Source organism: Lutjanus erythropterus, chromosome 18 (assembly GCF_056507025.1).
Source record: "Lutjanus erythropterus isolate fLutEry1 chromosome 18, fLutEry1.hap2, whole genome shotgun sequence".
In the NCBI taxonomy this organism is placed as follows: domain Eukaryota; kingdom Metazoa; phylum Chordata; class Actinopteri; order Lutjaniformes; family Lutjanidae; genus Lutjanus; species Lutjanus erythropterus.
In genome coordinates, this window is record NC_139334.1 from 30,458,021 (window position 1) to 30,602,199 (window position 144,179).

At 39.3% G+C, this 144,179-nt stretch overlaps 2 protein-coding genes across 2 annotated transcripts; both read left to right on the forward strand.

Annotated features, from left to right (window-relative positions):
* The first annotated feature begins 511 nt into the window (after nucleotides 1-511).
* Nucleotides 512-60,392, forward strand: sptbn5 (spectrin, beta, non-erythrocytic 5). The gene is made up of 80 exons (XM_084742186.1): nucleotides 512-636; nucleotides 2,462-2,584; nucleotides 7,031-7,198; nucleotides 8,942-9,058; nucleotides 9,359-9,516; nucleotides 9,597-9,825; nucleotides 12,675-12,761; nucleotides 12,843-12,950; nucleotides 13,420-13,504; nucleotides 14,883-15,016; nucleotides 15,323-15,543; nucleotides 15,763-15,901; nucleotides 16,364-16,498; nucleotides 17,405-17,493; nucleotides 17,596-17,749; nucleotides 18,867-19,070; nucleotides 20,262-20,468; nucleotides 20,742-20,913; nucleotides 21,584-21,729; nucleotides 21,876-22,088; nucleotides 22,237-22,389; nucleotides 23,585-23,715; nucleotides 23,855-24,106; nucleotides 24,531-24,606; nucleotides 25,129-25,340; nucleotides 25,556-25,805; nucleotides 25,924-26,063; nucleotides 27,046-27,145; nucleotides 27,953-28,123; nucleotides 28,224-28,388; nucleotides 29,412-29,501; nucleotides 29,648-29,784; nucleotides 31,237-31,423; nucleotides 31,571-31,680; nucleotides 31,804-31,894; nucleotides 32,588-32,704; nucleotides 33,021-33,178; nucleotides 33,269-33,401; nucleotides 34,007-34,152; nucleotides 34,243-34,357; nucleotides 34,448-34,558; nucleotides 35,296-35,475; nucleotides 35,571-35,774; nucleotides 35,931-36,080; nucleotides 36,156-36,260; nucleotides 37,666-37,854; nucleotides 38,053-38,208; nucleotides 38,289-38,480; nucleotides 38,567-38,662; nucleotides 39,219-39,340; nucleotides 39,429-39,543; nucleotides 39,626-39,739; nucleotides 40,535-40,656; nucleotides 40,992-41,154; nucleotides 41,286-41,474; nucleotides 42,101-42,178; nucleotides 42,292-42,464; nucleotides 42,637-42,727; nucleotides 44,030-44,176; nucleotides 44,464-44,601; nucleotides 45,329-45,496; nucleotides 45,626-45,714; nucleotides 46,470-46,656; nucleotides 47,238-47,306; nucleotides 47,489-47,632; nucleotides 47,712-47,908; nucleotides 48,903-49,107; nucleotides 49,523-49,702; nucleotides 49,777-49,932; nucleotides 50,028-50,245; nucleotides 50,340-50,529; nucleotides 50,603-50,779; nucleotides 50,909-51,016; nucleotides 51,092-52,003; nucleotides 52,555-52,623; nucleotides 53,652-53,735; nucleotides 54,172-54,263; nucleotides 54,603-54,719; nucleotides 59,107-59,297; nucleotides 59,461-60,392. Exons 2-80 carry the CDS (start codon nucleotides 2,471-2,473, stop codon nucleotides 59,610-59,612), a joined length of 12,354 nt encoding a protein of 4,117 aa, XP_084598312.1. The 5' UTR covers nucleotides 512-636; nucleotides 2,462-2,470; the 3' UTR covers nucleotides 59,613-60,392.
* Nucleotides 60,393-77,772: 17,380 nt separating this feature from the next.
* On the forward strand, nucleotides 77,773-80,133 carry foxg1a (forkhead box G1a). The gene has a single exon (XM_084743092.1). The coding sequence runs from the start codon at nucleotides 77,920-77,922 to the stop codon at nucleotides 79,261-79,263; it is 1,344 nt and encodes a 447-aa protein (XP_084599218.1). The 5' UTR covers nucleotides 77,773-77,919; the 3' UTR covers nucleotides 79,264-80,133.
* Nucleotides 80,134-144,179: the final 64,046 nt, after the last annotated feature.

Below are 144,179 nucleotides of genomic sequence, written 5' to 3' on the forward strand. Positions count from 1 at the left end.
CTCCTCCCACATGACTAATCACAGTAAATGCATGTGTGGTATGACTGTTACATTACATTCGCTTGTGACTTGCAAAACTTCACAAGTCTGCAGTGCCTAGTTGCAGTTGCTTATCTGTGATTGGACCCTTGCAATTTGCGAGGAGGGGCTTAGCAAAGGGTCAGTTGTCCTGATAAAAATTCAAATTAATTAAAATTGTAGATTAACATTTTTGGACACAGTTTGAACTCTAGTTTTTAGAGAGCTGATTTTCCTTGCAGCACATGAAGTAAACATTTCCACTAATTGGACAGTGACGTTAGACATGCTGATTCTGGTTGTTTCAGGGACCTGTGAGGTCTGTCTGTCTGTGTGTGTGTGTGTGTGTGTGTGTGTGTGTGTGTGTGAACTTTGAAGCCATTGGATTTACAGCATGAGCAGCTCCACTCACCTGACAGCAGGTGGAGGGGTCAAAGTTCACACACACACACACACACACACACACACACACACACACACACACAGATCATATGGTATAGTTTGGTGCAGACCATCGGATCTCTCAGTCTGTATGTTGGATCAGTGGATCACGATTTTGGATCTTTGGACATCTCACTCTGTCTGAGATTCTACAGCTGCAGAAATAAAGAGGAAAAGGTGAGAAGAACAACAGTCTGAGTGTGTTTATGTGCAGCACATTGAATCTTTAGGCGCCACCAGCTGCTTCTCTTCTCTTCCGTTGTTTTTGTCCTCTTATGCATCTTTTGTTCTTTCTAAGTGTGTGTAGAGCTGTTTATAGATCTGTGAGTGTTTTTCTGTTCTTACATGTTTGTAGTTCTGCAGGATTTATTATCTTCAGGTTATTTTAGTCGTGTGTGACTGTACTTCTCTGTTTCCTGTGCATGTGATAGCCAAATGTAATCGGGCAGGGAGATGTATAGATATATATATTTAGTCTTCTGAAACTGTGCTGTTCAGTATTAATATTAAAAACAGCAAGTACAAAGTAGGTTTAAAGGAATAGTTTTTTCTTTTTGTGATATTCAGATTGATACCACACTGAAGAGTGTGTTTATGCCGTTTAACTTCAGTTCAAATATGTTTACAAATCAAGAGTATATACTTACATATGATGCTGATGCAGTCAAACTCAAATCTCACCTGTAGAGCTGTTTATCCATCTAGGTGTGAGCTGCAGAGTTTTGGAGATATCAGCTGTAGAGCTGTCTACTTTCTCTGACGATGGAACTAAAAATTGATTTGACTTCTATTAAAACAAGTTGAATGTCTCACTGTGATGGCAGATTTTCCACTAAGAAATACACAATAATACACAAATTACTCGGTAAGACAAAGTGTAGTGCAATAAAACAAAGTACAACATATCCCTCTAACATTTGGATTATGACGGCTGAGGAATTTTTACAGCAGAGGGTACTGAAGGTGTGACTGCTCCTGTCAGCAGAAAGAAGAATAAAATCACATTTTAACTGCTGACTCACTGAACTGTGAACTGAACTGAAAAAAACCTGCAGCCTGCACATTTAAAGGACCAGTGTGTCAGATTTAGGAGGGTATGTGGGAAGAATATGGCAGAAATTGAGAAGCAATTGGGTCAGGCCGGGATTTGGTTGTATTATTCTTATTCTTATTCTTATTCTTATTCTTATTCTTATTCTTATTATCATTATTATCTTTTTCCCTCCAAATTCCCTCCATGTACGGTCCCTGTCACTACCATCTCCTACTGTTTGGTACATAGAGGGAAGCTTGTTAAGAAAAATGTCGGGCTGTAATCAGGTTCGCGGCTGAAATATGCTAATGAGACTCAGGTTAAGGTTGGGCTCAGCTTTTCAGGCCAGATTAAAGTTCTAATCAGGATTCCTGACACATTATTTTAGACCTGATTTAGACACAAAGTACAGAAGGCAAACAGAAGCCTGGTCGCTTGGTTGTGACGTTACTTGTTGGATTTTTTTTTGGCAAAATTATAGTAACAAGGACATTAAAGTCTCCAACATTTTTTCCTTAAAGCTGCATCTACTTGTATCTATAAGAATTATTATTATTCTGAAGTTTTACTTTCCAAAATACATGTTGTAAAATCGTTTCCCTTCTTAGAAGCTTTAGTTTTAGCAAATACCACTTTTCTGGTCTAAAATTAAAGGGACAGTTCACCCCAAAATCAAAAATACATACACATAAACAGCACCTCTGGCCTGCGCTGCTGTTTATCCAGATAGTTTAGTTGTGACTTGCAGAGTTTTGGAGGCTGTAGAGATGTCTGTCTTGTTTGTAGGAGAGGATGGATGCTGTCTAAAAACCAGCCACCTCAAACCAAGTCCTTACAGATTGAACAACTGCCACCCAACTCAAAACAGAATCTGGATTTAAGTTTCACTAATGACTGATGGCCTGAAATCACGCTGTTGAGATCTGATCATCTGTGACCATCTTTGAAACGTTCTCTGTGTGCTTCCAGCCAATCAGGATGGAGGGCGAGGAGGATGGGGCAGGGCGGGTCAGAGAGCTGCAGGAGCAGAGGATGGCGGTCCAGAAGAAAACCTTCACCAAGTGGATGAACAGCGTCTTCTCCAAGAACGGGGTGAGACAGGAGGACATGAAGGAGACATGATGTGACTGGAAGAAAAAAGTACTGGTCTCATAAAATCAAAGCTATATGCTGTTGAATAGTTTAATCCAGTGCCTCCAAACCTTTTTTTTTTTTTTTTTTAGATACGTATCCTCACAGCTTAGTTAGATGGTCTCATTTAGCCCTTCATCAGCATCATCATCATCATAAAAACAGATACCTGAGAAATCTACTTAAGTACAGTAACAAAATTTCAGTTCCTTCCCACCTCTGCTGCTCTCTTGCTAATTACAGCCGAGTCATGTTGGAGCAGAGAAACAGAAATGTGCTGAGTCGATGTTCCATGAACCGATGGTGGTGATGACAGTAATAATAAGACTAATGGAGACACCTGCATGTGTCTGCAGACTGATTCAGCAACAAACACATGAACAGACAGACATGTGGACTGAATGTCCTGTACAGGGACCGTAACTTTAACTGAACTAGCTGCTGATGGGAACAGACTATCACACAGGTGTCCTAACGTCACAGAATCTGCTAATTTCAGGATGTTAAACTGTCCTAATTTTCACTTCTCCTTCAGGTAGTGTTTGCTAACTTGATGATAAAATGAGAAAGATGAGAAAATTAGTGTTGGTTGGTAGGTAACAGACATAAAAGTATAAGCAATGTTGGACTGAGTGTTGAGGATTTCCAAACCTGAGATAAATTTGGGATTCCTGAAGTTAGTGAGAGTTTGTATCTGTAACATCAAATAGGGAAAACATCTGACTCCTTTTATAAGATAGGAGGTTTCTATAAAAACCCTTTATCTTTAGAATTTTTTTTCTTCAAAAAGTTATCAGTTTCATCAGATCAGTGTGATTAAACGAGAGAATGAGGGTGAGAGAATAACTACAGGGAGCCAATCAGAGATCAAGGATGTTGGATGCCCATGTTTTTCTTTTTTGTGGCTTCAAAGGTCTTTACAGATCAAATGAGAGAGTTTGTGTGTTAAAAATCAGACAGATTCTCTTTCATATGTCAGAGTCAGAGGTTGTGTTTGTGGCTGCAGCGATGATGATGTCATTGTTATTGCGCCTGTTATCAGTCACATGACATCTGTCTGATAACCAGATATTAACTGCAGTCTGTAACACCTACAAACACACAGTCATCAGTCATGATAAGCTGATCTCAGCCTCCTCATGCTCTCAGTATGAATAATGTTTCAGAATATAGATACAAGTGTTGCTGCTCTGTCTCCTGTGAGCAGCTGGAACAGATTCCAGTCGGTTCTCGTCGTTCTGGGTTTGATTTCACGTGTTTTCTCTGATAACACTGGTGCCAGCTGTTGGCTGAAAGCTGAAGCCTGCCACGGCTCCTCATTCCCAGAATTCCTCTGGGATTCCTGCAGGATGGCAGCAGGGAGGCGAAGGCGCAGAGCTTTCACGCTGTAACTGTTTCCATCCACACGTTCACTTTACCTGCTGCTTGTCCTGCAGAGGGTCTGCAGCTTTTCAGCCTGAGGTCATGACCTCTGACATTTGTTCAAAAATTACAACGTTTTTTTAAAATGTGAACATCTTGTGGACTACACTTTTTTATGCAAAATCTGAATGTGCAAAGTATCCTAGTTGGGAACTTAAGTTAATCTATCAAATAAATGTTATTATTATAGAAATAATACATTAATAATAAAATGTTAGTAATACATTTAAAAATGATTAATATTGTGGCACCGCTATCTTTATCAGTATTGTTGTAATACATATTCCGGCCACCAGTGGCAGCGGTGAGCGCGCTGCTGTGGATCAAACTCAGATGAGGAAGAATTCTGGCGCCATCATGAAATTCACCTTGTTCGTTTGTGTGGATTTTAATTGAAGTAAACCGCTCTCAGTCGGAGTAAATAATGTTTTCTGTCTCTATAAACTCACCTGACATCACCTCTTTCCCACCGATAATAACACGATCATTTCTCCGGTGAGTCTGAGTTCGTCTCTCTGCCTGTAAAACGTCTTCTGACTGAAATGTTTGAGTTCGATATAAAGCAACACAACATGTTCGGGTATTACAACATTTAAGCTAACCATGTAGTGTTCCCAGCGTCGAGTCATTTTCATGATTCTTCTGATGTCTTTACGTCTATACAGAGTGAAACACGAGGGAAATTAAAGATTAAATTAATTTTTTAACGGACTGTAAAATAAGAAATGCGGCTGTTATCCGGATTAAGCTAACAGAGGACTAACTAATGGTAGCTAGCTTCAGCAGCTCTCTGAGGCTAACTGACGGGAGTTCATAGGTGGTTTACCCTTAACCTGACATTAGCCAGTAATGGAGGAAGTATTCAGATCCTTTACTTAAGCAAAAGTACTAATACCACACTGAAAATACTCAACCACAAGTAAAAGTCCTTCATTCAAAATTTTAGTTCAGTAAAAGTATGGAAGTAGTATATATCCGATGTTTTGCATTCATGCGTTTGTTCAATTTTACTGCTGTAGATGTTTAAGTTTGAGCTCATTTTAACTACTTTATATAGTTTTGGTTAATTTAATCTACTCAACAGGTTTCATTGAAACTGAAGTACTTTCTATTGAAGAAATAGTCCTCTTGAAAACAGCTCACTAGTACTGCAACTAGAGCTTCAATGATCACCAACTATTTCGATAATCGATTATTCGTTCTGATTTTTTTTTTTCAAGAAAAAAGTCAAGCTCCTGTAATGTGAATATTTTCTGTTTATTTTACTCTTTTGTGACAGTACAATTAATATCTTTTAATTGCGGGCAATATAAGATATTTGAGGACGTCATCTTGGGTTTTGAGAAACACTGATCAACATTTTTCACCATTTTCTGACATCTTATAGATCAAACATCGTGTGTCAAAGCAGAGATGAATATAGTCAGTCTTTTTCAGCAATGGTTTTATTCTTGGAATAATAAATAATAGTTTAAATTCCCTGTTATCAGCTGATAACTTATAGCCCCAATAGCTTATTTATTGTGCATCCCTAAATCTTTCAGTTAGTCAGAGAGGTTCAGACAGAGGGTCTAGATGTAAAACAAACACTTGTGAGTCTAAAGTTAGGACTGACACACCTCCTATGTCTAGGAATCTCTCCACTTAACACTGAGCTGCACTCAGTGGTAAGATGTTACCTGACCTGTAGATAACCAGGATGTCCTGAAGCAGACTGGACAGAGACGTTATGTAACACACTTCAGGACTCTCAGGATGATTTCACAGTGAACTTCCTGTCAGTCACTGAGCTGTAAACACATTTATTACATCTTAAAAACACTTGAGTTTGAGTCATTGCTATAACTGAGTAGTATCACTGTATACATAATCATATGTGCAGAAAAAATTGATTAGCTTGAATCTGTTATTTTTTTAATTGATGCTTTGATTCCTGATATTTACATATGGCATATAACAGGTAGTTAGCTCGATGCTAATGCATAATGTATTGTAATTGCGATAATATTGTCTTCTGTGATGTGCATTGTTTTTGGAAATGTGAGTTATGATATTAGAACTCCAACAGTTTATCAATTAATTGATTATTAAAGGGATAGTTCACCCAAAAATGAAAATTTAGTCATTATCCATTCACCCTCATGCCGATTGAGGGTTAAAAAACAAAACAAAACAACAACAACTGGAAAGAAACCATAAAGCGCCTCCATACTGCTCATCTGGTGTAATCCAAGTCTCCTAAAGCCCCTACATGCCGTTTGCACACCGTCTCAGCACACACACCCAGTTCAGACAGTGTGCATGTGAGCGTGGCTCCAAGCTAAAGATCTATAGTGAAGATTCAGGATAAAAACATGGTGGAAATAACACTTTGTATTGGCTTGGCATGCTGGGGCTTTAGGAGACCTGGATTACACCAGACGAGCAGTATTGGAGGCATTTTATGTTTTTATTCTGTTGTTTTGTTCCATTTGAAAACTGGTCACCATTCATTTCCACTGTTTGGGGGATTCTGCAACACTGTTTTCCTCCAACAGTGTTTTGTAGACTAAAAAACTAAAACTGACCTTCAGTCAGCATGAAGGTGAGTAGATAATTTTCATTTTTGGGTGAACTATCCCTTTAAGAGACTATTCAATTAATCACCAACTCTTTTGGTAACTGATTAATCATTTTTAAGAAAAAAAGTCCACTTTTGTAAATTTCAGCTTCTTGAAAGTGAATATTTTCTGGTTTCTTTACTCCTCTCCGACAGTAAACTGAATAGCTTTGGGTTGTTGACAAAATAAGACATTTTAAGGATTATTTTATTATAATTATAATTATAATATTTTTTATTAATTGAGACAATAATGACATAATGTCAGATTAAGTAATAATTAGCTTCAGTTGTTTTAGCAGTGAACTTGTTGGTTTTGGATCTTAAGTGAACATCACAGAGTAAAAGATCAACTGTCATTCTTTAACTGTCCTCACCTCCTGCAGGAGAAGGTGGAGCTGACTGATGTTTACACCGAGCTGAAGACCGGAGTGGTTCTGATTCGTCTGCTGGAGCTCATCTCCAGAGAGACGCTGCCTCCACCCAGCCGCCGCAAACTGAGAGTCCACTGTCTGGAGAACAACAGCATCGCCATCAGCTTCCTCAAAACCAAGGTAACTCACCTGTCCATGTCAGTCAGAGTCCTAAAATCCAGTTAAGTATTTTCCCTGTCCGCCTATTGGCCTGTGGTCCATGTAAATGATGGTACTAGTTTTGACTCGCCTGGTTGTGGTTTCTGCTCCAATTTAATTTAACATACTGCCTTTGCCTACTTGAACTGACAGCTTTGCTCAGCATGAGAACAAAATACCACAACAAACAAATCAAAATAACAAAACATCTAAAACTAAAGATAAAATAATGGATAAAAATATGCATAAACGAACAGATAAAATAATTGCTGTAAGAAAAAGCTAGATGGTAAAAGTGACTCTTGAGAGACGATTTAGTGAATTCTTTACTCAAAGTTCAACAGGTTAAGTAAGGCCAGATAAAATTGTTACAGTAATTTTCGAGCAGCAAGCGAAGGGAAGCTAAAATGAGGAAGGTATGATTACGCTGTTGTGATTTGGTTGTAAGTCTTGTGTCTGCACTTTGGACACCATGAAGATGTGTAATCAGATTTTGGCAAAGGCAAGTGAACACAGCATCACAATAATCCAGAGTAATAAAAGTTATAAAAGAATGAGAATGAATGATGACTCTTTGAACCCAATTAAAGTAATACAATATCTATTTCTAGAGATATTTCTCAAATAGAAAAATTGTGACTAAGTTAGGTTTTTAAGATGTGACTCGAGTGATGATAAATACAGATTAATACATATTTCACATAGAATATTGAGGCTGAATTCAAGTGAAAACCATTTACAAGCTGTGGAAAAAATAAATTAATTTTACTGCTGCCTCTTCACCACCTGCTGCACTTCATTACTTTTATTTTGAAGTTTATTTGTATAGCGACCAGTATTTAGCATGAACCACTGCCACAACCCGCTGCATTTATATCCTAAACTAGGGCTGGACGATATGGTAAAGAAGACCAACCATTAAAATCGTGATGATGTGACATTTGTTTGAGTCTAAACCAAACAAACATGTTTCCTTTCATCTGGAGAATAAATATTTTAAGCCAGGACGTCTCTGCATCTCTACAGTACTTAATTATAATACTGTTTTCTCACACATTTATCCTTTCTCAAAAAAAAAAAGTTTCTGGATATAATTTCGATAATATTGTGATTAAGTGTGCATCTGTTTCCATAGCTGCAGCTTGAAACAGTGCAGCCATTCCCAAACACTGGGTCGGTCACAGGAGAATTTATATGGCTCACCAAATAGATAAAATTAATAGTATTGTCGTTATATTCTTATGATTCAGTAGTCTATAGTCCTATATTGTTTCCTGATGAGATGAAATAAAACCAATGAGATGAACTCATCCCATCATATGACATTTTTTTGGTCTCCATACTGATATATTTTGAGTATATTTGTCTTTTTTATTGTGTGAGCACACCTCAGACTGCTGAGAATTAGCAGCTGAAGTCTTTTGGTCATTCATGTTTATTCAGTACTTTGTATTGAGCTCCATCTTGTGTTGATGTTCATGCATTACAGCTGTTATTTTGACTAAAAACTAATGTAAAGTAATTGAGCAGATATTTCTTTCTGAACAAACTATTCAGATTTTTCTCTTGTGACACAAACTTGTACCAAAGAACAGTCTTAGTTTTAATGCTCTGATGAATCCAGATGCAAGTTATGATCTGTAAGTCTGATCCTCTAAGTTCATCTCGTCCCCCATCCACACAGTCTGATACTCAAAACAAACCAATCGCTGTGTTTCCTGTCAGATTCGGGTGGATCTGATCGGTCCAGAGAATGTGGTGGATGGGGACCGAACGCTGATCCTGGGTCTTCTGTGGATCATCATCCTCAGGTTCCAGATCGGGCCAATCAACCTGGATGAGGTAATGAACACACAGATTGTTTGGATTTATTTTCTTCATTTTAATTTTAAAATCCTCTCCTAGGAATAAACAAGACGGAAATACATAACAGGTTTAATTTTTTTTTTCTTTTCTTTTCTCCTCCCTTTCCTCCTCCTGTCTCCTCTTTTCCTTTCTTCTCCATTCCCCTCTTTTCCTCTATTCCTTCCTTCTCATTTTTTTCATGTTTTTTTCTTCTTCCCTCTTCATTTTTTTCCTTTCATTTTCTCTTTCCTCTTCTTCTGTTGTTTTTATTTTAATTGTCTCTCCTCCCCTTGTCAGGCGGGTGGTGGAGCCAGTGTGGCTCATCGTTCGGCAAAGGAAGCTCTCCTGATCTGGTGTCAGAGGAAGACGGCGGGTTACAATGGTGTTGACGTGCAGGACTTCTCTTCCAGCTGGAGGGACGGACTCGCCTTCAACGCCCTCATCCATGCACACCGGTAACACACACGCCCACGCACACACATGAACTCACACACTTATCTCCTCCTCACACTTTCATCTGCTCTCTCCATCCCAGGTCTGACCTTTTTGACTACCGTCGTCTCCATGGCGATGATCCCCGCCGTAACCTGGAGCACGCTTTCTCCCTGGCGGAGCGTGAGTTCGGGATCATGCAGCTGCTGGATGTGGAGGATATGGTGGTCCCTCATCCGGACGAGAAGTCCATCATGACCTACGTGTCTCTGTACTACCACTACTTCTCCAAGATGAAGCATGGACAGACCATCCAGAAGAGACTCGCCAAGGTCAGAACCAACACTTGGGGGTGTTGCCATGCTTCCCAACCTCAGGCTTGGGCCCCTCCAGAGGGTCAGGAGATGAGTCTGAGGGTTTGTCAGATGATTAATGGGTTCTGATACACAAAATTTTGTGAAATATTAGATGATTTTCCTCTTTGGACCAAGAGACTGTGCCCAGAGTGTAGAGTAGAAATGGCTCTGTCAGAGTAAGATATCAGACCTACGGAGACAAGTGGTCCAAACTGTTGGCTCTTCCTCCCTCTGCAGGCCGCTGTAGGAACTGCAGCAGCTGTCTCTGACTAAAACACACACCGTTTCTTTGCATGCAGGTAACATGCAGGTTTAAACATCCACAGCCTGTTGTGAGTGTCCATCTGTTGGCTCACCACTCTCACATGGTGACTTTCTCTAATCCCTCAGCTCCCACCTCCTGCCTGCCTGTCAGTCAGTCAATCAGTCAGTCAGTGTGGATTACTGTTGGATTACATCCAGGACTCACAGAGCTACGACACACAGAACTCACACCACTGTTCACAACTACACTGTTAATTATAACAGCAGAAGACTAGAAAAATCTGCTCTAAAAGAAGGGTTTAATCAGAACTCTGCAATAAATTGTAACTAAAGAATATAATCAGTAATTTCCCATGCTTAAAAAAATATGTGTATATATAAAATTTATATTATACAAATTAATTGCCGAATTAGATAGTAATTATTAAGATTTCTGGGATTTCTGGTAGTTATTTTCATTTCAGTTGGAGGGTTTGAAAAATGGTTAGGAAGTTTAGGAATATTCCTAAATTCATATGTGTATACATATACTCCTTAAAAATAGTTGTTTTCTACATAATCTGGTGTTTCACTAATGCAGTTATTCATGTAAACAAAAAATCGTTTAATATTTGAAATGAAATGAAATGATGCAGTAATCTTATTTGTTTCCTAGCATCAAAATGAGTGAGAATTAAATAATCCTGATCAAAACATGGAATCAAAATTAATATGAAAAGCTGATAAAATAAACAAAGTGACAATTGCATTCATAGAAACTATTTAATTGTGACGATAAAGGCTTCAAGAATCTGGAAATGTTTGGTTTTGGTACGTTGAATGTGCTGAATTTTATTCTTTAAAAAGCTGAATGAACCCTACAGTCGGTCAGGTGACCATGGAGCCTTTTTGTTCTGTGTATCTGACTGTGGGCGGAGCCACAGACTCTAAGCTAATCAGATGAGATCACACACACGCTGAGACGCTGCTGGAGGCAGCAGCAGAAGCACTCAGAGCCAACAGACACACTGAGGCTGCTGCACACCTTTACCTGCTGTGTGCACCTGCTCAGAGACACAGAGGAGACGAGACAGGATGAATGATCTGAGAGCTCAGTCTGATTCAGAAACTGACCTCCTGAGGACTTCACGGTGGATTTAAGGAGCATTTGGTGTTGATGTTTTTTTTTTTATGTTGTTGTGAAGCTGCGTCAGTTTTTGTCACTTAGCTCTGTCGGGTTGGTAAGCTCACATGTTAGCGTTGTTTTGAGAGCTGCATTGTAGCTACAAAAATGTTTGTGAAAATATTTCTTCAGTGATCTGAAGAACAAGTGTTGGTTTCAAGTTTCTAGCTTTGTACAGATTTGAATCATCCATTCTTGGACTTCTCTGACCGCGCTCTGATCTGACACATGATGTTTACTGTGGTGTAAAAAGTTTTTTATTACGATGTATACTGTGAGACAGTATTTAATTTAATTTGCTGTTCTGCTTATGTCGAGGTTGTTTTTGCATCAGTATTTCTATTTGTGTTAAGACATGTAGAAATTAGAATCAGGACATAATTTTAGCACCATTTTCCAGGTGTTAGTGAATGTTTATGGCTTCATGTTGTGATGACAAAAACAATTTTAACTCAAGTGAGAAGTAGCCTCATTTTCTCATATGCTTACATACAATGAGACTTCTGTTTTAAACCAGTGAAGTCACCCCCTGCTGGCCATTAAGACGAATGCAGGTGTAAAGCAGTTCGTCATTGGCTTCACTTCTCAGAGGTTACGTCTAGTTCTCTTATATAGTTTATGGTTGGAGCTCACGCAATGTTTGCTGTTTATGCTTATGTACCAGGTAAACCAGGTATGTTCAGATCCAGTGATCTACCTGGGGTCACATGATGATGCAGATTCAGATTCAGGTGTGTCACACCTATGTGAGTGGGTGATTCCAGGCGTGTACACGCACGTGGGGGAGGATGTAGAGGTTTGAAAAGGCTTAAAATGCTGAAATTGGAGTAAACACAGGTGTGGTTGCAGCTGTACTGTATGTACCAGGTGTGTTCAGGTGTGTTAGAGGTTTCAACAAAAACATTTTAGGCTTCGGTTAAATATGACAGGTGTAGTCAAGGTATGTACAAGCATTTTCAGCAGTTTTACTGTATTCAACAGGTGTGTAGATGAGTTCCATGTACGTTAGAGGTTCTCAGAGAGACCTTTTTGAGTTTTACTGTATGCAACAAGTGAGACATGGTTAAATTAGAACTATTCAGGTGTACATCAGGTGTGGTTGAGTTATCTTGAAGCATCTGTCAGTTAGCAGTATGTCAGTGGGAGGAAGTCTCAGTGGTCAGTGGATGAAGAGGCGATACAGGAGAGAATCTACCATCAGATCCCACCAAAAGGTGTGTTATGTGTGTCATATCATGACATGGACATAGTATCGATATATTGCCCGGCTGTAGGATCGTGTCTAGAAGGGAACTCTAGATTCACATAAGACGCATGAGACTGATACAGAATGAATCACAATATTGAGAGAGCAGAATAATTATAATTCTCCTCTCTGAATCCCAAATGTTGTCCTCAGATCGTCGGGATGCTGATGGAACTGGATGACATGAAAGTCCAGTACGAGCGACTGGTCTCAGATCTGCTTCACTGGATCAAAACCAAGGTAACAAAAAACAACAAAAGTGTTGACAACAAACAGAGTTTGTCTGAACCTGTTGATTGATTATTTTCTGATTAACTGAAGGTGGTGCAGCTGAACGACAGACGATTCCCAAACTCTGTGAGGGAGATGCAGAAGCTGATGACAGCGTTCAAGACCTACAGGACTGTGGAGAAACCTCCCAAGTACCAGGTGAGACAGCATCAGAACGGTCAAACAATCGGATTGATTTCTCATCCTGCAGGTCAAATCAGTCACTCTATGACACGTTTGGGCCTCTTGTTTAGAGTTACCAGTCCGGTCCAAAATATTTCCACAGTCTTGCTTCCTGTCTTTTTCTTGGCTGCTTGACATTCTCCCCCTGAATGTTTGGGAATGATGTGAAACGATGACACGGAAGTGCCATGAGAATTTCAAAATAAATGTGTAATGAAGATGATGTGGCCTCTGTGCTCTGCATCAGTGTCATTGGCTCATTGAATCGATACATCGATGGTGGATGGTGGCTAAAAAATTAAAAATTAAAAAAGACTTTTCAGCTTCTCTTAAAAATCAGATTCAGATGAATTTTTTTTGGCGATCATGTAAATTGTTTTCCCGGAGAACATATTCAGTTTTATTTTTGTCTGACTGTGTGTTTTATTTAATTTTCTGTCCTCAGGAGCGTGGGGCAATTGAAGCTCATCTGTTCAGTCTGAAGACTCAGCTGGCAGCCAACAACCAATGGGCTTACAATCCTCCAGAGGGTATGTAACACACACACACACACGCACACACACACACACACACACGCACACACACACACACACACACGCACACACACACACACACACACACACACACACACACACACACACACACACACACACACTAACAGATACACACTCACAGATGAACAATACATCAACACAAACAGACACAGTTTGATTTTATTGTTATTTTATCAGTTTAACATGCAACTATTCTACTATAATCAATTATACACAACGTTTTTTTGTGCTTTTGGACTGATCAAATTTCGATTACAGGACACAAGCTTGCTGTATGATGATGTCAAGAAATTGTTATTTTGTGGTCTGAAGAAAAAAACATGAATCTCTCCCGAATCATTTGAAACGTCATTAATAAAGTTGACCTTCAAATTCTAAATCAATATTTAATACATGCTGTGCAGCTTTGTTTTAGTGCATCTCTATTCATTCTGTTTAAACCTGCTATTGTTGCACGGTTGCAGATAAAAATTAGTCTGCGCTAATATTGTTATTATTATACTATTGGTACTGTATTTATACTATTTGTAGAATTATATTCCATTATTACATGGCCTTATTAAATACTCAATTCTGATTGGTCAGTTACAGCAGTCTAAGGTCTGTTATTTCTTTATAGCAAACTGTTGCTTTGGACATAGTTCTGATCATAGACACGGGATGAACAATAAAATCATTGTTAAATCAATGAAATAATTTTAAAATTTAATGTTTTGTGTCACATTATTGATATTTTTTGGTACATAAACATATAAGAAGGTCACCATTACAAAATAAAGCCATAAAATCAGTTTAAAATTGATGTTTTGTGTCACACAAATGTGTGCCAAATATTTTTTTTATTTTGGTAAGTAACCATGTAATAAGTGGGATGCTGTATAATGATTCAAGACCTGCATCATCCTGTCGGGATTTATTTCACAAGAACGACCTGCTCACAATACATTATCCCTTACATAGCAGACCGTTGCTATGAAGAGCAGGCCGTTGCTATAGATGTAGTACTAATCATGGACTCTGGAGGAACAATAGGATGATTTTTAAATCCATAAAATCATTTTAGAATTAATGTTTTGTGTCTTCAGGATGATTCAAGACTCCTGCACTTTGCATCAGGATCCTGCATCATCCTGTTGGGGTTTATTTCGCAATAATGACCTGGTCACTGTACATTATCCCTTTCAGTGATGATAACTGACATTCAGAGCTTTATTAAAAAATAGAAGCTTTAAATGTTAATATAACCAAAAAAAGGCCTTTAGTACAGCTGTAAAAAAATACACCAATGTTATTGTAACCTTTGATAATAGCACACTTTCTAGATTTTCTGTCATTGTGTTTTGTTTGTTTGAAGGTAAAACTCTGAGCGACATCGAGAAGAGCTGGGTCCTGCTGGAGAGAGCTGAACATGAGCGAGAGCGAGCCCTGCAGGAGGCGCTGCTGCGCCTGGAGAACCTGGAGCAGCTCGCCCAGAAGTTTGAGAGGAAGGTAACAACATCTGTCCATAAAGACAGTCCTGTTTGAAATCAAAGAAATCCTTATATCACTCCAGACTTCCCAAAAACTAACTCTTTCTTATTTCTCTTTTTATATTTGTGACTTTGGATGAACTTGAACATGAGTATCATAGAAATGAAGCATTTTCTCTGTAAAGTGAAAGTGAATGTAAAGTAGAAAATAGTGGAATCACCTCGTGTTGCTCTTCACACCTCTGAAGACCAAACAGATAAACAACGATCTGGATCTGTGTGTATCCCAGATTCGACCAGCAGTCAGTTTGTTTCTGTTCCTCAGGCAGCGCTGAGGGAGGGGTACCTGGAGGACACGCTGCGTCTGATCCGGAGACAGGACCTCCGGGGTCTCTCTACTCTGGAGGAGGCTCAAGCAGCTGGTCGACGTCTGGAGGCTCTGGCCACCGACGCTCTGGCCAGAGGGCCACGATTCACCGCCCTGAGAGACATGGCCAAGACCATCGAGAGAGGAAACTATCACAGCAAGGAGCAGATCATTAAGAGGTGACATCTGATCTCTCTAAAGCAAGAACATTTCATCATCTCAATTTATGTGTTTGAGCAGAGTTTGTGAAAATACAACTGTTCTGCATTTACATGACAGTAGGAATGATGTGTGTGTGTGTGTGTGTGTGTGTGCGTGTGTGTGTGTGTGTGTGTGTGTGTATATATAAACTTCATATATGTATAATATATACATCTGTGTGTGTTTGTGTTTGAAAGAGAGGAGAACATCAGCCATCGATGGAAGGACCTGCTGCAGCAGCTCCAAGACCAGAGGGGGCTGCTGGGAAATGTAGTTGAAAATCTCAGCGTGCTCCGAGACATCGAGCTCATCTCCCAGGAGCTGAAAGAACTGCAGGTGAGTTCACACTGAAACTCATTTAACAACACGTTTATACCGAGAGGAAACTGAACAGAAAGTAGAACAGCTACTCGGAAGCTTTTTCATTCTGACGGCTTTCAAGCATCACAAAAATAACAGCACGTAAAAAGAAACAATTTGTCACATATTTCCAAAGTTCTGTGATGATAGGAATAAAATTTCAGGTAATGAAAAGTTTGAACTTTATTCTAAAAAAGGAGCATAAAAAAGAAAGAAAGTAAAATAAGAGATTTACTATAATTTATAGAAAACTATGACAAAAGAAGTTAGTGATGACAGAGTTTTGATAATAAAAGAGCTGGTCTGTAAAAAGCTAGTTTTGGATTAGTGAACCCTTTTTTTTTCAGACTTTATGATTTCCCATGGAACCATCCCAGCAGCTTGTTTGATTTTTTTTGTCCCTCCCTCTGTCCTCCATCCCTCCCTCTCTGTCTCCAGTCTCAGGCCAGTTCCTCTGAACTGGGCAAACAGCTGGCTGAGGTGGAGTCTCTCCTTCAGAAACAGGATCTCCTGGAGGCTCAGATCTCCACTCATGGTGAAACCATCACTGCCATCAGCAGCACCGCACTGAAGGTACAATACTGATTATCATCCATGACTGTAATCATACTGTCTGACAGTACATTTACTCAAGTACTGCTCTAATATACGACTTCACTTGTGCTTTACTACAGTATGGTCATTTTAGGCTGCTTTATACTTCTAGTCTGCTATATTTCAGAGGGAAATTATATTATTTATTGTCCTGAAATGGGCTATTCTGCATGTTGAGTACTTTTACTTTTGTACTTTTACTTAAAGACCAGTGTATAGGATTTAGTGGCATTTAGTAGTGAGCTTGCAAACACATTGCTTTACCCTCTTCTTCCAAGTGTGTTGAAGAACGTACAGTGATCGCAAAACTTTTGCAAAATGTGAAAAGTCGTATCTAGCAGCAGTGTTTGGGTTTGGGCTGCTATAGAAACACACACTTCCTCTGTAGATAAAAACGACTGGTTCTAAGATAACAAGAACACAGTGATTGTTATTTTTTGGGTGACTATACACCAATGGAATCGTACTTGAATTTTTGATGTTGAATATTATATTCCATTTCTGCCATAAATCCCTGTCAATATTAAACACCGGACCTTTAAAGGTGAAATATATATAATTTTTTATAAAAGTTGACAAAAATGATCAACAGAATATGAAGAAATAACAGTGCTGACGTTATGTTAAAGATGTCCATGTATTCTATTTCACAACCAGCTGAGCTAACCAGCTAACAGCAGTTACTCTGGTGATGTGCTGCCCCCTATGTGTTTGGAGTATGAATTCAACAGGAATTCAACATAATACACCTTTAAGTAAAATTTTTAATTCAGGCCTTTTCCATGTGTTTCTACTCTGGGATTTTGACACTTTTAGTGAAGTAAAAGTTCTGAAAACTTCTTCCTGGTTGAGTTGTCCACTCATCTGTCTCTGTCTTCTTCTCAGGTGAAAGTTCGAGACGGTCAGCAGATTCAGAGCAGAGTGAGAGCTCTTGACACTCAGTACAAATCTCTGGTGACCCTCAGCAGCAACAGGTTCTCTTCTTTTTTTTAACGTTAATAAATGCTGATTGATAAATTGATAATTTACTGAACAACGCATGTGAATATTCTTATTATTTTGTTTCCTCTTGTCAGGAGGAAGCAGCTGGAGGCTCAGTTGAGGCTGTTTGAGTTCTTCTATGACTGTGAGGAGTTGGAGGCTTGGCTTTATGAACGCTGGTTGAGGCTGCAGACGGCTGGACTTGGACGAGACCTGAACCACATCCAGCTGAGCCAACACAAACACAAGGTGGGAAACACAAGGAGATAAATACACACCTTCATCATCGGCATCAGGGGAAACATTTATGATACATGAAGTCTTTTAAAATACATTTTTATTTTAATTCATCCCTTCAGTAAAGAGTGAAAGTTTTATTGCAAACAGTCAACTTTTCTGTGGTACAGATTAATTATTAAGTGGTGCATTTGAGAACTTTAACAAAAACCTAAAGAAAATTCAGGCAACAATTCTCATGTAGTTTGAATTTTCTCTGAGGTGTGAACAAATGAAGAAAAAGATATCAACTAAAACAAAAATAAACCTGAATAAAAAAATAAGTTATGCAAGTTTATTTTCCCAGCACTTTTCATGTAGTAAGTCAATTTAAAATGTTTTACATATTACATTAAAAAAATAACAAAAGAAAGAATAACAGCATAAAACCAATAAAGTTACAAGGAAACATTTTTAAAGGATACTGAAATAAACAATACTATGATGGTTTGTTGAGAGAAGTTTATTTTAATTTTTTTAGAAGATTTTTACATAAATATATGCACTACAGAAATTAATGATTTTAAATTTAAATATATTTATTAATTTAATACATTTAGCAGATTGTAGACATACATTACTGAACCTTACTCACACTGAACATGTGGCAGTATATAAAATAAATACAAATATAACTTGAAAATAAATACATTTCTAAATATCAAGTTGAAAAGGACTAAGATTTTATTTCCTGAATTCCTAATTACAAGAAGAGATTTCTCTAAACTTTAAACTCTTCTGACACCTAAAAAATCTGCTGTCTTTCTATTCGTCTTTTCACTTTTCATAGTTATTGTATGATGATAATTCTAATAACAGTAGTTATATATCATGTTATTACAGTTTACACCCTGTTTCTTCTTTGTTTATCCTTGTGTATTTATCTCTGTTTTTATTATTATTGTCCCTAAAGTTACTGTTCAGTGTTTTATTTTTGCATCAATAATAATAAATAGATCAATTTATCAATAAATAAATAGGAGAGAATAATTGAACATGATTATTTCACAGATACAGATCAAATAAAACATCTGTATAACTGTACTGGGGTCAGTTGATTTAATAAATGAATGTGATCACGTTCTGTCAGGTTCTGGAGGCGGAGCTTCAGGCCCAGGAGTCTCTGTATCAGGGGGTTCTGGGTCGAGGTCAGGATCTGCTGTCCAAACAGAGTCAGGTCAACCAGCGAGCCATCCAGAAGTGGATCCGTACCCTGAAAAAGCAGTGGAGTCACCTGACCGAGGAGGCAACGGGGCGCCGCAACAGACTGCAGGCCGCCGCCGCCATCAAACAGGTAAACGAGGAAAAAACATGAGACAGGTGAAGAAAGATGAACAAGCTGAGACAGAGAAACCAAACAGAAGAGGAAAATAGCTAGGTTTTGGTAAGCTGATACATCGGACTGGGGTCTTCAACGTTTTTCAGGTGATGGAGCCCTGCGCTGTTAGACAGGTGGACCAGGGAGCCCCAGCTACGTATATTGCACTGAATTTTTTCAGGTCTTCGCCCTTTTATGCTTCCCTGTCAGTCAGTAGCCTGGCTAATGTCAGGTATGTTAGTCTCACCTCTGCACTCTCACCAGTGTTTCCTCAGACTGAAGGTATTTCAGCTGATTGGCCAATTTGTCTCAATAATACACGATTAACTAGTTCACCGTGATGGACAGGTGCTGCACAGTTATGTCGTAGGTTAGCTACCTCACATGATTGCACAAGGATTCATGAGTAGCCTTTTATCAGGGTTGTGTAAATTCTGAGGACCCCTAGAGGTCACATGGAAGAGTGTTTCATCTGTTTCTCTGGGCTGGTGATGGTTTATTTAATGTTGATTTAGGGACAAGACAAGAATATAACTTGAACACACAGCAGAATACAAAATATTACCTTTGATTTTATTGACTTTTCTGATACACAATAACAATGAAATTCTCCAGTGTGATACCTTATTGTACTTAACCTATTTATTTATTTATTTGTTAACTATTTATTTATGAATTTTAGTCTGTTTTACTAGTTGGTATATCATTTTACAGTTTTTAGCATATTTCTTTATTTTCATCTTCTGTATTGTTATTGTTTTATCGTGTCCTGCACTTTGTGTTACATTTTGTTTGCATGAAAAGTGCATTGTAGCTAAGCTATCAATTAGAATGTCCTCCTGGGCAAGAAAACAGAAACATCCCTGTGTTTTTCAGGCCTCACAGATGCATCAATTTCAAATTAAAAAAAAGCTAGAACACTGAGGTTGTTTTAGAAGAACAGTTTCTTCTGTGGCTCTAGCGATTTCTGCTTTGTCTTTTCTGTTTTCACAAAAGTTAATTTGCTACCAGCTTTTCACACACTGATGATGTCACAAGTAGGTGTTTTTTTCACGATCCAAACAGACATCTTGTTTATAAACCACAGTCACAGTTACTGTGTGTGGTTGTGGTTTATTGGGACTGGACAGTTTAAACAGCAGAGCTAACTGCCTTCCTTCTGTTCAGTACTTTGCAGATGTGGCAGAGGCCAACTCCTGGCTGGGTGACAGGAAACCACTGCTGACCAGCGAGGATCATGGGAAGGATGAGTCGAGCACAGCGGCGTTGCTGCAGCGCCACCTGCGGTTGGAGAAGGAGATGGCAGCTTATGCCTCGGAGATAAAGAGACTGTCGGAGCAGGCGAGGAACGCGGCGCAGCTCACAGCTCTGACTGTGAGTACAGACTCAAATCAGACTCTCTGCGTCTGTGAGCTCCAAGATAAACATCTGTTCAGTTTTTAACAGGTTATAAAACAGTTTGTTAGCCGGTCAGAAAGAAGCAGGAGGAGATTTTATTTTGATCTGTTATTTAAGACGTGATATTTGTTGTTTAGTTTGACTGTTTTTGTCCACAGGGGGCTCCTTCCTTTTTGTAGTTTCAACTAAACATGTTTTAAATTGTCACTTGATGGTTTACATTTCTAATAATTCACTTTCATTATGTAGGCGGAGCCTCAGCAGAGTAAGATGATCCAATACAGCGACTCCTCTGGAGAAGAGGAGGGACCAGGAGCAGTGACATCACCACCACAGAGCGCAAAGGGTGGGAGGGGCTCTGGCAGCTCCGCCTCTCAGAGCGAAGACAACAGGGCCAAAGTCCGCTTCAGATACAGCAGAGGTACCTACAGAGATGGTTCACAAAGGAGACGGTGCTCATTAGAGTCCTGAATCTGCTGAGTCTGTTCACAGCAGTGAGAGAAGTGAACATAAGCACAGATTATGACCGTTTCTTTCTCCCCAAAGTGACTGAAGTCAAAATTGAACTCATTTTTCACAGTCCACGTGTCTTCTGAATGCTCTGTCACAAAATGGTATTTTTCTGACAGACAAATGGGGACAGTGGGACTTGTTTGAGACCTGTCTGTCTCAGCAACTCACTGTCACTGCTCTTTAACAACATCAAGCATGTTAAGCTAGCAGATAAAAACAAGTGGTAATGCTTCAGTTTTCACTTCCCATAATTCCATGGTAAATAGGTGGTAATTATGAAGTAATGTTTTTGAAATTTCTTTGAAATTACCTGCAGATTACTCCCAGATTTCATGGTTAATATGCAAGTTTCATTTACATGTAGTTGGTGGTAATTACAAAGCAACATATTTGAAATTTCTCTGAATTTACCTGCAGATTACCTCCAAATTTCATGGCAAGTATGCATGAAAACGACACTTCACCTGTTAAAAGACCTGCAGGGAAATTAAATTCAGGTGGAGGGAATGTTAAAATAAATAAATTAAAAGTAAAATCTTTGAAATGTTAAATTTGATTTGAGTTAAACTGATTTTCAGGTCAGTTTCCGTGGGATCATAATGAGATTGTGACCATCGTCAGCACTGAGCCAGATGGAGAACGAATTCTGGCAAGAGACAGCCGAGGAAACCAGCAGCTCATCCCCAAAACCTACCTGACCCTGATGCCAGCCACCGCACAATCAGTAATCAATAACATTTCAATTATATCAATAATCAGTAACTTTTAAATTAATCTCACCTGTCATTTTAGATCAATAATAAGTCAAATCATTGTCAGTCAGAACCTAATTTAAAAACTGATGTGCTGCTGCTTCTTCGCTCTGTTCAGGCTCCTCCTCCCACTCCGCCCTCTTCCACCAATGGCGTGCCAGAAAGCCCTAGCAGGAAGTTGAGTCGTCCAAGGCGCAGTCGTTCAATGCGTCGCGGCACGGCTGAGATCCAGACAACATGGCTGCCAGACCCACAGTACCAGAGAGACACCGTGGAGAACGCACAGGCCGGCCTGGACCAGGACTACAACTCACTGAACAACCTGGTCAAGGTGACAGGGGCAGGGCAGCATGGGAAATGTAGTTTGAAAACACTGGAATTTGTGTGAAGATTAAATTAAAGCCTGAGGGAAGTCAGATGATTAAGATTCGGTCTTGGGAGAGAAGTTTATTTGGTGGAGGTTTTTTGTTTATTTGCAGTCGAAGACGAGGAGTCTGGAGGAGACGCTGCGTCTGCATCGATTCTACAACAGCTGTCAGGAGTTTGAGTCATGGATGGAGGACAAGGAGAACATCCTGAACACCTTCAGCACCGATGCAGACAACCTGGGAGTCGTCCAGGCCAAATATGAGGTGAGGACTTCACTCAGCTCGATACTGTAACTTACAGCATTTAAATCATATGTGTTTGTCTTGTTGTTTCCTTCATTTTTGTCTTGTCCTCACGTCTTTCATTAAAAACTTTGAATGTCTGCATGCTGTATACTGTGAACACATTTGTCAATCCAGCAACACACTATTGAATTATTATTTATATTAGCTTCTGCCTTTGCTGATATTCTGTTGGTCACTTTTTAATGTAATAATCAGGTTATGATGAGAGTGTCTTCAAATTTGTTGAAATTATTCAGTATAAGTATTCAGTATTCATATGGTAAAGGGACATTTTACCCCAGAATCAAAAGTACACATTTTTCCTCTTACCTGTTGTGTTTTTTATCATCTAGATCAGTGATTCCCAAAGTGTGGGGAGACCCTGCAGGTGGGCCTTGAGAGGTCATGAAAAATAAATAAATAAAAAAAAATTCAACTTAGTTTTTATGTTTTAAATTACCATAGAATATTAATTATTAATTTAAAAAAATGTAACACCAAATATGGTGACCTGTCACATCAACACCAAAACAGATCTTATATCTCGTCACTGGTACGATTGTGTACATGTGTTGATCAGAGTTTTGACTGAAATTTTGGGTGGGCAGCAAAAGATTTCCAGATTTCAATTTGGGCTGTGGCGTTCTTGAGTTTGGGAATGGCTGATCTAGATCTCCAGCTCAGCCAAGGAGGACGCCATTAATGTTTACATCCTCAATTATCACAAGCACCAGCCTCTCACCCATGAGTAGATACACACTTCCAGCTGCGTGGTGATACAGTTGGTGGGTGTAGTGTGGTAGAAAGAAAGTAGTTTTTGCATGAAACTGCTCACAAGAAGATCTGTGGATTATCTGGAGTAACCAGGTCACAATTTCTGGAAAGAGACACTGCTGTTGAGTTTTTAAAAATGTATTTTTTTGTACTTTGAGCACCACAAACTGTTTGCCATCTAGTTTCATTATATTTTAGAGAATACAGACATCTCTATTTGAAAACTCTGCAGCTCACACCTGAACTATCTAGATGGATAAACAGCATAAAAGATTAGAGGGAAAAAGTGTATTTTTTATTTTTGGGGAGAACTCTCACATCAGCTCAGATCGATTGTTTCCAAAGTAAAGTATGATCATTTTGAGATTCGACCTGTGTTGACGTTGACTTCCTATTTTAGAACTTCCTGACAGAGCTGGCGAGTGGGCGTGGCCAGTTGGATGACATTATCAAAATGGCAGAGGAGTTGGTGAAGAGCCGACACAGTAAACAGAGGGAGATCCAGGCCAGACAGAGGAGCGTTTCCAACAGGTACAAAATGAACATGAAACAGAACGTCTTGGTCCAGATTAACATTAAAATCAATCAGGCCCGGTGTAAAGGTGTCTTAGTTTCCGAACACAACCAGAGTCTACCGCTCTGTTCTGACCTGGACTTCCTGTTCGTGCAGGTGGGATCGGATCCAGCAGCTGAAGGATGAGAAAGGACACGAGCTGCTGAGCACGGCGGACGTTCAGTCCTTCCTGCAGAGCTGCGAGGAGGCCAAAGCTCAGCTGCACGGTCAGCTGTCCCGCCTGGACACTGTGGACGTGGGCTGCAGCTCCTTCACCCTGCTGGCTGAGGAGAAGAACCAGGCTCAGGCCGTCAGAGACATCCAGGCCCTGGAGAGCAAGATCGCCTACCTGAAGAGTGTCGCCAAGATGTACGCATCACATTTACAATATAGAAAACTCATTATGATTCAGGAGAAAATGGCCTGAAAAGGGTTGAGATTATGTAAAAGTTGAATGGAAGTTTGATCTGACCTTTTCATTTCAATAATTTAGAAAACTTAAGAATTCTCTTCAGAACCCAATGAAATAACTTCCAAATTATTACATCTTATTTGTTTTATTAACTTCTGGATTTTCTTGTGGAGGTTTCACCCAAGAGATTCTTGCTGCCACATTTTTTAAAGACTTTATGAAGTATTGAGGATGTAAAAGTGGCCCATCACAAAGCAAACTGTAAACATGATAACAGAACATTTTCACAGCTCTGTTTGGCACCAAAAATGTGTCAGGAAGTCTTCAAACAATGTGTCTTCTGGTCCATGATGTTTTTTTTGTTTTTGTTTTTTTGTTCAGGAAGCAGGACTGCAGTCCAGCAGAGAGTGCAGCCATATCGGAGGAGGTTCGGGGTCTGGAGGCTCTGCTGAGTCAGGTTTGAGTTCAGTTCATCATCACAGACTCAAGTGACCCTCACACATTCAACACTCTCTTGGTAGTGAAAGTGTATCGTAGAGAAACGTCTAATACCAACAGCAGAGCTGATAATGTTGTAGCTTAATGATACTACAGCCTTTAATAATTTAGACCTGGGACCTGTTTAATACAGTGTTTCTGTATCATCTCTACTCATCACCTTTTACTTTCAAGATGAATAGACAAGCTTTCCCATAAAACCTGAATAATATTAACATATCCCATAGAGGAAAATGCTACTTTTAGGAATTTTTTGGAATATCAAAATGGAACAGTCTGTTTACATGACCTGTATCAAAGTCAAAATACTGTCATATTTGGAGTAATAGCTGAAAATTGGTGTGTGTGAAAACATTTTCTGTGATTCAGTGCATCAATAAAGAAACGTCTGCTTTAATGATGAGCTGAAGAACCTAAACTCTGACAACCTGTCAGACGGACGTTCTCCTTCTTACTGTTCTCCTGTTCTGTTGGTGACCAGTTGAAGCATCAGGCGGCCAACAGACAGCGGCTCCTGGAGGAGGCCCGCAGGCTGCAGAGCTTCCAGCAGCAGGCCAAAGAGCTGCAGCTCTGGGCCGGCTCGGTGCAGGACCGCCTCCTGCAGGAGGAGACTCCGACAGATGTGGCCTCAGCTGTCGCCCTGCTGGAGCAACACCAGGAGCTCCTGCTGGAGATGGAGGCACAAAAGAGCAGGTAAAAGACTGAGTTAAAAGTATAGGTATATAAGTTAGTTTGGTCCTAACTGTTGGCTTATTTGTTCTCTGCAGTATCAGAAAAATGCATTTGTGTTCATTTAACTTGTAAGAAGGAAAACAAAAATTAAATCCAATTAGATTTTAGTCAAACAGGGAAGCTCAGTTTTACATATTTATTTATTGAATAAAAGTTCACCGTGTTTTTGTTTCCAGGTTGAAGGAGATGGAGAAGTTGGGTAAATCTCTTCAGAAGGGCTCATCCAGTGGGCAAATAGGGGGCGTCGACATCCAGGAAACCCTGGACAATCTCAGTGCTGATTGGTCTAAGCTTGTCAAGATGTGGACCAGTAGGAAGGAGCGTCTGGAGGAGGAGGTGGAGCTCCAGAGGCTGAACCAGGAAGGAGATCGGATCGAGGCGGCGCTGTCTGGACACGAAGCCCGACTGAGGGTCAAAGATGTCGGGGTGAGGAGGATGCGTCACTTTGATTGGTTTTCATGGTCACATTTGACCATGATGTTTGAGGTTATGTTTCAAACAGTATAATCAAGCTATATGTTGATGTGTCTGTTTGTTGGTGCAGGACTCGGTGGACAGTGTCCACAGTCTGCTGGGACGACAGGAGGAGCTGGAAGGTCTCCTGAAAGCTTTGGACCAACAAGTTCATCTTTTTACTGAACGCTGCCAGGAGCTCATCAACCAACGGCACTATGCTGCAAAACAGTAAGAGAACATAACAGACGTGGAGAATCAGTCCCTGAGTTCAACAACTGATCAGTAACATTAAGTGTCAGTAAAAGTATGTTTTAACCTCAAGTAACTTTTTTTGGGGCAACTCAGTGACAGTGGAAACAAATAATGACCCCAGCAACCTTTGAAGTTGATACTAACTTGTTAGCGAACAGTTGGCACATCCAGCAGTTACAGAGCAACATGATCATTCGTGTGGAGTCGTGTTTGCGTTGAATTTCAGTCCAATATTCACTTTCTTTTGGGTCTGTTTTTGTCTCTTCCGACTCCTGAGGAAAATATCTGGCTCTTTAACTCCTGAGTGTCAGGGATGTGTGCACTTAGTCATCCAGTCGATTAAGCATCACAGTTTGCACCAGAAATACTAGTTGGTGGAAAGAGGACAAAGATGACAGTTAAACCAGCATGGGTTGTCAGTATTTTGATCTAGAGCTTAAAAGCAAGGTTGTATTTAGGCTGTGCATATAAGGACTTGACAGGCCTATGACATCATTTACTGCTCCTGTGTATTTTTTTTGTACTTTTAGACTTGTCATCAGTCCAAATTTAGATGTTTGATCATCCTTAGAGCAGGTAGTATACAGTAACTTTTTACAGCTTTTTCTCTGAAGATGATGAGAGAGAACTGTCAAGTTGGGACTCCACAGACAAAACGATGAGCTGAAACTCACTATAAAACTCCGTGAAGCTGAGGGGAGCTGCACATTCTCTACATGTCTGGGTCATTAAAAAAACAAATTAATTAATGGGATCCATATAAAATATGTATATTTGTTATATAGGTATGTACAGTTATTGCACAGTTCTGCATCAGTGGGGTTACAGCCTGTCAGCTTTATGAATGCTGTACCTGCTTTACAAAACAAACATGAAACAAACTTTAAGACATTAAAGTCCAACACAAAGCTAACTACCTTACTAACAGTGATATGTGTGTAATCTGTTTATCTTTTAGCATCAAAGAGAGGAGCAGGAGCATCCAGAAGGCCAACAAGAAACTGAAGGAGAGCAGCAGGGAGAGGAGGAGTCTGCTGCTGGCCTCAAAGAAATATCAGGTAGTTATTGTCATCATATTATCATGAGCATTTGATATAAAAACTATAGCTGTTTTTTCACTTTTGTCCTGATGCCTCAGTCTTTCTAATGACCTCAGGACAAACTTCATTACGCTGAAAAATAACAGACAGAGTCCTAATGTTTTTAGTGATCGCTTTGGGTTTTTTTAAAAGATTTTTTGCCTTTATTTTGACAGTGACAGCTGAAGATATGACAGGAAAGAGGGTAGAGAGAGGGGATGAAACGCAGCAAACGGGCTGCAGGCGGGAATCGAGGCAGCGACTGCTGCAGAAGACCAATAGCTTCAGCAGGCGGGGCACATGCTCTACCAACTGAGCTGCAGGGGCGCCCCAAATAACTGTTTATAAACTCTCTTATAGCGTCACTGTCGACCAGTGAATATTTCAGTCAAACCACCAGATTCTGATGAAATTTGCTGATTATATTCCCGCTCTCCACAGAAAGTCCATCCTTTAGATTTTAATGAGCCCACTGCGTTTACTTCAGCACCACCAGAAAATGAGAATAATAATGTAAAAAAGATCATTTCCTTTAATGTTGCAAATTTTATCACAAGTAAAAAGTTAAACATAATCACAATTAGATGTTTTTTAAATCGTTAAGCCGTAGTTTGGTGTGTGGTTCACATTTAGTTACTAGGAGCTTCAAAGTAAACAACATGAGATACAATTCCTGCTGAAAAAAAAAACTTAAGCAAGTGGCATATCTTCATATTTTAATGTAAATTCAATCATCATTGATTGACGGATAGATGGGATCAGTTTTGCTGATGTTTTGTGCTGCAGGAGTTCCAGAGAGATTCAGACGAGCTGCTGCTGTGGATGGAGGAGAAGTTTAAGGTGGCGGAGGACGAGTCGTATCGTGACCCCACCAACATCCTCCGAAAGCTGAAGAGACATGAGGCGGCTGAGAAGGAGATGCAGGCGAACCAGGTCTGGCTGGATAGACTGGTTCAGGTAAGCTGCTGCTCACTGGTTCCCAGTTCACTGACACTTCACTGACCCATCGTCACATCATGTAAACCCACACTACAGCATGTGTGTGTTAAATGTGCAGCTGGGGCAGGAGATGCTCGATGAAGAGCACTACAACAGTCAGAGCATCATGAGGAAGTCTACTCAGCTCAGCAGCCGCTGGAGGAGACTACAGGACAAGATGGCTGACAGAGGAGACAAACTGAGACAGGCGGGACAGCAGGAGCAGCTGATGGAGCTGCTGCAGGTAAAACACTGACAAAAGAAACTGACCAGAGGTTTAAAATGAATCTGGACTAACTCAGCTATTGAACCCATAAGTGACTGACTCAGCCCTTAAAACCTGACTAACTATGACTTCATTTGTTACTAACTCAGCTAACTAACAGCTAACCGATCAGTGCTAATGAAGGACATGGCACACCAATCCAACAACAGGGGAACAAAACAACAGATTTAACAGGTCAAACTGTTGACCCAAAAAATCACCTCAAAATGAAGAGTGAACAGGATATCTATTCTAGTTTAGAGACATTCCTGGTACTATTGTGTTTAAAAGTGGCAAAGCATCTTAAAACATAGAAGCAATATCAGAAATAATGAAAAAAAATCTGGAAGCAGGAAAATGAAGACTGTTCTTTTTTCATAATCTTCTCTGGGATCGCACCAGAGCAGAACTGATTAAGTGACTGAATTTATCAGCTAACTAATTCACCAGCTGACAGATAACTGGCTAACCATTTAGCTAACTGACCAGCTGTAAACAAGTGAGGAGACATGGAGGAGATATGGTTCAGTGTGCAGGATGAGTACTTTGATTAAAACTTACAAACTAACTTAATTTAGCTTGGCGACAGACTGGCTAACATCAGGATGACAAACTATCTTTTGCACTGACAACTAACAGCTGGTGAACAGCCAGTGGACTCATCATGAGTTGTGACTGACTGACCAACTAAATAAATAACATAACCTTATTTCTGACTCGCTAACAAGTATAGCTAGCTAGTAACTCAGCCAACAAGCTAATTAACTGACTGTCTAGCCAACCACCTAGCAAATTAGCTAACTGTCTAGCTGATTAGCCAAACAACATATTAAGATTTAGCTAAATATCATCACTGCTGGAGAAAAACGTTCAGCCTGTTAAGAACAGAGAAACACATTCTGTCAGAGTTTACCCAGACAACTTTGACATTAAAATATGCAAATTACTCATACTGAGTTTTCTGTGTTAGCCTGGTTAAAATCATTCCTCCGTCCTCCTCAGGATGCCAAGCTGAAGATTGAGGCCATCCAGTGGATGCTGAACAACGCTGCCAAAGGTCACGACCTCCGCTCTAGCCGGCAGCTTCTGAAGGTGAGGCCACACGAGGCTAACACTAATAGATCTGCAGTCATCTTATATGGGATTGTGATGGTCCAGTATAGTTTAATCACATACAGTATTTGTTATGTAACCGGAGCCTGTTAGTGGTCAGTTAACTCTTGTGTTTCTGCGTGAAGGAGCATCAGCAGCTGGAGCAGGACGCCAAAGAGCTGGCAGAGAAGATCAACTCCATCGTCAGCAGGGCCAAACACCTTGCCTCCAATCACTTTGACTCTCAGAGGATCCTCCAGGAGACCGACACGTACCTCACTCTGTGAGTTCACTCTCCAGGGGGAGGTTGGAACAGCAGATTTGATAATACTGATTTTAACCATGCTAGCTAGCAGTGTGGCACCAGCAGGTAACCCACAAAAAGTTGTTTAATGGGTAAAAAAAAATAAATATAAATTCACAGGCAAGGATAAAAATGAACCAACAGCAGGCAGTGCAACTTGCACTCTGAAAATGGCAAATTAGCACCTGGGATGCTAATGGCACAAACATAAACAGGCTAACAGCTGTTAGCTTTTCTTTTGCAGTGATGTAGTCAATGTAATGCCAGAGCTCACCTGCCAGCATGCAAATTTTCCCCATCGACACCATTTTGCAGCAGCACCGTTGCTGCATCCTGGGCTTAGCGCTGCCCAAGATACTTGTGATTGGTTTGAAGAAATGCAAACAAGGCAGGGTGTTTTTTCTCTGTAGCAAAATGTGTGGAAGCAGACTTTTCTCCAGCACTGAGCGCTGTGGAGAGACGTCTGGCTGTGTGAGACTGTATCAGAACTAATTAGCTGCGAGGATTTTATTGTGAAGCCTTTTTGATGTCAGTGTTTGATCTGACAGCAGTGGAGACTATCTGATAGCTTAAAAATGGATGACATAAAGGCAAAAATAGCCAGTGGACAACATATTCTCAAAGGCAAAGCTGCATATTTCGGAGAAATGTGTTATGATCAGAGACTGTGAGAATAATGTTAGCAGTAAAAAGTGCTAAAAAGTATTAGCTTTTGATAACCACAAGCAAGACACATCGTTGTCACCGTGGAAACACTTAAGCAGCAGGAGCACAGATGCAGAGACAGTTAAGAACACACATGAGTGACTGTGCATGTGTGTTTAATCACAAGTGGGGTTGCAGGACTTTCATAAATGGTTCTGGGAAGGCCAGGATGTGACATAGAGCTGCAAAGATTAATCGATTTTGAAACAATTACTAAATTAATCACCAACTATTTTCATAAATGAGGAGCTGGTTTGAGTATTATTTCAGAAAAAAGTCAAAATTTCAGCTTCTTAAATGTGAATATTTTCTGGTGTCTTTACTCTTATGACAGTAAACTGAATATGAGGACATCATCTTGGACTTTAGGAAACAGTCATCAACATTTTTTCACCATTTTTTGACAATTTATAGACTTTACAACTAATCAATTAATCAACCAGAGAAAATAATCAACATATTAATCGATTATGAAAATTATCATTAGTTGCAACCTTAGAAATGATTGTGGGCAACATGCCAGTTCTGGTTCTCAGCTCAGTTTGGATGCTGCAGGACTCTGATTCTGTCCTTTGTCAATAAATTAATGTATGAACATGCTCATGTAATTCATGAAAATGGAGTGAGCAGTAAAAATACCAAGAGGAAAAACGCATAAGATAATTTATGATCATGTAGTGGGACATGAAGCAGGTGATGTTGGTTTGACGAGCTTTTGTGCTGCAGGTTCAAGTCTCTCCAGAAGCCTCTGGACCGGCGTCGAGCTCAGCTGGAGGCCTCGGTGCTGCTGTTTGGGTTTTATCACGACGTGGACCTGGAGCTCAGCTGGATCTCTGAACACGTTCCTGCCTCTGGATCAACAGGATACGACAAGTCTCTGGCTGGAGCCATCAGCCTCATGCAGAAACACAAGGTACCAGCTGGATTTAGACTTCAAAACGTAGAAAAAGTAAAAAATGATGTAATGATGGTGAACATAAAGAGAGATGTGGCATATGAAGATCCATTCTTTATGTGTATTTTAACCCTAACAAACCTGTTTCAACCTGTGTGTGTTCAGGAGTTGCAGGCGGAAGTAAACGCCCATCGAAAACACCTGAACCATGTTCTGGAGAAGGGGCGGAGCTTGGCCAAATCCAGCAAATCAGAAGCAGAGGAAGTGCTCCAGAGGTGCTGTTGCTTCTGTCTTCAGAGCTGAATGTGCTTTTTTTCCTTTGTGTTTCACATCAGAAGTTTCTCTTCTCTGTGATAAATGACTGTGTGGACTGTCTGTCTGCTGCTACTTTTTTCCAGGTGCAAGCACCTGAGTGCAGAGTGGGAGGAGCTTGAGGAGTCCTGCAACAAGAGAGCAGCTCACCTGAGCAAGGCCATCACCAGAGAACAGGTGTGAAGGACAGACAGATGTGATTATTAGGTTTTAAAGAACAAGACAGCCTCAGACTGCATTGTATCAGCCTTATAACAGCCCAACTTGACAAACGAAGAGTTTCAGGAATTATTATTTTTTGCCTTTTCTCTCAGAGTTTGACAGATTCATGATGTATTTCGGTCATTGGGTTGGATTTATTTTCTTAGTCTGCAAAACGCTGCTGGAGTTTCACAGGAAAACAGTGTTGCAGAATCTCCCAAACAATGGAAGTGAATGGGATCAGTTTTCAAATGGAGAAAACAACCACAAAAAAAAACCCATAAAATTCCTCCATACTGCTCGTCTGACATAATCCAGGTCTCCAAAGCCTCCACATGCTGTTTGCACACGGTCACACCACACACACAGACAGTGTGCATGTGCACATGAACGTGGCCCCAACCTAAGGATCTACAGTGAAGATTCAGGCTGAGAACATGGTGTAAAGACATGTTCCAAGTCTGTCGGCATGTAATTGTGTGGACTGCATGATGATAAGTTTAATTTTAAAAAAGTGAAAAATGGCAAAGTAAAGCCATAAATTTGCTCCATTGCTCAGAGACCTATAGCTGACAGAGAGAGAACAGTCCAGCAGGTTCGCTACACTTGTACATTTGATTTGGGAGCATTTTGAATTGAATTTTGACTCTGAATTTGAACTCTGTGCAGCTGCTGTTGGACTGCTCAGAGTTAGAGTCCAGGCTGACCGAGACACTCAGTCTGGTGAACACCGACGACTACGGCAAAGACCAGCTGGCCACGCAGAGTCTCCTCACCAAACACCAGGTACGACACACACTCTGAGAGGTCTGTACTTAACCAAAATGAATGGGAATCCCAGATCGTTCCCTGTGGAAACTTCTCAAAGTGAAACTGAATTTTACAGAAACTCACAGATAGTTCACTTTGTATTTATCCACTTTTCTGCTGCATATTTTGCGTAGAACACTTAAATTTTATTCTCCAAAGTTTATTTTTAGTTTATTTACTTTTTTGTTTCAAATTATTTTTTTTAAACTCACAGACTGTCTGATGGGGAAAAGGTGAAACATAGCTGCATGTTGTATCTGTGAACAGCATCCTGATGTTTCTCTGGCTGTAGGTGGTGGAGGGCCAGCTGGAGGTGCTGGAGGTGGAGGTGGAGCAGCTGGGAGACCAGGTGGAGCAGGCGGTTCAGAACTGGAGCCTGGAGGAGCTCAACAGGCCCTACAGTCGCCTCAGCAGCCTGAAGCAGCAGCTGCAGCACCAGGCTGCTCTCAGGTAAACATACGACTGTTACACAAACTGCTCAGAGTGTTTCCCACCTGTCTGTGTACCCGTGTGTCTCACTCTCCATGTGTGTCCTGTCAGGGGTCAGAGGTTAAAGGAGGTCCTCCATCTTCACGAGTTCATTCGAGAGTCATCAGAGCTGGAGGACTGGATGAACCAGCAGAGACAGACTGCAGAGTCTCAGGACCTCGGCAACGACTACCAGCATGTTCAGGTTACACCTCGTTAACAGGATCCTGTGCTAAAGACCCACACATAAACCAGACAGCCTGAAATTATTGCCTGATCCTGGCTTATTACAGATTCATCACGATCTGTATACTGTATGTCAGCCAATAAGTGACAGTAGAGATTGTTGAGGATATTTCTTAAACTCATTTTAAAAGTGTTTCTGTTGCAGAGTTTGTTCATCAGACAGCTCGGTCAAGTTTATTTTTACTCTTAACTCCATACGCTGGTCACCATTTTTAAATAACTACATTTATACAATAAAATAAGGTAAGGTAAACCTACGATGGAGGCCAATCTAGTATTGGTTGGCCTCCACTGTATTATCTACTCATCTATTAATAGTACTTATAGTGTATTTAAAGGACCATACTGCAGTTTTTGCGTGGTCTGAAAAATCATGAACTATGCAAAAAAAAAAGACACCTCTGTATCTATTTGACAATTATTAAATTAAACTACCAGCGGAGATTTTGTTATTAATTTTCATATTAAAGAGGAGAGGATTGAAGTCATGATGATGATATGGCTTGTAAAGGTGTTTAAAGTCGCTGTGAAGTCATCAGTTTGTGTGTGTGTGTGATGTTTCAGTTGCTTCGTGGGAAGTTTGAAGGTTTCCTGAAGCAGCTGGAGGTTGGAGAGGAGAGACTGCAGAGCTGCAGTGACCTGGCTGCTCGACTCATCCGCAATAAACATCCACAGAGTTCAGCAATCAGAGAGGCACTGCAGCAGCTCAGGTACACACACACACACACACACACACACGATTCTTCCTCCTTCCTGTCTTCTTTTTTCTTTGTATGAATTCTGATGTTGTTTCTTTGCAGTGCATGCTGGGAGGACTTGAAGGGCGTGGCCAGAGAGCGCCAGTTTCAGCTGCAGAGAGCTGAGGAGTTTCACCGCTTTTATCAAGACCTGAGTGACGCACTTACTCTCATCCGGGTACAGAGTCTGTCTGTCAGTACATCACATCCATCCAGACAGACATGGTGAAGTCAAATCCTGAAAATCATTCCTTCTTTCTCGCTGTAGGAGCGACAGAAGAGCATCCCTGATGACATGGCGAAGGATTTGCGAGGAGTGATGTCACAGCTGAGGAAACATGAAGCTCTGCTCCACGAGCTGGCTCTCACAGAGCAGCAGGTACAGACACACACAGAGAGAGAGGGGAGAAGTAATCATTCATGTTTAATCAGAACATCTGTCACAACATCTACCACCAGTTAATCATCTATCAGTATTATTTTTAGGGTTTTAATTGCAGTGTGGCAGAATCTGAACCTTTAACAACCTCAATCTGACCCTTTGATTATTTACAAAAATATATCATTGTGTTTTTATTTAAATGACCTGCTAACTTTCTAAATTTATGGTTATTTACATAGTTTATTAGAAGATCATCATTTAATTAGTTGGCCAGTTTGGCCTTTCATTGTTTTTGTCTTTTAGGAGTCAAACTGAATGAAAATAGATTAAATGCAACATTTTGTGGATTAAAACAACAAACTACTTCTAATCTAGGATTACACAAGTGTCTTATTTTTTTCCTGAACCTTTGTACATAATGTTTCTTTTCCATTTGTGAAAAGTAATAAATTGTAGAAACAATTGTTCTACACATTTAAAATCCTGACTGTACAGGTCAGATAGAGGAAATGTAAATGTCTGGTCCCTTGGCTTTACTTTTTTTAAAATTTGGTCCTTCTAAAAAAGTCACTGAATAGGCCTGTGGTAGCGGGTGAGGAATGACAAATAAAGTTTTGAGCACAAAAAAGTAACGGCCTGATTCACAACATGTCATAATGAAACAGTTCACTGGACTTTTATTGTAACGTTGATATTGATCCATCCATGAGATGTGTATTTTTTGTGTGTCATAGTTACAGGAACAGCTGGATGCCGTTGACTCCATCTTGAACCTCTGCACGCCACAGCTGAAGGTCCGCCTGGAGGAGGTGCAGCAGGAGGTGGTGGAGCGATGGGAGGAGCTCCGACACCACGCAGAGCAGAGGGAGGAGGAGCTAAAACTGGCATGCCGGAGATACACGTTCCTCAACACGGTGAGGACAGACAGAGGGACAGATGAATGATTAAACACCATCAATAATCCCGCGATTCCTCTCAGATCTTACCCATGAGTCTCTGTGCTCTGCAGGTGCAGGATTACTTCCTGTGGTCGAGCCAGCTGATTGGTGCGATGACTGCGGAGGAAAGCATCAGCGACGTGGGGACCGCCGATCTCCAGCTGGCACAGCACCAGCAGCTGTGGGCTGAGATGGAGGCCAGACAGGAGACGTACCAGCAGGCTGTGGACATGGGGGAGGAGCTGCAGACACAGGACAGGACACACAGGAAGGAGGTGAGACACTTTAAATCCAGGGTTAAAACTGGTGCTGGAAATCCTTGAAAACACGACAATTTTAATGTTCTCAAGGTTTGAAAAGCTTTACATGATATGATTAGTAATTCGATTTTCTTTCGAATGACTCACTGGGTGCTTTGATGGTTCTTGCAGGTGTTGGAGAAGCTGGAGGCCCTGCAGGCGGAGCGAGACAAGCTGGAGAAGCAATGGAACAAGAGACAGAACTGGTTAGAGACCGTCCACCTGGAGCAGGTCTTCTACAGAGATGTGAACAGCGTGGACAAAACGTCCAGCTCGCAGGAGGTTCGGCCATTCTCTGTGTTTGTTCTTGAGGAAATGAGAACATTCAGTGTCTGATCAGCTGTCAAATCTCCACAGATCCTGCTGCAGAACAGCACTCTGGGAAACACGGTTGATGAGACAGAGGGTTTGATCAAACGCCATGAAGCTTTTGAGAAGCTTCTCAGCTCACAAGAGGACAAGGTCTGCTCTGCCTCTGTTTTATCTCTTATCATTATTTTTATTTACTTAATTTTTCAGTACTTTTTTATTCAATCATTTCATCTCAGATGATGTTGTTTTTCAGATTTGTTGGGCTTTAAATCAACTAATAATTTAGACACTTATGGATAACTGAAGGAGTAATGTGTCCTCTCACAATATGTTGGTGCTTGACTTTTAATGTACATGTTGGTGTTTTACTACTTAATGACTTTGCAGCCTGTTGTTTTTGTTTAAAACTGCTTGAAATTTGGATTGAAATCCACAAAGACTTAACTTAAAAATAAACATTCATAACTATTACAAAACCTAGTTTAACAAAACAGCACTTTTTGCAATTTAGACCATTTCTCCAGACTGTATGGGCATGACAGATCTCTCTGAGAGGTACCAACATGGAAGCAATGTCCTGCTGTGGACAGGGTTGGCACCAAAACATATTTTAGACACCTAAAAAATTCAATATGAGTTTAACTGTGTGCTATATTTAGAATAATTTCACAGCTTTCCTTTGCTGTCAGTCAGATCTTTCTGATAGAAGGTTGTTGGTCTACCGGTGCCTCAATTGGTTACTTAGTAGGGCTGCACGATATTGGAAAAAACTGACATTGCGATTCTTTATAACCCTGAGAAATATATTACGATATGAAAAAATATAGGAATTTTCACCAGATGACTTGAATAGCACTTTATGTTACTGCTGCCATCTTGTGGACAATTAACCTGCACTGATCTTGCGACTCACTCCATATGCAGGGGCGTGGTCTGCTTTGGCAAACCGATTAAGAACGATTGTGATTGGTGGATCACAGCACGCAGTGTGTGTCAGGTACCTTTAAATTAGATGAGTTCGTTTGCCTCCTACATTGCAGGACCTGCGATGTGACTATTGCGCACACGTACATTGCGATGACGATGCTCAAACGATAGATTGTGCAGCTTACTTTGCTTGTGTTATTGTGCGAATTTTGTGTTGTTAATTTGAATCCAAACTAATGTTATTTGTTGCACATTGAGGCAGCGGAAGACCAACAGCTGAGACCTAAGGCCTCCCCCCAGAGCTCAGAGCCCCCCCCCATCCAACAGACACTAAACATTGAGCCAGTATAGCCTGTTAGTGCTGACATACATTCTGACTACACCAAACACATAAAAAAAAGGTCTGTCTGAAGGCATTAATTAGTTTCTAAAGTATCTCTGAACTATCTTTAACCAAATCACACACATTTAGGCTGTTCTATGTGATCTCCTTTGATAACTAATGTAATTGTTTGTCACTTCCATCCACTGAGCCTCCTCTGTTGCTCGGCTGCTTTAGGCCAACATCATGACCTTTACCTGGAGATGATCAGATCATCTAAATCTTCCCTCCTTCTGTTCCTTGTAGCTGTCGTCTCTGAAGGAGCTGGCCGAGCGGCTGAAGAAGCAGCTGAGCAGAGAGAAGAGCGGACAGGTCAAAACCAAACTCAAGGCCCTCCTCCAGCGACGTGACAGGATCAAGGAGCTGTCTGTCAAACGCAGGGAGGAGCTGGAGCTCTCCAGGATGCTGTGCATCTTCAACCGGGATGTTGAGGAGGTAACAAACCAACCAGTCAGAGACTTTAATCTTTAAATAAACAAACCATGTACCACCTTACCATTTTACCATTAACCATTTTACTGACACAAAAGAAAAGAACAATATCTCAGTTGTGTTTTGGTTGTTTCAGTTAAATTGTTTGCAGTTCATACAGGGGTTTTCTTGTGTAGCTCAGCAAATGTTTTTGTGTGTCAGGCTGAGGAGTGGGTGTCTGAGCGGATGCAGAAGATGGCGGAGGACGGTAAAGCCGACCTCAGCAACCTGCAGGCCAAGATGAAGCTTCTACAGAAACATCAGGTGTTTGAGGCGGAGATCCTGGCTCACAGTGAGATCATCAGATCAGTGCTGCTGGTAAGATCAGAGGAGACAAGAAGACGTCAAGTTAGACATGATGAGATGAGATGTGAGTTTAAAATGTTCTGTGCCTCCAGGCTGGGGAGGAGCTGGTCTCCCTTCGCCACTTGAAGTCTAAGGAGGTGAAGAGGAGTGCAGCCACCCTGGAGCTCCACTGGGAGGAGCTGAAGAAGGCCATGGCCACCAGAGGGAAAGCTCTGGAAGATAACAGAGACTTTCTGGAGTTCCTGCAGAAAGTTGAAGAGGTGGAGACCTGGATCAGACACAAGGTAGGAGACGGATGGCAGCACAAAGGAATGTGTGGTGTGTGTTTACAGTGTGTAATGTCTGTCTCTGGCCTGTGTGTTTGTTGCAGGAGGTGATGGTTAATGTTGGAGATGTTGGGAAGGATTATGAACACGGAGTTCAGCTGCTGAAGAAACTCAGCGAGTTCAGAGGAACTGGAGACGGGGTGAGGGAGCAGTGTGGTTGTCTCATGTTTGTCCTCTAACTAACAATCATATTTGATTCCCACAATGATAATTTTCTCCTGAGGTGATGTACAATCAGATTTCTTTTTACAACCAGTGGAGTCGCCTCCTGCAGGCCATTAGATAGAATGTAGATTTTAAGACACCTCTGCTTTGGCTTCACTTGTCAGACACAGAAACTCTGTCCCCTGTTTATAATACAGATTATGGGTGGTCCAGCCTTTTCCAGCTCCTGGGGAGGAGCGTATTATAACTTGTGAAGGACTCGGAGCTCACAAGTTAAGGAATTTCCCTTGTGTTGTTCATAGCAAAAACTTGGTCCCATCTCTGTCGTGTGGATGTTGGTATAACGGCGTTGCACTCTTGTTGTTCACGTGAAAAGTGAAAAGTTGTGTGAAGAAAGAAAAGAGAGCTGAGAGAGACGGTCAAACCCTGACTCCTTTCTTCACCTCCACACAGCTGACCGATAACTGTACGAGTCTGGAAGGTTGTAGCCACAGTCATCATTTCATCTTCTGTTTTGTTCTCAATCTTTAGGATGTGACGGTGGACGACGCTCACATCACAGCCATCAACAGACTGGCAGCCAAACTGGAGAAGAGGCAAATCGCTGATGAACTTGTCACTGTCAAACAGAGGAGACAACAACTCAACGACAGGTAACACTGGTGTTTAATCTCACCTCTGTGGTTGTTTGTTTGTGTTGTTGTTTTCTCAGTTTTGCTCTAAATGTCTCGTCTCTTCCAGGTGGAGTAAGTTTCACGGAGATCTAAATAATTACAAGAAGAAGCTGGAGGGGGCACTGGTGGTCCACGCCCTCATCAGAGAGCTGGAGGAGGTCAGAGACAGAGCCAATGAGAAGGTCAGTCATCTGATTCTACCTTCAAACTACACGTCAGATCTCCGCCTGAGACTCACATACAGGATGTCCTCTGTCTCTGCAGATGCTGCTGCTGCAGGGTCAGGACTGTGGTGTTGACGTGGACAGCGTGGAGAACCTGATCAGACGCCATGAGGAAACAGAGAGAGAGGCCGGGGTCATCCAGGAGAGGTCAAAGGTCAGTTGGAGAGCTTTTTTAAAGACTTAAGTGTCTCCCAACCAAGGGTGGATGGGTATATTTTTAAAAATGGTAGTGTGCAGACTTAGTTCTTGATCTAATTTATGATTTTGTACAATGTCATATGATTATTAAAAAAACCCTGGAAGTTCCTCACATGAGTGACTTGAAAAAGCTGTCGAGCTGTTTAACCTGCAGTCCAGTATTGATTTCCTGATTTATTTTGAATTGACATGAAGGAGAGCCTGAATCTTCCCTGTCACCATGGTTGAAAGTTCACATTGTATCCCCCACAAATAAAAGTCAAACCAGTGAGAAAACATAATCTTACTGTAGACCTGCGGAGATGTCCTGACCTAAAAATCTTTTTCTTTTTCTCAGATGAAAGAAAACATGTATGTTTGTTTTGTTCAGACCTCAATAAATATCACATCATCATGATTTTCAGTGAACATGAAAATTGTGATGCAAAACTGACCAATTCCACTAATTGTATTGCAGTTTCAGTCAAAATAATTGCAATATGACTTTTTTGTCATGTGTAGTTGTTGACTGATTGATGTGTGTGAAGTCCTGAAGTCATCTTAAACTGTCAGTGATGTGAGTTTAAAGTGTAGTATGTTCTCTACCACCATGTTTTGAAAATGCAACAAGGGAGTAACCACTTTAGGAGGCCTCATGGCCATGTAATGTGTGACACAGAGGGTGAAGGGACACAGAGGAAACTGACTGAGCATGGACAAAGACATTTAGAGGTGTTAATGATGGACTGTCCTCCCTGTCTGATCTGCTCAGGCCCTGGAGAAGGAGGTCTCAGATCACCTGAAGGCTCGATCAGTGATGAGCGACAAGCTGAAGAACAAACAGAAGGAGGTCCAGAAAGCTCTGAAGACTCTGGACAAGGAGGTGAAACTCAGGTGAGGGAGATTTTATTGTAATACCATGAATTTAAACTAAAATTAAATGATTTAAGTGCTGTCATCTTTGTCAATAAACTTGAGATGGTAAGTTTTCTAGAGCAGTACCCGTAAGTCTGTTGGGTGCTATTATGAATCCCACTGCTTTACTTTTTTAAGACCTGCCCCTCTGGCTCTGATTGGTTAGGTTAAGAATATCAGAGGCAGTGTAGGGCAGGTTATGCCAAGAAAAGCAGTGAGATCCATAATAACGCCTCTTTTGGTGTTTCTGAACAGACAAAAGCTTCCAAAAATCTTAAAATAAAGACCTAAAATAAAGAGATTTTGTTTTTTAGGAAGGAGAAGCTGCAGGAGGCCCACCAGCTGCAGCTGTTCAAAGCCAACCAGCGCCTCCTGCTGGAGTGGAGTGTCAAACAGAGCAGTGAGATGGCAGAGAAAGGCCTTCCAAAGACCAGATCTGAGGCCGACCGGCTCATCATTGAGCATCAGGACTGGAAGGTGAGAGTCGTCTCCTACCTGCTCTCTCTGTGTGTGTGTGTGTGTGTGTGTGTGTGTGTGTGTGTGTGTTACAGTTCTCTTTCACCTGGTTAATGATACAGTATGTCAGATGAACTGTGCTGTTTGTGCAGACGGAGATCGACGCCCGTGCCGAGCGCATCGACTCTGTTCGGGACTTCGGTCAGGGTCTGATCCGGTCGGGTCACAGTTCGAAGGCAGAGATCCAGAAGGCCCTGAACCAGCTGGAGGAAGCCAAATCTGAACTGGACCGAGCCTGGCTGAAGCGCAGCATGACCCTGGAGCAGGCCCGAACCCTGCAGGTGATGGTCTCAGGCTAACTTTACAGAGATAATGGGTGAAAAATACTTTGAATATAAAATTAAATTCTTGTGTTTGAGTTACAGTGCAGAGTCTTTTCCCGTCTGTTTGCTGGAAAGGTAGCCTGCTATATTTTGTCAGAAGAAGCAGAAGTACAAAGGCTTGTTTTTTTCCTGCTCCTGTTTGCTCTGTTAAAGTTACTGCATGATGGTTAATGGAAACTCAACTCTTTCCTGTTTGTGTTCCAAATTTAAAGCTTTCTGGTGTTTCATTGGGCAAAAACCCTTCATTCATTAGCAAGGCTTTTATTGTGACACGTTTGCAGGAACATGTTGTAAAAACTCACTGATTCCACAAATTCATAGGCTCTTATTAAGTTCCACTTGCCAGCAGCTGAATCACCTGCTACACCGATTAATGTTTGGTATTAGTGGTCCAGTTTGGCTCAATATCAAGGTGACCACCAAATACTGATCTAACAAAAAAACAGACTGGTATCAGCCAATATGGCTTATAGACGATTAGCAAACTGGATCAGCGGCAAAAAAACCCATGATGGGTGCATCCCCAGTAGCACTGATTTTTGGGTTAATGTAACTGTTGTACTGTCTGGTTCTCCCTCCCTCAGGTCTTCTTGGCTTCTGTAGAGCAGTGTGAGAGCTGGCTCAGCAACAAGGAGGCCTTCCTGTCCAATCAGGACCTGGGGGTAAGATCCACCTGTTGGTTCCTCTAATTTGGAAACAAAAACCAGAATATTTCAATAAATCTGCATGAATGTGATCCAGCTGAGCAGCAGCCTGTCGTGTTGTGTTGGTGCAGAGCTCGTTGACGGAGGTGGAGACTCTGCAGAGGAAACAGGCTCAGTTTGAGGAGGCTGTGGAGGCTCAGGTGGAGCAGCTGGATGAGGTGGAGAAACTGGCCCAGAAGATGATCCAACAGAAGCACTACGATTCTGACAACATCAAAGCAAAGAGCAGAACGCTCGTCACAAGGTGATGACGTCCTCTGACATCATCAGACCACTTTTCTGATCTAGTTTGAGTCATTCTGTGTGGAAACAGTTACAGGACTATTAGTTGTTGCTTTTCAGAGATAAAAATAAAATTATCAGAAGAAAAACTAAAAAGTGATCCTGATTACCTGTCTGTCTGTCTGTGTATGTAGGCGGAGCCAGCTGCAACAGCAGAGCAGATCTCGTCACAAAGCTCTGGATCAATCACTGCAGCTGCAGCAGTTCTTGTCCAGCAGCTACCAGGTACTCAGCCGTTGTAAGCTAAGATAACTCAAGTCTACAGTTACAGTTCAAGGAAACTTTATTGTCCTCAAAGGGAAATTTGTCTTGCTACAGTCTGTTGCGTTGCATAAAATAAGATAAAAACATCACAGAAACATAAATGTTTGTGTAATGTATAAAACATTAAGGAGACATCTGACTGTTCATTTCACATTGACAGCACAGTCACATAAAATCAATTATGAATTGCAGTGCAGTGCCGATAGAGAAAACATGCAAACAAAACCAGTTCTGCATGAAAAAATAGATTCAAAGGGTTAAAGATGAGCTCTGCTGATTTCCCTAATATGAAATGGCCAATCAGGATCTTGGAGGTAGGAGGCTGCAAATTCAGTGGTGCATGCTGGGAAGTTTCAGACCTTCCTCAGCAGAAAAACAGCCGTATATGTTGTCTGTGTAAGGTCAGGCCAGGCCTGTGTAAGGTTTATTTAGGTCAGTGATTTTTTTTTTACTTTGTTTTTATTTCAGTTTCAGCAACTTATACAATCATTTTTACAACTTTTCCTGCTGTTTTTTGTCTTCTTCTTCTTCTTCTTTTTTTTTTTTTTTACATCTGTATCTATATGGTTTATGGACAAACAAAGTTAAATTAAAATAAAACAAACACACCCCAGCTTAAAGTGTTTAGAATAAAACAAAGGCATAAATTAGGAAAAGATGATAAACAAAAATGAATAAATAAATAAAAGAGAAAAGGTAAGGGTCTGTGTGTGTGTATGCATCAAGAGGTGTGTCAGGTTGGAAAGATAAAGATACATGTATAATTCAGGATGTATTTGAGGATTTAGATCACCTCACTATGTTAATATGGCGATGGCAGGGCTCCATCTTTTCATAAATACTTCTTTTTGAAGGGGCAAGTAGTATGTGATTTGTTCCATCAGGTAAATTTTCTGTTCCTTCTCAATCCACATATTGACATGATTTTCTTTCTGAATAAACAGTCATTAAATCTGCAGAGTTTTTTTTTTTTTTTGTTTTCTATCTTGGATGCAATAGTTAATGATTCTTAATTGTCCACTGCTGTAGACTTTAGTGGCACAGGCTACTATACTGAACCCTCCTTCACTCTGCTGTACTCTGACATGCTGGGCTCCTCAGAGGTCTACTGGACTCTACTGGACTCTAACCTTCTCTATTGTATCAGACTCTTCCATCCTGCTTTGTGTCTCCAACTTCTCTAAATCTGTTCTCTTTCTTTTTTCTGCTGAACTCCAGGTGTGTGCAGTAATGTGTGTGTGTGTGTGTGTGTGTGTGTTCCAGGTGTCTGTGTGGCTGAATGAGCGTAATGCCGTGGCGTTGGACGAGAGCTGGAGGGAACCAACCAACCTTCAGGCCAAAGTGCTGAAACATCAGAGCTTCGAGGCCGAGATCCTCGCCAACCGCTACAGAGTGGACACAGTCACCAAGGTGGAGTGTGCGTGTGCGTGTGTGCGTGTGTGCGTGTGTGTGTGCGTGTGCGTGCGCGTGCGCGTGTGTGTGTGTGTGTGTGTGTGTGTGTGTGTGTGTGTTAAACCGTGTAACATCAGTGTGCGTCAGTGCTGTCTGTTTTTGACTTTGATTGTGTATCAAAGCAGCAGTTAGATCCCAGTTTGTTGAAGAGTTTTTCTTTTCTGGACAGTAAAGTTTGAGATGGACTGTAGTCACCTGACAGGAAGTGTGTGTTTGACCTGAGTGGTGATGTCACGTCTCTGCAGGAGGGAGAGAAGCTGCTGTCGGAGTTTCACTCAGCTGAAGTGAAGGTTCGACCTCGACTCAAAGAGCTGATCGGCAGCTGGGATGCTCTGATCCACAACTGTAAGGAGAAGAAGACCAGACTGCAGGAGGCTTACCAGGTACACACACACACACACACACACACACACACACACACACACACACACACACACACTTCATTTCTCATTCAGTCTGCAGTCTGAATGCTGCAGATTGACCCGCTGTGAGTTTAGTTTAGTTTATTACTTTTATTGATCATTTAAAAAATAAATCTAATATATCACTCATATAGCACAACCAACAAAGGCAACAAATACCAGCCGATCAGAGGCAGAGTAGGGCGGGCCCTGACTTTGACCTCATGTTGTGTCTGTCACAAAATAGTATCTTGGCAAAGGAGAAGTGCTCACTAACATGGATTGTAACATATTTATGAACAAATCTGAGATCAGTAAACCTTTTTTGTGCACAGCCTGAGATCTTTGACTTTAGCTTATAAAAAATTGGACCAAAAAGTGTTGTGTTTAGATTTTTCTTGAGTTTATATTGTATATTGCTTAATAGCATAAAGATCTTGATATTATTTAAAACACGTCATTCAGTCTTAAATACTTAATTCACTGTGTGAAAACAGTGCAAAGAGTCTGACTCTGCAGGCTGTTTATCTCTGACCCAACTCAGAGCACTCATTGTCGGCTGTGTGGGTGTGAACTGCGCCGCTGGACGAGAGTGTGTTGTGGAGAAGCTGCTGGCTCAGTCTTCTTATTTTGTAATAAACTGTGTGCAGAGGAAAACAGTTAAACTGATGCAGTGTCACTGGGTTAACCCTTCAGTGTGTGTGTTCAGGCGCTGCAGTTCGAGCGTTCACTGGACGACATGGAGGAGTGTGTGGCATCAGTGGAGAGAGAACTGGCCAATGAGGACTGTGGAAGTGACCTGCCGTCTATCAACAGGCTGCTGAAGGCTCTGCAGGGTCTTGAGGAGGAGGTGGACGGACACAGAGACAGAATACAGGTACACAGTGTCCACTTCCTGTTTTACTGCTGCTGACAGTTTGATTTTTTTTTCAGACCAGCTGATGTCTAAAATCTCAGGACGATTTAATAAACGACTGTATTTATATTGAGTGTTTTGTTTGAACAGGGTCTGGTGGAAACAGCGAAGATCTTCCACTCTCAGGGAAACTTCCTGGCTGAGGAGATCCAGACCAGAGTGGCTCACACCATCAACAGGTCTGAGAACTGTGAGAAATCTGGCTGTGGTGTAAATCACTGGTTCCCAACCCTCATCAAAGCTTTGCAGGGGCTTGTGAGGCCTCTTTGATTTGTAAGAAAACTTCTTTAAAGAACTATAAAGTTGGCCTGTGTCTCATTTCTGTGAAGAAAATTTAATTAAATTGTTTAGATTATTATTTAAAACAGAAACTTCTGAAATCTCAAGTTGAAGACCATGAGCTTCATTCACAGAGCCTTCACTGTCTGCTAAACAGCCTCGTCCTGCATTAGAAAAGTACACAGTTCAAGCAACCAAAGAGATAACAGAGGAAAGGGCAAGTATCAGGGAGAAGAAAACACTGAATTTATCACAAAAGAAGACTATTAACTATATATGATTATTAAAAAAAAAAAAAAAACACAGTACAGACAGAGAAAGGTATAAAAAGTCCCTAAAAGAATAAGGAAATTTCATCTCTGATGCAAAAACCACAGGAAATAATTTTCTAAAAATTCATTGTAACTGCTCATTTTACACAAACTTTTTGTTAATTGTATATTTAAAATATATTTATTTGGTGCTTTGAGCATCACAAGCTGAGTTCCATTTAGTTCCATTTTATTTGAGAGAAGTCCGACATCTCTACAGCTGGTATCTTCAAACCTCTGCAACTCAAACCAAAACTATCTGGATGGATAAACAGCACTGCAGACCAGAGAATTTACATTGTGCTCAGAGGTTTTAATCACAGGGATGCTCTCTGTTCTGTCAGGTACAACAGTCTGGCGGAGCCCCTGCAGAGTCGGAGGGAAACCCTGGAGGCGTGGCAGGTTCTGTTCCAGTTCTACAGAGACCTGGAGGAGGAGGTGGCCTGGCTGAGCGACAGGCTGCCTTCCATCACTGCTAAAGACTGGGGGAGTTCCCTGAGCACCACCCAGCAGCTGCTCACCAAACACCAGGTGACAAACACACACACACACACACACACACACACACACACACACACACACACACACACACACACACACACAGACACACACACACACATTCTTTTCTTTGAATTACATTTTTTTTTGTTTTTGAATGTGGTTCATCACTTCTTCACCATGAATTCACTCCCTCCCATCCCCACCCACTGATAAACTCTGAGTCATCAATGAAGATGCACCAATAATGATAGTATCATCAATAAAAATAAGTACTATTGATACATATACACACATACCCATGTATATAAATGTACACATACATGCCTGTGTATCAACTGGGAAAAAGAAAATACATTAATGTAATTAGGAAAAAAACTGAATAAACAAAAACAAAAAGGGGCGGGGGGTTGGGGTACAGTCTCATTCAGTAATTAGTTACATCCAGTACATTTACAAAATCAGGTCTTTTCCAAGGATGTAAGAAATGATTCTGTCTGTGAAAAACATGGCTTTTTGTCTGATTGCACATTTAAGCCTTTCAGTCGCTATGCAAGTAAATAAGTAGGTAAATGTTTCAAATAAAAATGATTTCTTTTGATTGTTTGTTTCAGGCTGTGATGCAGGAGATCTCAAGCCGCTCCCCATTGGTCCAGGCGGTTCAGGAGGCGGGGCATAGTCTGGTGAGGAAACATCACTCATTGGTGGAGAAAAAAAAGTATTTTTTCATATAGAAACATTTCATGGTTCAAATTTGCTGTGAATTATTGTAATTGTAATGATTATCATATATCTGTAATAATATTGAGGGTGTGTGAGAAATAAAGAAATAAATAAGACATTAGCTTTATTTTGGCCCTCGCAGGTCAGAGGTCGTCACTTTGCATCTCATGACATCCGGGAGCGTCTGAGGGAGCTGAAGAGTCTCCACGAGGAGCTGCTGACGGAGGCGGAGAAGAAAAGCAAACTCCTGCAAGAGGCGCTCAGCATCCACACTTTCCTCACTGAGGTAAACCTTTATATAAACCTTAGTGTGTGTGTTTATTGTGTTTCACTTCATTAATGTGTGTGTGCGTGTGTGTGTGTAGGTGTCTGAGCTGGAGCTGTGGATGGAGGAGCAGCGGGCAGGTTTGGAGTCTCGGGACTGTGGGAGGAGCGAGGAGGCGACGGAGGCTCTGCTGAGGAGGCTGGACTCTGTGGACGTGGAACTGGAGAACCAGAGGAGGACGGTGGAGAGACTGCAGGAGAACGGAGCCTCGCTGCAGCACCTCAGACATCCCAACAGGTAAAAACACACACACACCACAATGATGTGTATACACACACACACACACACACACACACACACACCTGTAAACTCATAAAAAAGAAAAAAATATCTGTGAAAGAATAAGATCATAAATGTGGAAATATAAAGACAAATAGAACAAATATCAAAGAATAATTATTGCATTTTCAGTTGTTTTCACATTTATTTGTTGATGTATTTCTGTAATTTTTTATTTATATCAAAATAAGACACATTTTCTTGAAACAGAATATTTTAGTTTCTTGATAAAACTGATCAATAATTAAAAGCTTAGTGTAACACACAAGCAAATTTTAATACAACATTTAGAGAAAAAGTATTAGTAGTTTGTATTTAGATCTGAAATGACTCTGAGTTCTGTTCTCTGTCATGCAGGTCATTTTAAACTGTAATGTGTTAATGAGCTGCAGTGTGTGTCTGTATTTTGCTCTGTGTGTTGTTCAGACCAGACCAGGTTCTCTTAATAATGTAAAAGGTAGCTTGTTATTGTTTAAACATAGCTCAATATCAGATGTATAGTTAGATATATTTTCTCAAATTGAGATTACTTTTCTAATGCTAAAAAATGACAGGATTATTTATCTTTTTAGACAAAAAATAAGACTTAGGTCCCAGACACAAGGCTTTTTAAAAACTTTTTTTATCCCTTTATTTTCCTCCATTCTTTTCTTTATTGCTCTTGCTATTCCTTGAAGGGCAAAGCTGTTAATTAACTGGCTTTTGTTGGGTTTTCTTATCCAGGCTGAGTTCTCACTCCTGGCAGGATTCATGTGTTCATTCAAGCAAAAGCAATAGGGATAAAATAAGGAGCAATAAATAATTCGATTTTTCAAAAATATAAATAAATATCGACAGAAGAATTACATATGAAAAAATATTCGTAGCCCATTAAGTTTTGTTTTTTATCTTTAGAAATCTCTGAATGTTTTGTGTTTTAATTTGAAAAGTATCATGTTCCTGTGTCTCTCAGCCACCTGGTCACTGAGTCTCTCCCAGGTGTCCTTGAACGCTTCGAGACTCTCCTCCGACTCTCGCACACTCGCCGCACTGCTCTGGAGGATCAGCTCCGCCTTTACGTGTTTGAGAGAGAAGCTAACGAACTACAAACATGGCTGACCTCCAAGAAGGCTGTGGCAGAGTCCAAGGACTGTGGACAAGATCTGGAAGACGTAGAGGTGAGTCAAAACAAGTTACAAGATAAACCATCCGGCTGCTATGTCTGTAGATTAAAGGATCTTTATGTAAGAATTTTAATTTAAAACATCAGAAAAGGAAATACGAAGAAAGACGTCTTTGTACTGTTTTGAGGAGATATCTTCTGGAGTTAGCATGTCAACCAGCTCGTCCCAGCCTTCCCGTCTTATGATACCTCATATATACACTTAGTATATAGATACGCCAATAATAATAGCTCAGGCCTTTTTTTCGTTTCTTTACTCCTTTCTGACAGTAAACTGAATAAGTCTTTGCATGACTGCTTGTATTTAGCTTGTATTTGGCTTCTTTTGTTTGATGAAAAACATGTTAAAAAGTTTTGGTATTGGTAGTGTCACACTGTCCTCATTTTGTTGTTCGTCCCTCCACCTGCAGGTCCTTCAGAAGAAGTTGGAGGTTCTGGTGTCCGACATGTCTGGTCTGGGTCGGAGCCGGCTGACGTCGGTCCAGCAGCTGGGCAGAGGGCTGCAGCAGGACGGTCAGGCCCGGAGGAGGGACGAGGCCCTCAGCAGGCTGTGGGAGGAGCTTAACAGCAGCATCAGGACCAGAGAACAGGTACAAGGTGGTGAACGGTGCAGGACAAACAGAGCTGTGGTGGTGAGGGTGACTGTCTGTCTTCTGTCCTCCAGAGTCTGCAGTCAGCGAGGGAGATTCATCAGTTTCATCACGATGTGGATGAGCTGAAGGGCTGGATGGCAGAGAAGGAGGCTGTGCTGGACTCAGAGGACCAAGACCAGGACCTGAACTCTATCCAGACTCTGCTGAGACAACACGAGGCACTGGAGGTACGAAATGGTGACGGTTTTGCTCCTTTAATCAGTTCACTGACCTCCAGGCTTGTCTGTTTACCTGCGGTTTTGTTGTTGGTTTCTGTCCTCAGAGGGACCTGGTTCTGATCTCTGAGGAGGTGACCAGGAGCAGAGAGGAGGGCCGTGCTCTGAGCAGACGGCAACCTCAGGCCAGAACCGCTGTGACGCAGAGGCTGGAGGAGCTGGAGGTCTGCTGGTCCAGCATCCAGGACAAGGCCTCCCAGTGCCGCGCCAGACTGGGACAAGCTGAAGACGTGCAGAGATATTTATCACAGTGGACTGAACTCATGTAGGTTCTTATCAGTCTGTGTCCTTACAAACTCAACTTTGTGTCAATTCTCCACTGACTAGTTGGGGTTGTGGACATCTGTCTCGTGTCTCAGGGCCTGGCTGAGGGAGATGCTGTCTCTGGTACGTGGGGAGGGTCTGAGCGTGGAGGGAGCTGACCTGGAGCAGCTCATTAAAAACCACGAGGAGTACCGCGCCCAGATCGACAGACAGCTCAGCAAATCACAGGCTTTGAAAGAGAAGGGGAGACGTCTGATAGAGGAGGGACACTTCATGTCTCAGGAGGTAAAATCTTAAGATATAAAACCTGACGTTCTGAAAGAGAATCCTAATGCTAAAAACCGATCTGTCCTCCCAGGTGGAGGAGCGTGTCTGTGAGCTGGAGGAGCTGGAGCAACGGGTGGAGAAACTTTGGGAGGAGACCAGGCTCCTGTATGAGGAGGAGCTGGAGATTTCCCTCCTGCAGAAGGAGCTGGAGCAGGCAGAGCGCTGGCTGAGCTCCTACGAAAACACACTGATGGCTGAGGACTACGGGGTGGGTCTACACCTCACCGAGGACATTGACTTAACAGGCCATCTCTGTTAAACCTGGAAGTGCAGAAAGACGTCATCGAGACTTTCAGATATGTGCCATTAAATCTTTCTGTACTTTTGGTTCCTCCAGGACTCTGTGTCGGATGTTATGGAGCTTCTGAAGAGACAGGAGGACTTGGAGGCCATGATCCAGGCTCAGAGCGACCGCTTCATCGCACTGCAGAAGAAGAAAACACAGGTTGGTTGGTAACTTTAGAAAAAAATCTATCAAACATTGTTTTCTCTTCTAACTTCTAACTGTTTTCCTCCTCAGAGGGAGAGGAGACTGGGTCTTCTTGGACATGAGAACCTGGACCCAGAGGACAGAAGACCTCCAGCCAGAGTTTCATCCCTGAGGAGTAGACCGTTGGATCCAAAGACGCCGAGGATCTCCTCTTCCTCCTCCAGAGGCCGTCCAGAGATCATCCGTCAAGTCAGCAGCAGCAGGAGGACAGACACCACAATCAGATCGTTCCTGCCAGAGAGGAAAACCAGTCTCACAACCTGTGGTGGTACTCCACCCAGCCCAACAGAGAGGAGGAGACAGTTCAGTTCCAGCAGGAAGTCTCAGGAGGAGGAGGAGACCACCAGTCCTCCTGCTAGTCCTCCTGCCAGTCCCACCTCCAGGCCGACTGTGATGCCCCGGAAGAGACAAACCAGCCGCTCAGACTTGACTCCTGTTGCTCCCCTCAGAGCATCACCTGACTCCTCCTCCCTGAAACGTCCTCAGTCACCTCCACCTCCCGTCCCCAAACCTCCTCTGGCTCCAAAGCCCAGACTTTCCTCTGCAGAGCGGATGTTTGAACGCTGCTCTGAGCCTCCGAGGCAGCCAGAGGAGCCCCCCACACCACCTGACGTACCTCCACTAATCAGAGAGCTTGTTGCTCCAACTGAACCTCCACCTCCACCCATTGCAGAGACAACCTCTCCTCCTGAATCACCTCCACCTTCAACCAGGATGGAGATCTACAACCTGGACTCACCAATCCCCAAGCAGACTGATGTTCCTGATTCTCTTCCTGCTGATGAACAGGTTGCACCACCTGACTCCCCGACTGCTGCACCAATCACAGAAGAGGACAATGAATCAGCTGCTCCTCCAACACAGGAGCTGCCTCCTTCTTCTCCACAGCGACAGAGGAGGTTAGAAGATCTACCAGAAGAAAAACGCAGCTCCACACCAGAGGTAAGAACTGTCACTCAGGTCAGATGAACTGTGATGACCATCAACATCCATATGTAGATGTCACCTTGGCCCCTAGATTGTATGACAGTACTAGGGCATCGATTCAGATTTACCGTTTTGATTTGATTCAATTTGATTTGATATCAGTATTGATTCTGATTTCAGTGAGTCATGTTCAAGGGTGTTTATGTCACTGACTGAGACTGATTTAATACGTAAATCGATACAGTACATCTTATAAATAACGAACGATTTAGTACGATATGATTCAGCCCTGTCACAATGCAATACTAGACAATGCAATGTGTGAATCTTTACATTTTGAGTCAGTTAATGCTATATTTGTTGCAAAAAGAAATCCTACTAGTTTTACTAAATCCAGTAACATCATATTAGAGATCTCGTGTCATTGAGATACTGTAGCCTAAATGAGAATCTATGAACAAACTTTAAAACTGTTTAAAATGCATTGTATGTTTAAGATTGTGACTTCATCATTATTTATTTTATCAGCAAACTGATTGGTTGTCTCACACCTGTGGTGTTGTTAGGTGACAGCGGTGCAGCCAATCAGAATGGAGGGAACTCTGGAGCTCAAAGTGAAACAAGGAGGAAACAAGGTGAGAAAAGTGTCGTCACTCACTGAAGGTGACTGAATATAAAGTCAAAGAGACAAATGGAAGTGAAGTGATTTTTTCAGCACACGAATGTAGGCTGATTTTTTCAACTCTTATTTCTCAATCTCTGTTGTTCTGGTGTGAGTTGCAGAGTTTTGGAGATATCAGGTGTAGAGATGTCTGCCTTCTCTCCAATATAATGGAACTACATGACTACTAAACTTTATTCTTTCTACTAAAAGAAAGTAGTCTCAACATGAAACAACTATCTTTCTACTTTTAAATAGTATTAAAACCCTTCCAAAATGAATGATGCCTGCAGGTGGGATTGAACCTATAATCTCCTGTTTGTAAAACAGCTATGCTTACAGTGTACAAGATCAGCTACTTAACCTTACAATCTTTAGCACAGGTACAGGAGGAGCCTCGACCCTGTGATTAATAGACAATCTGCTCTTCTACCTGAGCCACAAGATTTCATCACGTTTTGCTTTCTCACCACAGACTTTGCCACAGTAAAGCTGTAATATCATTAATGGGGCTGCACTGATTGCAAATAATCTAAATTGCAATGTGGCTGAGTGCGATGTCCAAATAGCACAATCAGAGCTAAATGACAATTATTTGTGAAAGGAAAAGTACAGGAAGAAACAGCATTATGATGAGGTACTGTAGTGCTGCAGAGCTGCCTGCTCATAAAAACATTGTCCTTCAGATGTAAGAAAACATGTTTGGCACAGATCCCAACAAGTGTCACATCTTCATGACTTTAATAGTTTTCTTGTCACTGAAAATGAAAAATATGGTGCAAAAATGACCATTGCCATTAATGCCATCGCATATAATTTCAGTCAAAATAATCACAACATGACTTTTTTACCATATCATGCAGCCCTAATCAATAAACGGCACTCAAAGACCACAAATGACAGCTACAACACTTTGTTTCATGGTCGTCTGATCTGGTTTAGTGACATGAACTTGCTGACAGTTTTGTCTTGTGTGTCTGTGATTGGGTGCTGCTGCTGCAGGGTCTGGACAACTGGGAGGAGGTGTTCGCTGTTCTGGAGGGAGAGACGCTCAGCCTGTTTACAGACAAAGCAGCTGCTGCACAGGTAAATAATAATAACTTTATTTATATGACACAATCAATGCATAAAATGCAACACAAAGTGCTGAACATAAAAGCGGATAAATTAAAACATTTAAAACAATAAAAGCAAGGATAAAATGAATAAAATGAAAGCTGTTATACTTTTGTCCAGAAGTGCTGTAGTAAATGTAGATATTGTTGTCCAACATGTTACAGTAAAATAATTGATTAATGCATTGTTCAAACAGCCTCAAGCTTAGATATTTTGTTGACATGAAATATGAGTTGACTGTAGTTTAGGTTCAGTCTCACAATACACTTAAACTTAAATGATTAATGTGTTTTAAACAGTCACAAAAGATGCAGTTCAGTGCAGTTTTATTTTTAGAAATAGATAACAGAGAGAGAGATTAATCAGTAATATGATTAAATGCTGAAGTGTGTGTGTGTTTCCACAGAAGACCTCTAGGTGGCCTCCTATCAACATGGTTGGAGCTGTTTGCAGAGAGAACGTTCACTACAGGAGGAAGGAGCACACCATCAGACTGATGTGAGTCAACACTCAGTAAACACAACAGATTTCTGCTTTTCAGTCCTGATCTCAATGTTAGTTTTCCTTTAAAGCCTAAAGGTTTACACTGAGGGGAAATTTTAAAACAGACTGCATGTTTGTTATGGCAGTCACTCCTTCAAATATCCAAAATATAAATGTCTGATGCATCTCTTTTAGATGTATATTTGGTGTTTTAAAAATGTTGGATCTTAGGCGGAGTGTGTTCCTGTAATTAAACGTCCAGTGTTTATCCTGTTGAAAAGATCATGTGTTAGCGTTTTTTTCATGTTTTTGTTGACTGTGTGTGTTGTGTTTCTTTGTGGGTGTGTATCTCAGACTGGAGGACGGCAGTCAGTATCTGTTCGCAGCGTCCAGCAGAGACCTCCAGCTGCTGTGGCTGAAGAAGCTCCAGAACTGCCCCGAATCATCCAGCAGCGACTCTGACGACTCAGGGTAAAAACACACACACACACACACACACACACACACACACACACACACACACACACGCACACGCACACACACACTTATTTAATCTCCAGGAGTCAGTGAGGCAGTGCCCTCAGGTACACTGATGTCAAGGGCAGTCTGAACAAAACAAAACATTTATAATAAACAGAACACAGTTGAATACTGTTGCATTCAAGAACAGGATGGTTTACAATCATGGCTTTAAACTGACCTGTGGGTACGGGTGCGATCAGTTTTAATGTGTGTTCCAGGTGTTTGCAGCACAAAACCTTAAAGCGGTTCTTCCAAAATTAGTATTTGCTTGGGGGACTTGAAGTGTCAGCCAATCAGCTGAGTGTGTTAGATAATGACAGTTGGACTAGTGTAAAAAGGAAGTGATTTATGATGGTAACTGTCCAATTACAGCTTTATAAATGAAGAGAAACTAAATGTCTGTCACGTCTAACTGTTAACGATGTTCACCCGACCTTTTCATACAGGATGCAGTGTAGACTCCTGTAATAAATCTCAGGGTGGAGTGATAAACTGAGTCTAGCTGTTTGAGAGCTGAGGCAGAGACGTGTCTATAGATAATGTCCCTGTGGTCAAGGACAGACATGAAGACGGCCTCAGTGATCTGCTACCTACTAAAGATGGGAAAGTTAACTCTGTCTCTGTATAAAAATCCAGTTTTCTGTCCTAACTTCCTAACAATTGTCAGTTTGATGATGCATGCAACAGCAGTGATTACACACAGCTGGGAGTTGGACCCAGTTATTTGGGAGCCAATCACAGTCCTATTGGCTGAGCCCGGTTCCGTTGCCCACTTGTCTCTTTGGTTTTGGTGTCCTTCGCAGCACCGCTCCCTCCAGCATTCCAACTGAAAACCTCCTCCTCCCAGCGCTCAGAGCTCCTGCGTGCTAGCAAAACCTAAAAAGACTTTTCCACTGGCACTTTTATCCACGTCGCATCAAACCGTCGCTCTTACTGCTCCTTAATGCAGCGGTGTGCGTGGTTCTGGAACATAAATTAATATGAGGGAGCTATTAATAACAGCTGACTCGCTCATAATGAAGTCAGTAGCAATAATCACAGTATATCCAACAGTTTAAATAACATGGGATTAACAGCCATGTGATCTTGTGGCAGTGGGCAAATAAAACATAAAAGTTTGCTAGAAATGGAAATAATCATTCAAGAAATCAACATTAGATTATTATTTTTGTTGGGGTACTTTGTTGTTGTCATAAATGGTTGAAATCTCAACATTTTTATGAGGAATCTGAAAATATCCTCATTAAAGTGTCTGTTAAAATCCAGAAATCCAAAGTTTGATGATGTCTTGATACAAAAAACAGCAGCACACAAGCTAGATTAAATATTTGCATAAAATCAACATAATCTTTGGATTTGAATTTAGAAACATGCGGTCAAAGAATAACTAAACAAAACTAAGAATCCCACCAAGCTTTCACTGTCAGTTTAAAGGGATAATTCACATTTTTTAAAGTGTGGTTGTAAGATATATGTACTTATCCATAATCTGTATATTACATACAGGAGACGGTGGTCATGTACTGTACTGTTGTGGACAGGGTCAGCAGCAACATGTGTTTTAGACACCTTAAAAAGTCAATATCAGTTATCCAGCCAAACTTCACTGGCAAAATCAGTCATTTTGGTTTTATTGTGTGACTTCAGTGTTTTAAAAGACTAGTTTGAAATCACCAAAAGTCACACAATATCACAAACAAATGAACAGATTGAGGCAGTGATAGACTGAAATAATAACGGATTTTGTTAATGAAGTTTGGTTGATTTGAGTTTGTTCTTTGCTTTGACGGTTTCTGTTTTTGTAATTTTTTCACTGTGCATCCATCTCACACTGAGAGGTTACTAACAAATCCACACTGAGTCAGAAGAATAGTTGACTTTTTACTTTTCTCTCCAAGCAGACAAATAATCCTCTTTTTACACAACAAAATAGAAATGCTTCAGAAAGAAAATCCTTTTGAAGAACAAAATTAGGATCCACAGAAGTGTCCCAAAAACTATATTACATAAAAAAGGCAAAATTCTTAGGCATTCTCCTTCCTGTACTAACTGCGGACTTGCCAGACTTTTTATCTGACTTCTCAATTACAACAGTAGGAGGCACAGTTTCTCAATACAAACCTGTACATATTACTCACAATTAACTAAACACAGAATAACAGTAAATAATGTACAATTTGCGAACACTTCACATGTATAAACAATAGTAAATTATAATACGGTGACCATGGCTCTTACAGTGACATTTGACTTATTTAACAGCAGTTTCCTGTCAGAAAAGTTTGTCTGACAGCAAGATAAAGTGGAGAAAATATCCTAAATATAGTGTACACTCGAGCTGGCAGTGATTCTGTAGGTGTCTAAAATACATTTAGCTACTGACCCTGATTAGCTTCCTACACCAGGACTCCTGCTGCTTCTCCAAACTGGGGGCGTCGACCTCCATCTGCTGTAGGTAAAACACTGACTATGGAGAAGAACCTCATACAACCACGGGTCTGAAGAGTATTGATACATCAATATTTTGTCCTGCTTTTCATTCTTATCAGAGGCCAGATTACTCCTGCGTTCCTTCTCTGAAGAATTTTACTTCTCATGATTTTCTGAAATTAAATGAATGCCGTTGATACAAAAGCGGTGCGTGGCTGCTTGGTTTCTGGTGTGGAGTCAAACAGGACGTCTGTCAGTCAGCCGTGTTTTGATGGAGTTTCAGACCGAAGTGGTTTCCCTCAAACAGTGACAGGTAATTTGACTTTGACTTTCACATCTACCTGTTCACACTGTGCACTGTGGGGCCACCGGGCACCTCTCAGGTGGGTGAGAGGCCAAAGAAATGAAACTCCCTGCCAGCAGGATTTTTTTTTTAATGAGATACTTTGACAAGGTGAATTACATTCAGCGGACACACAATGGTGGAAAAATGCACGGTGAAACAGGACACGGCCGCGGCTCTATTCATGCTGTCATGCATTACATCTGGTTTGGTTTGCAGCATAGAGATGAATTATACAGGACTGCAGAGGCAACATGACTAATGCAGGTATAAAAAATCTTTTATACAATGATTTCTGCAGGAAGAAATGTTTATTAGTAGGTGCAGAAACAGAAGTGACTACAGGGCAGAGGAGTGATTTGTTTGCACATGAGATACTACATTTAAATCAGACAGCTTTGGTGCTGTTGTGAGACAGATTTTCTCTTTTGATGACAGTTTCTTCCTGCATCCAGTGTCCATGCTAAGCTAGACTAATTAGGTCTTGATCCATAGATTGTAAATAAAGATGGCCACATTGTCTTCTCTTCCTCCAACTGCACAAAAATTAAGAAAAATTAGTTTAAAAAAAAATTAATATCCTGGATATGAACACTGGCATCTTGATTTGTTGACACTACACTAAAATGTAGGGGGTGGGTTTTATGACCTACACTGCAGCCCACCTCATCCAGATGTTTTGGCTTCGCTATGGAGGAGCCGACATGTCGTCCATCCTTCAAACTTTTGGACTTTTGGACATCCTTCCATTTTTTCCTCTCCTTTTTTTTGTTAGCTAGCAGGCAAGATATTACGCTCTGAAAATGTTATTATAACTTTATATAAACGTAAAGTTTTATGTGATTATTGTAGCTGAAATTGAATGTCTTATTTTTTCACTTTTGATGTAGCTAGGTTTGTAGTTTCTCCTGTGTTTTTTTTCTGTTCCCCTTAGTCCTGTCTCTGTCTCTTTGCTATGATTGACTGGTACTCGTTGCCTGTTGCTAACTGTTAGCACAATCCTGAACAACACCATTTGTTTCCCCTAGGATTGCAAAATCATGACCTGTCCTGCTCTGACTCTGATTGGCTAGTATTTGCTGCCTTTGTTGGTTGGGTTGTTGAGATTTAGACATGAGGAGTGTGATCGGATAAGGTTAGAATAAGAATATCAGGGTAAGCCAATCAGAGGCAGACTAGGGCGGATTATGACTTCGCCATCGTAGGAAGAGAAGATTAGAGAGGAGTTCATGGTGGATGAATGGATCAAACACACGAATTTGACCCATTAGATTGAGGTTTGTTTCCAGTGTGACACATGAGTCAGTGTTTACTTTTTATTTTTAGACTAAGTTTACTTCAGGTTTTTATCAAAGTTCGGTTAGATTTAGGCACCAAAACCACTCAGTTAGGGTTAGAAAAAAATCAGATTTGGCTTTTCACAATGTTAACCATGTGTTACAAAGACTTTCTGGCAACAACAAGGACACTTTGAGGCAACAAGGACAAGTAAATCACAGCACAGTAGGACAGGACTACTGGGACGTCCCCCCTCCCCACCAACATTATCCTGTTGTTGTCCAGGAGAGCGTCTTCAGTCAACCTGAGTTTGGAGAAGTTGGCCGAAGCTCCGGATGAGTCGAACAAACAACTGGACAGGAGAACTGAGAGTCTGGAGAGACAACTATCTGCAGAGGGGCAACCTCCTCCCAAACCCCCCCACACATACTACAACAAACACCGCTACCCCGAGGAGGGGGAGGCCGGGAGCACAGGTGAGACGACATGGCAGAGTGCACGGTAACATGTTCCCATGAATTTTCTAGCTGAAACATATTCACGTGGTAAAAAACAGGCAACTCAGGAGGGACGTTCACAGGAGAACGAGAATGTGCTGTATTAATCTTTGTGATCTGATTATGATTTATTGCCCTCCAGGTACACAGAGCAGTCAAAACCAGCTGCCTTCTGTGCCACCTCCTGCATCCCCTGACACCAGAGATCCGCCCGCTGTGACCCCCCAGGTAACAGAGGACACCGCAAACAAGTCGAGGATGAACGTCTTCAGGAAGTTTTTCACAAAGAAGTAGAGTTTTATTGACTTTACATCAATAGTCATCCTCATCAGTCAGTCAGTCAGTTAAATGATGATGTCACTTTTACTTCTTCAGAGACACAGTGTTGGACAATAATATTAAAATAATAACTTAGTAACATGACCAGTGTCTTCCAGGGGATTGATAAAGTATTTCTGACTCTGATTCTGAATAAGTGTTTACCACTCAAAACAGGAATACAGTTTCCAGACGTGATGCTAAAGGAGGTGCCATAAAGCCTCATCAGATGCCAAGTACGAATAATTTTACTGACAGTGTTTTATTCATTATGTTTGCAAATTGCCTTACAGAAAATAAATAAGCAGTGGCTAAAATTAATGATAATAGAATTAGAAACAAAGAAAATTCATAACAGATATTACCTACAATAGATGGAGGTCGACACGCCCCCAAGTTTGGAGAAGCAGCAGGAGAACCGGTGAAGGAAGCTATGTAATGTCCACAGACCTGACTTTGTTCACAGCAATGTACTGCTGTGGACAGGGTCAGTAGTAACGCGCATTTTAGATACCTAAAAAAAATCAATATCACTTTAAGTGTCCACTGTATTTAGGGTATTTTCACCACTTTACCTTTCTGTCAGACAGACTTTTCTGACAGGAAACCACCATTATATAAGAAACACATCACCCCCTTCAAACCAACCAAACTCCACTGATGAAATCAGTAATTTTACCTCACAGAAGAGGGGAATTGCTGGTGTACTGCTGCCTCCATTTGTTAGTTTGTTAGTGTTTTTGTGTGACTGCAGGGTATCTGAACTTAACCTTTTAAAACACCAAAGTTACACATGAACACAAACAAACTAATAGATGGAGGCAGCAGTGGACCAACAACTCCTGTATTCTGTGAGCTAAAATTACTGATTTTGCTAAAGGAGTTTGCTTGGTTTGGAGAGAATGATATTTGAATTACAGTAATGATGGTTTTATTGTGAAACTGATATAGATTTTTTGGGGGGGTGTCTAGAGCCCTTTTTACAGTGGACGAAGAAACCCACAAACATCGGACTTTATCAGCTTCAGCTCTGATCGGCAGTGGTGTAAAAATGACACCTCGGTGGACACTGGGTGGCTAATTGCCTCTTTTGCCCCTTATTCATACAAATGTGTTGCTTGACTCAATTTGACATGGTGCAGCAGCCCAGCACAGCGGAGTTAGCAGCTGTTTCTAGGTGTGTATTTACTGATAACTCCTGCTGCTTCTCCAAACTGGAGGCATGTTGACCTCCATGTACTGTAAGTAACACACTGACTGTGGAGAAGAACCTCATACAACAAATGAATTTAGATATAAATCTTTAATCTCTTAGTTTGAGCTAAACTAGAGTCCAGGTCTGTGTTTGTGAAACCAGCTCACATCTAATGGTTAATCTCCTCTTCATCACCTCGAATGAGAGTCTGCTCGCGTGTTTCTGATCTAAAACTGTTTGAAGTGACTTCATCTGAAGAGTTTTGATCTCCAACCTTTGGAAAGTGACACTTGCTCATAAAAAACGATTTGCAGCAAATCAATTCAAGCAGATTTTGTCAGATTTAGGAGCAGAAAAGGTTCCAGCGGGAGGATGAAACATTAGCAGAGATGATGCTCCACGTTTAGTGATTTTTTTTTTTTTAAAGATGAACTTCGCTTAATGATTCAGTGTTTGTGGAGACGAACTCCATTTATTTATTAATGAGCAACAAATCCAAACAACTTCAGACTCATCCTCTCCTCTATTCAATCAAGATCAATAAGTCAATCATTAAAAATAATCAGAGTCAGATGAAGACTTTAGAGAGAAATCAGGAGTTCAAACACGTCTTCAGTTTGGGAAATTAAAGCCAATTGAAATGAGAGTCATTCAGACAACCTGAATCATAAACACGTGACGTCACTTCATCATGTTTCTGTTGATGTTTTTGCTCATCACATTACAACAATGTTATTTATATGATATTTTTGTATTAACTGATAATCTCATTCATTTTATTGATTACTGTAAGATTTCATTTACTGGAAAATATTGTTCTAACGACAGAATTTCACACTTGAACCAAACTCATTAATCTCTTTGAGCTGCACTGAATGTTTTAATTAAATATTTCCACGTTATATCTCAGACTCCCTGATGCTTTTTCTTCCTCTCAGAGGAGCTTCTGTGGCAACATGTGCAAACACCATCAATGTATTGATTTATTGATCCAGTATGTAAACATCCAGAGTTCAGAGTACGACTGTCTGCGGCTGAACAGATCACTGAGGCAGCTTCACTGTCAGAGTGTTCACAGTTATGTTCATCTTTTATTTCAATCAATTTAATCCTTTCATCGTGTAGCAGGTCTGCACTGGTACATGCTGCCTCCAGGAAGTAGCCACAGCCTCAGACTCTGAGTTTAACACTGACTTCTTCCACTGTCTCCACCTACTCAAATTTGATACCACATTGAATAAACCTTAAACTGTATGGACAACCTGCATTTAGTGTAATTTGGCCCATGTCGTATCTACTAACAAGGAGGGGGTGGAGTTTATGACTCATTCTGCAGCCAGCCACCAGGGGGCGATCCAGATGTTTTCGCTTCAGTTTTGGGGAGCTGACATCCCTCCAATTTCTGTACTTTTTTCATTAACTAGCAGCCAAGATATTAAGCTCCGAAAACTTCCTGTGACTGTTCTACTTAGGTCCTGCCCACTTTGTTGTGATTGGCTAGTACTCGTTGCCTGTTGCTAGCCATGAGCACAATCCTGTTTACTCTGGCTAGTATTTGTTGCCTTCGTCTGGTTGGGTTGTTTAGATTTAGACATGAGGAATGTGATTGGTTAAAATTAGAGTAGGATTATCAGGGTAAGCCAATCAGAGGCAGAGTAGGGTGGGTCATGACTTCACCATCCTAGGAAAAGAAGATCAGAGAGGAGGTCATGGTGGATGAATGGTTCAAACACTCTACTTTTACCCATCAGATTGAGGTTTGTTTCCAGTGTGAAACCAAATCTCAGTGTTGACTTTTTATTTTTACTTGGTTCACTCAACATTTTCAGTTTTTAGTCAAAGTTTGGTTAGATTTAGGCACCAAAACTACTTAGTTTAGGTTTAGAAAAAGTTTTGGTGTTTAAATAGACCCTTTCACAATGTTAACCACGTGTTGAAAGAGTGTCTGACAATCACAAGGATACTTCAAGGCAACGATTTCAATGTTAACCTGAATGAACAACCCACTGATAGGATATTCAGGTTCGTGTACCTCGTTTTGAACTGTTCTGTGTATTTCCACCAAAACAGAGAAGTTGGTTCCCAGCTATAAAACCAAAATCATAAATTTTGTCTCAACCTGAAGTGCGAACCGATGTGTGTTTTTGTCATATTCCACAGGTCTTCACGCGTTGATGTGACACATCCTTGATAACTCTGTCTTTTTATGTCCATGTGCAGGTATTCGTTTGGGTTGAAATGGTGCAGCAGTTTAAATGAAATATTACTGAAATGTAAAATACATACATTTTGACTTTCTAGTATTTTTGTCTGAATATCAACCTGCTCTGTAGTCACGTTTGTGCACGTAGCACACTGATACATCATCCATGATTACTGGTAGCTGCAGGCTAAACTACGACTGAAAATAAATTCTTCAATTGTGGCTCCAAACAAGAACTATCATGAGGAGATCAGGAGAAGAATATTTCGAGCTGATGTGTTGAAAATGAAGAGGACGACAGTGAGCTTGTGTTTGTGCAGGTGGCTACTTAAAGGGATAGTTCACCCAAAAATGAAAATTCAGTCGTTATCTGCTGACCCTCATGCCGATGGAGGGTCACAGGAAAACAGTGTTACGGAATCTCCCAAATAATGGAAGTAAATGGTGACCAGTTTTCAAACTGAAAACAAAAAACTAAATAAAAACAAAATTCCTGCATACTGCTTGTCTAATGTAATCTGAGTCTTCTAAAGTCCCAATCATGGAGCCAAACATGAACGTTTCTGAAGAGAGATACAGAACAGAAGGTGAATATTTTGAGGAGCCATGTGGAAAATAAAGTGGTCAACGGTGAATTGAGCACACGTGCTGCTGGTTATTTAAGATGCACCAGTAAAGTGTCCAGGAAGGTCCAGCAGCAGGAAGGTGGTACTTGAAGAGCTCGATATTTTCTGAAATGGTACACGTTGTAAAAAGTTTGAAAAACATTGGTCTGACTGATACAAAATATGTCGCAACCGTCCCTAGTCTCCCCTTCATTTTTCTGACTGAAATAATATTTTCAGTGCAGGAGTTTTAACCCCTAACAGAACATTTGTTCACTAACTTTTCCTCCCTAATGAAACAGAGGTGTAGTTCCTGGTGTTGACCTCACGGTGTCGCTGTCGCTGCAGTAATGAGCCTCCTCTGCGTCTCTCCCGGCTCTCAGTTTGAGTCTGCGGGCTCCAGCAGGCAGATTGTCCGGTTCAAAAGTTTATTTTCAGCGCTTGACATTGATTGAACCATTAACCCTGCGGCGCCAACACAGCTAATGATTTTCCTGCTTGTTTTTGTGCTGCAGGACAGCAGGAGCTTCTCTGTGTGTCCCTCTGCGGCTCCACTCACACACTCCGAGTTTTTATTTCATCATCTGAGGCCGTTTCTGCTTCATCAATTCATGTTTTCACCGCTGGACGTGTTTGTCAGAGAGCCACACGTCAAGTTTACACGTTCAGAATCAACCTCACAACTTCTTCTTTTAAAACAAAATATTCACTTTAACCTCTGAAGGATTCACCTGAATCAACACAAAGCGTTTACAAGAGGAACTAATCAGAACATAAATAGAAAATATGGATTTTTAAGACAAACATTCAAACCAAAACATTAGAAAAATGTTCCCAAATTTAACTGAGGCATGAACATCCTTCTACCCACACACACAAAACATTTACAGAGGGGAAATAAATATAAAATGAAGATTAATAAGGCGAAGATTAAAATAAAAACCTGCAAAAGTTAATAAAAATGTTCCCAAATTCATCAGAGCCGAGACAACTGAGCTGTATTACTGTTGATTTTGTTATATTTTATATTTAATTATCTTTGCAAACCTTTTAAAAAACTATCTCAAACTAAATAAAACCAGCTTTTGAGCACACAGAGGACTGTTTAATGTTTAGATTTAATAAATGAAGGAAACAAAATACATTTTATGCCTAAATTAGGAAGTTTATTGTAATATTATTATATTAAATTCTCACTGGAGAGCACATTTTTAATTTAAAATTGATGGTAAAATAAATAAAACTAGCTTGTTTGCACACATTCAGGAGATGAAGGTTGATAAAAACAATTTACAATAAAATAAATAGAACCAGAAATAATCAGTATGTTTCCTGATATTGTGACATAATACATCTTTTGTTTTACACCTTTAAAGCGCCTTAAACATCTGTTTTTCTCTATTAATATAATTCATGTTCAGTCAGATACGTAAAGGCTTTAAATGAGTCCGTTTAGATTCTTAACGAGATAAAAATTCAGTCTTAGATTTTCCCTTAAATAACCTCAGACTGCGTTTAAGGTGTTTTAATGTCCTTTATTGCGAATTTAAGGGAAACTAGGGATTTATTTCCAGTTTTCTTCAGTCATTATGAGTGTTTGGCTGTTTGCATTCTTATATTTTCAGTATAAACGAAATCACAGAGTGACCAGCAGCTCCTTTACTGTCCCCGTTATGTTTTTTTTGCAGGACATATTTTTGTCCCTGCAGGCCTCCGTCTGATTCCCGCTTCAACATTCAGCTCACGGTGACAGAGAAATAGAAACCAGCAGGAGAGCCGAGACAAACCAGTCTGATTCCTGCTGCACACCAAACCCAGTTTAACCAGTTTAATTCACCAGCACATCAGTGGACAGACAGACAGACGAGGCTTCTTCAGAGGAGAAAAAATAAATCATAAAGTTTTTATTTATTTTTAAAATTAAATAATCCTGAGGGGTTTTTTTTTTTGTCTCGGTGTGTTCAGACTGACTGCAGCAGGTCACTTTTCTGTTCAGTCAGTTTGAAGCTTCAGCTGCTTCCACGTCTCGGTTTATTTATTTATTCATTCATTTATTTATTTATTTATTTATTTATTTATTCCGTGTTCGAATTCAGCACCTAGAGAAAGATGCGTTTTATTTCAATGGCAGAAAATATAATATCTATCTATCTATCTATCTATCTATCTATCTATCTATCTATCTATCTATCTATCTATCATGTTTTGTCCTTAAATCTAAAATGTTTTACAAATAGAAATGTCAAAATAAAAGTTCTTTTCATTGTTCCGATCAGAGCTGCAGGGACTTCACTTGAATTTGGGGTTTTTTAATAAAATGATAATGAGATGATTTTTCTTCAATCACTGCCCCAATTCCACATCATCTGATGTTATATCTGATAAATGTGTTTTTTAAGGCAACAAAATGCGTAATTTTAAACAAAAAGAAGAATTAGCCAACAGTTAATTTTTGGCGTGTGGAGACTCTTAAATGAAGGTGATACCGACAAAAAATTAAACAGAATTATTAACAGGATCTGATCAGATTATTTTGAAATCAGTTATACAAATTAATTTTGTAACACAATCCGTTGGATTACAAAATGTAATGTAATCCGAATACTTTGGGATTACTTCAAAATCAAACATTAAAAATTGCACTTTATACCAAAAAAAAAAAAAAAAAAATGGACGAAGCTCCCAAAATTTGAGTTCCACAGTTTGTCTTTTTATCTTCAGATATTTTAAAACATTTTTAATTCAAATTAAATACATTTTTTGCATTTTTTCCCCTTCCGTCTCCCGCCACAAAGTGGAGCAGTTTTCTCAGAAACTCTGTATATCAGACAGTCTCCCTGTCTGTTTAGAGCGTTTGTTCTCCTGAATGTTTTAAAATGTTTCATCATTTTACATTTTACATATTTTAAAGACGTAATTAAAATGCAACCTGATCAATAATCCTTGACGGTGTAACTTTACTCTAATTACACTTTTTTTTTTTTTTCATATTTAGGTCCAATCTGGACTGGTAGTTACTTTTTTGTAATATGACGTGTAGTTCGGTCCTTTTATAATATGACAAATGTCTCATTTATGAATATTTAATTATGGTGTAGTTAACTAAAAATATGCAGGATTGATCGATATATTTAACTTGAAAAAACGACACACTTCTTCTACAAAGCTTCTATTCTTTATATAACTCTTTATGAGATTTTGTTATAAAGCAGACATAACTTTACTTTTAATAAACTTAATGCTTAAACATACCGTTTATTAATTAAAACGAACTGATTATTCTGAGCATTAAAGTACAATGCAAGGCCACAATAAGCAGCTCTCACAGACACTTGAACATGAAGGCGATCAGGATTTAATTTAAACAGAAAAATTTAAAATTACAGCCTTTATTTGCGCTTTTTATTTCGCTCTTTTGACGATTTTGATCCGTTTTCAACACGGTTTTATTTGTTTGACACAATCTTAGTTAGTTTTAGTGAAATTATTGTAAATTACACTTTTTCAATTTACATGAAATATTTCTGTGATAGAAACGATGGAACAGTTGAGAGAATAAAAAGCAGATTATAATGTTGTAGTTTCACCTGTCAGAAGTTTTCCTCTATGAATTTCTTGTTTGATCGATAATTTTAATGTTTTATCATTCAGAACAAATCTGATTAAATCATTTTATTGTTTAATAAGCTGTGAACAATCAGTCCATCAGAGATGAAACATTAAAATAAATCGATCAGAGAGTAAATGACTGCAGGGAGGCTGGTATTTGTGTTGGTGTAGTTCCTGTTTCAGCCGCTGGGAGGCGCCCTCTGTCCTCCTCTCAGCCTCCTCCTCCTCCTCCTCCTGCTCTGTGCTGTTGATCCCTCTGATTTATTTGCTCACAACTTTCCCTCTGAGCCTTAAAGCCAATAATAATAATACTGAGGCTGTTTACATGTTGAGAAATCACTCGGCGTCGATGTGTTCAAACATTCACACACTCAACGCAAATAAATACATCCTGCAGATTAACACCCTCCAACCTCCACCCTACATCCTTCATTCCTCCATCCTTCATACCTACAACCTTCATCCTGCAGCCTCGGTCTTTCAGAGTCCAACTTTCCACCTTTCATCCTTCAGTCCCTGCTGGTTCAAGGGGTTTAAGGGAACGCTGAGGGTTTATTTTTGTTCTCCTTTTCCAGGTCGTTTCCCTCCTCTTGGCCTCCTCAAACAACACAGGAGCAGAGGTCAAAGGTCACAGGTGAAGGCAGGATAAAGGTTCTGGTTTCTGAACTCCACTGGAGAAACAAAACTGTTCCAAAACAACAACAACAAGTCCTCTTAAACACCTCCAGAACACCTTTAAGAGTCCTAGGATTTCCTTTAATCCTCGTAACCCTGTAAGAAAAACTCCCAAAAACCCTCAAGGGCAGTTTGTTTCCTAAGAAAATCCTCTGATAACCCAATGTGCCCCTGAAGAACTTCTATAACAACTCCTGGAAAGTCCTTAACAATCTGTAGAACCTCTTTAGATCCTCATAAGACCCTATGAATATGCCCTTAAGTTCCCTGGAATACCACAGGAACACCCATGTCTTTTAAATTTCCTACAATAACTAATAAAATCCCTTTAACATTTCCCAAAACGCCTTCAGCACTGCTGGAAATCCCTTAAACCCCCTGCAACCTCATGAGAAGTCCCTCCAGACACCTTAAGATCTCCTTTAAGAACCAAAGGAAAAAAACACACACATACGAATCCCCAAAAACCCTTCGTGTCAGCTTGGGTCCAGAGGAATCCTCCAGTAACCCAACAGAACCTCTAAAGAAGCCCTGAACTTCATTAATAACTCCTGGAACCAACATAACCATCTGTAGAACCCTTTAAAACCAAGTAAGACCATTTGAACACCCCTCAAAGTTTCCATGGCATACCCAAGGTACATCCAAATCCCTTAAAATCTTCTTTGAGAACCAAAATATTTCTTGAAACACCTTCTGCTGGAAACCCTTTCAGAGCAACATGAATCCTCTTCATTGACCTTTTAGACCCCTGGAACAAACTTAAGAACTCCTGGAACACCAATAGAACCCCCCAAATACCTTAACATCAATAAAACCCCATAAGAAAGTCCCCCCTTCAGGTCAGCTTGGGTCCTAAAATCCCAACAGAACCACTAAATAAGCCCTTAATAACTCCTGGAACCTCCTTAACAATCTGTGAGACCCTTAAAGAACCCCTGGAAGTACCTGCGAACCTCTTAAATACCACTAAATTCCCCTGGAACACCCAAAATTTTAAAATCCCCAGTAACAAATGAAATCCCTTTAACGTTTCGTGAAACACCTTCAGGACTGCTGGGAGTCCTTTAAACCCTCCTGTAGCCCTGCAGTCCCCCATTATACCTAAAAATCTCCCTTAAAACCCAACAAAACCCATAAGAATCCCCAAAAGCCTACCAGGCAGCTTGGATCCCCAAGAATCCTCAAATGCCCCAACAGAGCTCCCAAAGAAGCCCTGAAACTTCCTGAAGAACCCCCAGAGGTCACAACGAACTGATTACTGCCTTAAGTCCCCATACCTGACCACAGGAACACCAAAATCCCTTAAAATCCCCCCGGATAGCCAATAAAATCCCTTAATGTTTCCCTAAGAGCATGCAAATGTCCCTTAAAAACCTCTGGAACCCCTTAATCTTCTGTCAGGTTCTGATGTTCTTGGTCGTCATCCCTACTTTCTTTCTTGGTGGCTTAATGCCTTCTGATCAGGGTCTTGATCAGCTTCATTGATCGATGGTGCCACCTCCTTAAGATCCTAGAGAAACCCTTAAGGCCTGCCGGAACCTGTTTAAGAGCCATAGGAACCCAGTAATAATGTTGGATTTTGCTTAAGAACCCCTGGACCCTGTTGGGAACCCCCTTAAAGACCCCCTAACAACTTGCAAATGCTTTCTAAAAAAAACCTGTGGAACCCCTTCATGCCGTTTCTGGTCTGATGTTCGTCACATCTGTCTCTTCACTTACTTTCTACCTCCTGATCAACACAGTTCCTGATCTGTCATTTGATCAGCTTCATTGATTAATGGTACCACCTCCTTAAGAACCATATTCTGGTGGTGTAGACTCCTTAAGAACCTTAGAAAAAGCTTAGGACCAGCTGGAACCAGTTGAAGAGCCACAATAGCCCATTAATAATGTTAGATTTTGCTTAAGAACCTTTGTAATCTGTTGAGAACTCATCGGATCCCCTAATAAACTGCCTTAAGTTCTCAGGAACCCCCTTAAAGGCCACTAGAACCCCCTAAGAATTTCCAGACTGGTCACTTGATCAACTTCATTGAACAGTGGTGCAGCCTCCTTAAGAACGGTCTAATGATGGCTTAAGAACCACAGGAACCCGTTAATAAAATTAGATCTGGCTTAAACCTGTGGAGAACACCTAAAACCACCTAATGAAGTCCCTTAATCTCTTAAGATCCCCTTTAAAGAACACTAGAACCCTCAAGAACTTGCACATGCCTCTGAAAAAACCTCTGGAACCCCTTCATGCTTTGTCAGGCTCTGATGTTCTTCATTGTTCTCCCTTAACTTTCTGTCGTACTTGGAGTCTAACTGCCTCCTGATCAGTCATTTGATCAGCTTCATTGATCGCTAGTGCAACCTCCTTAGGAACCTGAGGAGTTAAGGGCAACTTGAACTTTTTTGAGAACCACAGAAACCTGTTAATAACATTAGATTTGAGGTAAGAACACCTGAAACCTGTTGAGAACTCCTAGAACCCCCTAATAAACCCCTTAATCTCTTGAGAGCCCCTTTAAAGAACACCAGAATCCCTTAAGAACTTGCAAATTCCCCCTAAAAACCTTGTGGAACCCCTTAATGCAGTGGTGCCCAACCCTGGTCCTCAGAGCTCACTGTCCTGCATGTTTTAGATGTTTCTCTGCTCCAACACACCTGATTCACATGATCAGGTTGTTATCAGTCTTCTGCAGAGGCTTGATGACGAGCTGATCATGTGAATCAGGTGTGTTGGAGCAGAGAAACATCTAAAACATGCAGGACAGTGGACCCTGAGGACCAGGATTGGGCACCACTGCCTTAATGGTTTGTCAGGTTCTGATGTTCTTCATTGTTCTCTCTTTATTTACTTTCTCTCTCAGTGGCTAAATCTCTCCTGATCTGATTAATAACATTAGATTTGGCCTAAGATCTTCTTAAACCTGTTGAGAACTCCTAAAACCCCTTCAGTAAACCCCATTAAACTCGTGAGAACCTCATCAAAGAACACTAGAACTTGCTAACAACTTGCACTTCCTACGTTAAAAACCTCCGGAACCCCTTCATGCTTCTGTCAGGTCTGACGTTCTTCATTGTCGTCTCTTTACTTGCCTCCTGATCGACACTCTCCTCATCATTCACTTGATCAGCCACATTGATCGTTATTGATTACACACAGAGTCAGATGCGCTTCTCCTGATTTGAACATCTCTCTGTGGTTCTGTTTGAGTGAAGAAAAACAGCAGATGTTCTGCAGAAGTGAAAACTTAACAGCCTGCTTCACGTACGGATCAAATATTTTTAATCAAAACCAGAACTCTGAACAGTTTAACTCTGCGGAGGAATCAGACCTGAAACATCTTCCAGTTTTTGATTAAACACAGCAGATAAAATTATCTCCAGTCGGTGTAAAACTGACGGGATGAATAACGAATCTGCGCAAGCAAAATGAAAACAGATGCTCCAATAAAATCCACGAAAATAGAATTAATCTTTGTCTCTGATGACGGTTGAGATGTTAATTATGATGGAGGTCATAGATCGCCTTCATGTTTCTTTCTCTCTGCAGCTCTGATTTAATTCCAAATTCCACCCAAACACAAACATATTCCACACCATGTAAGCAGAAAGTTTTCACATTGATAATTACGTTTTTTACTCCTTGCAGCAGCACATAAATCTATTTTAATCAAAGTGAAAATTGCCATAGCTTTGAATCAAGTTTGTGGAGAATAAAGTTTATATTTTCTGTGTTACTGTATTAAATAAAAATGTTTAGGTCTGGTAACAAGCTGGATTAAATGTGTCATCTTGATGGACATCTGGAGACTGTAAATGTTTAAACAGCAGCTCATGTTGGACAGCTTCAAAATAAAAGCAGCTGGTGAACTCTGTCGCTTTAATCTAAGAAAGTTTAGCTCAGAATGTATTTATGGATCTGCAGATGTTTCTTGTCACAAATATTCATCGTTGGTAGTTGACAAACTAAACATCTCTGTAATCCTTGACACTGCAACTTAAAGCGTTTGCTTTTTTCCCCTTTTAATTCACAAGAAAATGAAAATGGAGTCTGCTTTGGGCTGATTTGAACTTCAAGTTGTTATTTGACCAAGAAGAAAAGTCAGCTCTGTCTCAGGCTGCAAATCTGAGTGTTTCTGTCTTTTAAAATTCAAAAGAAAATGAATGGACCCTGGTGTGGTTTGATTTGTAGACCCAGTTGTCAGTTACTTTGTAGCTCCTGCTTTAAGCTACAAAATTGAGCATTGAAACGTGTTCTAAAATTCAGGGAAAAGAATGAATGGAGTCTGGTTTGGTTCGATTTTAAGTCGCTGTTGTGACTTGACTGACAAAAGAGACATGGAAGCAACACTTTCTGTCTGTTTCTCTCCTTGCTTGTTTTTAGAATTCAGAAAAAAGTGAATGGAGTCTGGTTTGGTTGGATTTGAAAACCCAGTTGTCAATCTCTGACTTTTAAACATGTTCTAAAATGATGAAAAAAGTGAATAGAGTCTGGTGAACCTGAAGTCCTGGCTGGTGGTTGAAAATGCAAGAAAAGCTCCTTCTTCATATCTCATACTGAAGGTCGGACTGTAAATCTGAGTTTGTTAAATTTGTTGTAAAATTTGGGGAAAACGTATGGAGTCTAGTTTGGTTGCATTTGAAGATGTAGTTGTGTCTTGACCTGCAAAAGAGACAAGAAACCTGCCTGACTTTCACTGCAATTTTAAGATTTTTGCACATTTTTCTAAAATTCACAAGAAAATGAATGGAGTCTGGTTAGATTGGATTTGAAGTTGCAGTTGTGACTTGACCAACAGAGGAGGCAAGAAAACAATCCTCTCTCTGGCTCTCCTTTACACTGCAAGTTGGAGCATTTGCATCTTTTTTTTTTAATTTAGAAGAAAATTAGTTCAGTCTGGTTTGGTTTTACTTGATGTCGCAGATTTTGATCTGTTTTCAAATGTAGAAGAAACAGAGTGGAGTCTGGTTTGTCCGTAGTTGGTGAAGAAATGAGGTGAATGTCAGTGATTCTTAACCTGATCTCATACTTTAAACTGCAAATGTCAGTTTGTTTTAAAAGTCAAAGGAAAATGAACTGACTTTGGTTTGGTTTTATTTGACATTCCAGTTGTTGGTCTGTTTTAAATAAAAAAAAAATGAACAGAGTTTGGTTTAATTTAAAGTCCAGTGGTTTGTTTGTTTTTAAACATTTTAACTGAAACAGGCGCTTCACTTGTTTCAGGTTTTTCTCTCTGAGGTTAGATGGATGTTTTTTTTTTCTACACATCCTCCACCTCCTCCTCCTCAGTCCTGTTGGGATGTTCCATACACACACACACACACACACACACACACACACACACACACACACACACACACACACACACACACACACGCATACAGACACACAGAGACAACATATAGGCGCGGAGCGGCTGAACGGTACAAACTGAGCTCACATCTTCAGCTCCTGTGAGCAAACCAACAACAGCAACAACAGCAAACAGTCTGTGTTTAGTTCACTGAGAGTCACTGAGATGCTGACAAACAAACATCAAGTTAAATTATCCCATCAAAATAAAAGCATGACGGAAAAACAACCCTCCAAATAATCATTCGTTTTCAAAATTCGCGTTAAGGACGCGTTTTTACGCAAGAAAAACGCACCGTGCGGGCAGAAGTTAATTGTTATTATTATTTATTATTGTTGTTATCGTTATTATTGTTATTATTATTAATGCCATTGATTTGTGATTGAAAGCCATTACATGTAACTGAAAGCTCCGAAAAAAAAAACAAGTTGGGACCTTCCGCCTTTTTCGTCTATCATTATTATTATTATTATTGTTATTATTATTATTATTATTATTATTATTAGTTGTTGTAGTAGTAGTAGTAGTTGTTGTTGTTGTATCGCTTTTTTTAGTAGTCAACCTGATAATAAAGTAAAATGACTGACTTTATAAAAATGTTTTCTACTATCCAATCATCTAGTTTCTGTTTAATTGTTTTCGCATTTAAGCCCTTCATTTTTATAAAACAAAAGTCAGACTAAAGCTCATGTTTCTCAGCTGCATGTGTTATTACAGGGAGAACTGCACAAGAATTTAAAGAAGTGTGGGAATGAATCTTTCACAAAACCGAATCTTAGCATGAAGCACAAATCAAACGTCAGGAAAAGAAAAAGGGCCAAAAAATGTTCAGACAAACACTAAATTGTTATTAAATGAGTTAAAATGATGTTTTCTGTTCCTGCACCGCAACTAACCCGCACACAGCTGCAGCAGCGGACTCAGCTTCCTCTAAACGAGCATCAAAAACCTTGAAAATGACATAAAATCTCTTGTTTTGATGTGAATTATTGGATTCTGATGCCTTATTTCTAAACTAAAACACTTAATTAGAATAGAATTTCTTTCATCAACAGGATCTGACAGTTTCTGTCTTCTTCTTCAGCCTGTTGAGAGAAAACAGTCTAAGATTTATTTGTGGCTCGCTGTGGAGCTCAAACGGCTCAGTGACGCTTCAGTGTTTCTGTGCGTAAAAAAAACCGGCTCCGTTTGTCCGAGCTGCAGCTGCTGCTGCTGCTGCTCCGCCCGGGGTCAAAGTCCCCAACAGAAAGTCACAAAATATGTTTAGTTCGTTCAATTGGAGGAAATCTGCAGAGAGTAAAGGCATTTATCTCTTTAGCTGATTTATTTGTGTGTGTCACATTTACGCACCAAAAACTCCACCTGATGGAAACACTTTGCGTTTGATTTCCAAGTGATCTGAGTTTTTTAGGAACCACAGAAAAATCTCAAAAAGTGTTAAATTAACTCTGTTGGAGTTTTTCTAACTTGTCTCAGGATCAGACAGTTTAGTTTGTTGCTCCAGAGCCAAACATTCACACATCAGCGACAGTTTATTGTTAAATACTCGGAAATATTTTGCCTTAAAAAGTGTTAAATTAACTGCTGAGGATTCACAGACTGACAAGTTTGGCTTCACGTGTCTCAGATTAAACTGACTGACGGTTGAGTTCACAGACAACGTGTGGCAGTTTTATGTTCAGTATTTGTAGTCACTTAAACGTGGTCTAAAATTCATGGGAAACATGAACAGAGTTTGGTTTGGTTGGAGGTTGGAGACGCAAGAAAATCAAACTGTTTCTCCTAAGCCTGACCTCTTAAATCTGCTGTAAAATTCAGAACAAAACGCAGGGAGTTTGGTGTGGTTGGATTTAAAGTTTCACCTGACAGAGACTAGAGAGCTCACCTCTGTCTCTCCTCCGCACTGCTATTCAGAGCGTTTGTTTTCTCGTTAAATTCAGAAGAAAATGAACAGAGTTTGGTGCGGTGGGGACATTTTATTTTCCACTATTTGTGGTCACATGAAAGTGGTAGAAACAAGGCAACTTATGTAATATCAGCAATGTTAATCAACAGTACTGATGGTGATAATAAAAGTATTCTAAAAGTGTGAATTTTAAAGATGTTTTCAAACTAAAAGGAGCAGATATTTTGTTAAACTACTGCAGATTTTACTGCTGTCGTCGTGTTGGCAGTAATAGTACCATCAGTGTTATAGTAGTAACAAATATCACTACATGTATGATGAAATAAATCCTGATTCATCCTTTAGAGGCTAAAAATAATATCTGATGTTTTTCTGATGTGTTTATTATTTGTGGTCACGTGTTTACAGTCCCCGTGGTCACGTGGTAAACATAACACTACTGCTGCTACTAACACAGTGTTAGTAGCAGCAGTGTTATCAATTAATACTAATAATAGCATCGCTGAACACACTGTAACTGCGATAATAAAGGTCTAGTGTCAGTGGTATAAGCAGTAGATGTAGTACTAACATGGTACTGGCAGCAGCAGCAGCAGCAGCAGCAGCTCTGGTGGTATTAATGGAAGAATCAGGACTGAAACAAAGATTTGATTAATACTGAGATCTTTAATTGAACCATTCAGTCTGTGGGTGTCTTTAGTTATTTAAGTTTATTCATAATTCATACTATTCAGTTAAATATATATTTTTTATTTTCTGTAAACTTCTAAAGATAATTTAGTTTCACTGCCAAGAACCAGTAAAATGATGTAAATTTATATTTTGTCCAAAAATATCCTGGAATCAGCTTTTAAAATAAAACGCCAAATGTTAATTTTTATTCTATGATTGTATAATTGAATATAAACTCCCATCAGGTTAATAAATCCCCAGTGATTCTCAGTATATGTGCCCAAACAAACAGCAAACAACAACCAACCAGTTTGAAAACTGAAAAACAAATATCAGGTCAAAGTGCCCCATCAAAATAAAAGCATGACTACAAATAGAAATATTTCTCAAAATTAATTAATTTTCTGGACACAAAATGCGCATTCAAGTTGCGTTTTACGCAAGAAAAATGTACCGATTGTTCAGGTTTTATTGACCTCAATGTCAAACTGTCAGTGTTCATCATTGTAGCAGCAGTAAATGAGGAGGTGGTGGTGATACTAGTACTAATAGTGGTACTTGCGGTAGTACCAGCAGTATAATTACCACAGTTATAAAAAAAAAAACATGCTTGAAGGCGTCACTATGTTTTTACCAAAAGAAAAAGTGAACTAAATATGTTGGAATGACCCTTTAAAGATTATAAATAATATGTGATGTTTTCCTAAATATCTGTAATAATTAAAAATAGATGAAAACAAGTTTTGGAGTTAAATTTGACTTTTAAAAATGTAGGCGCTTCTCCTCCGGCGGCCTCTGTGTTTCAGCCTTTTATTCGGACTCACTGAGTGTGTTGACTTTGTGTTCTTGTTGCTGTCAGATTCTCCTCCAGCGCGGAGCCTTCGGCATGAAACTAAACTACAAACCTTCCTGGAAGCAGCAAGCTGACATGACACCGTGTTTACGCCTCGCGGCGCACACTTTACGCGCATTTTACGCACGGAAAATCGGCTTTGGAGAAACAGCCCGTAGCAGCCTCTCTGTGCTGTCTGCTGCGATGTGACACACAAATCACCTCCGCGTGTCCTGACCGTGTCCGCGTGCCCTCCGGATCCCCTCTCCTCTGTTTATTTTCCCTCCGAGGCTGCATGTAAACAGTTTCTGAGACGCCGAAGGGGAAAATATTTGAGTGTAAATATGAGGAGCGGCGGGGATTTGGGTGCACGCATGCACGGTGTGTGTTTTCCAGCGACGGCTTTAGTTTAGGTGGGGGAGAGAATGAGCGAGGAGGGGAGGGGTGAGTGAGGGGAAGGAGTGTTGATAGGGGTGAGTGTGTTTTCTGCGCTGCAAAAAGTGTCCAAGCTGGTGAATCGTTTTGGGCGTGTTTTACGCGCTGAAAGTCTGACTTTTTGTTGAAAAACGATCCGGAAAAATGTAGAATTATCTTCTAAAAATCCACTTTTTCTAATAAAATACAATACGATTTCTAAGTAAAGTGTTTGTGGCTTAAAATGAGGCTAAATGTGAGCTTGATGTACTGGCTACACATTAAAAATGCTTAAAAATCGACAAAAGTTGCTCAAAACCGATTCGCTTTTGAGAAAGTCAAAATCTGATTTAATCGGTCAGATTTTCATTTTAATTGTGATGAAATCAATTTTTTAAACCCTTAAAAAGACCTGAAAAGACTGCCCAGGTTTGGTATTTTTTGCAGCGTGCACGGCATTGGTGGATGTGTGTGTTTCCCTGTGCGTCATGATTGGCTGAGAGCGCAGAGGACGCCTTAATATTTAATACTAATGTTCCCCTGGTTGGCTGAGGACTGGAAAGGTCCAACCAATGTTTTTTACTTGCTTTAGTGGCTGCGGCTCCCTAATTAATTGCAGCTATCTGTCTCCTATCGATGTGTGTGTACATGTGTGTTGTGTGTGTGTGTTTCCTTTTTTCTCCCCAAACCGAACATGAAATAGTTTGTTGGGCTATACTTTCTTTCTTCCTCTCGTTCCCCCCTTCCTTCCTTCCCGTCCTGGTTCGCAGGCTCAGACCGGACAGATTGAGACCCAGCTGTGTTTCCACCCTCAGTGCCCGGTGATGTTGGATATGGGAGAGCGCAAAGAGGTGAAAATGATTCCGAAATCGTCGTTCAGTATAAACAGTTTGGTGCCGGAGGCCGTGCAGAGCGACAACAACAACCACCAGAACCAGCATCACCACCAGAACCACCACCACCAGACCCAGAACCATCACCAACAGCACCAACACCGACCCGGCGGCGCGGACGAAGCCGAACAGAAAGCTCCTCTCGCGGCCGCGCAGCAGGACGCCAAAGCGGAGTCTAAAAGTGACTCCTCCGGCCAGGAGAGCTGCGCGGAGGAGAAGGAGAAGCAGCAGCAGGAGGAGAAGAAGGAGAAAGACGGGGACGGCGGTTCCGCGGGGAAGGACGGAGACAAGAAGAGCGGCAAGTACGAGAAGCCTCCGTTCAGCTACAACGCGCTCATCATGATGGCCATCCGGCAGAGCCCCGAGAAGCGGCTCACCCTCAACGGGATCTACGAGTTCATTATGAAGAACTTCCCGTACTACCGGGAGAACAAGCAGGGCTGGCAGAACTCCATCCGGCACAACCTGAGTCTGAACAAGTGCTTTGTCAAGGTGCCGCGCCACTACGACGACCCCGGGAAGGGCAACTACTGGATGCTGGACCCCAGTAGCGATGATGTTTTCATCGGGGGAACCACCGGGAAGCTCCGGCGGCGCTCCACCACCTCCCGGGCCAAGCTGGCCTTCAAGCGGGGTGCCCGGCTGACCTCCGGGCTGACCTTCATGGACCGGGCCGGCTCCCTGTACTGGCCAATGTCCCCCTTCCTCTCTCTGCATCACCCACGGGCCAGCGGCGCCCTGGGCTACAACGGCACCTCCTCGGGCTACCCGGGTCACCCCATGTCTTACAGCACCATGCTGACCCAGAACATGGGCAACAACCACTCGTCGTTCCCGTCGTCCAACGGGCTCAGCATGGACCGGCTGGTCGGCGGGGATCTCCCCTACGCGACGCACCACCTGACGGCCGCGGCCCTGGCGGCCTCCGCGGTGCCCTGCGGCCTCTCCGTGCCTTGCTCCGGGGCCACGTACTCCCTCAACCCGTGCTCGGTCAACCTGCTGGCCGGGCAGACTAGCTACTTTTTCCCGCACGTCCCGCACCCGTCCATGAGCACGCAGAGCGGCGGCAGCGGCGGCGGAGGCTCCCTGCAGGCCGCCCGGGCTTCGGCCTCCAACTCCCCGCAGGCTCCGTCCTCCTCCTCGCTGCCCTGTGACTCTCTTAGGCCGGCGCTGTCCGGCTCTCTGCCCGCCTTCTCCTCGGGACTGTCCGGGGGTTTGTCTGACTATTTCACGCATCAAAACCAGGGCTCGACCTCCAACCCGCTTATACACTAACATCCCCCCCAGAACCCCTCACCCCCTGCCTCACCCCTCCATCCATCCATCCCTCCATCCTTCCATCATTTCCCCCCCTGAAGGAGTGAAAATCTTAAAATGACTCTGGAACTGTAAGTTGAACATTTTACACTGAACATTTACACTGTAAAAAAAATACAAAATTATTATAAACTACCTACTATAGAAAAAAGAGGAGAGACTAAAACTGCAAAACAAAAAAGAGCAGCAGAGAAACAGAAAGCAGCCCTGAAGTTTCCAGGTATTTTTTAATATTATTATTATTATTATTATTATTATTATTATTATTATTATTATTATTATTATTACTATCTCTTCTTCTTTCTTCTTCTTCTTCTTCCCCTTCCCCTTCCCCTTCTTCTTTCTTCTTTCTGCTCCATCTTCTTCTGCAGTTTTTTAATTTCTGTGTACATAATGTCTGTTACTATAAGTGTCCGGGCTTTGTCTCTGTATAGTTACTGTCAGTCAGCGACGTGCAATGATGTGACCTGAGCTAAAAAAACAGAGAGAATGATGATGATGATGATGAGAGCTGTAGGCTGATTATTATTTTTCTGTTGTTCTTGTTGTTGTTGTTGGAGGAGGCATTACTTTTTTATAGAATGTGTATTTAAAATAGTTTTGTCTAATTTTTGAGATTTTAAAAAAAGGTAATAATAATAATAATATGTCTAATAGCCGGTTGGTTTTGCCCGCATGTTTGCAGTATTATCAGGTCTCATGCGGGTTAGAAAAGAAGCGGCGGAGAATGATTTTATTTTACAGAAAAAAAATTAAAAAAATTAAACACTAATTTTTTATTTTTTATTTTTATTTTCTATACAGTGGAAATGTGTTTTTCCTTTTTTTTTTTTTAAAAAGCGACTCTGGCTCCCGCCGTCAAAGTCCTGCTGAGGCTGTTTTTTTTTCTCTCCATTCATTCATTTCCCAGTTTAAAAAACTGTTAATGTACTTTTTTATAGACCAAAGAATCGGTTTTTAGGACATTTAGAGTTCAGCTGACAGAGGCCTAATGTAGTAGGAATTACGGAGTGAATGAATGAATGAGTGAGCGGATGAATAAAGGGGTGAATGATGCCTCCTTCACAGCAGAAAATGTCCATTTAACAACGAGATTTTTATTGCACATTTTTGTTGTTTTCTTAAATTAGCAGAAATTTGAATGGAGTTTGGTGACGCCGATTCTTTTTCAACGAATGTTTGTTGGCGTTTTTGCCTTAATCCGCCTCGTTAATTGCGATGGAAACAGCGTAAATGAAACTCCCATCTTTGAATTAAAAGGCTGATTTTCTTTTTTCCTTTTTTGCGTAAATATCTCGTTTGTTGATGGATATTTTCCGCGGTGGCAGCCTGTGATGTGCTTCTTTGACTGTAAACGTGATCGCCGATAAAAATGGACGTTCACGCCTTTTCTTCTCCTTTTATTTTTTATTTTATTTTTTTATAATTAGTAAAAGAGAGAGAAAAAATGTCTATTTGTAATTTGAATTTGGGGTTTTCGAACAATGTAAAAACCCGTTTGTTTGACAGAAGAAGAAAAAAAAAATGCCTCATTATCTCTAATACTACTTGGAATGATTGTCCTTTAATTGTCGTCTCTAAAAACAATTTTTCATGGTTGTGATACTATTGTGGTCTTATTCTTATTCCCGTGTTTGTCGCTTACAGAAGTTAAAAAAAGAGAAAAAAATGTTTTAATCATAAAAAAATAAAAATAAAAGAATAGGTTACATTCATAACAAACGCAAATCCTTTTGTCTTTTTTACTCCTCCTGCCGTCCGTGTTGTCACTGTTTTTATCACCAGGTACCTGAAAGCAACTAAATTAAATGTAGTGAAATATTTTTAAAAATTACTTTTAAATTTCAGAGGAAAAACCTTGTTTTTATGGATTTTATCTTAAATTTGGGGTTTCTTAATGCGGTTCTGCACTGTGGTGCAAACATCTGATCAAATCCACAAGAGATTATTTTAATTCCAAAAACTAAACGTCAGCAAAGCTGTGAGGTTTTTTGTTTTTGTTTTTTGTTCGTGTGTTTGGGAGTTTTGCTTGTTGTTGTTGTTTACGCACACAGTGAAAATTACACAGCAGCAGCGCGCGTGTGCGTAAAGCCTTTACGCATAAAAAAGATTTACGCGCGTCTGGGTGGAAAAACTGTGTCAAATGATGCAACCAGAGGTCGCGTTCAGGCTGCTGAAGCCTGACTGACTGACTGTGAGATATTTTCTGCTTTTGAACAGTGAAATCTGAGCTGCGCTGCAGGCTGCGGCCTGCGGCTCCCACTGAGCGCAAACTCACTGCGTGTTTTTGTGCAGAAATCACCCAGAATATCCTGAAATGTGCTCATTCAAACGCTGCTGTGATCCGGGTTTACATGTTTTGTGGTGCACTTCTGCCTCGACTAGTTTGATTTTACACCTCAAACCTCAAACAGCTGAAATTTAAACGCAAACTTGCAGATTTTCCTTATTTTCTTTGCAGAAAATTCGGAGACTGAATCTCAGCGCGGTCCTCCTTGTCATGTGGTGTGTTTTGGGGGGTTTTGTTTTGAGCTCCGGCTCGTCATGTTTGCAGTGTGTATCAGGCTCGTGTGTGTTGTTTGGCTCATTATTTACACATGAAAAAAAGCTGAATTTTCTTCCACAGTCTTGCAGATTTTTGTGTATTTTTTGAGGCAAAAGTCAGATTTTGTTGCTGGTTTGGAGCGTTGGTGTGTTTTGGCTCAGTGCTGTCAGTCTGCTGCAGCTCCACTGTGTTCTTCTCATTTTTGTGTGTTCATTTCTCTTCAGTTGCTGCCGCATTTAAATATTTTAATGCCGCTTGTGTGGTTTTGTTTTTACAGCTGAATTTTAAATTTATTCCTTAAAACTTTGCCTTTCCCCCCCCTCAGTGTTTCTTTTTTTTCTTTTTTCTCTCCGGTGTGTTTTTACCTTAAATTTACCTCAGACTCGTAAATGGGACTTGAGATGCTGCAGTGTTTCTGCATGTGGATGTTTCTTTTTTTGGTCAGGTTGGTTTGTCTGCTTGACTTTTAGCTGCAGATGTTTCACCTTTTCTTTCTTTCAGGCTCAGTTTGAGAGTTTTGACTCTCGGCTCTTTTTTGCTCTGGTGTGTTTTTGGTTTTCTTCAGATCCGCATCTGAATGTTTTGTGGTGCAGCTGGTTGGTTTCTGCCTTGTTTCACTTTATTTGGTTTGATTTTACATCGTGAAACTAAACTGTGTTTCAACCAGTAAAATATGAATAAATTAAACTTGCAGATTTTAGAGATTTCTTTAACAAATATCAGACTGGCTTCTTTCCTGGTGTTATTTTTGCTTCAGCTCGTCATATTTTCATGCCTTCTTTCGATGCATTTGAATATTTTTTTTCTGCCTCATTGCCCTTTGATTTGTTTTACAGATCAGATCTAAACTGTGATGAAATCAGCGGAATTTTCCTCCTTGTACTTGCAGATTTGCTATTTTTCAGATTAAAAGACGCATTTTTGGTTCTTTTTGCTCTCGCTCGTGTTTTCTGCAGTTCGTCATATTTATAAAATGTGTAAATGAGATTTTATGTTGTGTAAAAGCTGCTGAAATCCTGATTTGAGTGTTTTTCGGGAATTAAATGAAACCTGCAGAATTTTCGTCACGTTTTCCGGCTGAATGTGAGCTGCTGCTTTCTGCGCAGCTCTCCTCTTTGTGTAGTTTGTTATCTGCAGAGACTTTATCAGTTTTCGGTGTTTGTTGTTGCAGCTGGTTGTTTTTTCTTTCTTTTTCTTGGTCTGCGGGCTGCTGCAGGTTTTCTGGCTGTGTGTTTTTTTCCTGCAGGTTTTGGTGAGTTGTGGCAGTGAAAAGCTGTAAACCGAGCCGCTGCACTTCACTGCCTCTCTGCGCGTCCTCCGAGCTTCTCTTTTGTGTTTGCACAAAATCCCTAAAAAATCCGGAATATTCGGAGACTTTTTCACCTGTTTGAGTTTCCAGAAGCTGCTGGTTTGTGTTTGCAGACACATTAAAGCTGTTTTTTAATCATCCTTCTTCTCCTCTTGTTGCCATCAGACATTTTTTGGTTTGTGTTGCGCACAAGAAAAACCTAAAAACACAATTATTAAAAAAGTGCAGACTGACCTCCTCTTCCTCACTCGACGGTCTTCTGCATTTTTCTGGATAAATACAGTCACATTTTCTTGTAGCTTCAGTAACAACAGCACGTTCTTCTTCCTCTTCTGTTCTCCTGGGGATGATTTTGTTTCTATATTTTGTCAGGAAATGTTGCGCTTTGCTTCCAAACGACTATTTTCTGTCTTTATTGTGTGTTTGTTGCTGCAGGAGCTCGTTTGTGGTTGTTTTGTGTTGATTAATCCTCGTACAGGTGCACATGTTCTGTCCGTGACCGCGTTAAAATGACGGAAACAGAAACAGACTGACCTTTGTCTCATTTCAGACGATTATTTGTTTATTTATGTTAAAGTCTTTTTGTTTTGGCTAATTTGTGTGTAATCTTTATTTCGGAGTAAATAACTCCAGCTGGATGTTTTAGTTGTGAATGACGGACGGAACAGTTTCTGGAAGCTGCAACACGACGCCTGACTGTATTTCTACACTGCTGGTTGTCTGTCAGCAGGTCAAAGGTCAAAACCTGCATCCTGCTGCAAACAAACGCACATTTTCTGATATAAATTCGTTGTTTCCTGCACGAAACAAACTCTGATGACTTAATATAAAGCATCAAATTTATTGAACGTCCATGTTAATACAAATTAAGACAAATTAATTCATTTGATTCAGCTAAAATCATCATCAAATATCCTGATATGTTTTTCACTTTCCTTTAAAAGGGAAATATACTTGAATATTCTAAAAAATCTGCAGGCTTCTGCTGCTGGAGGTCAAAGTTCAAACCTGCAGCCTCAACAGGAAGCAAAAGGCCACTTTTATTTTAGTGTATGTTTGTGTTGGTTCAGCAGTCAGAGTCCAGACTCTGGGTTATAATAATAAGATAACAATAATGTGATGGTGATATTTTTATTTGTCTCTGTGAGTCAGCAGCACAGCGGCTCTGAAGCGCAGATGGTTCCGGATTTTCCTCCGTTTCTGTTTTCAGATTCTGTGTCTGTTTTTACGCGAAGAGAAGAAGAAGAAAGAAAGAAAGAATCGTGTTTTTGCATCCGTTTGGAGGTTCAGAAATTCAGAATGACACTGAAGCTGAAAAACAAAAAAGCAGTTCACGTTCAGTGTTTCTCTGCTTGTGTGTTTGACGTCTGACTGATCTGATCTGAGATTTGTGTCTCTCTTTGTTTGTGAGGCTCACTTTCCCATGATGCTCCGGGATTCTGGTTCAGAAAAAAGTGTTTTGCATTTTGGGTTGAACATGTTGTGAATATTTCTGGCTGCAGATCTGAGGGTTCAGACAGATTTTTAAGGTGGAATTGTGGCTGCAGATGTTTGTTTCTTCACATTCAAGCGGAAAATCTAAAGAAAACAGTGAACAAACATCCAAACGCTGATTCCAGTGTTCAGTGATGCTTGAAATGCTGCTTCAGTGGAAAACTCTGAATAATTTGAATTTTTTGGCACCACATTGAAAGATTTCACAGACATGATGTCAGGACTGCTCTCTAAAGACCACATCTGCAGAACGCTTCATTTCAACATCGTAGGGGACAAATATTAAGCAAGACTCACTTCATTTCCTGCGTTCTTGTGATTTTTCTGTTTTCTTTTTAGATGCACGAGTCTGAGTCTTTTCTGCATCAGTTTATGGTGGAAATGTCTTTATTTATGTGAAAGAAAACACAAAATTCATGCAGCAGGTGACATTTTAAAACGTAAATGAGTGTAATGCAGTTAGGATATCAGGTTAGAAGTTCTTCAAAATAAAACTCCTCTGCTACTTTCATGTTTTTATTTGGGAGGACCAACACAAATATTGATTCTAAATATTGAGGAGGACCTGACTTGAACTCTACACCTCCCTTAAATCTACACTTATGCACATCTGGACAACATCTGTCCTCTCCAGGGTTGTCAAACATTCATATCAGTCCAAACCTTCTTTTTATTTTTTATTTTTTTGAGACTTTTAGGGGATTTTACCTGCTGACAAGCTGCGTAGTCTGAGACAAAATATTAGATTTTTGCACCAAAATAGAAAATGTAAAAGATAAACAAATACTGAGAAGATAAAGAAGAAGACAATGAGAAATTAAATGTTGCGATGATTTTCCTCCCTGATGAGCAGAAACCACTGAATGTTTAAATGTTTTGGTCCCAAACTGAACAATTAAAAAAGTAACTGGATGTTATTTGTGATCTTTGAAATACTGATATCAGAATCAGAGGAGATTTCCTGCTAATTCTGATTCACAGAAAACAATGAAATGAAATTTTAGCACCAAATTAAAGAGATGTGACTGATCGTTTCTTTTTAAAAGATGTTTGTTCTGGTCTTTAAAAACCTAAATGAGTCCCATCAGAGCCCCATGATACTCCAAGTCCTGTTTCACAAACTCTGAGTGGAATAAAACTCTGAATAATCAGGATCATTTTCAGCCAAACTGCAAAAAATTGAAGGCAGTCTGACGACACCAGCTGCTGTATAAAAATACATCAGCATTAAAAGACCAAACCAGCATTTAGACTTTTTAGACATTAAAGTCTGAAAGAAAATATGAAATATTTGATATTTTGGCACCAACGTGGAAAATGTAAAGGACGAATGAAGGCTTTTGTTGTTTTAAAAGATTTATATCAAGCTTAAAAAAATCTTGGTAACAAGCTTTAAAACTTAAATCGATCCCAGCCAGGGTTTTGATGGAGACCATCAGTAATCAGTGATGCTCTAAATCCAGTTCAGAGACTCAAGACGAAGTCAAACCCTTTTATTTTGAAAATCTTTGAATATTTCTGCACCACATTGGAGAATATGAAAGATCGCTGAATGTTTATTGCTGTATCGTCTTAAAAATTTCAAAACTTGGATTGAGTTGAGTCACTTAGTGTCACCTGATGCTTTACAGGAAGAAAACTCTGAAAACGTAGAATTTTTTGGCATGAAATTGAAAAAATGTGGCAAATTGTTGATTGTTTAGTGGATTGAAGTTTATGATGCTTTAAATCCAGTTTCAGAGACTCAGACAAAGAAAGCCTGAAAACTTTTTAGACTTAAAGACTCATATCAGTCTGAAACAGTTTTAGTAGTTTAGAGGATTTTACATTTTAACGTGCAGAAAACAATTAAAATAAAATGTTACGAGGCCTCAACAACACAAATCAGCCCTTTATTAAAAGAAGAAATCCCAGAAAACTTTGACTCTTGTGACACTAATTGGAATATTTAAAAACCAGTCTAGAGTGTCCAGTGATGCTCTAAATCCACTTTCACAGACAATAACTAATAATAACCAACAATAATAATAAAGAAAAACCCTGTTTTGGCACCAAATTAGAAAAAAAAAAGAAAGATCACTGAATGTACTGTATTATAAATCATGCTTCACAATCTGAACTGGGATTTAGCAGTGATGCTCTAAATTCACTCTTAAAAGAAAAAAATGTTTTAATTCGAAAAGTCTGGAAAATTTTGGCACAAAATCAGAAAAATGAAAAGATCACTCAGTGTTGTTTTGGTTGTATTGTCATAAAAAACCCAACATGGTCCAAACCAGAGACCTTCTCTTGCAACGTGCTAAATCCAGTTTCACAGACTCTTTTATTTTGAAAATCTCTGCATTTTCTGACACCATATTTGAAAATATGCCAAATAACTGAATGTTGTATTATCTTAAAATATCAGTATCAGATCTTAACAACACAGTTTGGTCCAAACCAGGGTTTTACAGACTCTTAAAAGGAAAGACTTTTAATTTGAAAATCTTTACATATTTTGGCACTGTTTTGGAAAACACAAAAACACACAGATTATTTTGTCTTCAAAATATCATTGGTATCATACAACAGCAACCCAAACTGGTCCAAACTGGGAGACTTTTAGTGCTCAGCGATGCTCCAGTTTTACAAGAAGAAAAACCCGTTAATTGGAACATATTTGAATATTACAGCACTAATTCACAAATATGAAAGATTACTGAATGTTTTTTGTTACATTGTCTTAAAAATATTGTTATCAGCCCTCAACAACACAAGTTGATTCAAATTTGGATTCAGTAGAGACTGTTAGTGTCCAGCGATGCTCTAAATCACACAATTACAAGGATTTAAACCCTTTTATTTTGAAAATGACTGAACATTCCAGCACCTAACTGGCAAATATAAGAGATCACTGAATGTTGTTTTGGTTCTATTGTCTTAAAAATATATGCATAAGGCCAGTTTCTGAAATCCGGTTTCACAGACTCTTACAAAAAGAGAAGCCCTTTTAATTTGAAATCTCTGAATCGTTTACCGCCAAATTAACAAATATGAAAAATCACTGAATGTCATATTGTCTTATAAATATCAGTATCAGGTCTTAACAAAACTAACTGGTTCAAATTAGGGTTTAAGTTGAGACTTTTAGTGTCCAGTGATGCTCTAAATTCAGTTTCAAGGAACCCTTTTACTTTGAAAATCTCTCAGCACCCACATGGCAAATATGAAAGATCACTGAACGTTTATTATTATATTGTTTTAAAAGACATCAGTATCAGGCCTCAAGAACCCAAGATGGTTCAAATTAGGGTTTAAGTTGAGACTTTTAGTGTCCAGTGATGCTCTAAATCCAGTTTCACAGAAAAGAGATGAAGAAAAAGCCTTTTAATTTGAAAATATTGGCACCTAATAGGCAAATATGAAAGAACTCTGGATGTTTATTGTTGCTTTGTCTTAGAAATATCAGTATCAGGCCTCAACAATCAAAACTGGTCCAAACTGGGATTCAGTGAAGACAATGGGGACTAAATCTAGTTTCAGTGACTCTTAAAAGATGACAAACCCTTTTAATTTGAAAATCTTTGAATTGTTTTGGCAAATATGAAAAATCACTGAATCTTCAAAGTATCTGTATCGAGTCTCAACAACCCAAAATTGTCCAAACCAGGATTTTAGTGGGGACATATCTCTTACAAGAAGAAAAGTCCTTTTAATGTGAAAGTCTTTGACTATTTCAGCAAGTTATTGGCAAATATGAAAGATCACTGACTGTTTATTGTTGTATTGTCTTAAAAATATTTTGGTATCAGGCCTCAACAACCCAAAATGGTCCAAACCAGGGTTTTCGTTGAGACCTTTGGTACCCAGTGATGCTTTAAATCCAATTTCACAGACTTACAAGAAGAAAAACCCTTTTATTTCGAAATCTTTCAATTTTTCAGCACCGAAAAGGAAAATGTGAAAGATCACCAAATGTTTATTGTGGCATTGTTTTAAAAATATTGGACAAGTTGGTCCAATTTTTTGTCACATGATGCTTTACAGGAAGAAAACTGTGAAAACTTACATTTTTTTTGGCACCCAAGTGAAATTTTTATGAATGACCTGCATGTTTGTGGTGATAAATGATCAGTATCAGGACTTAAATGGGTCCAGAGTCAATTTTCAGAGGAGGAAACTCTGAATAAAGAGAATTTGACGGCACATGAAGATGTTAAAGTGAGCAGATGTGACGCCGCAGCTTCGCTGTGATTTTCTCTCTGCAGACTGTTTGTTGTTGGAGCTCTGAGATCAACCCACCGAAACAACAAAGACAGACTTTCAGCAGCAATTTGTTCGTTTCTTAAAAGAGGGCTGCAAGTTAAACGAGTCCGACTGTAACGCAAGAACCCCCCCCCCCACCGCCTTCACCCCTCACCTCACCCCCACCCTCACCCCTCCTCACCCCCCAACAATGGAGCTGCCGGGGAACCCAATCTGTGTCGGCCTGATGCTATCTGCTCCATGTTAAATGGGGTGACCAGCAGTCAAAAGACAAAAGAAGCAACAGAAGGACACGGGGGAGGAGGGGGGGGAGGAAGAGGAGATATCCTTTCTTTCTTCCTTTCTTTCTTGAAGTACTCAGATCTTTTACTTAAGTAAAAGTAGAAATACCACAGAGTACAAATACTCTAAAGTCCTGCATTGAAAATGTCACTTAAAGTACCAAAAGTAAAAGTCGTCATTATGCAGAATTGTATATTTTATATAATTGCATTATAAGAATTGATGCCTTCAGGTGTTCATCACTTTAATGTTGCAGATGTTAACTGATTATCTGACATCAGGGGTCTTAAACTGGGGTTGTTATCAAGTACTACAAAAAACCCACAATAATTCTAAAACAGTACTTTTTTTGGTTTCCACCACTAATATATTTTTGTCTCACTTAACATAAAAAAAGCAAACTGCAGTATCTATATCTATTTTTATATACATTAGTTAGCCGTGCATTGAACACAAACTCTTCTGTCACTTTGGATTTGTCACTAATACCTCTGATTTCACTTAATGATTTGCTGATCTGATTATTGTTGAAGAAAATATTATTTTCTGGATGGAGAATATCAGCAAATTGCAACATGAAATCCTTCAGAAACATAACATAGATTTTTTTTTTTTTATATCAGTCAGTTGAATGGGAGCTTAAATTAGTATAAAACAACTAAAAAAATAAGTAACTAAAGTAATTTTGCAGCTGGATTACATTATACTTCTGACATGTCGTGGGCCGAAGGGAGAGGGAGAGAGGGCCAGAAATGTTCCCCGGGCCACCAGTTTGAGACCTCTGGCTTAGATCAAACAAGAATAATACATTATAATTTATTATATTTTGTCTAAACAAACTAAATAGCTGTAAAAACAAACAAACAGTATTTACAGTTGAGATGTAGTAGAAAGTAGAATAAATTACCTTAAAGATGTAGTAAAGTAAAGTACTCGAGTACTATGAGCTACTTCCCATTCAGAGTCGAGCTGCAGCCACCGATAACATTTATAGTTTTTCAGACAGAAAACAAAGTCAAAGGTCTGAATTTTGTAGCAATGAAACAAACTGAATCCTTGATTTCCTCTTAACTTCTCGTCTGAAGCAGCTTCACACTGAAAACGTTACGGTGGAAAAATCAACACCAGAAACTGTGGTGCAAAATACAATCCTACATTACTGATTTAAATGTAGTTCCTCATGTAAAATATCAGATAGAAGCACATCAAACATATGGAACACATGCACAGAGGTTTTTTTTTTTCGTCTGAGAAGAAAATGAATGAATGAATCATCTGTTTAAGATCTCTTCATCAGTTCAAAACAGGGTTAAATCCAGCGACGCTCTAAATCTTCTTTCAGAGAATTTTCTTGTCAGACAACCAGACAAAACTACGGAAGCCCTTAGAGGCAAGAGAAATAAATAAAAAAAATACTTTCAATCCATTTTCTGCGTCTGATTTGAACAGTTTTCTCTCCCGTATTTAGGAGTACAGGTGAAAAAATGTGTTGTTGTGATACTTATTTCAGCCACACGAGGCACCGCTGCCTCATATTCTTTCATTCATTTCGTCTTTGGCCTCTAAACAAAAGCTACATATATAATGTGACACCAGGTTCTGTAACGCTCAGCTATTTCTTTGTATTTTAATCTGCAACAAAAATTCACTGCTGATTGTTTTAGCAAAACTTTTTTTTCACCTGTTCTTGAGTCACAAATCAGGAGAGAAACCCGTTTAGATCAGACGTAGAAAATGGATCACTTGATCTTTTTTTCTCATCTCTCAGGACTTCTGTACTGAACGGAAAGTTTCTGAATATCAAATGTTTCTTATGTCTCTCAGACAATTTTCTGAAGAACTGCAGAAGTCTGTGTGCAGTCTGTGTTTCAGCTACTAAACATTAAAGTCAGCTTTAGATCCAGAGTCAAAGATGCTTCATAAACACATCAAACATGTCAAGTTTTGTCACAATCATGAAGTTTCATATCGGTCGATATCGGTAATTATTGATCATGTTGCGTTCTCCCAGGATGTGTTAACGGTTGAGGTGATAAAATTAGTAAATACCACAATATTTTTGACCAAATACCTTGATATTCCGACAGTATTGTAGAGATGACTATTGGTTCTTTCATAAAATCTTAACCTAATGAGATTTCTTGATAAATAATCATCAGCAGTGTGGAGATAAAGACTAAATGGGTAAAGAAAAATAAAAGAACACAACAGTCTGGTTAGTTCAGAAAATGACAAAGGCAACACTTATTATAATACAACCATATTCAAAATCTATCACAATATCTAATCTCATATCATGATACGTTATTGATATATCGCCCAGCTCTAACCAAACTCTGAAGTGATTTTATTGTCCAAACTTTGGCTCAGACGTTTTCAGACTTTTTATTTCTGACTCTTCCAAGAAGAAAAAAACTCCTTTTGAGTTTTCCTCACATTCAGCCTGACAGGTTCAATATCTCTGATATACGGATACTAAACACTGATTAAAGACTATTTGGGTCTCTGATCGTAAACAACAACAACACACGAGCTGTCTGCTGTTTCCTCTGAAGACCTTCAAAATAAAAGTCTGATTAGAGCAGTGCTCCATATCTGTGAAACTACATGAGGACTCATCATCTTATGATGTGATAATATAATGTAGTGGGTTGTTACATTAAACATTAATAATACATCATCATCAGTAAACAACGTGACTTTTAAATGTGGTAGTTCAGCAGGTGGCGCGTTCACCTCGAGTACTGAGGCCGCGAGTCGTCTGCAGCGGCCAAGGGTTCGATTCCAGCCTGCGGCCCTTTGCTGCTCGTTTTCCCCCTTTACTGTCCTCACCTCTGCTGTCCTGTCAAGAAAGACATACAAGGCCCCCAAATAATAATAAAACAAGACATTAAAACAAGTTAAAAGAAAAACAAAATGCTTTTGACGTCTGAACACCAAATACTGAGTAAATGTATTTTTCAGCAGAAAAATCTGAATATTTTAAACATTTTGTCACCAAATTAAAAAATTCTTAATGTATGGAAAGATTTGTTCGCCAAATTTTCCCAAAGCATCAAGTTTGTTTATTGTAGAGTTGACTTGTTGAATGACTGGTTTATTTGTTGGCCTGTTTGGCGTATTTAGAAACTAAATGGATGAAAAATCCACCAGTTTTACCTATGAGAGTGTTGTTTAATGTCTTCTGTGTCTCAGAGAGGCTGTTTATCAGGCAGGAAGGTTCTGTACAGGTGCATTATGGGAAATGCAGGATCAAGTGCTGTTGGCGGTTTCTCCATCTTTGCTGCTCAGCTTTGAGTTTCAAATTTTTGTAAATTCGCGATATTAAACGCTCTTTTTAAAGTAACAGGAGACAAAATCTGAGTTTAAGTTTGATGCTGTCAAACAGTCGTACCCGTGGATGGATCACTGAGTGGACATGGGCTTAGGGGCCCAAATGGACAGGGGCCTTTCAGGAATACAACTGCAAAATGTATGAAGCAAGCAAAAAGAGGGAAAAATTAAGAACAGGGAGACGCAAAACTACAGAAAAATGCACAAAAATCATTCTCACTCCTGGGACATGATGAAGCATTTTACATGTCTGTGTCCAGGGGCCCATTGTCTTCTATAGTCCGTCCATACTCGTACCCAAAATACAAGACGGGAACGGTTTAAAAAGTTTCTTGTGACTTTCCTAAACTTCCAAAAAAATCATTCAATCAACGATTTTTGAGTGCAGTTTGGTTTACAGGCTGGTTTTTGAAGTAGGAATCTGGTTGTTATTTACACCAAAATGACCCTTTTTTTCATCAGATAGTGGACACTGTGGACTCAACCAGGGACGTTTATTTTACTTTAAACTGAAACCACAATGAAAACAAACTGTATTTTAGCTCAAAAACTGAGTTGAGACTAAACAAAAAATCAGTTTGGTTGTGAAGTTCTTGTTATTTAACTGCAGAGAATCGACCAGAAATGTGTCAAATGATTAAAGACTGAACGCAGAAGAAGACGATTTGATTCTGAAATATGAAACAGATTGTGTGACTGGTTTACTGACTGCATATTGGCTGGTGTGCTGGCTGTTTACTGGCTGTTTACTGGTCTTAATTCCCCCTCTGTTGGTCCGACTGGTTCAGCTTCAGGCGGCTGCAGCGATTGGCTGTCGGAGGGTTAAATCTTCTGGGTCAAAGGTCAGCTGACTGAACCGGGTCACAACTCTGCAGGTCTGTTTGAGTTCAGGGCCGAGATCGGACCAGACTACTCCCTGGAACAGCTTCCAACTGTCAGTAGTCACACAGAGAATCATGATTTACATATAAAATGAATTTTTATTATTTCAGTTCTAAATGATTTAGACTATCGAGTCTCAGCAATCTCGGCAGCATACAGACTTTAATGATTATTTTCATTATTAATTCATCTGTTTATTGATTTTTTTTAAATGAACTGATTAATTATTTGCTCTATAAAATGTCATAAAACACAGATAAATGCTGATCAGAAGAGTTGAGGAACAAATGTCTTGTTTTATTCGACTAAATGATTCAGTTTACTGAGATAAAACAGAGAAAAACAGAAAATCTGAGACGTTGGAGAAACCAGAGAATTGACTGTGTTTCTGTTTAATAAATAACTGAAATAATCAAACATTTTTAGGGGAATTGTTGGCGAATATTTTTCTGTCAGTGCAGCTCTTTATCTTTAGTATTTATTTTAACTTCCAGTGTTTCATTTCTTAAATAAATTATAATGCATTAAATGTATTTAATTTACAGAATACTATTTGTTGTCGAGTTCCACGTGTTCACCGTTTGTTAGTTATTTGCAAAGTTTGAATTGTTAATTTTTAATAGAGCTGAAATGATTAATCAAGTAGTTGTCGGCTATTAAATTAATTGTCAACCAATTTGATAATCGATTGATTGTTTTGAGTCATTTATTATATTAAAATAGGAACAATTCTCTGATTTCAGCTTCTTAAATGTGAATATTTTCTGGTTTGTTTCCTTCTCTCTGACAGTAAACTGAATATCTTTGAAAATAAGATGTTTGAGGATGTCATCTTGGATTCTGATCAACATCTTTCACCATTTTGTGACATTTTATGGACCAAATAACTAATTGATTGACTGAGAAAATAATGACTAGATTAAATTAAATCAAAATAATTGGTCAAAGCCTTAATTGTATATTATTCTGGATGTATCTGACTAATTCATACCTGCTATTGTGACAAAATCTCATATTAATAATAATAAAGCAATTAGCTTTATTATTTTAGTTGAAATGATCATCAGTGACACCAACAGTGAAGGAAAATTAAGCACATTTACTGAATTTGAAGTATTTGTACTTCACTTCATCTCAGAGGGAAGTGTTGTACTCTTTACTACATTTATCTGATAACTTTAAATTTACAAATTAATTTTTTCACACAGAACAAAAGAGTTTACACACCATCAGGTTTATAAGATATGATGTTTTGTTAAAAAGTTAAATTAGAAGTGCAGGTGATTAATCAGTTATTGATTATTAAATGGCAGCTCTTTTGATGGTGGCTGTGGTTGCAGATTTGAGGATGTGCAGCCTGTTTGATCAGGTGTCTCTCAGCAGCTCCCTGAAGCTGCTGCAGTGAAGCAGGACTGATCACGTGACCGCAGGGCCGAAGTCTCTGACCAGAACAGTTCAGCACAAACTTAGTTCATTAATTATCAAATATATACAAATATTCCTAATATTCCTGTACTCTGTGAGCCTTTACACCTTCCCTGAAGAATAATTTGCTCATTCCTGCGCAAACTGTACAAATGAACTTAATGTAGTCTAAATATATTAAATATATTTTTAAGATATTGTATTAATAATTTAGTTTTTTCTTTTTTCTACTAACAGTATTTATTGTTATGCAGTAAAATCACTCAGACAAATTCAGAGTAAAAACCTGGCAACAAAACTGATTCTGGTTGTTATTAAATAAAATGAAGATTTTAGTTTCTGTCAGTGTAACAAAATTTACAGCATCATGAAGGAATATAACATGAACAAAACTGAAAGACAGTGTGACCAAAAAAAAAAAAAAAGGTCAAATAAGAGGATTTTAATGATTTTAGACTTTAAACTGTAACAAACAATCAGACGTAATTAAACAAAATGTGTCTCATCAGTCAAATATTTAAAAAAGTATCAGTGGAATTTTGTTATTGGAGGATTATTCATTTAATGTTTTTATTAATGCACTCAGGTCAGTTTTAGTTTCCATGTTTGTGTTTGTTTGTCACAGTGAAAAAGACTAAATGTTTTATTTTCTCCAAATTAAAGCACACAAAGTATTTCAGGATAAACAACAACATGAAAACATTATAAAAATACAAGATATTCATTTGTGAAAACAGAAGTTAAAGTTACCTAAAAATATGCTAAATGATTAAATATAAAAAATAACCTATAAAATATATAAAACCATCAATAAAGAACTGAATATTTTCAGTTTTTAATGATTCATGTGTGAAGACTTTATTTAGAAAAGAAGGGGAATCAATAATTAATAACAAAGAAAAATAATCACAAAATATTCTGAGAAATAAATAATTCCTCCAAAGCAGTCGCAGCCTGATCAAGCTGTGTGTGTGTGTGTGTGTGTGTGTGTGTGTGTGTGTCGCGTAGTATTTTACAGTGTTGTGGTGTTTTCCGGCCTTTTTTTTTTTTTTTTTTAAATAAACCTTCTGATGTGACGACTCGAGCACCACGTGACCACATGTTGATCAGTGACACCTGTGCTCAGAGAGCAGGTGTGTGACGTGAACATGAAGCACGTGGCTCTCGGTTTAAATTCAGTCTTATTTTATTTTATTTTTCTGTCTTACGCACATTTTACGCACGACTGAATCCCCACGAAGCTGCGTCTTCTGTCCTCTGCACGCTGTCCACACCCTGTTTCTGTTCGTGTTTGACACACAAACAGAAGGAAAAGAAAAATATCTGCCTTCTTCTTCTTCTTCTTCTTCTTCTTCTTCTTCTTCTTCTTCTTCTTCTTCTTCTTCTTCTTCTTCTCCAGCAGAAACTATAAAGGCCGCATGGCGCTGAAGCCGCGGACTGTTTTCCTCCGTTACAGCCGCCGCTGCTGTGGACACACTTCTCTTTTATTTCTCGTTTATTTTTTTTATTTTAACCACTTTTTAAAAATCAGAAAACAGCTGAAATGAATCGTCTCATTCTCTGTCTCACATTGACCCTGCTGAGTTCCTCTGTTACTGAATAAAAGCTTCCGCTTCAGGCGTCATAGATCACAGCTCAACATCCCGGTAAAAAAAATGTTTGTAATCTTTTATATTTCAGTTTTCTGTGTTTGACTTGAAGTGATTATGACGCAGGTGTTTGCTGTGTTGGTCTGATGTCGTCTTGTCTGTTAGATTCTCGTCAAAAAAGAAAAAAATCAGTTTCCTCCGTGTCTGTCTTTGTGACAGAAAACCGCCTGAACCGCAGGTCTGGTTGCCAAAAAAAGGGATACAGGAAGAACATGATGAAGAAGAAAATATTTATTTATTCATTAAAGCAAATTTCTAAGACAACCATGCTCTCCAAATTTAAACTAAGCCTAATTTAACCTCTGTATTGTTCATATACTGACCTTGTGGTTCCCAACATGCGCACTGGGACCCCACAAAGAGTCACAAGACAAATCTGATTGATCACAGGATGCTGGTTATTATATTTATTGATCTTTCAGCATTGCCACAGATTCAGTAAAACAATTGCCATTGAAAAACACTGAATTATTTTGCTGTAATAAACTACAAAATTTAAAACAGACTAAAAATTTCAGATCCAAATTAAAAAATGTTTCTGAGCTAAATGATCGGGACAGGAAAGCAGAAAAAAAATAAAAATGGTCATATTTTCTTGTAAATCTTTGCTCTTTGTGTTTTTAAGGTGCACCACAGCACAATGACACATCTAAAAATATCAAAATAAAACATTAGGGTTGCAAATTGTAAGCACTTTCTTACTTAATTGATCATTGGTCACATTAATGATCAATTAATTGCTATGAAAAAACATTTAAAAAATTGCTTATACCAAACAATACCACATGAGTTTTTTCTCCTTCTCAATCAACTCTTTATTTCCACAGCAACATAAAAGCACAGCTTATGAAACATATATAATATAAAGACGTAAAGGGCCACACATTAAGCACATGTACTGGAATATCGGATAATGTGGAGTGCTCTTATAAAAATAATAAATATAAATAATGTTTATATTTCAGATCTTTCACGGTTTACATTCAATTCTTCCCTATTCATTTATTTATTTATTTATTTTTTTTTTTTTAGGAGAATATTTTGGTGTAAATAAAAATATCAGTGAGTGCTTTTTTTCAGCCCTGAGTTCTGCCTGCAGGTTTTCCTTTTCACCTATAACATAAGGCAGCCTGAGAGACGACAGCCAGGGCACAACACGTCAGCAGGACTCTCCTCTGCACAGTCATGACTGCAGATGACTCAGATCAGATTATCTCAGCACAAAACAGAGTTTAAATCACTTCCAGAAATAATCTCAGTGTCAGAGTTAACAATGAGTCTGTAGCTGTTTGTTTTATCAATCAGAAATTATGGTTCCACAGATGACATCACTGCCAACGTCACAACAACATGGAACACAAATAAATACTGAATTAAAAAAAAAAAAAGAACAAACAAACAATGTTTTATTTCTGACTTTTAAATTTGATCAGTCATGTAGACAAACATTTTGTTAAACAGAATATTTTATTTATGACACTATATATTCAAACTCCCAGTGTGTGTGTGTGTGTGTGTGTGTGTGTGTGTGTGTGTGTGTGTGTGTGTGTGTGTGTGTGTGTGTGTTTTGAATATTCCTGTTGCCTGTTTTGATGTTTTGTGGAATTAGTTGTAAATATTTTTTATTTTAAAGTTTGTATTGTGTAGAAAAGTAAAACACATTCATAAAGATAACATACAGCTCAAATAATGACATTAAAGAGGCTCCAGTAATAGTTTGACTTGTCCTGGGCAGCAGGGCTGGATCTACCTGCTCTGTGGTCCCGGGGCAACAAAAGAACTGTGGGCCCCTTTGAACCACCAGATCCTCCCAGAAATCCTTTAATCAGAGGAGTCCAAACGTTTAGGCTTTTAGTTTTTGAGGGCCAAAACTAAAGATTAGGCTTCGTTTTCACTTAAAGTATCAAGAACTTTTAGTCTCCAGAAACCATCTTTCAAGGATCTAAAAGGTTCCTTCAGTCTGTGTTTCCACTACCCATGAAGATCAGGTGAATTATATCGCTGACGCGTAAAACAGCAAAGGAATGGTGACTCAAGTAAAATGTTACAAGTAGCTGACCAATCAGAGATGTTCAGCGCCACAAGCCCCACCCCAAAATTATTTTGAGGGATAAAATAATGTACCTGGAACTTAATTTAGAGTCTGGTTCCTGTGGTGGAAACGCACTGAGGTCTGTTTTTTTTCACTGGCTGGCCAAATCAAACCTTGCAGCAGGCCAACGTTGGCCTGCAGGCCTCTGTTTGAACAGCCCTGCTCTAGATGTAGTAGTAGTGGTAGTATTACTGTAGTATTATAACATTATGTTGTATTAATAATCACAATCTGAAGAGTAACCAATGTTGTCAATGCACTAAAAATATCAAGTAGCATAAAATGTGAGTACTGAAGCAGGGGCATTTCTAGAGGGGGGCACTGGCCACCCTCTAAAATCTGATTGGAAACCTCAAGTCCAGTGAGAGGCGGGATGAGTTTTTTTAAATGTGCTTTGCTTTCTTTTGTATGAAGCCTACTTTTAATTTTTAGAAGGTTAATTTACTTAAAGAACTAGAAGTATTTGTCATGAGGGAGTGTGGAATCTCTCAGCCTGAGGACGGAGGTACAATTTCTCTTTGAGGACTTAAAGAACAGGAAGCTTCATATTTTAATGGTGTCTTTCTGTTGTGATTTGATTGGCTGCACTATTTATCTTTTAAATAAATATTTAAAACATTAATGTGCGTATGAGCACACACTTCATCCACACGTCTTTGTTGCACAAGTCAAGAACCTTTACGATCATCAGAGCCACTTTTAGCCAAAAAAGAAAAATGTAGAGGAAAAGATGCAGAGACGTAGACGTCATACTTTAGATGACAAAATATTAAAACTACTTGTTTTTTAAGGTTCTTCATTTACTGTCATAAATGACAAAACAAGAAAAAAAGAAAATCCTCTCATTTAAGAAGATGTAACCAGTAAATCTTTGACGTTTTTGATTGTGTTTTACTACAAACATCTGGCAGACCAAATCAAACCTTGTGGTGGGCCAACGTTGGCCCACGGGCCTCACTTTGGGGAGCCCTGCTATAGATTTAGCAGCAGTATTTCAACAGTCACAGAGAGTCGAGGATTTATATTTTGTATTAATAATAATCACATTTTCTTGGTGGGCTTAAAAATCGAAGCACAAAACTCTTAATTTCAAGTTTAACATTCAGCAAACTGCACGTAAGTAAGGAGAAAAGTTGACCTGCAGCACAGACAGACAAACAATCTTTTTTTTTTCTTGGAGTTTGATGAAACTTTATTGATCCCTGGGGGACAGCAGTCCGAGGTAAGAGAACAGAGACAGTCTGTGTGAAGATTAAATAAATCTTCTGATGTGATTGTTTCTCGTTGTTTTCTGCAGGTTCCAGGCAGAGGCAGGTGTGTATAGTTGAAATGTTTTGTTGCTCTGCCGTCAGTGGGCCCCAGGTAATGTCGGTTTGAGACCACTGGTCTAAAGACGCTATCAAGTTGCATTCTGGGAAGTGCAGGATCAAGTGTTTTCAGAGACTCAAAGTCACTTTAATCCCTTTCTTCCAAGTCCCCAAACTTTACAAGGTGTTAAACTAAATGTTCTCGACTTTTTTCTATGATGTTTTCCTTTTGAAATATTTTTCCAGCTCAAAATATTTAGTAGAAAAGACGCCCATCGAGGTACAAAGCATCCCATTAAAACATTTTCCTCCTGATACTGACGGTATGTTGTTGGCTCTGTTTCTGTTTTCTTTTTCACTTCTTTCTCTGTGTTTTCAGCTGTGTCTCCGCTGCAGAAACTGGCTTCTCACTCACAGAGGAAGAAAGCAACAGTTAACAATTGCACTGAAAAATAAGAATACTGAATATAAAATGTGGTTTAATGGTTTAACTTACATTTACATTTTGTTATTGAAATTATTTTAGGAATTATGAATGAGTGATACTTTTTAAATTAACTTCATTAATAAGTCTCACAAACACCCTGCAGTACACCAAAGTACCCCTGGGTGTACTAGTACCCCCATTTGAGAAATACTGTACTAATGCTGCATTCAAGACAAAAATCGAAGGTTGGAATTTCCTAAATTCCCACAAGATAAAGTACAACGAAACGCCACTGAAAGTCTTAATTCAGGTTAAATGCATCCCTCAGCGCAGGAGGCTTTACCAAAAAACTGATCAGTTTGTCAGAGTCAGACGTCGTGCATCTGGAATGCTTTAAGGTCAGAAGTGGGAAAGTGAGAAATTCCGACCTCTTAAGTTGTCTCGAATGCACCATTAATCACTTGAGTACAGTGGTTGATTGAAAGTACATCATACATGAATAATTTGTTCTTAATGATTCGCCTAAATAAAAATGAATAATAAATAAAAATTATATATAGCAGCATACCAGAAACTTAAGCTAAAGTAACTGCTAACTGTTGCTAACTGTAGCTGCTGTTAGCAGACTCTTCCCAGACTGGGAGCTCACTGCAGGGCAGCGTTGGCTTTTACTCCTCTCGCACAGGAGCGTTGGACCGTCAGGAGGAGAACATTTTCAGGCCCAGAATGGATGGAACCAGCAGGGGACGCTAGCGAGAAGCGGTGCCATAAGGGGGCACCATAACCGGAGTTGGACGAGAGGTCAAAAGAGCCAGACTCGGCAGCTTCTCAGTGAACACACCTGGAAGGAGGGCGGCGGAGGCCAGTTTGATGATAAGGGAATACAGTACTGAGGTGAATCGCAGCCACGGGGACCAGGACTCCGACTCCGAGGCCTGAGTGGGAGTTTACGACGGAGTCAGCCCCGGGGTGTCAGGAGCCAAACCACCTCGGTGTTGTTGGACTGAGGACAGACTGGACGCTGCAGTGACTCGCTATCACCTCTACAGGTACAAAGTGGTATTTAATTCTTTGTTCATTGTTTATTTAGCAGTAGAGATGATGCACATACACACACCAGATATGGCTAAAAGCTCATTTTCTTCCTGGTCTCCTTGTTAAGAGACAGGACAGGCTGAGGCTAGCTGGTTAGCATGCTAACTTCAGAAGATCACTGCAACACAATTCAAGGACATCTGCTTTACTGCCACCCGCCAAAACTTCTACCAGCTTGTTTATTCTTTTGTGTTCAATTTTACTTCATTCAACATCCTTTTAATTTTAATTTTATTTGGTTTTGTTTGCTCTTTGTTCCTAAGGAGGTTAGAAATGCGCCATCATCTGTTGACGATGGGTTGAAAACGCACCAATATGTTGATTTATATTTGAATCGGGTACAAAATCTTCACAGACTTCACCACAGAAATATACTGATGGCTTCACTCTGACAACAGTGTAGTTTTATGTTAAGATAGACACGACAACTGAAGAATCAGGAGTCAGAGCAGACACATCAGTATTTAATATTATGTCAAAACTGTTCTTCACATTCTGTTGACAAATTTTTGGTCATTATTGATTATTGTGAACTAAAATTATTGCATTTTGCACCTTTAAGTAAAAGATCTGAGTAATTCTTCCACCTCTGCTGCAGTTACACTTTCACACATTTACTGTCACCTTCTCCAACAATAACACAAACAAATATCATCCTCTGACATCAGATCAAGTCATTTCATTTATCGACTTTATTACAGTTCATAACATTTTTTAAAAGTGTAAAATCTTAGATTTTTTTTTCCACCTCTCATGTCTCTCTGTGATATTTTATCTTTTCATAATTTACTAATAAAAACAGATAGATGTGTAACTCTGACCAATCATCATCAGTGTTTGACATCCCAACAATAAAAACACGTATGTTCAGGTCAACAGTTTAACTTCTGCTTTAAATAGGTGGCACAATATGTTAAACTGCGGGTAACCATGGCAACAGCACTGATGCTTCAGCCTCCTGCAGCACTTCTTTATCACTAATTAACATTTCATTAATGAATTGATAAGCTCTGTGTGATTTATCACCTTCACTAAATCCCGAGGCTCTTCACATGGTCTTCAATGAATAATGCTAATAATCATGCTGTCATGATACAACTGTATTTGGTGTAAATTTTATAATGATGATAGTTTATTTGTTAGAATAAATGCAGGAATTTCTCTGTAACATCACAGAAAAGAGGAAAACCAAAACACAAAGAAACAAAAATGCATTTAACATTATGATCACAGAAGTGATTTCCAAGTTCAAGTTTATCTAAAGAAGACTCATCAAAACATTATTGGTCAGAAAAACTTTGTTTAGTTTATTTTAAAACTTGAATTTGAGTTTGATTAAAAGCTAAAAAATCTAGTGAAGGCAGATGCCTTGAAATTAAGTTTTCTCAACTTTTTAAAGAAAAAAATAACCATTATTCATTTCCATACAGTTTTTTGTCTGCTGTGGACATGAATTTCCCCCTCTAGAATTTAAGTCTAAGTTTAAGTTTAAGTCTAAAGCCACAGGGAGCCGCAGGTTGCCGACCCCTGGTCTCACCTTATTAAATTGTGGAGCTGTGTGTCTCCAGTCTATGTTTTATTTTGTGTTGTCTTACAGCATTTGGACAGATTTTCACTTGATGGAGAAGTTTGGATTTCTAAATAATGGAGAAATATTTGTACTGAAGAACGCTCATAATCACAGAAGTAAAAAACAAAACTAGAATTTGTTTTCTGACCTCAGAAGATCTAAAGCAGCTGAGAGAATAAATGAAGGAGGTTAAAACGTCCTGTGGTGTTTTCGTGATAAGAGGAAATAAAAACAATAAGATTGCCTGTTAACTCAGCCTAAATGAATTTATTTCTCATTCATAAAGTTTTAATATGTGTACATGTTTTCATGATAATATAACATGATGCAAAAATGGCAGTAAAAATGGTCAGGAATGTTAATTTATGCACAATGAACTATAATTTATTGATAAAACTTACTGTGACTTGGGTCACAATAGTTTGTCATTTCAAAAAAATTGAGTCCCCAGGAAAAAAAGTTTGGGAAACGCTGGCCTGAGGGATAACGTTACAGTGAGCAGGTCATTATTGAGAACTAAACCTGACCGGGTGGTGCAACTTGAAGTGTGAGGGGTTTATTTGGTAATAATGATCTGCGTCCTGTACATTATTTTGATTATTACCTGGTTACTTATTTAAAAACAAAATCATAATAAGACGCAAATGATTTTATTGCACTGTACACTCAAAATGTGTGAAATCATTCAACATACTTTTGTATAAATAAGCAGTAATGTGTATCTTTTCAAATATTCAGCACATCACTTGACAGCCTCCTTGCGTAACCATGGTAACCCATGTGAAGGCCAACTAATTTCATAAAACAGGCTGAAATAAAAAAAAAATGTGAACAAAGTAAAACGTCACCGACATTTAAACTGAAGCATTATTGATGTTACACCAGAGCTGTCCTAGTCGCTGTCTGTCTTTGTCTGTTATGTTGTTGTTGTCATCGTCATGACTGCATTGCATTGTGGGATATTTATGTTGGCATAGTGTCCAGTGTGGGGGTCTGCAACCTGCGGCTCTTTAGCTGCTCTCCAGTGGTTCTCTGTGGCTTTGGCAAAAAATGAGATGGAAACGAATAACATTTTTTAAATTCATCATTGTTGTTGGTCTACGTTTTAAAAATGAAACAGTTGAGAAAACTCAAACTTAAAAGGCAACAAACTGCAAAAGATTTTTGAGTCTTGAGCTCAACTCATGCTCAACTAATTCCTAAGTTTGATCAAATCAAATTGAGATAACTAACTTTCCTTCTTTGAGGTCAAAGTGAATGATGGTTAAAATTTACAAATTTCAATTAAAAGCATTTAATTTTCAGGCACCAAAATAATGACAGATCAGGTTCACAGCTCACTGTGAACAATTTTTGAAGCACTTTGAGTTTCATAAACCTCAAAGATTCAAATGTATCTAAAGAAGAAAAGGAACGTATCTCAACTAAAGATTATAGGTCAGAAAAACTTTTTAAAGTTTATTTCAAAGCTTAAGAGTTTAAGTTGGGCCCAAAACTCAAAAATCTATTGCAGGACATCATCTTTAAATGTTGAGTTGTCTCAGTTTTTTTTTTTAGAGTAAATTGATATTTATGTTCTTTAACTGTAAAAATATGTAGCCTATACTCCCAAAAAAATTTTGTCAACTAAATTTTGACAGTGGCTCGTCTTCTTGAGTCTACAAGCTCAGTTAATTAGGATGCAGGTCACGTGAAGGTTTTGGTTGATGCTTCAGTTTCATTACTATAAAACCCACCGTGGTTGAGTTCATGCTGTCCACAGTTAAAATGACTTTATTCTGGTATAAATGAGTACAAGTTTCCAATGAGATCTGAGGTGATGAAACACTAAATCCTATTATATTTTGACATTTTCAGCTCCAAGCGTCTCTGTTTTCCCCATAGAGATCAATAAAATTTTGTTGAATCACAGGTCATGAGAACAGTTCTGACCCACAGACACACGCTGGTTCTTTAGTTTGAAGTGGTTTCTCTGCTGTTAAACCAGTTGTAGTGGTCAGTTAAAGCTGCTGCTGTCATGTGACCTCAGAGTGGGAAAAAAAGCTGATTTGAGGCCAAAGAGCGGGATATAAATACCAAAAAATAATTAGGATTAGTGTATAGTGAGCCGCTGGTGTGTGTGTGTGTGTGTGTGTGTGTGTGTGTGTGTGTGTGTGTGTGTGTGTGTGTAAGGTCTCTATTATTTTCTTCAGCCTCGTCGGGCCGGCTGTCGATCAACGACGATTAAGATCGGGAATGTCGACTGCTCTGTTTCTTTCTGCCTTAAACAGCTAATCTGGATTTGATTGGTCCAGATGAGGCCTGGAGTTCCTGCAGCAGTTTGACCGCTGGACTCACACACACACACACACACACACACACAAACACACACACACACACACACACACACACACAAACACACACACACACACACACACACACACACACACACACACACACACACACACATAGAGCAGCAGCAGGAGCTCAACCCTCACATTGGTCAGTTAACATTAACATTCTTTGTGTTAATGTAGATTTGAAATATCACATGTTGATATAAACTTTCTTCATGTTTCTGGTCAAAGTGTCCTTGAGCCTCAGACTTGTGTCCTGACAGCAGGGTCACATGGACGGCTGAGGTCTGGATCGCACTGTAAATGTCCATGTAATCGTCCGAAAATATTGTCTTCTCTTATATTCTCTCTCATTTGACACAGTTTTAGGTCTGCAACTCATTATTATTTTCACTATTCATCAATCTGTTAAGTATATTCTTGATTAATTGGTTAATTGTTTGGGCCATTAAATGTCAAAAAGTTGTGAAAAATGTTTCCCAGCGTCCACGATGACATCCTCAAATGTCTTATTTTGTCCACAACTCAAAGATATTCAATTTACTGTCAGAGAGGAATAAATAAACCAGAAAATATTCACATTTTAGAAGCTGGAATATAGTTGCAGGACAGTTTACTGACTCAGCTCACTGTTTTTCTTACAAACCTCTTTGTGGATATCCCTCTAAAAAGGCTGCTGTGGATCATGTAAGATGTGCTGCCTCTCAACCTTGTAAATTATTCTCTGACTGTCGCCTGGAGGAGAAACAGAAACGCCAAGGACATCAGCGTCAAAACAGGCTGGAGGTGAAGCAAGTTTGCAGAAATAGAAGCAGGGCGAATGGTTTTCAAACAAAGAAAACACAATGCTTTCACCCGCGCCTGCTCTTCACATGATTTTCTTTTCTTCGTTTGTGACATACTCTACAGATATAGACGCTGAAACTGTAGTGAGAGGAGTCATGTTGCTGGAATGATGCACTGTAATCCTGGATAAGTTAACAGTACTCAAAAAAACCTCAACATATTTAAGTTATTAGAACTTGTAAACAAATTTTGAGCATTCGGGTTTACAGCGTGTTGATATGATTGTCAACATTTCACATTTTCACAAGATACGATTCTCTAGATGAATGTAAGCTGCACTAACCTGTTAATCTGTGAACTGAACAGAACAGCAAGAGGTTCTGCAGTACGCAACACGCCGCTAATGCAGCCAGTGTGTCCAGTTTGTTGTTGCATGGAGCAGGTTATCTGTAGATGCATTTCCCAAAAGTATCTTCAGACCACGATCGTTACAAAATCCATTATAAGAAACTTTTTAAGAGGTGTTTCCTACAAGCGGTTGTACAAATATGCATAGATGAATGAGTGTCTTGAACCTGCTGTAGGAGACTAACAGTTTGACTCCACCAGACACAGCAGGTAGTTCTGGTCCATGTTTGTGATTCCATCAGAAGCACTAGAGTGGATCCCACAAGCAGCTCTTCACGCCGCCTCAAATATATTCAGGTGGATTTTTGACAGATGCTGGGTCAAGCTGCACAGAGGAAGTCAGACACAGAAACACCAGAGGGAATCCGGTCAAATTTCAAAATAAAAGACCCCATGCAGGCTCGCTATTGTAAAAACAGACAAAAAAGAAACTACTTGATTGCGTAGAAGTACAAAAAGCAAGAATGATCAAACAAAATCTGAGCATAATCAGGCAGTGAAACGCTGCTGGTGGGACCTGCAGCTGTGTGGAGAACGGATCAAAACCATGGTGCAGATGTTCAATGCACAGTGGAATCAGCAGGTTAGGCTTGCATTTGTGTCTCAAATCAAATCTTTAAGACAGACTGTCCACACTGTTATTTGCAAGTGATCAGAATCAGATATCACCACCCTACCTGCATGGGTTGCTGTGACAACAGTGTAGGAAGCTTTCCAACGCAGAAGCATCAGAAATGGAGATCCATCATCTCGCCTTCCAAACAATCACTCTGTCAGACCTCCACCATCGCACCAGACAAACTCTGTATTCATGCTCTGAGGCACTTCTGTTCAGTCCGGATTTGTAGTTATTGCGTATTGGCTTGCAAATGACGCAAAAGACACTTTGAAATCTGATTTGACCGGACTGAAACACTGTTCAGACTTTCTAAAGTCAGTCTGGATGTGGCAAAAAACACATTTTAGCTGGCAGTCTGAACAAAACCTAAGAGCATCTTCAGAAGCTCCAGAACCTGCAAGATGAACCAAAAACTTTCACTGAAGCTTATATACTTTTTTGTTTGACACATAACTAGTAAATATGTTTAAACAAAAGCTATTCTAAGTATTAAACATTCCTATGTATTTTTTTTTATATTTGCAACAGTAAATTGTGCTGTTTATCTCATACAGTCTTCATGCTCATTTTTCATCAATGCAGTTTTGTCTGATTGAATACTATATATCGGCCCGAGTAATAGAAGATAAAGGAGCGTCTCTTCACTGCACATGAAAACATGTTTTGACAGGCGGCAGAAATGTGAGATTTATGCTTCAGTTAAAGTACTTCATGCACCACCTTTGCTGTTGAAGAGGGAAAACCTCAGTGATAACCACAAGCCTCATCCTACATATGAACTCTCTTAGTTATTAAAGGGACAGTTCACCCTGAAATCAAAAATACAGATTTTCCCTCTCACCTGTAGTGCCGTTTATCCATCAGATCATTTTGGTGTGAGATGCAGAGTTGTGGCGATATCTACTGTAGAGATATCTGCCTTCTCTGCAGTGTAATGGAACTAGATGACACTCAGCTTGTTCTGCTCAAAGAGCCAAAAATACATCTGAAAAACTCAAACATCAAAAATCACTTTCTTTCATAGGTCATCTGTATCACTGCACCTGCTAGCTCAGTGTTGCTAACGTTACACCTCAACCGAGGAGGACGGCATTAATATTTTGAATCCTTCCTTCTGCGCAGTGATACCGTTGGTGGGCGTAGTTTGGTAGACAGAAAGTAGTTCCTACATGAAACTACTCAACAAGTTCTGTGGGTTATCTTGAATAACCAGGTCATGTTGTCTCGAAATTGATGCTGCTAAATGTACACAAAGCAATTCAATGTGCTTTACATGAGCATAGAAATATGTTAAAATAAAACATTAAAACAACATTAAAACTGCATTCAAAACACATAAAAACAAAAGCAGAAGCATAGTTCAAATTACAGGAGAGCTAAGAGGAGCTGAGCTCCTCTGAAAACCTGATTAGAATTATTTTAAAACATCATCCAGTTTTAAGTCTCTTTATTTCTCTGTAGTTAAAAATGCACGTTTTCTCAACAGTGTTTAAGAAATAATATCAGTTCTGGTTTTTATCATGTGATGTGTGATACTTGAAGGGTGTGTATGAGAAGCAGAAAAACTTTGCCTGTATCACCTGATGATTTTGTCATTTTTGTAAATCTTTTATTTTATTTGCTCTGATTGGACTTTTTCTTCGATTTTGAAACAGTAGCCGTATGTTATTGTTATAGCCTCTATGAAATGTATGAAATGTTATGGACAATATAATCTATCTGTAGTATTAATGTAGAACTTTTTTGCAGTAACCCTGCCGCGCACTTCCATTTTTATTATTGATGTGCAGAAGAAATTAAGGATCCCCTGAAAAGCCACAGTGTAATTTGAACCCTGAGCGACAGCAAACAAATATAGAAACAACAGCTACATATTTATCTTAACAAGATGTTAAGTATCTACTTTACTGGAAAGATTCAGTAAACAGTGATGTTTAAACCCTGATTTAAATGAGCTGACAGTGTCAGCTGACCTCAGGTATTCAGGAAGTCTGATCCACAGGTGAGGAGCATCAAGTTCCATAAGACTGAAGAGAAGGCAGATATCTTCCAAACTCTGCAACTCATGTTAAGGCTGCACAAAATCAGCAAAATCGCAATATGGCCAAGTGCAATATTCAAATTGCACTTTTTGAGAAATATATGAGAAATCAGCATTATAATGAAGCACTGCAGTGTGGTTCTCCAGATGTTTGTTTGGTACAGACACCCAAAAGTCAAAATGAAACTTTTAATGCAAAAATGATCATTCGCATTAAGGGTATCACATATCGCAATTGCAGTTTGAGTCAAATAATTGCAGTATGACTTTTTTAGTGCACAGCCTTAAAGGAATAGATCACCACAACATGCCAAGTTGACTGAAAAAATATTACTGACACCCTGTTTTTAGTTTGAACTTCAGTGTAGATCTTTAGCTTGGAGCCATGTTCATGTGCACACTGTCTGAACTGGGTGTGTGTGGTGTGACGGTGTGCAAACAGCATGTCAGGGCTGTAGGAGACTTGAAATACACCAGACGAGCCACATGGAAGCATTTAATGTTCGTTTTCTGTTGTTTTTTACATTTGATGGTCACCATTCACTTCCATTGTTTGGGAGATTCTACAACACTGTTTTCCTGTGAAACCCCAACTTTTTTTTTTAACCCCAAATAACTGGGGGTGGGGGGGTTGTCTTATAAAGCATGACAAGTTATTTTGATGTTTTTTCCTCCCCTTGAGATCAGCGTAAAGTCTGTGTGGTGCGTTCAGTGCAAGCAGAAAGTGGGACTTTTCCATGAAAAGTAAGACTGTGTGTGTGTGTGTTTTGGGAGGGGTAGCTGGTGCTGCTGAGGCGAGGGTTGGGGGGGGGTTCATGTGAACGAGCAAGAAAACACTCGACGGGTCGTGAATAATCGTTTTAATGAGTGTGTAAAAGCAGGCGGCTCGGTGAGGGCCTGTCGGGTTAAACAAACTCACCAAATCCGATTGTCAAAGTGCAAAGTGGTGTCGTTTCAATTTGCCCCCCCGTCCTTCCTCCTTCCTTACTTCCTTCCTTGTCTTCAGCCGACCCCCCCACCTCCTCCACCACCTCTCCACTCGCTCCCCCCACCCCAGTTCAGTCCTGCCAATTACAAGCCATAATAATATTTTCTTAAACCTGGTGTGATCTTTGGTTTTGTTGTTTTAAAAAGCCCGCTGATCTCTGTGCGCTCCGCTGCTTGCTGTCAATAGAGCATCAACGGGGACGGATCAGCGGCGAGCACCTCCTTTTTATCTGCTCACAGCACAGTTCATCTGTTCACAGCGCACACATATCTGATTAGAGAGCAGTTCATCTCCACTCTGCACCAGTTCCTCTTTAAATATGGCCACTGGGTCAGGAAGTACTCTGATCTTTTTCTTAAAAACTACTATACCACACTGCAAAAATACTCTGGTACAAGTAAAAGTGTTTTTATCAAAATATACTTAAAGTACAAATTCTTCTGACAATTTATGGACCAAACAACTAATCAACTGGTGGCAAAATTATTTCCAGATTGATCACAAGTTGAAAAACATGTCCAAACATGTGAAAACAAGTGGACCGCTCCACTTGTTTTCACATGTTTGGACATGTTTTTCAATGTACAAGATTGTGATTACTTAAGGATTAATTTCTAACCATTTTCTGATATTGTTTTGATCAAACAACCAATCAATTAGTGGAAAAATTATTAAAACCATGTGAAAACAGGTGTAGAGTACAGGCGTACGTCCGCGCGCTCCACCTGTTTGAAGCATATTCCCTTACATTTCAAATTTTAATTAGAATATAAATATTAGTCATTTGAAATACTCAGAAACATCCCCAAGTTTTTTGGTACGCTCTGCAAAGGCAGAATATGGCAACATTTTTCTCAGTTCTGCACTCTGAGAAGTTCCTGCCTTTTTCCTTTTGTAGGGCAGTACCACTAACATAGCTGTAAAATGTGCTATTATAATCCTCTTTGTTTTACAATATAGATATTTTTTCTGAAAATATTTGCTCTTTAAAGTTTTGTCTGTCAACAAAAACATGATTTAATCAGGCATTAAAAGGAGTAGCTATATGCTAAGGACTCCTGTCTCACTTCCTGGTTTAAAAAAGGTGGGGATTCAGCTCAAGCACTGGTGAACTTTCTATTTTTAGACACATTCATTCAATAATATTTTTTTTATCAGATGTGTCTCAAACGTAACATGTCGACTCTGTAGCCCTTCTACATCAAAGATAAATAAGAATTATGGTTTAAAAATGTGTGTCTTGTTCAGGAAAACTGGCTGTGACATAAACATTTAAAATTAACTAATACTCTGAGTAGTTTTTGGGGTGAATACTTGATACTTTTACTTAAGTATATCTCTAACACCAGTATACTTCAGTGTTGATTCAGTGTCAACACATCGTGTTTATATACCAGTATTTTCTTTACACTCCACCCTTATCACCCTTATATTTACACACTCCACCTCCACCCAAACATGAAGGATAAAAGCATCCTCTCAGCTCTGATGTAACATCTCAGTAAAGAAAGTAGACTGAAGGCAGTCACCGCCTCTAAGATGTAAAATAATGCTAGTATTTTATTACTTGAGCAGGAAAAACAGAGACACCAGTAAAAACTAAGAATCATGTTAGACTGTGAAAATAGGTGGAAACACCTGAAAAGGTTTTTCATTATTTAACCAGGAACAAAAAAAGGAAAAAATAAATCAAACTTTTTAAACTGTTGAACTACAAAACAGCAAACTTGAACCAAACTGCTGCTCAGCTTTTTAGCAAACTGTTAGCCAGCTAAACTGAACCAAACTGTAATTAAAACCTTCTGAACTACACTGTTAATTGCTAGAACAGAACTGAAGCTAACACGCCAAACCATTATCTTTAAATGAAAGCTGTTAACTTACCTAAGACATTTAACTAACATTTAACCAAACAGCTTTAGCTGCTGACCTATAAGCTAACTTTTAAGCTAATAGTTTAGCTGCTAACCAGATTTGTTATCTGTTTAATGTATTAGTTAACATGTAAGCCAACAGTTTCAGCTGCTAACCTATTAGCCAACATTTAATTGAACAGTTTTAGCTGCTAAACCTCTAGTTAACCTTTAATTGAACGCTTTAGCATCCAACTTCATATATTAGTTGTTTAACCTCTTGTAGCTGCTTAAATTGAATAAATAGAACAAAACTCTTTTAGCTGCTAATCTGAGCTGTTAGCTAACATTGGCCCAGTGGTTTTAGCTGCTCAAACAAAACCCCAGCTGGATAAAAGTTATGAGTTTAAACTTTTGCTTTCCGTTCTCAGTACTTTTTGAACCCGACAGAAATAAATTTAAGAGAAAAACAATGTTTTGACAGGAGTATAAAGTGTCAGTCAGCAGCCACATGATCAGATTTATCCGTCATCCTTTAGCTCCTAACTGAAACTTCAGTTTGTGTTTCCTCCATGAAAAGAAACCAAAATCAAATTTTTGTGTGACTGGAAACGGGCGCTCACATAATCTGACCACAGAATCGACTCCAGATTAGCATCAGAGTTTGTAACAGACTGAGTGTGAGCAGTGAACCCGCCGGTCGATGTGACACAGAAACCAACAGCAAATATAATGAGGTGTAATATAAATCTGTCAGCACACACCAGCAGCCTCTGTCGGCTTTATACTGGCTCCTCACTGTGTGTGTGTGTGTGTGTGTGTGTGTGTGTGTGTGTGTGTGTGTGTGTGTGTCTGTGTTGTCGTTGTGTTTGCAGACTGTATGGCTAAACAAGGCCTGGTGTGTTTAAGTGTGTATTTTTAGCTGAGCCGGGCTCAGTGTGTATCCTGTGACCAATATGGTGGAGAGTACACCAACACACACACACACAAACACACACACACACACACACACACACACACACACACACACACACACACACACACACACACGCACACACACACACACGCACACGCACACACACACAGAGGATATTTTAAACATTTTAAAATACATAATTACACAGAATGTTTTATTTATAACCACAAAAGTTTTCTTCTTCTTCTAAATTTCCAACCAGATTTGTATTCAGTTTTTTATCAAAAAGCCTAAACTTCACTTTTTCAGTGTTTTAATAACGTTCAAAAATCCTTACATTTATCGATATAGGTATCTGCTGCACATTTCCATGTCACTGTGAATTTTAGTCCAAACAGATTTGTCAATAGATAATTGAACCAGTCAGCTGCAAAGAGTAATTTTGTAAGAAAAAAATAAATAAATAAATTCTCTGATTTCAGTTTCTTAAATGTGAATATTTCCTGGTTTCTTTACTCCTCTCTGACAGTAAACTGAATATCTTTGTAATTTGGACAAAACAAGACATTAGAGGACGTCATCTTGGACTTTGGGAAGCACTGATCAATATTTTTCACTTATTTAAATATTTTCAGTATTTTCATTAAACAATAAACATTTATATTCTTCAGTGGAAAACCATTTATTGTTTTCAGTCTCAAAAGAAAAAAAACATTTAAAAATAAATCATTACACAGAATTTTGTCTCAAAAAAGATCCAAAATACCCAGTAAACTTTATTCTAAGTAGAAAAGTATTAGTAGCAGGTATGTATATGTTTTATTTTATGACTTAGATTGTACTTCCTGTGCAATTTAGCACATTGTCACTGCCAAGTAAAAACCATACCTCCAAATTTAATGATTTTATTTCTATTCAATTCATCAGCTTTGCCTCATAAGTTCAATAAATTCAAATACAACTTTTGTATGTGAAGATACACAAAGGTGTGTTTTCTTTGTAATTTTTTTGTGATAAATTCACATTATATAGACATGTAATTTTCAGGTATTCCATATTTGAAATGTAGAAGCTCACATATGAAAATGTCACAAGTAAAATCTGTGAAACAACAAATAAAATGTCATAAATTCACATTTTATATGACCTATGATTTCTGGTGTTATATAATCATTTCTATATGTAAAATGTAGGGTTTAATGGTTTTATTGTTCCAAGTCATGTTAATAAAAATGTATTAAAAAACAGCCACTTGTCATAAAGCAGACATGGCATATGAATTTCAGAGAATCAACTAAACTTTCCTCATTAACTTAACAAAAAATAGATATTATTTATTCAAGTTAATTAAACTTCAGTCAACTTACAACCTCAAGCCAGTTTTTAAACTATAGTCGTTACAGCACTGTAAATCAGCAGAACTCAAAAAAAGTTCATCAACTCAAAAGTTGGTGATTTTAAACGAACGACTTTAAGTTTTAATTACTGAGTACAAATAATTAATTTGAACATTTGGGTTTGCAGGAAGTGTGGAAAAAAACAGATGACACATGTTTGACTCCTCCACCTTTGCATTTGTAAATATCTGCAGGGTTATATTAATTTTCTATATAATTTGCTAATTGAGCTCTAAAGTTAAATTTCTAGTCTTTATTAGACAATGGAAAAACACATTTCATTCATTGTTTAATTTCAGTTAATGTTTTAACTTCACTGTCAGACTGCTAAATATCTGCAGAGTTGTGTGACATATTTCCATATATTTTGTTAATAAATTAATGTAATATAAAATGACAATGGGAATAAGAAGAATTCGGCACAAAAATCAAAAACATATCTGATGTACGATCAAGAGAAACACTTACAGTAGAATATATGCATATTTTTGAAGAGATGGGGTGCAAAGAGCGTACTGCAGTCAATAATAATTAAAACAAACAAACAAACAAACAAACAAACAAACAAACAAACAAACAAACAAGAAATTAAAAGTAAAATGTGCAGCAGTGTTTTCTGTAAATGTGTGGAGCTGCAGCTGATGATTCATCACAGTGACCAGATAATAATACTGTGTCAGCAGTGATGCAGGAAATATAAAGGAGGTAAAAATTAAATTTTATTCTCTAAACCCCCTTCTTCTTCTTCTTCTTCTTCTTCTTCTTCTTCTTCTTCTTCTTCTTCTTCTTCTTCTTCTTCTTCTTCTTCTTCTTCTAACTTTGTTCTTGTGAATGAAGCAGCAGGTGAGCTCTCTTTAGTTTCACTCAAACTGCAGGTGCATAAAACATTTTATTACAGTGCACTTTCACTTTATTTCTTCTCTTCCCTGGTGTTGACAGTGGAAGAAAGAAAGCTGGTCACTCTTTCCTTTCCTTCCTATAGACTTCCTGTTATTCTTTACTGTAATGTGCTGTAATTATAACTGTGTGATGTACACACATAATGTACAGAACATGAGCTCTGTTCCACTGTGACATGACCCTTAAAGAGACGCACTGGACAATTAATACTGTCATTATTACATATTTTATAACCTGTGAAAAGATTCAATGTTAAATGGTTTCTTTTATTTTGCTGCTGTATAATGATGATTGATTGATTGATTGATTGATCCTCAGAGACAAACTCAAATGTACAGCAGTGAAATGTCGATTTACATTTATATATGTTTTAATATTTAGGCCTGATATGATTTAATTGTTAAAATTATAGCCTAATATAGTTTTTTGTAGCCTATTTATATAGTTTATGATCTATCCCATCAATGTAAATCTGTCAGCAGAAGCACTTTTATTCCCACAGTAAAAATTACAGGGTTTAAAAAGTTCATATTTATTTATTTGTTATTGCTGATATTGTCTAACTGATAGGCAGAAATTAACGACAGAAGCAGAATTTGTATAAATAAAGAAATTAAACATGAATAAATATTAAAAAAATAAAATAAATGATAAGACCAAGAAAATAATTTGAAAACATAATTCCTTGTTTCAAAGAGGAGCTCTGATCACATCATATTTTATATTTACATACAGGAAACAGTGACAGATGAATGGATAGATAAATAAATAAAAAAATAAATTTTAAAGAAAAAATTCTACATCCAAACAATCCAGAACTCACATAATCCAATAACGTATGAAAGACATGTTATGAAACACTAAGAACTCAGTGAAGGAAAACATTTGAAAATCTTAGATATGAGTCATATATGCTCTCATAAATAACACATGATGTACTGCACAAATTACATACAGTACATATGCCAAAACATTTTCACACATATTTATATGTGTATTAAATTATCCCGAACATGCAGTAAGATTTTCATAAAATCATATAAAAATGGTCACATGGGCCTCCATAAATTATTTTGTATATGTCCTTGTGTGTCTGTTGTAAATATGTATAATATGGACATATATACCACTGCTTGATATTTTTTACATATCTCAATATATTTGTATATATAAATCATGTATTTTCTTTCTCTTTTTTAAAAAAAATATCTTCTCTATTTCTATGACATTCTTAATATTGATGATATTTTTTGGTTCAGGTTCAGTAGTTCCTGCACTTTCCCACTCACTTTCTTCTTCTTTTAAATTTATAACCAGAATTTTATGCCGTTTTATCAAGAAAACAATAATAGGAGCTGAGGGGAAAAGAAAAATAGGCCTACGTTTTCCTGTGATATTCCTATGATAATTCTTATCAACTCTTAACACCATTTAAAACTTCTCATATTCTAATTTTAGTAGAGTTATTAGTATCTGTGACACATTTCCAAACTTAATTACTGAATATTAGTCCAAATAGATTTGTCAAGAAGATAATTGAACCAGTCAGGTGCTGCAGAAAAACAATATTTCTTTTTACATTCTGTTTTGGGAAACTATTTTACTATTCAATCACAAAAAATAGATAATATACATATTTTCTTTTCTAAATAAATAATGTTAAATAAATATTCAGGAGGTGTGTAAAGCAGATGGTGTCTTTTTTATCAGTGGTGGAAGAAGCACTCAGATCTTTTACTTACTTTTAACGAGTGAAAGTTCTGCATTCAAAATTTTATTCATGTAAAATTACAAAAGTACTGGCATCAAAATTTACTAGTAAGTAGCAGAAATTTGCTGAATGACCCATTTCAGAACAAAATATAGGTTATTATGTTATTATATTTAATTTTTAATGCATTCATCTCTTTAATGTCGGGAGCAGCTTTAATGACTTTATATTCTGTTGGGTAGCTTGTAACTTCAATCAATAAAGTTTTATCTTAATCAGTTCATCAATCAAAGTGTTTCATACAGGTGAGTGACTGACAAACTGATAATACAACAACAAGTGACGTGAAATATAAACTACTGCAGAAGAACAAGAAGAAAAAATGAATATAAAACAGATATAAAACAGTAATAATAAAATCGATTTGGATAAAAACAGACAAACATCAGATAAGATATTTATCGCTTTATTGATCCAACAGCAGAGAAATTCATTACAGACAGAAGAGAGTAAGTGATGATTAGAAATACAAAATAAACTAAAAATATATTAAGATATATGAGTAAAAAAAAAAAAATAGAAAATAAGAATTAAAAACTATGCACATCAACTATATGCACTTTTCAGCTTTACAGATATATTAATATTTGTGCAGCATAGTTGAACATGTGTTCACACCTGATGTTTAATTTTATACCAAGGGAGAAAAAAATATAGATAAATATCAGCATGTCAAAAAAAGTATAACTGCACAGAGAAAGAGACTTGTTGCACAGGATGATTTCACAGCGTGGGATAAATATATAATATACTGCACAGGATAATCACATGTCAGGATTAATTATGTACATATAAAATACAAACTGAGAACAAGGTGAAAATCGATTAAAAAGACAAAACAAATATTTCACAATAAGACTTCATAATTTATTTGCTGACTGTTTGTTTTATTCACCTGAATCTTAAAAGAAAATAAAATTATCAAATAAAAAAAGTACAATATTTACCTCAGAAATGTAGTGCAGTGGATAGATACTCAAGTAAAGTACCTTACAAGTACTTGAGTAAATATACTTACTTATAGTTACTTCTCACCACTGCATTTTATTTATCCTCCAGCTCTGATATAAAACATGATGTACAAACAAATACGATAAAATAGATTTATAATACAGTTAGATAGAATCTTAACTAAGAACTAGATAAAATATATTTAATATTTAATATAATATTCTATTGTTTTCTGTTGTTTTTATTTCTGTCACAAGAATTTCCTTTGGGATTAAAAAAGTTTTATTTTCTTTACTTGTCATTTCTTATTCTTATTAATCTTATTCTATTACAGACAAAACAAAATTAAAATGAATTCAACTGACACATCACAATAAACCATGATAATTTGTTTATTTATTTTGTTTTGACTCATTAATCTGAATCTCAAAAGTAACTAAAGTTGTGAAGTAACTATAAAGTAATGTTACTATAATTTTGGAACAGTCTGGGGCAAGAATTACCTTCAGGATTAATAAAGTTCGATATTGTCTTAGCTTAGCTTATCCTCATCTTATTCTTATCTTTATTTAAAAAAAGACAAAAATAAAAAAAAACTAATAAAACTGGTTTATCACGAAACGTGATAATTAATTCCTTGACTATTTTTGTCGTATAATCTTTTTAAAAGTAAAAAAAAAAATTGAGTAAAATCTACAATATTGCCTCCTTTATGTAGCGCAGGAAAGATACAATAACAGAAAATTTAAATACTCAAGTTACTTGAGTAAATGTACTTAGTTATTGCACCACTGCATTTTATATAATAGAAGAAATCCTAAAAAGCAGCAGCTCAATGTCGTATTTTCATGTATAAATGAATGTTAAACGTTCGTCATGTGAAAGGTTTTGTCGTCTCCTGGACAAACGGACCGTGACGGGACGTTTTTGGTGACAGTTGCTGCGTCTGAACTTCTCCATTCACAACTGAAGTCCTGTCTTCTTCTCTGACGAGCAGCCGTGTTTTCTCTGCCAGCCTTTGTCTGCAGTCCACTTTCCCTTTTCTGCCTCTCTGTGGGGGAGGACGGAGGAGGGAGGAGAGGAGAGGAGGAGAGGAGGAGAGGAGGGGGTGATGGGTGGTGGTTTGTTGCCCTCAATATGTTGTGATGGAAGACTTGGTTCTCCAGAAGGAGCGTCCGCCTGGCCAGACAGGAACCATCATTGATCTGTTTGGCATCAGGCGTCTCCACAGCTCAGAGTGCTGATCAGGCTGCTGGTGGATCCTCTGAGAGTCGAGCTCTGTTCACACTGCAGCTGACAAACACACACACACACACACACACACACACACACACACACACACACACACACACACACACACACACACACACACACACATCGCCTCTCTGCTGCCCAGATTTAATGTTTCTGTGCTGCGTGTGAACAGCACAGAGCTGCACAGAGTGTATGGAAGTGATAATACATGCAGTCCTGATATATGAAAACACAGAGACAAGTGGGGTGATGGGAGGCTGCCGTGCTGGAACAAATACTCTGAGGTTTTACTCGAGTAAACAAAACAATACTACAGGGTACAAATACTCTGTTACAAGTAAAAGTCCTGAGAAACTATCAAAGTTTGAGCAGAGGTGGGACGAAATAAAAAGTACATTAACCACAAAGTCCTGTTCGGAGGCACTTTTATCTGAGTATTTATATTTTATGTAACTTTAAACTTCTACTCCACCACATCTCAGAGACAAATATTGAACTTTTTACTCCACTACAATTACCTGACAGCTTTAGTTACTGTGGAGGAGTACTTGCAAAAGTAGCTGCAACCGTCGACACAGAGATGGACAACATGGTCGTGTCCACAGTGGAGCCCTACACTATTCTGGTTCCTGGTGGAACCATTTCTAAAGGTTCCACTTGGAGAGAACCTAGAACTGAACATTAAGGGGTATACCTGGAACCATCTCTGAAGGCTTCACTCAGCCTGTGAGAGGTTTTAAAGGAGAACCCTTCTATGGTGTTAAGGTGTTCTATCTAAGGGTTTCATTTGGAGCCCAACCAGGGGGCTCTACCCAGAATCCTTTTACATCCCAAGGGTTTCATCTAGAGCCCATCCTAGAGGTTCTACAGAGAACCTTTTTATATTATGGGGAAAAAGACAAAAATTACATTAAAAACATAACACAATGAAAATAATGCAAGAAGACAAAAACAGCAGAAAAGATGTAACAACATGAACAACATAACGATGTAAACTACGCAACGAGACGAAAAAGATGTAGTAAGGTGGAAACAACGTAACAACAAAAACAACGCAACAATTTGTAACAACACGAAAATGGTGTAGAAGATGTAACGACAAAATGGACAAACGAGGGAGACTTGACCATGAAGAGCAAAAACAATAAGATGGAAATAATGTAACAAGATGAAAAAGACATAAGATGTGGGACAACATAACGAGACAAAAACAGCGTAACAAGATGTACACTATGTAACAAGATGAAAAAGATGCAACAAGATGAAACATAACAAAACATAAGAAGACAAAATGTTGTTGAAGACGTAAAAGTATGAAACAAGCAGAGACTGAGACTCTGGTGGAGAAAAAGCTGAGGTTCAGTTAGCTTCATACAGAAACAGTCAGTAGAAATGTCCTTCAGAAGATGACTTTTTATTTTTAAACTTTCAGTACATTCCAGAGCCTGAACTTTTTGACTTTTACCTACTTAGATAAGTATCTGTATTTCTACTCGAGTAATGGATATGTGTACTTTTACCATCTGTGCACAAGTATCACAGTTAATGATGGCAGTGTTAAGTTGTGTTTAATCAATTTTCTGTTATTTTTACATGTTTACATTTGGACCATCGGAAATGTACTTTGGCTACTTAGGAACTTGGTCAGCGCTTAAAAATATTAGCATTTGTCCCTGAAATTTGGACAGTTCAACAAAAAAATGAACCATAATTCAGACCTTCAGGTGTGAAAAGGTCCTAAAATTTTTGTGGACATTTTCTAGCAGCAACATTTTATGAAACACTGCTCTCAAATTCTTTTTCAGACTCGGCTTTCAAACATGTCTCTGATGGTATTTGTGTGATGTTTGGTCTCCGGTGTTAAGAACAAAGATGGACTCCTTTAGGTTCTCTGATAAACTGCTCCTCTCAGTGCTTATCGTCCAAGTCTTTTTTTTGTTTTTTTTTTCACAGTTTTCAGCGGCTGAATGCACTTTCTGTTCAGACAGTTCAGACCTGCGGTGATGATGGTTATTGTGTCACCATTAAATGTCGCCACAAAGCATCTGAAAGCTTCGGTCGAGGAGGTTTTTCTCAGGAATCATCAAAAACATTATTTCAAACTATCAGTGTGAACAGCTTTTTCTGTGTATTTCTCTGTGGTGTTGAATTGTTTCGGCTGCAGCTCTGAGGTCATGGTCAAACACAGAAATGTCAACGGAAGAAAAAATGGAGCAGACAGAGTCTGACTCCTGCAGAGGTCATCTGGTGATTTCTAGGGTTCGTCGTGTCAACACCAAGCACACGTGGTTATGATATAAAATTGAACCCGACAATAAAACCTCAGACAATCTGTGGTCTGACAAATCCCTGAAGGTTGGAGAAGTGTCGTCTGGGAAATACTGACAAAACATTGCTAAAATGTGTGCGTTTCATCGACGACTACCGATTTTTTTCAAGCGATATGATCGTGTGTAAAACTGTGTGAAGACAAAGCATGTAGACATACTTCTCTAGCACACCCAGAAAAATGCTTCCACAAAAATGAATAATAATATATATAACTAATGATGCAATCATACAAATTTGCATCAGGTGCATGAAAATTTGCTTGTATCGTGGGGTTTTGCTGATTGTTAGGTGGGAAAAACTGTGTGGACAGGCCTCTGGAGATTCTGTTCTGATCTGGAGCCATTTGCCAGTGGAAGAGGAGTTCAGAGTTTTTCTTTAAACTTTTGGGATTAAAAGATCAATTAATCTTCATGCTCATGTTTCAACCTGCCTGCAGCAGCGAGCAACAGCGATCCTGACCTCCACTGCTGGGTGTTGGACATGTCTGCACCACAGTTTTGTTTCAGCAGTGGAGCATACTGCCGTCCGTTTTTGGGATGACATGAGGTCTGCACAGGGTCTTTTATTTTGATCAATCAGATTCCTTCCTGCCTGCTTGATCTGCTCTGTGCAGCTTAACGTGGTATCCATCAAAAATAGAGTCGGCATGTATTTTAAGCAGAGGGGAGCGCTGCTGGTGGAATCACAACTATTGTGTTGAACGGCAGCAATCTGGCTGATGTGGCGCAGCTGTGATGTGACTGTTAGTATCCCTTTGTCGATTGTTTACTTCTGACTGGAGAGAAATGTAGTTTAATTCATGAACAAAGAGACAGGACAAAGGAGAGAGAGACTGGAGGGAAATAACAGAAAGAACTGGAGTTCAGTTCAGCTTGTGACTGAAGTCAGCACTCACCAAACACAGACACACACATCCAAGGCACCTAGCATTGCTTGCTAAGCTAACTCACACAATTTATTTAAAAAGCGTATTTGTACACCACATCTCTTTATGGAGTAATTTACAGCAAGTGGAGGAAATAAAACGGAATTTTACGCCTTTGGCAAAAAAACTTCAAGCATCAAAGGTCGCTGTAGTAGAACGACGTAGAACGTTTTTTGTGGATTCACTTTACTCATGCAAGCAGATCCATCAGTTGTTGTGATTTGACAAATTAAATTAGCTGCTTAAAATTTTCACTATAATCAATATAATTAATCTGCTGATTATTTATTCCATCAATTGATTGATTGTAAAAATTCTGTAAATAGCAAGAAATGGGAGTGCAGAGAATCCAAAGTGACTATGACAACCAACAGCCCTGCAAAATGAGTAAAACAAAAATATGAAAGTAATAAAGTTTCTGTCAACATTTCTATAAATTGTTGGGTAGTAAAGAATTATAGTTTTTAAGCTCCTCATAAGTTTTGCATATTACTAAAACAGTCAACAGTAAAAAGTCCAATATTTGCCTCTGAGATTTAGTGAAATAGAACATAGCATGAAAACAAAATACTGCTAGTACTAGTGCCAAAAACTTATAGTCTACTTTAGTACAGTACTCAAGTAAATGTACTTAGTTACACTCCACCACTGCCCATAAGCCCTGGTTTGGCCCGGTGTGGCTCAGATCTCCAGTTGTGACTCCTGGAGTCTGTTTCTGACCGCAGACGTCCGTGTTTCACCTCCCTGCACCGCCCACCTGGCTCCAGCCCGCAGGAGGTCTGGATTTACCAACCATTAAGCTATCAAGAGCTTTTGTTTGAAAAATATTTCTGTGGGCCTTTCTCCTAATTGCCTGTCAAAATCGACTTAACCGTCGTTGGTGTGCAGAAAGGAGAGCCGCGCACGCCGTTCATTAATTCATACCAGCTCTATTCAGGCTGGATTTGGGTTTCACAACCTGCGGATAAAATACGCCAACATATTCACATGAGCGCTGAATGATTTGATGAAGGAAAAAAAAAATCAGTTGTTTTAAAATCTCACTCCACTCGACAGGTGATTTATTTTATTATTTTTACACTCCAGTCAGTCAGCTGTTGCTGGTTATAAAAAACAGCTCCTCGCTGCTGAATCTGTTCAAGATAAATCACACAAAAATGAGCAAAATATCAAATAAATTGAATCAAAACATTCTGTTTATCTCCAGAAGGAAACAGTTTTACAGCTGCACTCCACTTGGAACCATTTCAAGAAAATTCTACCTAGAACCCAACATTAAGGGTTATACTTAGAACCATCTGTGAATGGTTCCACCCAGAACCTTCTTTGTAGGTTCTGTTCAGAACCTTTTGACCTACTGGCTGCTATCGAGAACCCAGGGTTCTTCTGAGAACCTTTTTTATAGTCCAAGGGTCTTTTGTAGAACTCATAAAAGGAGTTCCATAGAGAGCCTTTTAATGTGTGTTTTATCTAGAACGCATTCAAGGGGTTCTACAGAGATCCCTTTTATATTTCAATGGGTTTATCTAGAACTCACAAAGAGGGCTCCACCGAGAACCTTTTAATGTTGTAAGGGTTTTATCGAGAGGACAGTCAGGGGGTTCTACAAGAGAACCTTTTTATATTCCAAGGGGTTTATGTAGAACCCACCCACAGGGTTCTATCAAGGCCCTTTTTATATTCTAAGGGATTTTTTTTTATCAAGAACACACTCAGGAGGGTCTACTAAGTTTATCTAGAACTCACAAAGGGGTTCTATGAAGAACCTTTTTATATTGTGAGGGTTTTATCTAGAACCCACTGAGAGGGTTCCACAGAGAACCTTTTTATATCCCAACGGGTTTATCCGTAATCCAACAGCAGGTTTTTATCAAGAACCCACTCAGGGGGTTCTACTGTGAACCTTTTTATATTCCAAGAGGTTTATCTAGAGCCGACATAGGGGGTTCTACCAAGAACCTTGTTATACTCCAAGGGTTTTAGATAGAATCCACCAGACAATTGCACAAGTCCCTCCAGTCCGAGTCCCAAGCAAGTATCAAGTAATTTGGTCCAAGTCTCAAGCAAGTCCCAAGTTTTTTTGTCATGGGCAAGTCAAGTCAAGTCAAGTCACAAGGTTATGTCGAGTCAAGTCAAGTCAAGTCAAGTCACAAGGTTATGTCGAGTCAAGTCAAGTCAAGTTGCAGATTATGTCAAGTCTCTCACTATTGCTCCTCATCCAAAAATGAGCATGCAGTCTAGTCTGCATGGATTAAAGCATAAAGCTGTTAATTTGATCTATTCTTACATTACATGTTTGATCATTTAGACCAAGGTAGATGGGGAAAGGCTACATTCCAATAAAGATGTGACATGTTTCAAACAAACTTGTAGTTTTTGTATCCAAAGTTGACCACTTTTGGGACACTCGCCGTTGCCATGATTCCCACCGAAGGGGGGAGACTAACAGTAGTCGAGTCTGTTGTCCTGGGCCCAGGTTGGAGGGTGCAGGGGGTGCCAAGACCATAGATAAAGAAACTATATACTTCTATTTCTATATCTATGGGTGGGACCTCATTAAATTATGGAGTAATTATTTAAAATATTTCAAAACAGGCCTATTTGTGGAAAAAAATCTAATATTTGAGTTATCATAATAGCTCCCCCCCCCCAGTTGTCCTTAATATAGTGAAGAACCCCCTCCCCCCAAAAAAAAAAAACACACACACAAATGGTTTGGCCATCAAACTTTGACGTTGTCTTTTTTTTGTTTAGTTTGCTCTATGTGCGGTCGGTAGAAGTCCGATGCACAGAGAAGAAAATAAAAGAGAGGAAGAGAAGAAGAAAATAGAGGCTTTAGAGATTTATTAAATATTTTTTAAAAAGGTGATGACCATAAAGCTGAGACCTTTACAGTCTATGGCTGAGAAAAAAAAACAAAACAAAACAAAAACAAACAGCGAAGCTCTATGTTTACCAGCCTTGTAACGTAATACTGTCGAGCTCTAATGTTAACATCCACAGGTATAAAAGCCACGACACGTCATGTTTTTGACAGGAACAGCTGACTGACTGTCAGAGAGGAGGCAGAGAGAGGAGGAGAGCAGAGCGCTGCGGTCAGGTGAAGGAGGGGCTCGTTGGGCATAGAGTCCGAGTCCCTATGACTCGAGTCCAATTGTCTGGAATCCACACAAGGGGTTCTGAATGGTACAAAGAACTCTTGAAAAACCCTTGAATTCAACAACCCTTAAATAATTATTTCCTCCAAAAAGGGTTCTCTGGATGAAAATGGTTCTTAATGGAACCCTTAGTCTTAGAAGGAACCCTTGAAATGCAGTTTCTTCAAAAAAGGGTTCTTCAGAATCAAATGGTTCTAGGTAAAACCTCAGACCTTCGAGAAGAACCCTCTTGGAACCCTTGTGTCTAAGAGTGTGTCATTATAATGATGCTAACAGGCTAATTTGTTGTGCCTGGATTCAGAGGGCTTTCTTTAGGTCTGTGGTCGTCCGAGCATGACCGGGGCCTCTCTCTCTTTTTCTCTCTCTCTGTAAGATGATCAGCTGGAGATGAACCTCGCTCGACCTGCACTTAACACAGAAGATGGGACCATGGGATACCCCCCTCTCTCTCTTTGTCCATTAAATAAAACCATTAGGAGACACAGATCTTATCTGAAGGGTCGATGTATCTGCTAGTAAAATGACAAACTGTAAATAATTGTTGTTTCTTCCAAATAAAGGGTGCAAAAAGGTCCCAAAAGCAGCATTCAATGGCTATGGCATGAAAAGTTTGTCCTTTAGTTATATGAAACACAAGCAGCTAATCACGTAGCAAAAGCAACAGTAGCTAAACACATCACATAGCTAAAGCTGTTAGAGAACTCAAGCTTTATAGCTCAATCTTAAGTCCAACTTTCAGAAGCTAAAGTAACTAAAGGAATCATATGGCAATACAAAGATAAAGCTAAAGATAAAGCAGCTAAATGATGTCAATTAGCTAAAGCTATAACAAGTAAAATTACATCAAACTGTAAGCTGGTTAAAAGGCATCAATAAACTACAATAACCTATTATCCAGCTGAAGCTGAAGTAGCTAAAGAATGTTAGGTGGCTAAGGCTAAAGTCTGTAAAGGATGTTCGGGAACTGTTTTAGAAGATCAAGTCAATAAATCTAGAGATAAACAAAGACCATCCATCCATCCATCCATTGTCTACCGCCTATCCGGGGCCGGGTCGCGGGGGCAGCAGTCTGAGCAGGGACACCCAGACTTCCCTCTCCCTGGACACTTCCTCCAGGTGTTCCGGAGGGACCCCAAGACGTTCCCAGGCCAGCCGAGTGACATAGTCACTCCAGCGTGTCCTGGGTCTTCCCCAGGGCCTCCTCCCAGTGGGGCATGCCCGGAACACCTCCCCAGGGAGGCGCCCAAGAGGCATCCGATATAGATGCCCAAGCCACCTCAGCTGACTCCTCTCGACGTGGAGGAGCAGCGGCTCTACTCTGAGCTCCTCCCGCGTGACAGAGCTCCTCACCCTATCTCTAAGGGAGCGCCCCACCACCCTGCGGAGGAAACTCATTTCAGCTGCTTGTATCCGAGATCTTGTTCTTTCGGTCATGACCCAAAGTTCATGACCATAGGTGAGGGTAGGAACGTAGATTGACCGGAAAATTGAGAGCTTCGCCTTTTGGCTCAGCTCCTTCTTTCCCATGACAGAACGGCGCAATGACCGCATTACTGCTGCTGCCGCACCAATCCGTCTGTCAATCTCGTGTTCCATCCTCCCCTCACTCGTAAACAAGACCCCAAGATACTTGAACTCCCCCACTTGAGGCAGGGCCTCTCCTCCAACCCGGAGGGAGCAAGCCACCTTTTTCCGGTCGAGAACCATGGCCTCGGACTTGGAGGTGCTGATTCTCATCCCAGCCGCTTCGCACTTGGCTGCAAACCGCCCCAGTACAAGCTGAAGGTCCTGGTTTGAAGGAGCCAACAGGACAACATCATCTGCAAAAAGCAGAGATGAAATCCTGTGGTCCCCGAACCGGGCTCCCTCCGGCCCCTGGCCTCTGTCCATAAAAATAATGAACAGAACCGGTGACAAAGGGCAGCCAACATGCACCGGGAACAGGTCTGACTTACTGCCGGCAATGCGAACCAAGCTCCTGCTCCGGTCATACAGAGACCGTACGGCCCTTAGCAGAGGGCCCCGAACTCCATACTCCTGAAGCACCTCCTGGCCACCAGGCGCTCGCCTGCGAGACCCAACCCCAGGCCTGGCTCCAGGGTGGGGCCCCGGTAACGCCAGTCCGGGAGATGTAAACAACCCTGGTGTTGAACGCTTCATTAGGGGCTTTGGAACCGCTCTTAGTCTGACCCATCACCTAGGACCTGTTTGCCTTGGGAGACCCTACCAGGGGCAACAAGCCCCCAACAACATAGCTCCTAAGATCATTTAGGTTCTCAAACCCCTCCACCACGATAAGGTGGCGGTTCAAGGAAGACAACCAAAAAATATCAATTACAGTTAAAGTAGCTTTAGAATATCAGGTATTTAAAGGTTAAGTTTTTTGTGCAGTTAAAGAAGAAGCTGCTAGACATTACTGAGTAGCCAAAGCTAAAGTAGCTAAGGGGCATTAGACATAGACACATTAGACAGACACATATTTTAAATTTTGATTGCACCCATTTTTGAATGCAAGGATATTTACACCTTTAAGCTACAGTATATAGTATGAGTCTGAGGCTAAACTAGCTAAAGGGAACATAGATAAAGAATGTCAGTTAGCTAAAGCTAATTAATAGCTAAGGACATCAGTTATCTAACAGAGATCAGGTAGCTAAACCTAAGTAGCTAAATGGTGTTTGACAGCTTCAGCTTAAGTAGCTAAAGGACATCGAAGCTAAAGCTTGAGAAGCTAAAGAACATGGAGTAGCTACAGCTGAAGAAGCTAAATAGTGTCAGGTGGCAAAGCTAAAATACAATTCAAGCAGTGAAATATAAAGAAACAGTGGTGGTTTTGCAGGTTTCTGCTCCAGTTAAGCAGATCTGAAAGAGGAGGCAGCTCACAGTATCAGTGTCACTCTGCCTGGAGCGGCTCTCTTCATTCGGCCCCTTCGCTCTGACATACTGGGACCAGTGCCAGCGCTGGAGGACATGCTGGTTTTAGCAGCTGGAAGATGTTCTGACAAGTATGTACAGCAGCAGAGAAACAAGTTGACAGGATGATGGCCTGTCAGACGGTGAATTTTTTGAGGAAAGAACAGAGATGGTTAGATGTACAGTAAAACAAGTTTCTTTTACTTTTATTCAAGGGTTAAGGTTTAACTTTACTACACCACCACTACTACTTGTCAGTCAGATTGACTTTGCTATTAATGACATAAGGACCCTGTTTACAAGAAAATTATAATAGATTAAAACAATTTAATAGGCAAGAGAATAGAAAACATATAAAAGGTTAGAGTTAGCGCTAAATACTAACAGTAAAAGAAGAAATAAAAAAGGAAAACTGAATTATAGTTAAAAGGAACGTATATAGTTACATGTATTTAAAAATATGAACTAATTAAATTACTAGTAAACTGATCTCAGCTGAAGCTAAAGTAACTGAAAGTTAACATGTAGCTACTTTGCTAAAATTAAAATGGGGTACCAAATTCTGAATGGTATCAAGAAACTTAAGCTACAGATGATTAACTGTAACTTTAGCTAAATAAAAGGCGTATCAGGTAGTTAAAGCAGCTAAAGAACTGGTGGTAGCTAAAGCTAAGTAACCCTGGAATTTCAGTAGCTAAAAATTTTTTGGCAGCTAATGTTAAAGTAGCTAAAGAATACTAGAAAGAAAATAAATAATTTTAGGCAGGTAAATCTAAAGTAGCAAAAGTAGTTGAAGTTAAATTGGCCACAGATGTTACACAGCTAAAGCTAAAGTAGCTAGAGCATATACACAGTGAAAATATGCACATTACGTACATACAATGTGCATTACTTGTGTACTCTGAAAATTGGGGTAGTAGTGGGAATGATGGTAGAATAAAGTTCCGCAAACTTGAAGAAATTTACAGACTAACAACTGAAAATGGGGTTTTAACAGAAAAAGTGGTGTAAATGAATGTTTTTCATTGTGTTGGTGCTAGTGGGTTGTGTTGGATGTGGTTGTAAATTAACGAAAAGGCTGGTAAACAGATCTCAGCTGTATTTTTTTTCTCTGCTCCTCCACAGCCTTGCTAACACAGTGATTCATGTTTGTGATTTTTCTATCTGTTTCTATTGACGCTTCAGATGCTTGTCAGCAGAAGAGAAGACATCACTGAAGCACCACCAGCCATTTCAAAGCCACCAGATAATCAATGCAGCTGTTGTTTGCCAATATGACCTCAAACAGCAGAGGATGATGGGTAATCCTGTGAAAATGATGAATAAACAAACACGAGGAACTGTTTATAGATAAGATCGTAGCAGATAGGCCTACAGAGGATCTGGATTCTGGTGCTACAACCAGTGATCAAAAAATCACAATCAGTCACTTCAAGCGGTGGTCAAGAAATTTGCTTTTGGCTGAGTTCAGAATAAAGAAGACAGAGAAGAAAAACAACATAAACAAACAAAATAAAATTAAAAGCAAATATGGCCATACATTAAATAACGTAGAAAAAATATAGGACACATACACATACACTAAGTACAGCAAAAATATATGTACACTAAATACACATACACTAAGTACAGGAAAAATATATATGCACTAAATATGGAAAAAAGTATTCATATACTAAGTATAGCCAAATTATACATGCATTGAATGTGGGGGGAAAAAGTATACACTAAGTACTCCAAAACTATATGTATACCATGTACAAGAACGTGGCGGAGCAACATGGCGGCCTCTGTGGAAGCAGCCCTGCTCCCTCTGTAGATATAAAAATACAATGATTCTTATTTCCAGCTGATTATACACAAATGAAATAGATCCTATTAAATCTGACACACTGGACCTTTAAAACTTTGCTGTTGTGTTAATAAAGGTCAACACTTAAGTACACAAAATGAGTATTATTGGAGTGTTGTAACATGATGTAATTGATTCTCATGAAGCAAGAATCAGATTTCTGTATCAACAGGGACGAGGCTGTAACATGTCTGAACAGAAATGTCATTTGTTAAACACTTCAGCACCGTGTCATGTAACACACACACACACACACACACACACACACACACACACACACACACACACACAGAGGCACCTACACACACACAGAGAGAGAGGCACCTACACACACAATCTGTTACCTGCAGTCCAGGTTACAGAGCTGTGTGGTTCTGTGTTAATTAATTGGGAATGAGGTGACTAATTGTACAAATGTGCTCTACCTCTCACTTACTGATCATAGATTTACGTCTCTCACCTCCTGACTCCCCCTCACCTCCTGACTCCCTCTCACCTCCTGACTCCCCCTTTCCCACCTCGTCTCTCTCTGTGTGGTGGACTGGATTTACTCTGTGTCAGTGCGTCATGTCAGGGATTAAACTCCAGAACAAACACTCTTCAGTCAACAGCTTTAGAAAAGTTAACTACCCTAACAGCGCTGAGGTTTGAAGGAATGAAGAGCTATCATAGCTCGTGTGTAGCACCATCAACTTTTGTAAATACCCTCGTGGAGGTGAAACTCAAACTGGGGACGGCACATTTTTCCTTTTTGGGGACCCCAATAGTCCAGAAAAGTTTTCAATTGGACCAAAACCCAAAGCCCAGTGCACCAAAGTCCCTTTTTCCAAAAACACACTCTCCCTGGAGTTTTTTTTTTTTTGCCACTAGTGCCCTTTAACTAATGTGGTTACAAAATGGCGCAAGAGTGAGTTTTCACTCCTGTCCCACTTTCATGACATAGTAAAAAATCCCCCGTCCTAATCCTGGAAGAATGATTCTTATCCCATTCCTGTTAATCCACAGTCCACGCTGATCATTGTCCACATGTTAAAATCCTGGTTCACTATCCAATCTCAACATTCTTCCAAGTTTTCCCTTCAGTAGTGTCAACAACAAATCTTACGCCAAACAAATGAAGTCTAACTTTGAGGAATAGTTCACCAAGATAATGGGTTGATATGATTAATACCTGGCAACCTCAGGCGCATCCACTGTTGTCCAGGAGACTTTTCCACGGTTTCTCCTCAAAAATGTAAAGAAAAGTAAAAACAAACCTAAATTCTGCTGTCCCCGTGATTAGCTCACCATAAACATTGTTAGAGGCGTTAAAACTCAGCTGTGTTTGGACGGTTTTCCACGTTACAGCATAGCAAAATAAATAGTAATAATAGTCGAACAAATGCGGTAATTTGGACAAAAGCAATTAGAGCTGGTGTTACAAATTGATTGAGCTTAGTGAGTTCATGGTATCACATGCTAGCCTAAATAATAGATAACTGACTGTGTATCAAGTATACTATCAGTAATAGTAAGTTGGTAATGTGGTACGAGACAAGCTGAAGTGAACAATCGTCCCATTTGAGTAAAATCTCAGCTGCTTGTGGCCATAAAACCCCGCCTCCATCTCTCTGGAAATGTCTTTTTTTTTTTTTTTACATCAGCTGACGATGTGAGTGTGCGATGTGAGGAGTGAACGTCACTCATGCTCACGTTCATCAATTACAAACTTATCTGTTCAGATCAGTGTTCACAAAAGATATGAGCACATTCAATAAGCGCTGCTCTTTTAGTGTGTTCATGCGCTTCACTGGCAAACTCTGCTTTTTATTGACATTTTTACATTCAGTATTTGTTGATAATACAAACTATGTGCGAAATGAGGTATTTACAATGCATAAATTAACTGTGTCTTGTGCCATAGACACTTTTACAACCGACATCATGAAAATAAACGCTTAGCATAGCGGTCTCTCTCAGTCATCCAGATTATTCAGTTATCAAGCTGCAAATGTTGAATTAATCATTTTACCAACACCAAAATCACCAATATGCCTGATTGTTGTGTACACAATACGTCAGAGTCGATATTCCACTGGTCGATTCAAGAATTCTGACTGTGGCTGCAAGCTATTAAAGGTATTGACTGGACTGAGGACGTGATCAAAAGTGCTCTTGTTTGCAGTGTCCATTGACAAGATATTGTGGTCTGCCATACTGCGTGTGCAGTTTGCTCATTGTTTACAAAGGTTCTATAGCAAACAACAGCATGGTGGGTGAAAACTGGTAAAACACGCTGCACCTCCACTGCGCTCTCCAGCGCTCCCAGCAGGAAGTTTTCAGACGAGCTGAATGCACGCCTGTAGACTCTTGTTTTAATAATATGTAGCCATCAGAACTCCTCCTGTCATTTGGGGTCATCTGATCGGATCAGATCACTTTTGCATGCCTGGACACATGTTAGCATTCTAGCTAGCTGCCCCATCTGTCCTGTTGATGTGAAACACGTTCATTGACATTTCATAAATCCTCTTCTGTCATGAAGCAGCTTCATCTTTAATCTCTGGGTCGCGATATCTTTCAGTTTATCTTCTCATCACATAAGTAGTGTTATCCGGGTCTTTTGTTGCGCTTGTTCTATTTTCATAGTGTTTATTATTGTTTGTACATGTTGTATTATCTTCAACACTCTCTGTTGGCTCTGTTCTCAGCTCTTATCAGTATCCAGTTCTCTGCTGCTGGATCGTCCCAGTTTCCCCTCAGGGATCATAAAACTTTTATCTAATCTCATCTGAACCCTCTATTATTTGGAACCATCTTGTTTTGTTTTCACGACAGGGATGCTCTCTCTTTTGCTCTTTTACTTCTTCTCTTTCCTCTTCCTCCTCCTCTTCTTCTTCTTCTTCTTCTTCTTCTCCCACCTCTGCCTTCCTTCCTGCCTGTCTGTCAGCCGCCGGAGAGGCGACAGCAAGTCTCCACGCCGTAAACCGATCCGCCTCGGAGAGAGCGCGAGGCAGAGCGGGAGAGGATTCCTGATATGGATCTACCTCAGAAACTCAGCCAAACAAAGCCTCACCTGTTTTCGCCGCCCTGCCTTGTTCCTCCTCCACCACCACCTCCACCACCTCCGCCGCTGCTCCACCAGACTCTGAGATCCACTTTGTCAGTTTGTGCATTTTCTCCTCTGGTTTTGTTTCCGTCGGGGATTGTGGAAGCTTTGATACACAGAAATACCTGTTAGTAGTTGTCGATCCGTTTCCCAAATACCTCACCCGCCCCTGCCCCCACTCTTCCCCCTTCCCCTGGTCTCACCGGAACAGAAAATTACCCCTTTTACCCTCCTCCCTCCTCCATTTTGGGTGTCCCAAATCGGGGCCCCCGGGGCAGATCCCAGACATAAAAGTTAGCATTGAGGAGCCGAGTGTCCGATATCAGTTAATGTGAGATACAACTAATTAGTCCATTATCGGGCCCCCGCTCTCACTGGCTCATAAATTGGAGCCACTCAAAGGTCGTTTATTATTTATCAGAGCGGGTGAGGAAGGAGGGAGGAAGGAGGGAGGAAGGAGGGAGGAAGGAGGAGGAGGGGGGAGGCTGATGCTGCTGCTGCTGCTCCGGTTTGCTTGTTCAACATATCAAGATTAGTTTCAACTAGCCCTGTTGGATGACTGCAGCCTGCAAACACCACACACACACACACACACACACACACACACACACACACAGTCACTGTCTGGCTGACACTGATTACTTCAAACAGAATAAAGGAAGAGCAGCTCTGTGTTTTTCAGTTTGTGTCCGAGCAGCATCTTTGACTCCAGAGTTGAATGAGAGGTCAGTGTAAACATGTTATTAATGAATTATTCACGTGTTATAAATGTTGTATTACAGAGAAATGTGCTTCTGTTCTGTTCTTAACACAAGTAACACAACTCTGCAAATACTCCACTGCAAGTAAAAGTCCTGCATGTAAAGTAAAACTGCAAAAGTATTATCAGCAAAATGTACTTCAGTACTTAAAGATGAATAAAACATAATGTTAACGTGATGTTACTCTTAACAAAGACAGTGTTTTCATATTTTAAGTGGAGCAGAACAGCGAGACACTTCTGATTGCATTTCTTTAAACCAATCACAAACATCTTGGGCGGAGCTAAGCCCAGGATGCAGTGACGGTGCTTCTACAAAAAAGTGTCGAGGGGGAACTTGTGATGGTGGAACATTTCCATGTTGGGAGGCGAGCTCTGGTATTAAAGTGACTACATCACCGCGAAAGAAAAGCTAACAGCTGCTAGCTTGTTTATGCTCATACTGTTAGTATCCCAGACACTATCTTAACATTTTCAGTATCTTGGTTGCAGCTTGGACGTTGTTCTTGTTTGCTTAGGACTTTGAAAATGTAGATTGCGGACAGGGTTCAAAATACACTGTGGCTTTTGGGGAAGCCCTATTTTGCACCACGACTACATGTTTGGAAACTGTAATGGAATAAGAGAATCGACATGTTTTTACTATTATTATTATAGATTTCAGGAACATTAATGTACAGAATAAAACAGCACTCAAAAATGGACTATGTTTTAGAGCTTGACCTAAATGTTTCAAAGTAGATTTTCAGAGGAGCTCATGTCCTTTTCAGGGGAGCGGGACTCCCCTTAGTTCTTAGCTTAGTAACCTGAGCCATGATTGAAGCGAGTGACCAATACGTGGACTTGTACACCGTGTGCATCCGTTGAGTCAGACTAGCTGGTTAGTAGACAGCAGTCATATTGTGAGATAGTCATTCTAAATTTCTTACACTGTCAGAATTTGTCCCAAGATATCTTTGGCTGAAAGACCGAATGGATGGCTGTCTTTGAATTTCTCTCAGTGCGACATAGGACCACCACAACCAAAGATATCACTATGTCCAAAACCTCACAGGTGACTGTAGCAGGGCTGCAGCTAATGACTATTTTAATAGTTGATTAATTGGTTGATTTCTTGATTAATGAATTAATAGTTGTTTGCCTATAAAATGTCAGACAATGGTGGAAAATGCTGATCAGTTTCTCAAAAGCTCAAGATGACATCTTGTTTTGTCCACAACTCTGAGACATTCACTTTACTGTCATAAGGACTTTTCACACTGCATATCCTTAGTCCTGGGCTAAGAGTTAACCCTGGGATAACGCTTAGCCCCTTTTCACACACACACACACACACACACACACACACACACACACACACACACACACACACACACACACTGGGTTTAGTCAATTTTCAGGAGATAACCCCGCAAACTTGGGGCTAACCCTGCTGCAGGGCCAGCTATCCCAAGGCTAAAGTCGGGGTTAGCCCACTTTGGAACGTGCCAGGATTGCCCTTGTGTTAAAACTCTTTTAGCCCCAGGCTAACAGCTCCCTTAGCCTGGCGCTAACTGCAGTGTGAAAAGCCTTGCAGAGGAGTAAAGAAATCAGAAAATTCACATTTAAGAGACCTAAAAAATGAGACAAAATGATTCATTGATTATCAAAATATCTTAATTTAATAATCGATTAATCATTGCAGCTCTACACCGTAGTCTACTCCGTAGCTGCAGTTTGTTCTCCCTTCAGTTCTGGTAAACCAATCATTGCTGGTTGACAAAAACTGATGATGATGATCATGACCAGTAGCCATCAAGGGCGAGGCTGTGGGGGGTTAAATGATATATAAAAGACTTTCACAGCAAGTTTTAGTAAAAGTTCTGAGTACGTCTTGCTGGCATTAAGCTGCATTATTTTCAGCCGGGTGTTCCTAATAAACTGACTAACTGAGTGTGTTATTCTATTGTAGCTGCTCTGTAGTCGTCCTGTACTGCAGCAGCTTCATGTAAAGTGTGAAGCAGACAAAATGTTGGGAGTCTTCAGTGATTCAGCGCTCTGTCAGCCTCTCAAACACACAAACACATCCGAACCCTCCTCTGTCCGGGCCAATTATTCCTGTTTTCATCTTCGTCTCAGACAACAGGTCTGTATTTGAGTCGGAGCAGGTATCACACCGCCGGGATCGTGTTACACAGCTGAGAGATTTATTGCTCGGCGAGGGAACGTGTCGTACCGCCATCACTGTCGTCGTTCTCCAGCAGCTCCGGGTGAGAAGCAGAGAGAGACGGGAGGGAGACCGGGGGGAGGCAGCGTGGGAGGCTGGGAGAGGAGAGGAGACGGGGAAGCTCCAGAAAATACACAGGAAACACACAAACACGCAGGAGTGTGGATGGAAATAAAATATCAGTGAATCTAAATCTTTTACAGGTCTGCATGACGAAGATGAAGAATCTCCCTCCAAAAATAATTTTGACTTCTTTTAAACTGTTGATATGAGATGATTTCTGATGTTTAATCAAAGATTATTACTCTTAAAGTGAAGGACTCTTCAAACTCTGAATCATCTCATAAACACAGAAGAAAAGAAGAATTTTCCCACAGAGATTTTATTTTAAAAAGGAGCTGAAAATGTGTTTAAAGAACTCATTTCCAAATTAAAGCTAAAGTCAGGACTCATCTGAGGATGTTTCCAGATAAAATAACTCAGGCTGCAGTTTGAAAAATGTTTTGAATATCAGGTGTTTTAAAATAAGAAAAAAATAAGAAACCTTCGCGTTTCAGCAGCTTTGAGCTGTGATGTATGGAGGCCAAAGAGAGCCAGCAGATTAAATAATGCTTAATAATAATGCGCTGATGGATTAATTAAATATGAACAATATAAATCCAAGTACTGTGTACTTTTAAATATAAGTTTAAAATAAGTTTTTTTTTTTAAAAAGAGATCATAAAAGTATGTAGTATTAAAGTATTTGTTTAAACAACATTATAGATTTTTAATTATTTTCCAAAAAGCTATTATTATTATTATTATTATTATTATTATTATTATTAGTAGTAGTAGTAGTAGTATTTGTTGCTGCAGTTTATTTAATTAAATTAAAATAATTTTGTTATGCAACTTGAACATTAGTCTAGTTTGTTAAATAAATAAAATAATTTACTCCACATTTTTTTTTTTTTTAATCAAATGTATTTAAGTATTTCATTTTTTGTGATTTTATTTACTAATGTATTATAACTAAAAAGACATTTTCAGAAACCTTTAAAATTATTATTATTAAGAAATTAAAAATTATTCATTATTAAATCCATTAACTGGTGAATTTAATGGAACCTATTATTCAACTGAAATATTTGAAATTACAGATTTCTTCTTGTTTTCATTAGACTGATTTTTTTTATTGTTATTAATTTGATATATTCATATATTCATATTATATGATAATGTATTCATATTCATATAATTCAATATTATTCAGTTATTGAAAATATTTTTGTATCTTTGTGATTTTATTCACTAATGTATTTTGAAATAAAAAGATGTGATCTGATTTGTTTATTTTTAAATTAATACATAACACATTTAATTAATTATTGAATTTATGAATTGATTAATTTAACATATCAGTAAATTGACATGTTTAAAAAATACTAATACTTCAAATAATCTCTTCTTTTTTATTATAATGACGTTCTGTTACTGAATATAATCTTGTGATTTAAAATTGAAAAGTTGTGTTATTTTAGAAACTTTCTGTTAAACATGGGTGACCAACAAAGACAGCTGGTAATAATCACAGAATAGATGTCACACTGTGCAGCAGATGAATGTGACAGTACAGTTTATATATGGTGGTCCAGTTTAATCTGTGGACGTGTCACAGAATCCCTGAACAATGTGAGAAAATGTCAGGATGAAAACATGCAGCTGCTGTTGTCGGTTTTTATTAAATGTATCACATCTCTGCAGAGACCCACATTAAAATGAAGTCATTATTATGATGTGATGACATTTTCACATCTGTGTTCCTGTAAAACCAGAAATGCACAAAAAACCACACAGAGTCAGTGTCTGCCTGCCAGCAGGAGTTCCCACCAGCTCCTCCATCTCCCTACCATCAGATTTATAACAACACGACACAACACGACACGAGATGACCTCCCAACCTCTGACTGGCAGAGAGAGAATATTCCCACAACATTTACAGATAAATGGAACCTAATGGTCTATTTTTTTTCTGGCGTCTATCAGCAAATTATATAGAAACACTTTCTAATTGTAAGTAACTTTTGTCCAACCAGCGATCAACAATAACAACATGTGTCGCACCATGAGATGGTATGACACGCACGGTGCAACACAAAACAAAATTATATGACACACAAACAATATGAAGAATACAAAACAACATTAAAACACCAACTCATTCTTTTCAAACTGTGTACAAATAGCATGACTTTACACCTTTAGACTGAGTTCAGTTTGTACGCCAAAGTCAAATTTTGCATGCAGTTGATACGCCAATCCTTCCTATGAAACTACTTGGTTAGATTTAGGAAAAGATCATGATTTGGCTTAATTATGTTAGTTATGTAGTTTAAGTTACATACGCAAGTGAGTCATGTCATGTACTTAGGTCTGAAAGACTTATGTCATACATAAATTAAGTTGGGTAAGTAAATGTACTTAATGTAAGTTCAGTACCAAAGTTAAAGATGGAGCAGGTAGAAACCCTAAAAAGCCAGTGAGACATGACTGCAGCCCACTTGGAGGCAAATTGTGCTCGGCAGTTCAGCGCAGCTCAGTGTGACATAAGCAGTCATGGAAACATGGCTTGTCTTGGCTCTCTTTACTCTCACCATGTGACTTTCAAACACATTTTTCCTGGACAGAGAGACTAATTATGCTCACAGATTTACAAGCAAACGTTAAGATAAATCCACTTTTAATCCCCAAACTTTCAACACTAAGCTGTCATCTGGCTGGTCCGCGATTTCTTCGTGGATCGCTGCTGCAGAGGGGTTGAAACACAGGAGGGAAAATAAATTCTCTTTTTAATACACTCTGAACTCCCCTCCTGCCAATAAAGGAGTTGCTATTAGAGAGACTCGGGTGTTTCTTTCCTCCAGAAGCTCCAGTCTGCCACCGACCCTCTCCTGCAGAGCTCCCTGACTCTGAGCAGCTGTCTGTCAGCTCTGTGTCTCAGCTTGGCCCGGTACTCTGGGCCCTCGGCAAAGCTCCACAACAGAAGTCAACTGCCCACTCTTCCAATAATAACCAGCTCGGATTTGGTTGAATTAAACCTGAATTTACTGCATGAAAGGAGTGCAAAGAGTCAGACTCTGCAGGTTGTTTCCTTCTCACTCCTCACCCAGCTCAGAGCACTCTGCTCTGGCTCACCGGTATGTGTCCTGTGAAGCTGGATGAGAGCGTGTTGCAGAATAGTGGCTGTCACTCTGCAGAGAATTACATCAGCAAAATAAAATGACAAATATTGCCCCAAAAATCATTAAAAAACCCCAGTGGTGATAGGTGATATGACCCTACAACACATAAACAATTCAAACAAGATGAAACTTTATAACTCCTCCCCCTTCTGCAGGAGGGAAAACTGAAGCATCAGACTGAGAACAATAACATTAATATTCTGTGCAGTATTACTTTACTGCCGTATTATTGTTGTATTACTTTATTCAGCATGATGTGCAATATTACTTTTCTATTTTAGTTTATTTTAGCTTACTTTTTTGAACTTATGTTAAGTCTGTTGTTATTCTGTTTGTACTGCTTTTTTGCATTTACTCCTTATATGCTTTATATTTTATATTTAACTTTATATTTTTAATTATCTTGTTTTTATTCTGTGTTTCTGTAATTTTGGGGCAATCTCTGGTACAAGAATTTTCTTGTGGATTAATGCAGTTCTATTTCATCTTATTTTATGTTTTCTTTTCTTTTCTTGTCTTGTCTTATATTATGTTATATTTTCTTGTCTTCTCTGATATCATATTATCTTTTCTTGTCTTGTCTTACATTATCTTATCTTTTCTTTTAATCTTATCTTGTTGTATCTTCACTTGTCTTACCTTAGGTTATCTTAAGATGAAGTGACGGGCTGAAATGACACGACACAAACGGTGTAAAATATGAAACAACATGACACCAAATGATGCGACATGACACGAGCTAAAAGGGCACGAGACAAAACAATACGAAACGTACCAAAAAGGCTTGACTCAAGAAGGAATATGAGAAACGATACAACATGACACGACTCAAAATGACTTGACACAATGCATCACAACATGCCACAATGCAGTAGCCCTCGAGGGACAAAATCCACCTGTACAGTACAAATACAAAGGTCACATATCATAAAGCTGCTTGTACTTTAATTTAAAATATTCTCCTGTCTGTGCATCTTTCAGATGTTTGAAGAATGTGTGAAAAGTTTCTTTCTCTTTGAAAAGTTTCCCTCAACTGTCCACACGAGCGCAAACTGAAATATCCTGATTTTTCAAGGCAAGTGAATGCAACATAAATGCAGTATTTAAAAATAGAGTAACACCAGCTTTTTTTCAGAGTACAAGGTCTGACGCTGTTGCTGAGATCTGTTTCTCACTAACACTTTTCTCTCTTTCCTTTAAAGGAAGTCAGCCTCACTCTCTTCCAGCAGCAGCGGCAGCAGCGGCGGCGGCGGCGGTGTGTTTGTGGCGCACTGCCTTTAACAATATGTTTAACTTCCAACAGCATCAGCATGTTTACCCACAAACCACTGCTCCGCTAAAACAATCCCACTACGAGAGAGACTTCAGCTAGATTTGTCATTGTCTTTGAGACGCACACACAGACAGACACACACACACACACACACACACACACACACACACACACACACACACACACTGCAGTGAGTTGCCTCACCCATGCTGTGTATTTACCTCAGTAATCAGAGTCCATGCAAGTGTTGTGTCTTTACGTTGTGAAGGTGCTATGTCATTTACATTTACACACACACACAGACACATACACACACACTCAGCAGGACATCTCAGTGAAGAGATGACTGGAGGAAAACACTCGTTTACTGTCAGAAACAACATCAGGGATTTTTTTTCTTTCTTTTTGCATTTTAATTTTTCATTCTGAGACCTTTTCTGATGTTGAATACGGAACATTTCTGACTTCCTTTTTGATTTACAGCGATCGATTGTTGTCGTTCAGATGTTAGTTAAGTGGTGGACAAAGTATTCAGATTCTTTACTTCAGTAAAAGTACTTGAAAATGTTACTTTAGTAAAAGTATATAAGTATAGTCATGAATAAGTGCTCATTGCAGTAAATGTCCCAGACTGTGACTGTTGTTGAGGTGGAGATCATTTTGTTTTTTTTTTTTTTTATAAATCTGGGGTCGGCGACCTTTATGATCACAAAAGACTTTTAACCTAAAAAGAAAATCTGGATTTGGCATCTAACAGTAGTCCACAGAGACATAAGACATAAGAAAGTAAAAGGCACTTAGCTGTCGACATTTTCAAAAAATAAAATAATATAAAAAAATCAATTTGTTGGTAACTCTTGGTCATTTTAAATCCATAATCTGAGACCTTCTCAGTACTGGTTGTACCTGTGTTAACTCATTTTGTTGTTCATTATTTTGTATATACACACGTTTTAAGTTGCCTTGAAATTTTGAGTTTTCTCAACTTTTTTGCTTTTACAGTATGGGATGCTTTGGCCTTCTTCACAAATAAGACAAAATAAGCACATTAAGGCTTGTTTGGCCCAAAGTTTTAAATGTTTTATAAAAGCTGCACTGTAGATATAAATGTTGAATTTAGCAGAATTTCTTCCAGAGTCTTTTATTTAATTGGTAACAGCCTGTTGTTCCACAAACATCGTGCGTCCTCCAAAATATTTTTTGTTATGCAACTTTATTACATTATGTAAGTACTTATGACATGTATCATCTGTGACTCATGTTATGTTAACTTGTGTACATTAAGTTGCATGTGACTAGCTGGGCACTTTATTTTGAAAGTCTACCCAGATGTTGCATATTTATTATTGCTCAGTTGGCTGTGGAGCTGCAGAGCTGACACAGCGTCACAGTTTGAGGTGTGTAGCCACTGATCAAGCTGCTGTATTTGAGTTGGGTGTGAAATTGTTAGATATTTATGTGCAAATCTTGATTTGTAAAGTAACTTGTAACTAACAATGTAATTATAGCTATAAATGTAAGGGAGTAAAGAGTACATTATTTTAAAACTACTTGGTTAGTTTTCAGAAAAGACCACGGTTTGAGCTCCAGAGTAAATATGTGATGTTGTGTCATGTATCAGGGGAACTTCAATAACTTAGATTCTAACAGAAATCAATGTTTTGTTTGATTTTTGTCTGAGTGTTTGATTCATCCTCCTTGACGTCCTCCATACGTGGACTTTCTTGCTCATCATCATTTCTACGGCCACCAGCGGTTGCCACCTAACAGTAAATGTACACAGCCGTGATAAGCTGCTTGCGTGCCAAACCAAACTTTGTCCTCCTGACGAGAGCCTGCAGAGTCTGAACGTGGACTCTGATGTCAGTCAGGTTGCGGCGCCGTTTCCGTCTGGACCAAAGTGTCAGAGCGATCAGTGCTGGCTGGCAGAGTAAAACCCTGTTATCAGTCCCATGTATCAGTGTAATCCTCTGTTTGTGTGTGAGGCTGTCTGTCATTGTCACAGTGTGAGAAAGCGTCCTCCTGTTTGCGTCTAGGTGTCATTACAACAAGACAACAGCACGTTAATAAAGAGAATGAGTGCAGTGTGTGTGCTTTTGTTTTCCATGCTAATCAGCCAGCTGATGCTGCTGCTCTCTGCTTTGTTCAGCTGAAACAAACAGAGCAGCATCACTGTCAGCATCACGCTCAGAGCTGACATCTTTCCTCAAATCAATATTATTGTTTTGTTTTCTGCCGCCTTTGTTTTTACACTAAAGGTTGGGCTGAGACTGGGAGCTGCCCAGTACAACCAGTCTGACGCTGAAGCTGCTCCGCTGGAGCAGAAAGTCGAGAAAAACAAAGTTAAAGTTAGTTACATTGACTGAGTAAATCTACTTAGTTACATTCCACCAGTGGTTTTCACTGACTAAAGTACTGTACTGTTACTTAACTTGAGTACGTCCACTTTAGGCAACTTTCTACTTCGGTTCCTCAACATCTCAGACCAGGGGTGTGCAACCTTTACTATCATTTTTGGACAAAAAGGTAAAAAGAAAATTGGAGCCACGAGTATTAAATTCTCTATTTTCCACTTCTTTTTGGATTTGGCATCCAGAGCTAGCCCTGGGAGACTCAGGACTACTCAGCTGGAAAATTTAGGGGAAAAGGCGCTGAGTTGTCGCCTGTTTTTCATCACTCTCTGCTGATTTCCTCCAGGCATCACAATTCTCCTGTATTTCTCCTGACACATTTTCACACCCTTTTCCCCCTAACATATAACCTTAGATTTGTAAAATACAAATTTTCTGTGTTATTCTAATCAAATTTGACTACCAGACTCAATGCTGTGGCCCTGTTGTGTATTCCATCTAGTAATTGTCAATCATAAGTCATTTGCAGATGTCTGTTTGCAAAATGTATGTTACTTATTATGTCATTTTAATTCTTTAAAATCACCAGAATGCAGGAAACAAAGTCTATGAAACTCAAATTTTCTCCCCTGCTTTGATTTAGAAATGCTCCCTATTTTTGAGGTTGCAAGTTTGGACTATGATGCACACTTAAGTTGCTGAAATAATATACTGTATATATTTCATTTAATTTGGTTTGTAGGCAACACATTTTTACAATTTAGGTATGTACGAGGTTCTGGAACCGCCTCAGATGTAAATATTGCACTTTTTGCTCCATTACATTTGTCTGACAGCTTTAGTTACTAGTTACTTCTCAGATGGCAATTTTTCATCCCCTTCCTGTCCAGTGAAAACCTTGTATCTCAGAATGTGTTG

Excerpts from the sequence above, each read along its gene's own strand:
- foxg1a (XM_084743092.1), top strand. The coding sequence starts at position 77,920 with ATGTTGGATATGGGAGAGCGCAAAGAGGTGAAAATGATTCCGAAATCG.
- sptbn5 (XM_084742186.1), top strand. The coding sequence starts at position 2,471 with ATGGAGGGCGAGGAGGATGGGGCAGGGCGGGTCAGAGAGCTGCAGGAG. Across the intron at positions 42,179-42,291 it reads TGTCCAATCAGGACCTGGGG|AGCTCGTTGACGGAGGTGGA; the intron begins GTAAGATCCACC and ends GTGTTGGTGCAG. Across the intron at positions 50,780-50,908 it reads TGATGGCTGAGGACTACGGG|GACTCTGTGTCGGATGTTAT; the intron begins GTGGGTCTACAC and ends TGGTTCCTCCAG.